Here is a 144179-nt window from a genome sequence, read left to right as displayed (position 1 = left end):
GATCCACAAATAAAAATTCTCAAAAATTCTCAACAAATCTTGGATTGGTCGAGAAACACTTTGGACTGGTCGAGCCAGTGTCGAGACCAGTCGAACAATGACTAGGACTAGTTGAAGAAAAATCTATAAACTTTTATAATGACCCAAATTCAATATGACCTTACCTATGGTCAATCTAGGGTCATGCATACCTTGTTTGTGAGTTTGAAACATCGAAACATCGATCGCTTTGGTAACTCAATTATCTTGAAGTACATGAAGCTTAACCTTGTAGTCTTGAACTTGAGTTTGAGCTAGAGCTTGTGTTGATGAGACTATAAGCTTGATGTAGTGATCTTGTAATATGAACTTGAGTACTTAAAACTTGAGCTAGAGGTAATGAACTTGAACTTGAGCTTTGAGCTTGAGATAGATTTTGTGTTCTTGTACTTGAGCATGTGTTCGATCTTTGGCAAAGTTCTTCAAATTAAAAATGTAGATGAATTGACTATGACTTGAAGGTGAACTATTCATCTTATTATAACAAGATACTAACTTCAAGTGGTTTGACACAATAAAATTTGACAATACCAAGTGCTAGAATTACAACATAGCACTTACAAACCTACTTAGAGAAGAATGAGAATGGGCCTATCAAGGCCTAAGGGAAGGTCACAATGTGGACATTTAACCATCATTTCCCATCAATGTGGACATTTAAACAATATTTCTCCTAAGGAGTGGCCCAAATAGAACCTAACATATAGTGGGCCCATGGCCTCACACAAGGGCCCCATACACAACATAATGGGCCTCACACAAAGGGCCCAATATACATCACAATTGGGCCTCATCATATGGGCCACTCGTACATTACAATCGGCCACACATATTAGCCACACAAATATCATATTGGGTCACACATATAGGCCATTCAAGCATCATATTGGGCCTCACCACTTGGGCTAATATATACATCACAATGGGCTTCACCCATGGGCCATAAATACTTTACAATAGGGGTGGGCCCTGCACATGCCAGATGGGCCCCACCAAATGGACAATATGGATATATAACGCATGCATTGCGGTGGTCCCCACCGTCCGAACCATTGGACAATGTGGATATAAGACACATGCATCATGTGTGGGTCCCATCTGACAGACGAAACTGATACAACACATGTGTCATGGTGCAGTAGCACCATCCCAATGTCTGGACGATGTGGATGCATACAATACATGGGGTCCACATCCAGGGATGGATGATGTGGGCAAAACACAAACATCATGTGGGTTCCACCATCCTCTGTTGGACAGTGGACAGCACATACATCATCCAGGGCCCACTGTCCATCTGGACGGTGCAGATACAACAATACATCAAGGTGGACCCCATCCCCACGTGGACGGCTTGGAGAAAACATGTACATCACGTGGGGTCCATGGACGGATGGTCTAGATAGACCACAGACATCAAGGTGGCCCCACGTGAGCGGTGTAGATACAACACATACCTCATACCCTCTTACTGACATTAATACAGCAGCTAAGAAGCTGGTGCTCCCCACCATCCAGACCACTAAACAGTGTGTATACAAGGCATATATATCACGTATGGGTCCCACCATCCCATCTGCTAGATGGTGTGGACACCACATGTGCCAAGGGGTCCCACCGTCCAGTCAGGTGGACGATGTGGATACACATCACATACGATGGGTCCCACCATCCCTGGACGGTGTGGTTGATGTGGATCTCACACATTTATCATTACAGGCCCCATAGAACTTGGTGACGTCAATTCAAACAACCTGTCAGCAGCTAATCCTCGTTCGTGCGAGCTCACAGTCGTTCATCTAGTGGGTCCCACATGTTGCAATGTGGACTGAAATTCAAGGGAGTGGATGGACAGTACGTGTGAGTATCACACATTCAGTAAGGTGGGTCCACGTGGTGGCGCACCAAAATTTAAATCAAGCTGATATTTAAATTTTCCCTCGAGCAACGCCTGCTACTGGATGGTGAGTATACACCAAATATATCATATGGGCTCCACTGTCTCTTGTTGGACAGCATGGATGAAACACGAACATCAGGTGGGGTCCACGGGGTATGGCCCACCTATTTTAGATCAAACTAATATTTGTTATTCCCTTCACCCAGGCCTATCCAAATGGACAGTAAGGAGGTTAACAAGGTGGGCCCATTGTGGATAGCAGTTGGGCCCACTAAATGGACAGCGTGGATAAAAAATCATGCATCAAGGTGGGCCATCAATCAGGGAAAGAGAGAGAGAGAGAGAGAGAGAGAGAGAAAGAGAATCGAGAGGTGGAAAGGAGCTCCGCCACTATAAGCTCCTCTCTATCATACACACATACATCAATTGGGTCCCACCAAATGTGGGCCCTTAAATTATAAAATCCATGGTGGAAATCCCTTTCCCAGCAACACATGTAAGGTCTATATGACCTTCTTTCAATGGAAATCAAATAAACATCATGATGGAGTCCATGGAGAATGGCCCCATCACGGAATTCAAATATGCATCATGGTGGGCCATTGGCCACACTTAGGGCCCAAAATGGGGTCCTTACCATCAACCGGTAGGCCCCACTTGGCCCATCATCAAAATAACAAGCTAGTCCTAAAAACACCCACAAATTGCTAATCTTTTAAACTCCTCGGAATGTTAAGCTTCTCGACTTTGATTTTGATGGAGGATGATGAAGATTGAAGGGCTAGGATGAGAGATGAGGAGGTAGGAAGTGGGCCACACCTAGGTTCTTTCTCCTTAGAATTTTTTTCTCACATGAAAGCTTGGGAAATGGTAGAGAGAATGAGAGAAGAGAGGGTGTTGTAAGAGAGATGGGATGAGAGGAATGGGTGTTGTAAGGAGGGTATGAGCTTGATTGACTTTGGGAATAGGAGAGAGATGGGTGTCATGCTTTGTTGGTAAGAGAGAGATGGGTTGTACTTGACTTATGCTTGATTGATTTATTTGATAGATTGGGTAGAGATTCTCTTGGGATTCACAACGCATGACGTTTTCCTCGAAATAAACGTGGGCCCACAACTCGTGACCTGGGTATGGCATCGATGCGCAAGACACGGCGTTGGAACCGCAGCGACGGCGTGGTCGTAAGGGTACAAGTCTAGGGTCGAGTCAACTTGGGTTGACAAGGTGAGACTAAGGATCACGTGCAAATACCGATTACAGGTCACAGGGTGCCAGAATTCGACGGGGAGGATCACGGAAGTTTAAGGAACGATACGGACTAGGATACGGGCCTTATAGTGTGCCTCAGTGTATTGTGCCTTATAATCCCCTTATCTTTATAAAACTAATTTAATTCCTTTGAAGTAAATTCACCTCTATTTTCTGTCCTTAGAACCTTCAGTTTCTTCCATGTCTACTTCTTAACCATTGTCTTCTACTCCTTGAATGTGGTAATAAGATTGGATTTATTTTTTAAGAAATAAACCCACACCTTCCTTAAGTAGTCATCTATGAATGAGACAAAAAGTAATAGCCCTCAAGCGATGAAAGCACAGTGACATAGCAATCTTTAGTACCCCAAGTACCTCAAATTCCCCAAGTGATATAATATTCTTCTTGAGGTCAGGAACGTGTCTCACATCCGTCAGGATACGCTCTACCCCATCGAAAATCGTGATACGCTCTAAACCTATACTAATCACCATATAGGCAATGTCATCATTCATAAAAACTTATCATCATTATTTCTATAACTAGTGAACCAATTTTTGTAAGAAGTCATGTGGTATGAGGCTCCTAAATCCAAAATCTAATCACTAGATTGCGATGTATTAGCCTCTTTTATCGCATTATCAGACTTTTCTCCCTTCTGAGCCTTAAGATTTTGATAATCATTTTTCATGTATCTTGTTGTCCCACAATTCCAACACTTCATCTTGGCCTTCCCTTACGATTTGGACTATGTTCGAGAATCACCGTTTTCTCATTCAGAATTCCTTCCCTGGGCAACCAATGCATCTATAGAGGTACCATCACTATTGTCTTTCTTTCTTAATTGCTTCTCTTGAATGGTTGAAATGACAGTTTCAACATTGATGGTATCCTTACCATGAATCAACAAGTCTACCAGATTCTCGAAGGATAGTAGAAGCGAATTCAGGAGAATTATAGCTTTATCTTTGATTTCGATCTTAACATCCGCATTCATCATTTTGTAGAGCAATTCACTAAAAGTGGTCATGTGCTCATTGATATCACATCCATTTGTCATCTTAAGGTTATAGAATTGTTCCACAAGACATAATTGGATTGAGGTTGTAGCCCTCTCATCAAGTTCATCCCATTCTTCATCATTCATAGATATAGGATGTTTCTCCTTGCTAAGGAGAGTATGTTGCAATCCTTGTTAAACTAAAAGGCCTCTCATCTTCACCTTTCATAGTTTAAAATTATTTTTATTAGTGAACTTCTGCATTTCATACTTCACATTAAATCATTTCATTAACATGTCCCATATTAGAACTCAAAACCCTAACGTTAGCTCTGATACCACTTGTTAGGGGTCGTGCGGAAGCAAACCCAAATTCAAACTAACAAAAAGAAATTAAACAAAACCGAAATGCATAGAGAACATGCAAGCTTTATGTGAAAAATCCCTCATAAGAAAAAAAAAACTATAGCACAAAGTAACAAACGATCCACTATGAAAGCAATATTACAAGAGATAGATGGACTTACCAATCTGAACAATCGCAAAAACCTCCTAAGAAACCTTAGAAATGGTCTTAAACCCTTAGGAATATCTTAGAGAACCCTCACTATGCCTTAATCCTGATATATATATATATATACACACACTACCACACTCGGAATAGGAAACAAATCACTCACTTATGCAATTCTGCACGTGCCTTTAATGGGACGTTCAATGGCATCGACACCCATTGAAGACCAGTCGATGATATCGTAGAACCTTCTATGTCACGCCCCAAAATTCAGATACAAAGTGTGCACCCTCAACCTGAGTTACGGTACATAACTTGTACACCATGTGTACTAAAACCATTCTTTCATACCATTTCCCAGAGGCTTAATTAAAATGTACACTAAGTTTTCAAATTCAAAACTTAAACAAAACATTTCATACTCATTTAATTCAATCACACACACATATATCCACCATCACGATTATTTATGAGCATTCAATCCATATATTAATAACATTCACAAAAGTTAATCATAGTACCACCGCTCACCTATTTGGGGCTTTATTAAACCATTCACTAAAAGTGCTAACAATTCATAACTTTCAGTTACTCAACTTAAAATTTATTCAAAACATAATTAAAGAAGTAGCACGAGTTCAACGATTTAACATATTCAACTCGTCTTCGTCAAGAGAGGGCCATAGCCCTTGGGAATCATCCACTGGTTCACCTTCATGTCCTGAAACTTAAGCAATGGTTTCATCGTGTAACATCCCAAATTTCTGTGGCCTGAGTACATACTTGTGTCCGATAATAACCGGTTTTAATAATGTATAAATTGGATGCCTTAAAATCACACCTTATTATTATTATTATTTTCATTTAGATTACATCCAATTACATTCATGAAGATAGTCATTCACGAGAATAAAATCAACTGTATTTATTATTCCATTATATTAAAAAAATTCAATAAATTATCAAATGCTCTCTCAATGAGAGCTTATTACATTAATGAGTCGGCAGCAGAAATATAAATAAAACTAAATTATAAAACTATATTCATTCAGTATAATCTTCCATAGGGAGATGGTCCTCTGGGTCTACAGTCTGTACATCACCTGCATTATATGTATGTTTGGAGAGGGTCAATGTCCTACTCATACTAATGGTTATTGTAAGACCCAGGTCCTAATCTGCACTATTCCGTAGGCTTCTGCGGTCCTCCCGGTAGAATTTTGGCGACCCGCAACCTAAAATCGGCATTTGTGCGCAATCCTAAGTTACAACCCGTAGATCTAAATCGGCTCGACTCTAAATTTATATCCTAGCGACCGTACCGTCGCCACTGTTCCAATGCCGTGACTTGTGCACCCATCCAGTACCCAGGCCAGGAGTTGTGGGCCCGCATTTATTTCGAGGAAAAATGTCGTACGTGCGAATTTCGAGAGAATCTCTACAACCTATCTCATCAATCAATCAAATCGAGTACAAGCAACCATCCCTCTCTTACATAACCTTACCCAAAGTTAACTCTCTCTCTCTCTCCACCCATCCCTCTCTCACCCTAAATTCAACCAAGCCCGTCCCTCTTCTTACACACCCATCCCTCTCTCCATACATCACTCCTCTCTCACTCATTTCTCTCTCATTTCAAGCAACTCTCAAGAAAGCACCCAACGTCCAAGCTTACCAAGCAACCCAAGTGTGGCCCACTTCTCTACCACCCAATCTCTCATCCTCACCATCAAAACTTCATCATCCTCCATCAAGATTGAAGCTAAGGAGTCTAGGAGTTTAAGGAGCTAAAGAAGAAGGCCGATAGGTGGGTGATCCACTGTTGATTTTATTTTAAGGGCCCACTTGTTGTGGGACCCACTTGATGTATGCATTGTATAAGGGAGGGCCCAATAGTGGCGGGGTCCCTCCCCTTCATGTTTCTCTCTCTCTCTCTCTCTCTCTCTCTCTCTCTCTCTCTCTCTCTCTCTCTCTTTGTGATGCCTTGTGGCCCACCACGATGCAAGACGATCTTGACTGTCCGATCGTGAGGCCCACCTTGCCGTCGGTCTGTTAGATGGCCCAAATGAAGGGAAACACAAGTATTAGCTTTATCCACTAGGGCTAGTGGGTTCCACACGTGTGGACCAACCTTTGCATCTATTAGGATGTGGGTTATCCATCTCTAGATGGCTAGCAGCGCTAGCTGCTTCATTGTTGATGGCAGGTATAATAATAATAATAATAAATATTACATAATATATGATATTATATATATATATATATTATACACATAATAATATGGTGCGCCCCATGTGGGAACCCACCTAATAGGATGGGATTGGCTGGTGTCAGCACACCATCCAGATGGTTGGATGGTGGAACCCATCTGATGAATGGATTTCATCCCAATCATCCATCCATCAGGGACGAGCCACCCTGATGTTTATGTTCTATCCAAACCATCCATTATTTGGGACAATGGGACCCTCCCACGTGTGAGGCCACCTTGATGTATGGATTTTGTATCCGCACTGTCCATCGCTAGACGGTGCAGCACGTGAAGCCCAACCGTGATGTATGGATTTTGTATCCACACCGTCCAGCAATCTAGACGGGTGGGACCCACCACCCATGATCTATGCATTATATCCCAACTATCCACCCTCTTGGCGATCTCATCTTTAAGCTTGAGACGAAAAAATGAAACAGGTTCAAATATCTGGTGAGCCATGTACGTGGACCCCACCCATGATGTATGTGTTACATCCAAACCATCCATCCATTTGGTTAGCTCGTCCTAAGGCCTGAGATTTTTTTTATAAAATAAGGTAGATCTAATTATCAAGTGGTCCACACAACAAAAGCAATAGGGGATTGAACATATACCATTGAAACCCTTCCTGGGTCATAGAAGTTTTGGATCAATATGATATTTGTTTTTCCTCTTGGTTCAAGTCTTTGTGACCTTATGAATAGACTGAATGGAAAATAAACGTTATGATGGCCGTATGAATTTTTAAGAGTGAAAATCACTATCTCTGCTGCTATTTGCGATGTGACCTAGATGATCTTTCGATCATTATCTCCATTGTTATTTGTGGTATGGTCTAGATAATCCTCTGATGTGATCCATTTCTTTTTGGTTAATACACTAAAATGATCTCTAAAAATAGAAGAATGGTGTAGATGATGAGGCCCATATAATGCGGCCTATTTGATGTATATTGGCCCATTAGTGTGGCCCATATAATGCAGCCCATTTGATGTATATTAGCCCATTGGTGTAGCCCATTTGATGTATATTGGCCCATTAGTACGGCCCATATAATGCGGCCCATTTGATGTACATTGGCCCATTGGTGCAGCCCATATAATGCGGCCCATTTGATGTATATTGTCCCATTGGTGCGGCCCGTATAATGCTGCCCATTTGATGTATATTGGCCCATTGGTGCGGCCCATATAATACGGCCCATTTACTATATATTTGCTCATTAGTGGGGCCCGTGGATGCGGCCCACTTAGTGTATGTGAGGCCCATTGGTGCGGTCCCTGTGATGTGGCCTACTTAATGTATATGAGGCCCATTGAGATGTATTTGAGGCCCATGGATTGAGGCCCAATGTAATGTATATGAGGACCACGAGTGAGGCCCGATGAGATGTATGTGAGGCCTCTGTGTGGGGTTGAATGTGTTGTATATGGGGACCATTACGATGTGAAATTCCACCATGATGTATGTAATGATGGTTTGACATCCACATTGTAAGAGCAATGATGGTTAAAAGTTTGCATTGTAACTCTCCCTAGGGCCCATTATCAGGCCCATACTTATAGTGTGTAGGCCGTCTAGGGCCATCTTTGTTATGAATAGAGTTCATTACCATATAACATGCTTAGTATAGCTCTATGATTCATGCTCATACACATCATATGTATGCTTGATATGAGGAGTGACTGATCATAACATATGCCTTTAGGCAGATTGTTTATGAGGCTCCTTGATAGGTGGAGTTGCCCTATATGAGTGCGCAGTATGCGTAGGATGACTGATCATAACATATGCCTTTAGGCAGATTGTTTATGAGGCTCCTTGATAGGTGGAGTTGCCCCATATGAGTGCGCAGTATGCGTAGAATTAGTGCATGACTGATAGTGTGATTCATGCACCTCGCATTTGTATGACATGATTACTTTACGTGCTAGTGACATCAGGATTGTGGCCTCCACAGGCATATCATGGATGGTAGGATCAAACACTGGAAATACTATTACTAGCATCGGGGTGCCATAGATGTCCCTAGGTGAAAATCCCTAAACTCGATGGTACCAGAGGATAACTCTAACGTCAAGACCGAGTGGATACATGAGCGCACGAGGGCCGTATAACAGTAGGCCGCATCTCCCACTATGTTGTGGTCAGTTGGAAAGGAGTGTGACCTTACCCGCTTGAACGAGAGGGTAATATCTAGGTTGAGTTTGACCAGCTTGAGGAATGGGTTCGCAATCGATGAGTTGGGCCCAATATTGGTAGGCGGATAGTAAGGTCTCTTCCACTTACCTAGTTGTGCACTTGGATAGGGGATGCAAGCTATTGTAAAGTAAACAAGACCTTGGTGATTGTCCAGCATGAGAACTGTACTAATATTTGATGCTCTAGTGATGAGTTGCATTAATATGTGGATTCGGATGAGGACTGGTGTGCTTGAGTTGCATCTCGCATTGCATATCATTGGTATGGGTGACATCATTCACTCCTTGCATCGCATGGTCTTGATATGGCAGATAGCATTCATGCCTTGCATCGCATAGCCTTGGTACGGCTGATGACATTCATGGACTTACCGACATTTCCGCATTACTCTGATATTACAAACATGCATTTCTACCATATGCACACACTTTCACCACCCTTTAAGCTTTCTATAAGCTTATGCATGACCATTACGTGCAGGTGACGCTAGGCAGTAGCTGTTCAGGAGCAGGAGCATGCTACAGAGCTTCTAGATTTTTGGCTTTATTATCACTGTATTTCCCTTTATCCGCATTGTACTCAAAGTTTTTTTATCATAGTGGATTTGTGATGACATTGTTGGTTGTTGTTTTTGGGTTATGCTTATGGTTATGCTTACTAGGAATCAAATTCACATTAAAAATCCTCCTTGTGGGATCACAGGATTAGAAACTGGTGTATGGGTGTTGAGAGCCTAAAATGGGGTACTATAGTGGCTGTTGGCACCGGATTCGGCGATCGAGAATTTTATGAGCCCGGTTTTTGAGTTTAGGGCGTGACAGAAGTTGGTATCAGAGTATAACTTGGGAATAACCAAGAACAACATCACATGTTTGTTATGAGTTCAGAACAACTAGGTCCTGAAAGCGTAACCTTCTGATTTAGTTCCCTAACGTGCGTGCCTTCGAGAGATTCTCAAGGATGATTGGTGCCTTTATTCTTTTCGATAGGACATGCCGCCTAGGAGAACAACCCGAGTGACTCCCACTCCACCACCTGAGGCTCCCACTCTACCACCTACGACTTCTACTCCACCGCCAGTGATCCCTGCTCCCAAGCATGCGGATGTCGTTCCTCCACCCGAGACCAGTGCGGATCCGACCGTACCCGTGAGTGCCTCCCAGTTACAGCAGATGTTGTAGGCTGTGACGACCACCCTTCTAAAATAGGGCAGACACCTATTATTTCACCAGCCCAGGCAAAGCAAGAGCGCCCTTCATCGAGAGTCCTAATAGCTCGATCCCTCGCGTTTCCAGGGTGAGCCAGATCCGACAGTAGCCGAGAGGTGGCGCTCTAATGTGAAGAAATTTTTTAATACGATGGCATACACGACCCAGCAGCAGGTCTAGTTAGTAGTATTTCTTCTCTATGGTGAGGCCGAGCACGGGTTAACTTCCATTACCCGTGTTGCAGGGCCTGATTTCGTCTAGACATGGGAGGATTTCCTAGACTGATTCGACTAGCAATACTTCCTTGACCATGTTCGTCGGCAGCGAGCGTTAGAGTTCGAGACCTTTGTGCAGGGAGACATGTCTGTGGCATAGTACGTGACTCGTTTTGTGGCGCTATCAAGGCTCGCGCTGAATTTAGTTGATGATGAGGGGCGGAAGGCCCACCGTTTTGAGAACGACTTACATTACGGTCTTCGAGGACGTGTTGTTGACCATGAGCTCCCGACTTTTCAGGCCATAATACGGAGGGCTCAGATTTACGAGACTGAGTGGGCTAACACGCAGAGTGACCGTGATCAGAGGAGAGACCGAAAGAGGCAGGTTCCCTCCGTAGCTCCCATCATCAGCAGTAGAGGCGCACAAGCCACCCATCCTGCAGAGCACCAGCAGCACTAGTGACACCACCTCAGAGGAAGTTTCCCAGTGCATGTTATAGATACAGTGGGATAAGACAACGTATGTGGGAGTGTCCCCGACCGCAGTAGCAGCAGCCGAGAGCACCGCATCACCATCTATAGTAGCAGTTGAGAGCACCACATCATCCTCCACTGCAGCAGCGACAGTAGCTCCCACCGCCGAGGCCCCCTCAGTAGCAGCATCAGCACCAGCCTCCGAGACCATAGCAACAGATACATCAATTTCGACCACCTTAGCGACATCAGCAGCAGTAGCACCCTTAAAGGGCACAGGCACCTCTCCAACTAGCTCAGGCTAGGTTTTACTTAGCTTAGCAGAATCCATGGTCATATGGAGAAGTCATAGAGGGTATTCTTCCTGTCTCTGCATGCATCGCCTAAGTATTATTTAATTCCGGTGCTTCACACTCATTCATGTTTGAGGGACTCTGCCATTTGACTGGATTGCCGATAGAGTCTGCTAGTGAGGGTTTAACCGTATCGATGCCCTTGGGAAGACTACCGTGTCGGGCCATTTTTGTTTGTCTTGCCCTGTTCTAGTCGGGATATTTTTTTGCCCGCGAACTTATTTGTGCTGCCAATGTCAGATTTTAATATTATCTTGGGCATATATTAGCTTACTGAGTACCATGCCATCTTAGACTGCTCTACGAGAACAATCACGTTCTATATATCAGGCTTGCCACAGTTTCAGTTCGTTGTCGAGCTCAGAGGAGAGTCATTGTCTTATTTGATGTCCTACACAGTTGAGGAGCATGTTACCTTATGGATCGATCAACTGTCAGTGGTCTACGATTTTCCCGATGTGTTTCAGGAGATTTTGAAATTGTCATTGCACCGGCATATTCAGATCCAGATTGATCTCATACCCGGTACCGTGAGTATTTTAAAGGCCCCATATCATATGCCACCGATGAAGTTAAGGGAGCTGCAACGACAATTGGATGAGTTGCGTGAGTTAGGATTCATTCATCCGAGCAATTCTCATTGGAGAGCGCCGGTACTCTTCGTTAGGAAGAAGGATGGCTTGTTGAAGCTCTGTGTGGATTATCGCGAGCTCAACCGGGTTATGATCAAGAACAAGTATCCACTTCCGAGGATCGGCGACTTATTTGATCAGCTGCAGGATGCATAGTTCTTTTCAAAGATTGACCTACGTTTCAGTTATCATCATATTCGAGTCCGAGAGGAGGACATCTTGAAGACAGCTTTCAGGACGTGTTGTGGTCATTTTGAGTTTTAAGTCATGTCCTTCGGACTGACCGATGCACCTGCATTATTCATGCAATTAATGAACGAGGTCTTCCGTCTGTATCTCGATCAATTTATTGTGGTATTCATCGATGACATTCTGATATATTTAAGGACCCGTGAGGAGCATGTGCAGCATTTGGATATTACATTGTAGACCCTCCGTGCCTAGCAGCTATATGCAAAACTGAAAAAGTGTGAGTTTTGGCAAGAGGAGGTGAAGTTCCTCGGTCACGTGGTGATGAGGGAGGGTGTTACAGTGGACCCCTCGAAGGTTGAGATAGTGCGTCAGTGGGACCAGCCCAGGAGTACGTCCGAGATACGCAGTTTTCTTAGTTTGGCGGGCTACTACCGGTGTTTTATTGAGGGCTTATCCCGTATCGCAGCCCCGTTGACCAGGTTAACTTGGAAGGGCACATAGTTTGTTTGGAGCGACGCTTGTGAGCGAGCATTTATGAAGCTGAAGGATCGCCTCACGTCCGCTCCTATCCTCACTCTTCCCTCTAGGAGTGATGGATTCGTTGTATTTACAGATGCTTCGCGTATTGGCTTGGGTGTTGTTCTGATGCAGCACGGGAGACTAGTGGATTATTTGTCTCGCCAACTTAAGGTCCATGAATTAAACTACCTCACGCATGATTTGGAGCTGGCAGCAGTCGTCTTCACACTAAAGGTATGGAGGCACTATCACTATGGGGTTAGGTTCGAGCTCTTCTCCGACCATAAAGCTTAAAGTATCTATTCTCTCAATCTGATCTAAACATGAGGCAGAGGCATTAGATGGAACTCTTGAAGGACTATGATTTTGATCTCGAGTACCACCCAGGCAAGGCAAACATGGTAGCGGATGCCATTAGCCATCAGCCATGAGGCCTGGTGGTGCATATGATAATACAGGAGTGGAGGATGCTTGAGGATGTGGCAATATATGATTTTGAGTTCAGTCTGCAGTCTTCTATCGCGTAGTTATCGAGCTATCGATTTAACCCTCTCTTGTTGCAAGGGTGATCGAGGCTCAGTAGAGAGATGAGTCGTTGCAGAGTTACCGAGCAGAGGCAGCATCTAAGAGTCAATCAGATTGGCACATTAGTTCTGATGGTAGACTTTGCTTCAAAGGCCAATTATGTGTTCCAGATATTCCTAAGTTACGTAGAGATCTTATGACCGAGGTACATTGATCACGGTTTTCTATTCACCCTGGCTCAATGAAGATTGATCGGGATATGAGGCGACAGTATTTTTGGGCAGGGATGAAGTGTCAGATCACCAATTTTGTGGCCAAGTGTGACACATGCCAGCATGTTAAGGCCAATCATCAAAGACCCCTTGGTCCATTACAGTCGTTGAGCATCCCGACGTGGAAGTGGGAGCACATGTCGACAAATTTCATTATGGCCTTACTGAGGACTCAGCGCGGTCATGACGCCATCTGGGTTGTTGTGGATCGTCTGACGAAGTCAACACTATTTCTTATGATTCGTATGATTTGGTCTATAGATCGGCTTGCGAGGTTATTCGTCGAGGAGATTGTGAGACTGCATGGCATTCCAGTATCAATCGTTTCTGACCGAGACCCGAGGTTCACGTCTCAGTTTTGGGGGAGCTTTCAGAGAGTGATAGGGTCTGTTTTATAGCTCAGCACAGCATATCATCTGCAGACCAATGGCCAGACCGAGAGAGTCAACCAGATCCTTGAGGATATGCTTCAGGCTTGCGGGATTGACTTCGGGAGTAGCTGGGATGAGTATCTACAATTGGCTTAGTTCGCATACAACAATAACTATCAGGCGACCATTAGCATAGCTCTTTTTGAGGCACTTAGCAGACCGTGTAGATCTCTAAGTTGTTGGACCGAGGTCAGAGAGCGGCATCTCCTAAGTCCCGAGCTTGTGCAGTAAATGTCAGAAGCTATCGATATCATCAGGCAGAGGATGCACATAGCTCAGAGCTGGTAGAAGAGTTTTGCTGATCATCGGTGTCATCCCTTAGAGTTCACAGTTGGGGACAGAGTGTATCTCAAGGTCTCACCCATAAAGGGCGTAGTTCGATTTGGAGTGAAGGCCAAGCTTGCCCCGAGATTCATAGGACCTTTCAAGATCATTGAGAGTGTTGGCGCCATGGCCTATCGGCTTACCTTGCCATCTCAGTTGTCTAGCCTCCACAATATTTTTCATGTCTCTATGTTGAGGAAGTGTGGGTCAGACACCATTCCAGTTATTGATTGCCAACCATTGGAGGTTCGTGAGGACGCTTCTTACATTGAGCAATCAATTCGTATCCTTGATCGAAAGGAACAAGTCTTCCAAACCAAGGTCATTCCCTTGGTGAAGGTGCAGTGGGGTCACCATTCTATTAATGAGGCATCTTAAGAGCACGAGGCCAAGGTTCGAGAGCGCTATTTCCATCTCTTTGATGATTGATTATATATTGTATCTTGTATGCAGTCTCTGATTTTATATGATAATGTTATGTTTCCTCTTCTTTATGATTTATGTCTAGTTGTGATGATTATGTAAATTTTGAGGTTAAAATTTTTATTAGGAGGGGAGAGCTATAAGATCTGTGTCCTAGTCCGTACTATTCTGTAGGCTTCCGTGGTCCTCCCAGTTAAATTTCGGCAACGCACAACCTGAAATCGGTATTTGCACGCAATCCTAAGTCACAACCCATAAATCTAAGTTGGCTCGACTCAAAACTTATATTCTAACAACCACGCTGTCGCCGTGGTTCCAACGTTGCGACTCGCGCATCGATCCGGTACCTGGGCCAGGAGTTGTGGTCCCGTGTTTATTTCGAGGAAAAATGTCGCGCGTACAAATTTCGAAAGAATCTCTACAACCTATCCCATCAATCAATCAATCAAATCAAGTCAAGTACAAGTAACCATACCTCTCTTACACAACCTTACCCAAAGTCAACTCTCTCTCTCTCTCCACCCATCCCTCTCTCACCCAAAATTCAACCAAGCCCATCCCTCATCTTACACACCTAACCCTCTCTCCTTACATCACTCCTCTCTCTCTCATTTCTCTCTCATTCCAAGCAACTCCCAAGAGCACACCCAATGTCCAAGCTTCCCAAGCAACCCAAGTGTGGCCCGATTGAAGCCAAGGAGTCTAGGAGTTCAAGGAGCTAAAGAAGAAGGCCGATAAGCTGGTGATCCACCGTTGATTTTTTTTAAGGGCCCACTTGTTGTGGGACCACTTGATGTATGCATTGTATAAGGGAGGGGCCAATATTGGTGGCGTCCCTCCCCTTCACGTCTCTCTCTCTCTCTATCTCTCTCTCTCTCCATCTCTTTTTGTGATGCCTTGTGGCCCACCACAATCCAAGATGATCTTGACCATCCGATTGTGAGGCCCACCTTACCACCGGTCTGTTAGACAGCTCAGATGAAGGGAAACACAAGTATCAGCTTTATCCACTACGGCTGGTGGGTTCCACATGTGTGGACCCACCTTTGCATCTGTTAGGATGTGGGTCGTCCATCTCTGGACGGCCAGCAGCGCTGGCTGCTGTATTGTTGATGGCTGGTATAAATAATAATAATAATAATAATAATAATAAATATTATATAATATATGATATTATATATATATACGATCATATGTATATATAATGATATGGTGGGCCCCACGTGGGAACCCACCTAATAGGATGGGATTGGCTGGTGTTAGCACACCGTCCAGATGGTTGGACGGTGGGACCTAGCTAATGAATGGATTTCATCCCAACCATCCATCCATTAGGGACTGGCCACCCTGATGTTTATGTTCTATCCACACCGTCCATTGTTTGGGACGGTGGGACCCTCCCACGTGTAAGGCCACCTTGATGTATGGATTTTGTATCCACATCGTCCATCATTGGACGAAGCAGCACGTGGGGCCCAATCGTGATGTATGGATTTTGTATCCACACCGTCCAGTAATCTGGATGGGTGGGACCCACCTCCCATGATGTATGCGTTATATCCCAACCGTCCATCCTCTTAGCGAGCTCGTCTTAAGGCTTGAGACAAAAAATGAAGCAGGTTCAAATCTCTGGTGGGCCATGTACGTGGACCCCACCCATGATGTATGTGTTACATCCAAACCGTCCATCCATTTGGTGAGCTCGTCCTAAGGCCTGAGATTAAAAAAAATAATAAGGTAGATCTAACTATCAAGTGTTCCACACAACAAAAGTAGTAGGGGATTGAACATATACCATTGAAACCTTTCCTGGGTCACAGAAGTTTTGGATCAATATGATATTTGTTTTTCCTCTTGGTTCAGGTCTTTGTGACCTTATAAACAGACTGAATGGAAAATAAATGTTATAGTGGCCCTGTGAATTTTTAACAGTGAAAATCACTATCTCCGCTGCTATTTGCGAAGTGGTCCAGAAGATCTTTTGATCATTATCTCCATTGTTATTTGTGGTATGGTCCAGATAATCCTCCAATGTGATCCATTTCTTTTTGGTTAATGTACGAAAATGACCCATTTAATGTATATTGACCCATTAGTGCGGCCCATATAATGTGGCCAATTTGATGTATATTGGCCCATTGGTGTGGTCCATTTGATGTACATTGGCCCATTGGTACGGCCCATATAATGTGGCCCATTGGTGCGGCCCATATAATGCGGCCCATTTGATGTATATTGGCCCATTGGTGCGGCCCATATAATACCGCCTATTTGCTATATATTAGCCCATTAGTGTGGCCCATGGATGCGGTCCACCTAGTGTATGTGTGGCCCATTGGTGCAGCCCATGTGATGTGGCCCACTTGATATATATGAGGCCCATTGAGATGTATTTAAGGCCCATGGGTTGAGGCCCAATGTAATGTATATGAGGACCACGAGTGAGGCCCGATGAGACATATGTGAGGCCTCTGTGTGGGGCTAAATGTGTTGTATATGAGGCCCATTGCGATGTGAGATTCCACCGTGATGTATGTAATGATGTTTATGGCAGTCATACGTTAGGAGCAATGATGGTTTGATGTCCATATTGTAAGAGCAATGATGGTTAAATGTCCGTATTGTAACTCTCCTTAGTGCCCATTGTCAGGCCCATACTTGTAATGTGTAGGCCATGTAGGCCCATCTTCGTTATGAATAGAGTTCATTACCATATAACATGCTTAATATAGCTCCATGATTCATGCTCATACGCATTATATGTATGTTTGATATGAGAAGTGACTGATCATAACATATGCCTTTGGGCAGATTGTTTATGAGTCTCCCTGATAGGCGGAGTTACCCCACATGAGTGCGCAGTACGCCGGATTGGTGCATGACTGATAGTGTGATTCATGCACCTCGCATTTGTATGACATGATTACTTTACGCCCTAGTGATATCAGGTTGTGGAATATAATCTACATGAATGCATGTCTGGCAAAGTGTGTAAGGCTTAGTGATCATCACAATGTGGAATACAATTTATAGAATACCCGACTCACCCCGCATCTCATAACTACGGAGATTTGTCAGCGTGTCCGACACTATCGTGGATTTACGTGAACACCTCAAGGTAGTACAACACATGAGTCAGATGAATTACATGACACGATTTGTTCATGGAGTGACAATTTACGACATCCAATCCTAGAAGTGATGTAACACGTATTGCGAATTACTTACATCGATTTGTGCACCATTACCAAAACTCATGGAATTACATGTTAACTAAGAGGGTCACTACCCAGATCGCATTACATCCACAATAAATATTTGAATCACTAGTTGTGATACCTCTAATACATCACTTTCACAAAAGGGAAATAAATTAAAACATGAGATTTTTGAAGTTCTAAGACACATGCCCAAGCCATGAAGGGAGGTAGCACAAGACTAACATAATAAAGTAGAAGAATAGCAATGGCTAACTCAATAAAAGAGGAGAGTAGCAATTGCTAACTCCACAAAAGAGGAGAGTTGCAATGGATAACTTAACAAAAGAGGATAGTAGCTATGTCTAACTCAACAAAAGAGAAGAGTAGTAATGGCTAACTCAACAAAATTAGTAAAGGGCAAGGCTTATATCCATCACCCCACATAAATTTATAATGATCACTTATAATTAAAATCATACATTAACCATAATTCTCAAATGATAAATGATTGATGATGGTAAATCAAACAATTGCATGGAAAAAGAACAAGATAAATCATATCAAATCAAGTTAAGGCAAGTTTAAAGGAATCCCTCACCTTAGCCTTATATCTAAACCCTAGGTAGATATTCATATAGGAAAGCTTCTACATGAAAAGCTTCCACATGAATCATGACATGACTTGAGTAAGAGGAAGACACCATACATATGGAGAAGGAAGATGGCGTCTAGGCTTCTCCTTCTATTTCTCTTTCTCTTTCTCTTTGTCTCTCCCTTTTCTCTCTTTCTCTTTCTCTCTCTTTCTTTTTCTTTTTCTTTCTCTTTTTCTTTCTGTCTCTCGCTTTTCCTTTCTCTTTCTCTCTCTTTCTCCTTAGTGTTGGGAGATTGGGCGTGTGAGTGAAGAGGGGAATGCACACCCCTTTTTAAAAGGAGTGGGCATGTGAGAGAGGTGTGCTTCACATCCTTCTTGGATTGGGTTTCTCCAATTTTTCATTTTTTGATGATCTTTCTTTAAATCTATTTTGTCCATTGTGTCAGGGTCAACGAATAGAGCCAAGGTATAGATTTTCTTGGCGATCCGAAATTTAGATTGGCCTATCTTAAAAATTCTCTTAACATGTGCCAAAACGAACTTGATCTCAATTAGCGGTCCATACTTAATGATTAGGGCCCAATTTTGAAAGAAATGTGTAGTCAGGACAGGAAAACAATTGGACAAAATTTGGTGGTTGATAGATGGTGGAAAAAGTCTAAATCTAAAATTTCACCGTTTGTATAAAAAGAAAGGAATTGGCTTCAACTTTTAATGGTGTAGGATCATAGATTAAGGACTGAATTTTGTACTACATAGTCATATGAGACCAAAGTATGGTCCAAATTTGAGTTACGATGGACAGAAGAACGTGGTTAAATCGGAATATCCAAATTTATAAGGAGTTGGTAGGCCTTGACATGATAACTTTGTGCCTAAGAAAAAGCCTACTAAATTGGGTCTTCATATCACTACAAGAAATAGTGCTTTTACCGACGAAATTTTTGCCGACAAAAAAAATTTCATTGGTAAAAGTAGTGTTTTACCGATGAAATTTTTTTTGTTGGTAGAACAACACTTTTACCGACGAAAAGAAAATTTCGTCGGTAAAACACTACTTTTACAGATGAAATTTTTTTTTCGTCGGTAATAATGTTTTTACCGGTAAAAATTTTGTTAGTAAAACTATTATAATTTTTAAGATAGAAAATTTTTGCACTTTTTTGAAAACTTTGGCGGTAAGAGTTTTACCAACAAACTAAAACCGTCAAGAATAGTGTTTTTTTCCCAACGAAAAAAATTTCATCGATAAAACACTACTTTTACCGACGAAATTTTTTTTTCATCGGTAAAACACTACTTTTACCAACGAAATTTTTTTCGTCAGTAAAACTGTTATAATTATTAAAATAGAAAATTTTTGCGCTATTTTGAAAACTTTCACAGTAAATAATAATGTTTTTACCGACGAAAATTTTTGTCGGTAAAACTGTTATAATTTTGAAAATTTTTGCGCTATTTTGAAAACTTTCGCGGTAAGAGTTTTACCGACGAACTAAAACCATCGGGAATAATGTTTTTCCCGACGAAAAAAATTTCGTTGGTAAAACACTACTTTTACCGACGAAATTTTTTTCATCGGTAAATGTTTTCCCGACGGCTGCAAACCGTCGGTAATAATGTTTGTACTGACGAAAAATTTTGTCGGTAAAAATATTGGAAAAATTTTTAAGACTTTGAAAATAAAAATTCAGAATTTGTATTTTAATTTTTTTTTAAATATTTTATAATAAAATTGATATTTTGTTAAAAGAGTAAAAAAAATATACATTTTGAAAAAAAAAAAGTTATTTTTAAATGGAAATTGAAATTTATCTGTGAAAAATAAAATTACTAAATTATTAGGCACATCCACTAATTGAACCTTTAATCATTTTTGGACAATCTAATCAGTTCAGATTAAAGACTAAATAACACTAAAATTGTTGATCAATCTTGTATGCCCCAATATCTTTCTCGTATGTAGCCTGATTGAGGCGAGTAACTAGTCAAATTGAGAGTATTGATCAATAAAATAGAGTGAATGGACCAGACATGTAAAATGGGCCAAATATTTTGGTCAAAATTGTGTCCCAACTTACTAACCTCGTGAGAACCTAAGAATTGATGTTAGCAAGTTTTGTGGGCCCCATCACGAAGCTCAAGTGGGTCATACCATCTAAAACTATGTGAAGACATCCTAAAAAATATAAAAGCACTTAGCGGGGCCCACATGAGTTTTGGATGCAGCTGAAAATTAGTCTGACCCCTTATCCAAGTGGGACACACATAATGAGTGGGTTGGATATGTGAATCACATTTAGGCAGGCCCAATATATGATTATGAATGTTTTAAGGAAACCCCTCTCCACTACATTTAGGTGAGTTACTCGTTACCCTTACCAAAGTAAACTCTGTGGGGTCCACCGTTATTTATTTATTTTATTCACTTCATTCATCCATGTTAACAGATAATTTGAGGTCTAAAGAACAAAAAGGAAGCATATCCAAAGCTCAAGTGGACCACACCACAGGAAATAGTGTGATTGAACCTCTAACATTTAAAATTTCTTGGAGGCCATAGAAGTTTTAGATCAAGCTGATGTTTTTGTTTTCTATTCATTCATATATTTCTGATATTATGAACAACCTTTAACCGTTTTTGGACAATCTGATCAGTCCAGATTGAAGAGTAAATAACTTCAGATGTTTAAATCAAAATTCACTCAAATTGTTGATCAATCTTGTTTGCCCAATATCTTTCTCATATGTAGCATGATCGGGGCGAGTAACTAGTTAAATTGAGGTTAATGATCAGTAAAATAGAGTAAATGGACTAGACATGTAAAATGGGCCAAATATTCTGGTCAAAATTGTGACCCAACTTATTGACACCCTGAGAACCTAAGAATTAATGTTAGTAAGTTTTGTGGAGCCCATCATGATGTGTGTCAAACATCAACACCGTGCATTTGATGTGTCCCCTTTAGCTTATGACATATCTCAAAAATCATCTGTATATGAAACTCAGGTGGGCCATACCATCTAAAACTACGTGAAGACATCTAAAAAAATATAAAAGCACTTGGTGGGGCCCACATGAGTTTTGAATGTGGCTGAAACTGGTTCTGACCCCTCATCCAAGTGGGACACACATAATGAGTGGGTTAGATATGTGAATTACATTTAGGCAAGCCCAATATATGATTATGAAAGTTTTAAGGAAACCCCTCTCCACTATATTATGTGGTGTGGCCCACCCAAGTCATGGATTGACTATATTTTTAAGCTCTTGGCCCACCAAGTCATGGATTGACATTCTTCATACCATTCAACGCTTTTCTCGGATCATTTTAAGATGTTAAGTAAAAAATGGGGCAGGTCCAAGGCTTAAGTGGACTATAAAGTGGGGATTGAACATCCACCATTAAAAATAACATTCATAGAAGTTTTGGATCAAGCTGATGTTTGTGTTTTCCCTTCATTCATATCTTTTTGATATTATGAACATGTTGGATGACAAATAAACATTACTGTGGGCCCAAGGAAGGTATCAACGGTGGAAATCATTATTCCGCAATGTTTTGTGTGGCATGGTCCACTTGAGTTTTGGATTTACCGAAAATTTGGGATCAACCCACACCGTTCATCCATTTTTTGAGATCATTTTATAGAATTATCCAAAAAAATGAATCATATCCAAAGATTAAATGGACCACACCACAAATAAGGGGAATGGATTGGCTACTCCTCCTACACCATCCAATGGCTGGTGGTTGGTGCTGTGTGGGCCCCACCATGATGTATGTGTTTAATCCATGTCGTCCATCTATTTTTAAAGATTATCTTATGGCATGAGACCAAAAATGAGGCATATCATAATCTGAAATGGACCACATTACAGGAAATAGTGTTGAATGAGCGTCAACCATTTAAAACATTTTGGGGGCCATAAAAGTTTTAGATCGAGATGATTTTTGTTTTTCCCCTTCATCTAGGCCTATATGACCTAATAAACAGATTGGATGCCAAATAAACAATATAGTGGGCCTTATAAGGATTTTAAAGATGGATATCCAATCACTATTGTTTTCATGTGGTGTGGTCCACCTGATATTTATATACCTCTCATTTTTGGGCCCCACCATGATGTATGTTTTATATCCACACCTTCCATCCATTTGGAGAGATCATTTTAGGGCAATATCCAAAGAACAAGTTAAATCCAAAGCTCTAGTGGACCCCAACACAAAAAACAGTGGGAAGTGACGCCCACCATTACAAACTTCTAAAGGCAACAAAAGTTTGTTAGGGCCCACTATGAATTCATATGGTATATCCATGCCATCCATCCATTTTTGCAGATCATTTTAAGGGTTGAGCCCAAAATTGAAGTATATCAAAATCTCAAGTAAACCATACTAAAGCAAACAGTGGAAGGATTGATTTTCACCGTTGGAAACCTTTCTAAGGCACCCAGTGATGTTTATTTGTCATCCAAACTATTCATAAGATCACACTTCGAATGGATGAAGGGAAAACACAAATATCATCTTAATCTAAAACTTTTGTGGGCCCCCGAGAACTTTTCAACGGTAGACTTCAATTCACGCTATTTCAAGTGGTGTGGTCTGCTTGAACTTTGAATATGATTAATTTTTGGTTTAAAGCCCTAAAATTATTTGATAAAATAGATGAACGGAGTTGATATAAAGCATGAATGACGGTGGGGCCCACAGAGCTTACTCAATACACTAACATACTGAGTTACTTAGTACGTAATCCGCTTCCGTCCAAGAGGCCCTATGCTACTCTCTCTCTCTCTCTCTCTCTCTCTCTCTCTCTCTCTCTCTCTCTCGCACCCCCCCCCCCCCCTCTCAGAGCTCGAAAACCCGATTGGAGATCCTACTCGTGATCTCTCATCTCAACGCTCTCAATCTGTCCCCTTAAAGCTCAAAAACCGGATTGGGGCTCCAACTCAAGTCCTCCTCTCGTTCTCTTCCTCTCACCTCGAAAGGTAAAAAGCCTAACCCATTTATAAGGTCAGTTTACACATGCAGGGCCCTAATCCCATTTTAAATTTGGAAATTTTGGTACCCTAATCCCAAACCGAATTTGGTGGTTTTGAAATTGCGGATTTGGGTACCCAACTCCCACTTCGAATTTAGGGATTATGGTACCCTAATCACATTTTGAATTTGGGGGTTTTGAAATTGGGGATTTTGGTACACCCGACATATTCTTATAGAGCATGAGGCACACATTGCACGGCCCACCATTTCATCCGTCTTGTGTGCGACTGGAAATGTTGTGGGCCCACCATGATGCGTGTATTTCATCCACGCCCACCATGAGCATGTATTTCAGCAATCCTAGCCTCTACTTTGGGACACTTGATTAATGAATAGGACGGATGGCTGGATTTTTTATTTTTTATTTCGATGGGCAGAGAGTGCTGTAATTTATTTTTTTTATTTTGCTATGCCATTTTCGGGAATGCATTGCATGGATAGTAAGCTATTAAAGTGTGTAGGTACTGGCAATTTCTACAGGGTCCATGCATTGGGGTTCGATTATTGGAAGGCCTGTACTGCCATTTTCGGGAATGCATTGCATGAATTTCTACAGGGTCCATGCATTTTTTAGGACCATTTGATTTAAAAATTTCTCCCTCATCCATCTTTACTTTTTGTTTGGAATATTTGAATTTCTTTCATAATGAATTTTTAATTATAACATGTTTTAGCATCTAATTTGGGCTATTTAATTGAATATGCACAATTTTTTTCAATAAGGTGTAATTGATTCAAAATGTAACAAATATACCTCTGTTTTTCATAATTTCCATTATGTGTCCATTGGAGTATTCAACTGTGAATGTAGGGCTTGAATATGTGGCCTAATTTTTGCAAGTTTGCAAAGAGGAAACTAGTTAGAGAAACAAAGTGATTTAGTTAGGACTGGATTCATGTCTTACATGTATACTAGTAACCTACCATCATTGCATAATAGAACACACATATCAAAAGGTTCCTTTGCTGATCTCAATTTTCTTAATGAGATGTTCTTCCGTGTCCATTTAATGCTGGTGTTGCTATGCTAACTTGACATTTTCAGGTGACATTTCAATGATTTCATGGAACTCCAGCTTTATTGGAATATCTTATAGATTAATTGCAATAAATTGCATCACTTGTAGACCAATTGTCGCAGGAAAGTGGTGACCTAAAAAATGACAAACTCACCTTTTTTTTATTTGCTTTATATTTACAACTCGATATCTAAGATGTTATCATAATTGAGAAGTCGTACATCCACACAAGTGGATCCAAAGTCATACTTATACCCAAGGTTATTTTAACATAAACATCTTCAAGTATGAGCTCTAAACCAAACTGACTATGGCATGTATTTCCTCCCATTGACTGAGACATTCTGTGCCTAATCCCATATAATGTACAATATATATCAAGTTTCCTTCAACTCATGGCAAGGACAATTCACCATGTCATAGGGATGCAATATGAATAAATAATGGCATGCCTTAAGGCATCCATCCCTACAGTGAAATGATATTAAGTTTTATCGTTTAAGTAACAACTCAAAATCAACCTAGTACATAGAAGGAATATAGATACACTAGTAATCCAACCCTCATCACATATAATGTAATATCAACATCTTAGTCATAATCAACTCAAAATCAACCTAGTACATAGAAGGAATATAGATACACTAGTAATTCCCCTCAATATCTTCATATGGATGTTTCTTGCTTTACTTACCTTTTATGTTGTTTTTAAATGTATTAGCTCGAAATTGATGGAGCAGACCCGGATGTGCGTCGGAGGTATCTGGATGTTGAGCGGGGGTCCCTAGAAGGTGGGAACCACTGTTATGACCATGATGAAGCTGTCCATTTCATATAGACAGCATTGGAGTGACCTGGCCATTTGGACAGACCGTGTTTATATATTTGCTCGAAATTGATGGAGCAGACCCGGATGTGCGTCGAAACTATCTGGATGTTAAGCGGGGGTCCCTAGAAGGTGGGAACCGCTATTAGGACCATGATGAAGCTGTCCATTTCCTATGGACAGATTTGGAGTGGCTTGGCCATTTGGACAGGCTATGTTTATGTATTAGCTCAAAATTGTTGGAGCAAACCCTAGTATAACCCTAAACCTAAACCTACACCTAAAACTAATACCTAAACCTAAACATCATGGTGGGGACAGTGCCCCCAACTGTTGATCCCTTCATGAGACCCACCATGGTTGTTGGAGCAGACCTTAGTAGAACCCTAAACCTGTAACCTTAATCTAAACGTAAAACCTAAACCTAAACCTAAAACCTAAATGTATTCTCAAATCCCTAAACTTAAACCTAAACCTAAACATATAACCTAAACCTATAGCTTACAACATTAACATAAACTTATAACCTAAACATATAACCTATAACATTAACCTAAACCTATTCTCAAATCCCAAAACATATAACCTAAACCTAAACCTTAACCTAAACCTAAACCTATAACCTAAATCTAAACCTTAACTTATAACCTAAACCTTAACCTATAACATATAACCTAAACTCAATTCCCTAAACCTTAACCTATAACCTAACCTAAACCTAAACCTATAACCTACACTTATAACCTAAACCTAAACCTAAACCTATAACCTAAACCTATAACCTTAACCCAAACCTAAACCTAAAACCTAAATGTATTCTCAAATCACTATACCTAAACCTAAAGCTAAACCTATAACCTAAACCTATAACCTACAACATTAACATAAACCTATAACCTAAACCTATAACCTACAACATTAACCTAAACCTATATTTATAACCTAAACCTTAACCTTAACCTAAACCTAAACCTATAACCTAATCCTAAACCTTAACTTATAACCTAAACCTTAACCTATAACCTATAACCTAAACTCAATTCCCTAAACCTTAACTTATAACCTAACCTAAACCTATAACCTGCACTTATAACCTAAACCTAAACCTATAACCTTAACCTAAACGTAAAACCTAAACCTAAATGTATTCTCAATTCCCTAAAGCTATAACTTATAACCATAACCTATAACCTATAACTTATAACCTAAACCTATAACGTATAACCTAAACTCAATTCCTTAAACCTTAACCTCTAGCCTAACCTAAACCTAAATCTATAACCTACACTTATAACCTAAATCTAAAACTATAACCTAAACCCATAACCTTAACCTAAACGTAAAACCTAAACCTAAACCTAAAACCTAAATGTATTCTCAAATACCTAAACTTAAACCTAAACCTAAACCTATAACCTAAACCTATAACCTATAACATTAACATAAACTTATAACTTAAACCTATAACCTACAACATTAACCTAAACCTATACTTATAACCTAAACCAATTCCCAAATCCCAAAACCTAAAACCTAAACCTAAACCTATAACCTAAACTTAAACCTTAACCTTAACCTATAACTTATAACCTATAACCTAACCTAAACCTAAACCTATAACCTATATATATAATATTATATATATATATATATAAATTATATATTATATTATATATAATATACTGGTGGTGGGAGGCCCATCTCAGTTTACTTGAGGCCCATGGGTCGAGGCCCATTAGATGTATTTATGGCCCATGGGTTAAGGCCCATTAAGATGTATTGGGGCTTATGGGCTGAGGCCCATTTGATGGACATATAAGGCCCAATTGGTGTGGCCCATTTAATACACATAATACCCATGAGATTAGACCCATTTGATGCATTCTAAGGCCCACGGGTTATGGTCCATTGCAATGCACATAAGGCCCATTGGTGCGGCCCATTGATGTGGCCCACTTGATGAATATGAGGCCCATATGATACGGCCCATTTGATATATTGAAGGCCCAATGGGATATACCTAAGGTCCATTGCAATGTGCAATCCCCAGCATGATTTATGTAATGATGTTTACGACAGGCTATGCCTTGGGAGCAATGGCGGTTTGACGTCCCCATTGCAAGTATAGTGTTGGTTAAATGTCCGCATTATGACTTCCTCTAGGGCCCATTGTTAGGCTCGTACGTGTTATGTGTAGGCCGTCTAGGCCCATCTTCGTTATGAACATCATTCATCCCATATAACGTGTTTAGTTCCATGATTCATGATCATAAGCATCATACGTATGCTTGATATGAGAAATGACTGATCATCGCATATGCCTTTGGGCAAATTGTTTAGGGGCTCCCGGATAGGGGGTGTTGCCCTACATGAGCGCACGATATGCGCAAGACTGCTGCATGACTGGATAGTGTGATTCATGCATTCGCATTGTGTGATATGGTACTGTACGCCCTAGCGACATCAGGGTCATAGCCTCTACAGGCATATCGTGGTTAATAGGATTGGATACCGAAAATCTTGTTCTACATGGGGTGCTATAGATATCCCTGAGTGAAAGTCCCTAAACCCTTATGGTACCAAGAGGTTGCTCCAACGTCTAGACCGAGTGAGTGCATGAGTGTCGAGTGCCGATTACCAGACGGTTGCACTTTCCACTGTGTCGTGGTCGGTTGGAAGTGGGTGTGGCCTTACCCGCCCGAGAGGAGAGAGCAAAGCTAGGCTGAGTCTGACCAGCTCGAGGAATGGGTCCACTATTGACGAGCTGAGCCCGATATTGACAGGCGGATAGTGAGGTCTTTTCCACTCACCTTATTACGCGCGATGGGGCGGCAATCTGGCTTGGAGTGTACTAGACCCCAGTGATATTTCAGATTTTTAGCTGTATTGATATGTGGACTTAGATGAGGATTTGTATGCTTGAGTTGCATTTCGCATTGCATGGCCTTGGTATGGACGACATCATTCATGCTTTGCACCGTATGGCCTTGGTACGGCTAATGGTATTCTTGGCATTCATCAGCATGTTCCGCATTACTCTGATACTACATAACTGCATTACCACCTTGAGCATACACTTTCACCACCCTCTAAGCTTTCTATAAGCTTATGCACGACCGTTGCGTGCAGGTGACGTTGGATCGCAGCAGCGCTGAGGCTTGGGCGCGTGGCAGATCATTTTGGAGTTTTTGTTCATCATCATTGTATTTCCCTTTATGCTCATTGTACTTATAAAGTTTTTGATCATAGTGAAAATGTGATGGAGTTTTTGGTTATTGTTTGTGGGTTGTACCTTTGATTGTGCTTATTACGAATCAAACTGATGTTGAAAATCCTCCTCGTAGCATCCCAGGATCGGAACCTGGTGAATGGGCGCTGGGAGCCGAGAATGGGGTTCTACGGAGACTGTCGGCGCTGGATTCGGCGATCGGAAATTTTATGAGCCCAGTTTCCGAGTTTGGGGCGTGACATATAACCTAAACCTAAAACTTAAACCTAAATCCTAAATCCTAAATGTATTCTCAAATCCCTAAACCTAAACTTACACCTAATCCTAATCTCAACTCCCAAACCTAAGCCTAAACCTAAACTTGAAAACCCAAACCTAAACTCGATCCCGAACCCGAAACTGATTCCCTAAACCTAAACCATAACCTATTCTCAATTCCCTAAAGCTATAACTTATAACCTATAACCTATAACCTAAACCTAAACCTTAACCTAAACCTATAACCTACACTTATAACCTAAACCTAAACCTAAAACATAAACCTATAACCTAAACCTAAACCTAAACCTAAAACCTAAATGTATTCTCAAATCCTTAAACCTAAACCTACACCTAATCCTAATCTCAACTCCCTAACCTAAACCTAAACCTAAACTTGAAAATCCAAACCTAAACCTGATCCCGAACCCGAACCTGATTTCCTAAACCTAAACATTAACCTATTCTCAATTCCTTAAAGATATAACTTATAACCTATAACCTAAACCTAAACCTTAACCTAAACCTAAACCTATAACATTAACCTAAACTAAAACCTATAACATAAACCTTAACCTATAACCTAAACTTATAACCTATAACCTAAACCTAAAACCTAAACCTACAACCTAAAACCTAAACCTAAACCTAAAACCTAAATGTATTCTCAAATCCCTAAACCTAAACCTAAACCTAAACCTATAACCTAAACCTATAACCTACAACATTAACATAAACCTATAACATAAACCTATAACCTACAACATTAACCTAAACATATACTTATAACCTAAACCTATTCTCAAATCCCAAAACCTATAACCTAAACCTAAACCTAAACCTTAACCTAAACCTAAATATATAACCTAAACCTAAACCTTAACCTATAACCTAAACCTTAATCTATAACCTATAACCTATAAACTAAACCTATAACATATAACCTAAACTCAATTTCCTAAACCTTAACCTATAACCTAACCTAAACCAAAACCTTTAACCTACACTTATAACCTAAACCTAAACCTAAACCTATAACCTAAACCTATAACCTTAACTTAAATGAAAAACATAAACTTAAACCTAAAACCTAAATGTATTCTCAAATTCCTAAACCTAAACCTAAACCTATAACCTACAACATTAACATAAGCCTACAACATCAACCTAAACCTATACTTATAACCTAAACCTACTCTCAAATCCTAAAACCTATAACTTAAACCTAAACCTTAACCTAAACCTAAACTTATAATCTAAACCTAAACCTTAACCTATAACCCAAACCTTAACCTATAACCTAAACTCAATTCCCTAAACCTTAACCTATAACCTAACCTAAACCTATAACCTATACTTATAACCTAAACCTAAACCTATAACCTTAACCTAAACATAAAACCTAAACCTAAACCAAAAACTAAATGTATCCTCAATTCCCTAAAGCTATAACCTATAACCTTAACCTATAACTTATAACCTAAACCTATAACCTATAACCTAAACTCAATTCCCTAAACCTTAACCTATAACCTAACCTAACCTAAACCGATAACCTACACTTATAACCTAAACCTGTAACCTTAACCTAAACTTAAAACCTAAACCTAAACCTAAAACCTAAATGTATTCTCAAATCCCTAAACCTAAACCTAAACCTAAACCTATAACCTACAACAATAACATAAATTTATAACCTAAACCTATACTTATAACCTAAACCTATTCTCAAATCCCGAAACCTATAACCTAAACCTAAACCTATAACTTAAACATAAACCTTACCTATAACCTAAACATTAACCTATAACATATAACATATAACATAAACCTATAACCTATAGCCTAAACTCAATTCCATAAACCTTAACCTATAACCTAACCTAAACTTATAACCTACACTTATAACCTAAACCTAAACTTAAAACCTAAACCTTAACCAAAAACCTAAATGTATTCTCAAATCCCTAAACCTAAACCTACACCTAATCATAATCTCAACTCCCTAACCTAAACTTAAACCTAAACTTGAAAACCCAAACCTAAACCTGATCCCGAACCCGAACCCGATTTCCTAAACCTAAACCTTAACCTATTCTCAATTCTCTAAAGCTATAACCTATAACTTATAACATAAACCTAAACCTATAACCTTAACCTAAACCTTAACCTAAACCTAAACCTAAACCAAAACCTATAACCTAAACCTTAACCTATAACCTATAACCTATAACCTAAACCTAAAACCTGAACCTAAACATATAACCTAAACCTATAACCTAAAACCTTAACATAAACCTAAAACCTAAATGTATTCTCAAATCCCTAAACCTAAACTTATAACCTACAACTTTAACACAAACCTATAACCTAAACCTATAACCTACAACATTAACCTAAACCTATACTTATAACCTAAACCTATTCTCAAATCCCAAAACCTATAACCTAAACTTAAACCTTAACCTAAACCTAAACCTAAACCTATAACCTATAACCTATAACCTAAACCTTAACCTATAACCTATAACCTATAACTTAAACTCAATTCCCTAAACCTTAACCTATAACCTAACCTAAACCTAAACCTATAACTTTAACCTAAACATAAAACTTAAACCTAAACCTAAAACCTAAATGTATTCTCAATTCCCTAAAGCTATAACCTATAACCTACAATGTCATGCCCCAAACCTGGAGATCGGACTCACAGGAATTCCGATCGTCGAATCTGATGCTGACAGCCTCTATAGCACCCCATTCTCGGCCCTCAATGTCCATACGCCAGATTCCGATCCTGGGATCCTACAAGAAGGATTTTTCAACGTACATTTATCTCGTAAGAAGCATAACCACAAGTTTACCCAAATTACAAAGGCAACATCATCATCACATATCCACTAATATAATCATTTGAATACAATGCTGAAAGGAAAATACATATATCGAAAATCAAAGGTCCAAAAGTCTGCTGCACACTCCAAGCTCGACGTTGTTGTAACCTAATGCCACCTGCACGCATCTATCATGCATAAGCTTATAGAAAGCTTAGAGAGTGGTGTAAGTGTGTGCATAAGATAAGTGCTAAGTATTCAATATAATGCCTTAATCATACAATATCGGAATAAGCAGAAATATTGACAGGGTCAGGAATCATACGATATCAGAGTAAGCGGAAATACTAACAAGTTTATAAAAATATCATCAGCCTCATCCAAGATATATGATGAAAAAATATAGTAAGCCAATGTCATATACTGAGAAAGTAATGTAAATCGGCTAGGTAATACGGAAACATAAGGAACCAGATATCCGATAACGAGGATGCAATACAATATGCAATTCGAAAGAGCTATGAATACCATCAGCCTCATCTAGACTATATAAATGAAGAAACACAGTCACCCAAAATATCATATGTCGCAGATGTAATGCAATATGCGGTGCAAAATGGAATGACCATGCTGAAGTATGAAATCGAGATGATAGTACATAATATCACAGGCTATGGGGTCCATCACAAGGGACTTCTATGCAAACCAGTCTCATACCTAAATTTGGATAGTTAGACTCAATATAGTAAACTCCTGATCTCAGGTTAGTCACGCGCCCCAACGGAAATCCTGGCCATTACGAAGGCACACGTAGCAAATAGTTACGCGCCACCATCCCGAGTGGATAGTGAATGAATGAGTATGCAACTCCTGCCCAATAAGTCCATATATCAGTACTGTTCATTTCTGAGATCATCACGGGGGTCTAGTACACTTCAAACTGGCTACCGCCCCTGCAGGCCGCATAGCCCACCGAGTGGAAAAGACCTCACTACCCGTCTGCCAGCAGTATACCAATGCCTACCCGACTCATCGATAGCGGACCCATTTAGGATCTGGTCAGACTCAGCCTAGCTATGCCTACTCCCTCAGGCGGGTAAGGCCACACCCCCTCACAACCGACCACAACATAGTGGGAGACGCAGCCTACTAGTATACGGCTCTCATGTGCTCATATATATATAGGTCTCAACGTTGGGGCGTCCTCTAGTATTAAGAGGGTTTAGGAATTTTCACCCAGGGCCATCTATGGCAGCCCGATACTCGAACCAAATATTTTCGGTGTCCCATCTGACCATCCACGATATGCTTGTGGAGGCCACGACCTTGATGTCGTTAGGACGTACAGTAATCACAACACATAATGCAAGATACATGAGTCATACAATCCACTCATGCATCAATTATGCGCACACCGTGCGCTCATGTGAGATAACCTCTGCCTATCAGGGAATCTCATAACAATTTGCCTAATGACATATGCAATGGTTGTCCACATCTCATAACGAACATGCAGATGATGCATATGGGCATGTATCATGATGCTATGTTGTCATATACTCATAATCGGTATCAATAATCGACATCAATAATTGGCCTCGACAATGTAGATATTTAACCAACTTTGCCCCAAGGAATGACCCACATAGAGCCTAACATATAGTGGACCCATGGCTTCACACAAGGGCCTAATATATAATACCATGGGCCTTACTCAAGAGCTCAATACACATCATGATGGCCTCTCACATGGGTCTAAGTTACATCACAATGGGCTTCATCGCCTGACCCTCAAATGCACCACAATGGGCTTCATCACATAGGCCTCACATATATTAGATAGGCCTCAAATGCATCAAGCTGAGGCTGAATGCTCATCAGAATGGGCCTCAAATACAGGTCGCATATACATTATAATGGGCCTCGATAATCGGCCACGACAATCGAAATCGATTAATAATCGACCTCAATAATCAGAATCGGTATCGACAATCGTAATCAACAAATCGGCCACATCAATCGGAATCAGAAATCGGTCATGATAATCAACCTCGATCGCTAATCGATAATCGGCCACGAAAATTGAAATTGATAGAAAATCGACCTTGATAATCAGAACCGTTATCGACAATTGAAATTGGCAAATTGGCCACATCAATCGGAATTGAAAATTGGTAACGATAATCGGCCGAACAAGGCCTAATGAAGGTCACAATGTGGACATTAAACCATCATTGGCCATCAATGTGGCCATTTAACCAACATCGCTCCCAAGGAGTGGCCCATATAGAGCCAAACGTATAGTGGGCCCATGGCCTCACACAATGGTCTAATATACAACATCATGGGCCTTACTCAAGGGCCTAATACACATCACGATGGGTCACATTCATACGCCTCTCATACATCAAGTGGGCCACATCATATGGGCCACATATACATCATCATGGGCCGCTCACACGAGCCGTATCAAATGGGCCAAATCAAATGGACCGAATCAAATGGGCCAAATTGAATGGGCCGAATCAAATGGGCCGAATCAAATAGGTCGAATCAATGGGCCGAATCAAATGGGTCGAGTCGAATGGGCTGAATCAAATGGGTCGAATCAAAGGGCCAAGTCGAATGGGCCGAATCAAATGGGCCAAGTTGAATGGGCCGAATCAAATGGGCCAAGTCGAATGGGCCGTATCAAATGGGCCCAAACCAACTACACCATTCATCCATTGTTAGAGATCATTTTAGAGCATTATCTTAAAAAAAATTGAATCATATCCAAAGGATCATTTGGACCATACCACACCTAACAATGGTGATAATAATTCCCACTATTAAAATTTCAATGGGCCCACCATAGGTTTATTTCCAATCCAGTCTGTTCATAAGGTCACAAAGACCTGGATTTAGGAGAAAACAAATATCATATTGGTCCAAGGCTTCTGTAATCCCAAAAAGGGGATTTCAATGGTAGACTATCAACTCCACTATTTTCTGTAGTGTGGCCCACTTGATATTTGAATCCATCTTATTTTTCTTCCCAAGCCTTGATGCAAGCTAGTCAAATGGATGGACGGTTTAGATGTAACACATACATTAGTGTAGGGTCCATATACATGTCCCGGCACGTAAAAGGGATGGACGGTTTGGAATATATTTGCAGCAAAGTGGGCTCCCATGTGGATGTGGCCCCACCGCAATATATATATATATATATATATATATATATATATATATATTAACATTATATATATACACACATATATACAAGATATAATATAATATTATATTAGAAAAGAGAGTCCAGCATCTAGCGTCCAGACCCTCTGGACGCTCTGGACTGACGGTGTGGATTAACACATCAAGGAGGGTCCATGTGAGGTGTGCACGGCGTGGGTTCATACATCATTAAGGTGGGTCCCACGTGCTGCACTCAACACGGACGGCGTGGATATAAACCACATGCATTATGGAGGTAGGGTCCATGTAGCTTGCTGGTGTCCAGGGCAGCAGCAGCTGCCTATTACATGAGACCCAGTAGATGAACGGTTTTGATATATACACATCAAAGGTGAGTCCACGATCGGATGGTACAGATAAAATACATGTAATAAGGTGGCCCACGTCCAGCGAGGACGGACAGCCTAGATATAATGTATGCATCAGGTGGGTCTCACCGTCCAGATTTGCTGGACGGTGTGGATGCAACACACTCATTAGGTGGACCATCACACAAGGAAGAGAGAGAGAGAGAGAGAGAGAGAGAGAGAGAGAGAGAGAGAGAGACGGATGGAGGAGGGGCCCTGCCACTATGGGCCCCTCAATACAATACATATATCATGATGGGTCTCACTACATGTGGGCTTTCAAATCATAAGAATCAAGATGTTGAACACCCACCATTAGATCTTGGACTCTTCTTCCCCCCCGCCAATGCATGCTAAAGCTCCAATGGATGAACTTCAATGGTTGAGATTGATCATGAAGGGTGGGGATGAGGGATAGGAAGTAGGCCACATCTAGCTTCTCCATGGAAGCTTGGACGATTGCTCCCATGGGAGTTACTTGAAAATGAGAGAGAAATGAGAGAGAGGGGTGATGTGAGTGATGGAGTGATGGGGAGAGGGATGGGTGTGTAAGAAGACGGATCGGTTGGGTTGAATTTTGGGTGAGAGAGGGATGGGTGGAGAGGGAGAGAGTTGACTTTAGGTAAGGGTGGTGTAAGAGGGGGATGGTTGCTTGTACTTGACTTGATTTGATTGATTGATGTGACGTGCCATAGAGATTCTCTTGAAATTCACAACGTGCGGCGTTTTACTCAAAATGAACGCGGGCCCACATCTCCTGGCCCGGGTACCGCCTAAGCATGGGAGATGCACCTCGGAGCCGCAGCAACGGCGCAAACATAAGGGTACAAGTTTCGAGTCAAGCCAACTATGATATACGAGACACGGTTCAGAATCGCGCGCAAACGCCGATAACAAATCGCGGGTCACCAGAATTTGACTAGGAGGACCGCAGAAGCTTACGGAACGATACAGGCTAGGATACAGGTCTCACATATAACTTATAACCTAAACCTTAACCTATAACCTAACCTAAACTTAAACCTATAACCTACACTTATAACTTAAACCTAAACCTATAACCTTAACCTAAATGTAAAACCTAAACCTAAACCTATAACCTTAACCTAAACATAAAACCTAAACCTAAACCTAAAACCTAAATATATTCTCAAATCCCTAAACCTAAACATAAACCTAAACCTATAACCTAAACCTATAACCTACAACATTAACATAAACTTATAACCTAAACCTATAACCTACAATATTAACCTAAACCTATTCTCAAATCCCAAAACCTATTGCCTAAACCTAAAACTTAACCTAAACCTAAACCTTAACCTATAACCTATAACCTAAACCTATAACCTATAACCTAAACTCAATTCCCTAAACCTTAACCTATAACCTAACCTAAACCTAAACCTATAACCTACACTTATAACCTAAACCTAAACCTATAACATAAACCTAAAACCTAAATGTATTCTCAAATCCCTAAACCTAAACCTACACATAATCATAATCTCAACTCCCTAACCTAAACCTAAATCTAAAATTGAAAACCCATACCTAAGCCCGCTTCCAAACCCGAACCCGATTTCGTAAACCTAAACCTTAACCTATTCTCAATTCCCTAAAGCTATAACCTATAACCTATAACCTATGACCTAAACCTAAACCTTAACCTAAACCTATAACCTAAACCTAAACCTAAACCTATAACCTTAACCTAACCTAAAACATATAACCTAAACCTTAACCTATAACTTATAACCTAAACTTATAACCTATAACCTAAACCTATAACCTAAAACCTAAATGTATTCTCAAATCTCTAAACCTAAACCTACACCTAATTCTAATCTCAACTCCCTAACCTAAAACTAAACCTAAACTTGAAAATCCAAACCTAAAATCGATCCCGAACCCGAACCCAATTTCCTAAACCTAAACCTTAACCTATTCTCAATTTCCTAAAGCTATAACCTATAACCTTAGCCTAAACTTATAACCTACAGCATTAACATAAACTTATAACCTAAACCTATAACCTACAACATTAACCTAAACCTATACCTATAACCAATAACCTAAACTTATAACCTAAACCTTAACCTATAACCTAACCTTAACCTAAACCTAAACCTATAACCTAAACTTGTAACCTAAACCTAAACCTATAACCTTAATCTAAACCTAAAATATAAACCTAAACCTAAAACCTAAATGTATTCTCAAATCCCTAAACCTAAACCTACACCTAATCCTAATCTCAACTCTCTAACCTAAACCTAAAACTAAACTTGAAAACCCAAACCTAAACCCGATCCCGAACCCGAACCCGATTGAATGGGCCCACACACAATCTTAAAGAATCATCCGTCTACAAGTAGATTATTCATGGCCTATTTCCTATATGATTTCAATTGAATACCTTGTTAGGACATTAGCTGTTATCACTTATTATGATAATTTTTATCCTCTTTTGTAGGCATGGAAGGTGGTTAGAGGGGGATTCGAATTGCATGTGTTCCCCGCCAAAGTGGAATCTATGTGGGGCTCACTCTGATATTCTTGAGAAATTCATTGTCTTTCAATTTTATAAGCTTATGTTAGGACGTGCCTAAAAATGAAGTAAATCCATACTCAAGTGAATCACATGGCAAATAAGAATAAAGATAAGAATAGAGATTGAACGCCTACATTTAAACCTTCTTTGGGATATAAGAGTTTAGGATTAGCAAACTTTTGTGTTTTTTTAGTTTATTTTAGTGGTAATGACTTTATAAACAATTTGGATGACATATGAGCATCACGAATCTAGATCCTCTGCTTACCATTGATACAAATAGAAATTTCTCATTTTCTTGCGTTGTGACTGCAAGTCCTAGTCATCATTAACGTTGCCAGCATTGCTGCATCAAACATAGTATATAATAATGTAGCCCAATCACATGGCAACAAACAAGAAAATCTTGCTTTGTTGGCAAGCATACTCGAACTCAAGCATCACAATGCATCTATTTCCATCTCCACTATCTCTTATAACATAGATTATTTGAGATTTGGATTTATCTCATTTTTAGAGTCATGTCCTAACACAATATGATAATATTAATAGACAGGTGGATTTGTCACCAACATTATTCCATGACCCATATAACTTCTCCTTATAGGAAGATAAGGATCACCTCTCATATGTTCTCTCTCTCTTTTTATTTATTTTTTTCCATAGGATATTTTGTGGTGTCTACTCAAAATACATACAACATTTTATCATGTTAATATAATTATAAGTGGCCTAATCTCACATTTCTAAAAATAACTAATAATAATTTCTACCTAATGAGAAATCACCTAGTACCATTAGTCTTAACCCAAAAGATAAATTGGCATTTTCTTTCTTTCTTTTTTCTTTTAACACACACTCACATACCAGAGTCACTTACGGCCACAATGGGTACTTGAACTCGTGACCTTGTATTGAAACTATTTTGAATCTACCATTAAGGCATGAGTAAGGACCTAGGTGTGTGTGCACACTAACCTCGGCGATGCGTTGACCACATTGAATTTTGTGAGCCCCACTAGGAAATAGGCTATGAATAATTTTTTATATTTTATTTATGATCTTAAACTTATATATATTTATGCGTGGATGAATGTGATGTGGATAAGATTGTTTGTGTTTGGATGGATGTAGTTTATGTTTGGATGGATATACGTAGTTTGTATTTAGATGGATGTGAATGTGAATATGATGAAATATAATATAATAGGTGTATATCATGAAGAATATGATGAAATATATTGTAACAGGTGTATATCAGGAATTTTTGCCCGAATTATACAGAAAGAGAGAGAGAGAGAGAGACTTTTACCTACGAAATATTTCGTAGGTAAAAGTTTCATCCACATTTTTTACCTATGAAAACTTTCATAGGTAAAAGATTCAACCACATTAAAGTTTTTATCTACGAATACCAATGCCAATGAAAACAAACTGCATATTTTTTACCTACAGAAACTTTCATAGGTAAAAGTTTCGTAAATATTGTTTACCTACGAAACATTTTGTAGGTAAAAGTTTCGTGAACATTTTTACCTATGAAAATTTTCATAGGTAAAAGTTTTGTGAAGATTTTTACTTACGAAACAATTCGTCAATGAAAGTTTTGAAAAAAAATTTACCTTCGTAGGTAAAAGTTTCGTGAACATTTTTACCTATGAAAAAATTTGTCGATAAAAGTTTTGTCAAAATTTTTTACCTACGAAAAATTTCATCGGTAAAAGTCTTACCTTTACTAACAAATTTTTTTCATCAATAAAAGCCTTTACCCTTGGTCTTTTACCAACAAAAAAATTCGTCGGTAAAACCCATTACCTACGAAAGATGGTCATTTAGCGACGAATTTTTTCATTGATCAAAGTGGATTTTCTTGTAGTGTATTTCCCACTTGGTCCACATTATGGGCAATCCAAGTCGTTTATATGAAGGAAAATATTCTACTACGACTACCCACGAGGTTTCTTCACTCGATGGACACCAAAATCAACGGTTATAGGGTTGATTTGTCAATTGGGTCACTTTTAAATTGATTTGAGAAATAAATTTTGACATGTATGGTTAATTTATGATACATAGGCATGAATACTATTTCACATGAAATGAATCGTGGGACTCATATGATGTAGAATTCAGGGGTCTAGGTTAATGGCATTTTCATAATTATTACTGATATGAGAGTTTTGGAAAATCTAATGTTCTACATTGTTATAAGCATGTTTCTAAGTAATTCTTACAAAAGAACTTATATCTAAATCATTATGAATAAGGAATTATTCACTAAACTAATTAAGGGAATGTACATATATCAATCAACATAATGGATGGTCAGATGACATGTTGAAAATATAAAAACTTAATGGTTAGTACTCTGATCATATATGTAAGTGGATGTATGGTTAATTTTATAAATGGATTATCATAAGTGAGTTTTTGGAGTGATGAAGAAGTAGAACATGTATACCATTAGATTCAAGTGACTTGTTCACATGTATAAGTTTCTCAGATTATAGTTTTGATCGTAGGTTAAGTATATTCATAGGTGGTGAACAAGATGAATAAATCAGAATCTCAATTTGATGTGTACAAGTGGATGCTGAGATCAAGTAGTTAATTTACTATGATCAGGTGGTCCAAACTCAAAGTAGACAGTCAGATATCTTTACATAGTGGTGAATAGTTGATTGAACGGTTAGTTATGTTGGACAAGTGAATACTTGGGTATATGATGATCCTATCTCAAAATTAACAGTCAGATGGCTTAATCTATGAATGGAGATTATTCCTAACGGTAATATTCATGTTGAAGAATGGATGTAAGGTTAAGATAGCTAGATTAATATTGTACACATATACACAATAAGTTAAATTTTATGATAACACTCAAGAACTTTTAATACTCAGGTATTGAAAAGTTTGGGGTGTTACACATCATCCACTAAGTCTATACAGTTTTGTCATCAATAAAACGTCATTAGGCTAAACTCAGCGAGTGAACCCATCATGGTTCATGCACATCATAATTAAAATAGAATGCATGGATGACATGAGATGCATGGATGCGTGAATGCATCAAGTGGGTTGATTAGTCCACTTGCTTGAGTTAGATCCCATCAACCCGCATCTCTCCTTTTTGGGGTAGGCTTCTACCATCTTGGTAGGCTTTCACATAATGTGAGCATCCAGGGATGGTCCCCTAGGTCACCCAGTACTTAAGTACCTACAGGTCATTTAGGGAGTTCCCCCAAGTATTCAGCGCAGTTATGTGATGCATGACATAGATGCATGACGAGGATGACTAGTGCATAGTATTAATGGTTGGCAAATATATACACATAACAACATATGACATTCTAATTCTCAGCAAATTCAACAAGCATTCAATACAAAAGTCACAATCATCAAAACAATAAAATGTCTATTTTAATAACAATGGATAGGAAACATGTTGTGATCACTCACCTAATGGTTTGGCGAGGATAAATTGTTTTTTGAATAATCGAAATATGATAGTTTAGAATTTCTTAAAACACAACATATATATAGAATCATTATTCTAATTTATATGAATTCATATGATAGGTCCCACCTTTAATTGATTGAGGACACAACAAGGTCCACAATATTCTCAAATCTGGATCTCTTCAGATCCAATCCTTGATACAGGGTATATAATCACAACCATTTCATGCGTCCCACTTGATTAATCAAAGTGTTCTCTACTATTTTTAATTACATTTCAAATAACGTAACAATTATAATTAATCATAGATCAAATGACTCAATTGATCAAAGTCCTTAAATTTGGAGTATAAGTAGTATGTTTTTACCCTCCATTGGTAGGACTGAGTTGAACTGACCGAGTGTATGATCTGTCAAATATGGTTAGGATCTCTCTATTGGTTTTAATCGATGATCCTACGTGTCAAACTGACAAACTCTAGAATTCTACTCCCTATTTTAGAGATGAATAAAAGTTTAGATTTTTCTTATTTAAGATCTAGAATAAACTTTAAATTCATCGGTCAGATCTTAACTGATTAATGGCCTGTTAACGAATGGTTTAAGTAGGGCCAAATAATCAGTTTGATCTGAAACCTTAATAGCCCACATGACAGTTTTTTTATACTTCTCTTTTTAACAAATGCCGTTTAGTCGACACGGTCCACCTGATGGTCAAATTGACCTAATAATTGTGGTTCTAACATAATTCAACCTCACTAATCAGATGAATGGTGTGGATCAGATCTGATACATCCGATAATCCACTGATCATATGGGACAGATCTAAGTCATCCATCGATATAACAAAATTTCAGATTGATAATAGGTCAATAGGTTGCTTAAATCCAGACCATTTATATTTTCCAAATTTATAAATTAAAAAAAAAATTGATTCAAAGTGAACAAGTATACATTGTGGGGATCTAATCTAATCTGTCAAGAGTCGATCCCTTAACTTCTCTCTCAACTAAGAATGTCTCTACCAACTCATCTATTGACTTGTTTTTGTTTTTTAATTAAAAATAAAATATTTAACCATTTATTTTAGTTTTTAGTGCACCAAAATTTAGGGTTGTTACATTTTATGCCATCAAATAGCAACCTCCAAAACTGTCTAGCAATCAACTATGATTTTTTAAAATTTTCTTGATGGGTTCGAGTGTATGTCGATGGCATCGACAGCTGCTCAATGGAATCGAGTGGTCTATCAATAAAATCGAAAGACTTCGTTATAGACAGGTTTAAGACATTAGACAACATTAATCACATGTACTTAGGTTGTGTGGAGGTCACATTTGGTTGAGTTGGGTATACAATAGGTTGAGTAGTGAGATAATAATAGAGAAAACAAGAGATCATGAGGGTTTCTAAAAGGCGCCCAGCCGCCTTTGCGGCCCAAGGCTGGAAATCCATGGGCCCTCATCATCGTTGCGATGCTAACACCAGTCTCTTCCTTGGAAACCTGCAATTCCTCACAAGTCATGAAGATATCAAGGAGGAATTTGAAAAGTTTGGGGAAATCAGCAATGTTCATATTCCCAAATTCCAAAATACCAATCAAGGTAGGGGATATGCTTTTGTATGTTTCAAGAAGAAGGAAGAGGCCTACTAGCCATAGAGAAGCTAAATCACTGAAAATTTGGGGGCCAAGACCTTATCATCAATGAGGCACACCCCGAAGCAGAAGACGTCGACTCAACTACTGTGAACGCAAAACCGAGGAAGGTGACCACACTCATGCCAAAAAAGTTCCCAACAGGATAGAATTTCCACCAATCCAGCACGGTGAGTTCGCAGCTACACCCTTGCAAGGTTATGCTTTGGTTGTGAAAACGACTACACTCCCTACCCTTCGCCCCCTGGCTTTGTCAGTCCCAAGATGGATTCCAGATAGAAGAAGAAAGGAATATTAGCGTATGCGGTATTAGCTGAAGCCTAGGATCCCGATCCCTTATCGGATTTTCTACTCGACTCTCTTTAGCATTCTCCGCTCAGTGCGTCAAAGGTTGAAGTGTCAAGGGTTTTAGACAAAGCTTTCCTAATTTCCTTCGAGTCCGGAGAAGAAATGGTGGCCTTCCAACTCAACAAACTCCTTTAGGAGAAGATGAAAATCTCGGCTACCAGACCTTGGGGACCATCTACAGTCACAACGAACAGGGGATTTGGATACATTTCAAAGGGATACCTTTTCATGCGTAGTGTGAACAAATCATGGGGCAAATAGCTAGGTCCGTTAGCTCGGTTGTAGAGATCGAAGACCAAACCCTCATTGGCTCCTTCCTCATCTATGCCAGTGTCAAGATTATCCCTCATCCAACAATAGCGGTTACCTTAGTTCTGTATTTGGAGGTTGATGGACAATCATTTTCGATTATTGTACATATGGAGCCTACGTTCATGTGGACAATTAGGGGTAAATTAGTGTAACTAGGTGCCAACCTGGGTGTAACATGGTGTAAATTAATGTAACTTTGTGTAAGTTGGTGTATAAATGGGTGTAACTGCTGGGCGCATGGGCCTAACTTGGTTTATAAGGGTGAAACTTGGTGAAACTAGGTGCATCTAGGTATCACTTAGGATAACATGATGACTAAATGTAGCTTTGTGAAAGTAGGTGAACTAAGTCTATTTGGTTGTAACAGGTTGTAACTAGGTCTATTTGGGTATAGCAAGGTGTATACTTTTTCATTGGATGAAAGGGACAAAATTGACTCATCCAAAAAAAAAAAAAAAAAATCCTCATCCCAACTGTTCCATATGGTGTGGTGTACCGAACTTTTAGATCGGCCTGGCACTTGGAAGCCAATGAGAACAAAAGGGGTGAAAATGATAGATGGATTGGATGCGATAAACATCACATGTTTCACCTTGTAGGTTAAAGTTAGCCTACAAAGTGGAGGGTTCAGCTTCAGGAACGAATATTTTCCAACTCGCTCCAATAACTTTTCCTCTTATATCCATGTTATATTTCCAATTCATGAAACATTCACAAATCTCAAATAATAAAAGTGCAATGAGCTCATAGAGGTGAATATCTTGTATATGAATAGTAAATCTATACTTTATTTGACATTCAAGTAGAAAAATGGAATATTTAGCAAGTAAAACCCAGTGGCAAATCCTTTAAAAATGAGGATGCCTTGAAGGGTTTGAGAGGGCAAAAAGTGATAATGAGATCTCTAATGGGTGAAGATGTTAAGGAGGGAAACACTGGTTTGTATCATGCACCGAAATGTACACTCTAAATTTTATTTTATTTTACACCAAAATGCGCCTTCCGTAACTTCTTTGTATCCACGCCTTTGTTCGAAGTTCACCTAGAGAGGATAGAGAGCGCCACATCCACATTTTCTACCTCACTCGCATCCATCAAATCATTCTCTATGCATGCTACTTTCCCCTTACGTGTCATTTTTGAAACAACTAACCATTTGCTAGGCTTTGGTTTCGGCCTTGAAGCAGACATGAAAGATGGCCTAGAAGGAGACAGTGATGGAGATAACATCTCTTAGCATAGTAACCACCTTTAATAGATTCTAGTCTTAATCTAAGAGGGCTGCGGAATTATATTTTCCTTCTGTTCTCTTCAATGCTCCGATGCACTTGCAGATATCCTTCACTGTACTCTTCTTTCTTCAGCAAATGTATGTTTTGGCTTTGTTTTCTAGACACAAATCTCCTCCTCTTCTACAAAGAGCTGATTGAAGGTCTTTCACAGTTTCCTTAATATGAAACATCATATCCCTTGTTGTGCTGTAAATGTCCAACAATCTGACCCATCCGTCCAATATCGCTTCCACCCATTTCTGGTGCTGATGATTAACAAGAGCTTGTTGGGAGAGTGGCAATTGAAGAAGGTCATCAACACTATCATACAAGCATTTGAGGCCACCCAAGCCAATCCAAATTGTCTTATCCATTAAAGACGAGATTGAGGATAACAACGTCACCCAAGTCTGTAGCTTGATGATCTCCTCTTCGACAGTGAGTGTGACGGGATGGGATCTGGAAGACATGCTGGTGGAGCGAGTATGGTATGTATTTTCAGCTATGGCAGAAGAAGAGACAGCCATCTTTGTTTTCCTTGTACCTAAACACCTCTATTATTTTGGAGAGAGTGCGATGATTATGCTCCCTGCTTGTTCTTAGGTCTTCTTATAACGGTAGAGAGACAGAGAAAAGGGGGAGGGGGCAAAAAGAATCTTGGGACTCCTCATGTCCATGTAATGAGCATGTGAAGATGACATGGTCTTATTCTGTATTAGGGAATCTTGCAACCCACTTGCCAACAGCCAATGCCTCTTCCTCTTTGTTTACTCTTTTTGGTGCAAGAGGTTGGGAAAATTATTAGAATTTAATACCAGGCACAACTGACATTGTGATTCCCATTGTCTCCTCAATAATCCTCAAATCGGGCATCATCTTCTCTTGTATAATTCAATCACAAGACAATCCATGCATGCACGGCACTACACCAGATCATGTCCAACCAGTTGGGAGTGCTAATTTACCATGCAACTAGCGGAATTTTTCAATCTTTTCTTGCATATGCCACATCCAATCCATCCAAAACGTTGGCCTCACCATAAAGATCACCGTATAAAAATTAGCCTTACCCACTCATCAAATGGGCCAGAGCTGTATTTTGTTATTACTGGCAATTTTCTACTCTCTGTCATGTGGCCCCTTGATGAGTAAATTGGGTTGATTTTACGCAAGGCTATCATCATGATGGAGCCAACGTGTTGGATGGGTTGGATTAGAGAACTTATTGTCCCACCGGTTGCATATACATGGCATTTCTTTATATTCTCTGTACATAAAACGTGAAGAGGGAAGGGGACAGAACTAGAGCATGTGATGTTGACGGGTTCTTGCAACCTTCGTCTAAGAGAGATGCATGCTCCATACTCATTATCTTGTATTATTTAGTGTAAATTATCATTAGGATACAATACTTGTACAAGCGTCATTGTGCAAGCGTCATTGTGCAACGTCCTTTGTTATTCAATCAAGGTCCACCCACGTTTTTCTGTTGAATCCGGATCATTTGCTTGCCACATGTGGGAAATCCATGCTTCCCTGCATCGTGATTGGCCCACGTCATCACTGACATTGTCAACCATTGCATTAGAGATGCAATGTGTGATGATGTGGTCCAATTACATTGTAACAAGTAGGTTTTTTTTGCTTGTGTCAAGTATAGGATCCAGATTATTTTCAGAAGTCAATGTTATGTATTAATAATTTTTAAAGGAATTTTGACCAAAGTAACTTTGTGGTATTGCCGAACACCTTAAAAATTAGAAGATTTCAATAAATGCCCTAGATAGTACCCTAACACATTTTTTATTTTTTTAAAAAATCGGGATGAAATTGCCTCCACATAATTTCATTTCTTCCTTTATTGTTCTCCCGGGCTCTTTTTCCATTTTCAATCATGTCTTCTTGGAAATGGTGACTGCCATTAATTTCTCCACCATATGGGCACCACCAATAACTTCTACAACTATAAAAATGAGTACTGTTTTTGCTCTGATGACCGTGTTTCTTAGATATGGAAGTCAATAATAGATGAAATTAAGACATTTTGAATGGATTTTTTAATTTTATTTTTTCTATAATAACATTTTCTTAGATTTAGTTGTGAATAGAGGGGGATGGCCATGTTTGTTGTTGCAGGGAGAAGTGATTGTCGAAAGGAATTTGAGGTGGAGATGGATGGTTGTAGTTGCCATGTGGAAGACAATGAAAGAGATTGAATTTGAATTTTATAATGTATTGCTTGGAAGGCAATAAACATATATCATTTGTTAAGGGTCGAGGTTGTGTGTTAAGGAGCAAGGTTGTCATATGTTAAGGGTCGACGTTGTTAAGGTTTGGGTCGAGGTTGTCATGTGCTAAGGGTCAAGGTTTTCATGTGTTAAGGGTCGGAGTCATGGTTTTCATGTTTTAGGGGTCGAAGTCATGGTTGTCATATGTTAAGGGTCTCGGGTATCATGTGTTAAAGATTGTAGGGCCCACCGTAGGATATGTGTTGAATGCACTCCTTCCATTGCATTCAAAATTTAATTTAAAGAATGAGTTACATCCAAAAATTCTATAGCCTTCAAAAGTTTTAAATGATAGTTTTTCAATCTCACTACTTTTTGTGGTGTGGCCCACTTGAGCCCTTTATATGCCTCATTTTGTGGATCATGCGCTAAAATGATCTTTCAAAATGAATGAACGGCGTGGATAAAATACATACATCACAATGGACCCCACGGGACCATCTATCTCTAGCTAGGTCCTTCTACCCTATCTGTATCACATCCCACCACATTGACGCGTATTTTGAGCAAAAGCCTTTGTTAGGAAGTTCCTGCCTAGAGAAGCTATGTTGGGCCCACCATGATATTTGTGGGAAATCTACTCCATACATCTGCTTTAAAAGATCATGTTAAGATGTGAAACCAAAAATTTGACATATTTGAAATTCAAGTGAGCCACACGATTGAAAATAGTGGAAAAGGGTTGTCCATCGTTCAAACCTTTTTAGGCTCCACTATAATATTTATATTCAATCCAAACTATTCATAAAGTTTCCCCAAATACTCATAAAGTCCTTACCACGGAATGAACTAGAAGAATAAAAATATCATCTTGCTCCAAAGCTTTTGTAGCCCCGTAAATGTTTCATCCATGGGTGTATGATCTCCACTATTTTTTATTGTGTGGCCCACTTGAACAGTGGATCTACCTCATTATTGGGCTCATGTCATTAAATGATTTGGCAAAACATGTGAACGGTGTGGATTTCTCACAAACAACAGTGGGCCCCACAGTCTTTACCCCATCTGAATCCCTCCCGCCATCATGGGCTAGCCTCAACATAAAAGGTAGTCACGGGCAGTTTTGTCCCAAAAAATAAAAAATTAAAAAGGTGTCAAGGGGTTAGCTGGGGCATTTGTTTAAACCTTCTGATTTTTCGAGCGTTTGGAAATACCATAAGGTTACTTTGGCCAAAATCTCATTTATAAACTATAATAAACCATTTAAAATGCAATTGACAGCTAAAACATGTGGCCATCCACGCTGGTACGAATCACAAGAACCATGGGGTAGTACTGGTTCTGTTGGGATAACAACCATAAGCCCCTTATATGATGACCATTCGTGCAAGCAAAAAGGTGGTGACCTGGAGGCCCCATCTTGATGTGATGTGTAAATGAAATCCACTCGACCATTGGCTGTGTTACCCAAGTGTATATGAAATCCCTCAACCATTGGCTGTTTTACCATGTATATATGAACAAATCCTCTTTGCTGCCCTAGTGATTAGACAAACCGTTGGATATAAACTAATTATCTTCAGCTTTGTGTGAAGATCCCAAGATCTTGGACATACCGTTAGATCCACTGGGCCCACCCATCCAAGCAGTTCAATAAATAGCGATCAGGAATGTTAATCTAGTGGCCATTATATGGGTTGGCTAGCACCACTATCATCTGATAATTGAATTAATCGGACACCCTATCAGATTATTATGTGTTTTGCTATTAAATAAGGACCAAAACACACTCTTGAAGTTAATCACCAAGTTGCAGACCATAGATTGGATAGCTAGCACAATTTGATCAGCTTGAGTTTCTTGGCTTCGGCCCATCCATGCCAAGATCTCATTATAGATACTGTAGTATTCCAATTCTTGAAACATTGAAACAAGTCGACAAATAAAAATGCAAGAAACTCATAGGGATAAATATCATGTATTTGAATTGCAAATCTATAGTTTACATTTTACATTCATGTACAGTAATGGATACTAGGAGACTTGAATCCATTGACAAATCCTTTAAAAATTTGGATGCCATGGACGGTTCAAGAGGGTAATAATAGCTGATGAGATATCTAGTGGGTGATTATGTTAAGGAGAGAGACTCTGGTTTGTATCATGCATCGAAACATGCACTCTAGTTGAGCCTCAACACCATCAATGCTGATCTCCATTCCCTCCAATCGTTTCAGGGCCTTGTTCACCTTCTCTATTTCAATGCCTTTGATCCGAGTTTGCCCAGAGAGAGCAAAGAGTGCCGTATCTGCACTCTCAACTTCATTAACATCACTTGCATCGTCCTCTTCACATGCAACTTGCCCCTTATGCATCAATTTTGAAACCAGCAACCATTTTCTAGGCTTTGGTTTCTGCGCTGATGTGGACATGAATGACAGGATGGCCTGTAAGACGGAGATGGTGATGGACATAACATCTCCCACAATTGATAGATCTGGGTCTTGATCCAAGAGAGATGTGGAACCGTGTTTCTTATCCATTTGCTTCAACGCTCCAATGCACTTGCAGATATCTTTCGTCATCTTCTTTCTTGAGCAAATGTATGATCTGACTTTGCTTTCCAAGCACAAATCCCCACCTCTTCTACGAAGAGCTGATCGAAGATCTTTCACACTTTCCTTGGTCTGTGATAAGATGTCCCTTGTTGTGCCACATATGTCCAACAATCTAACCGATTTATCCAACACCTCTTCGGCCCATTTCTGGTGCTGGTGATATACGAGAGCTTGTTGGGAGAGCGGCAATTGAAGAATATCATCAACGCTATCATACAAGCATTTGAGGTGACCTAAGCCATTGCAAATCATTTCAGCAGTTAAAGAGGAGGTTGAGGACGAAAACGACACCCAAGTCTTTAGCTTGATGATCTCCTCTTCTAGATTGAGCGCAAGGGGATGGGATTGGGAGGGCATGCTCATGGATCGAACATGGTGTGGATTTTCGGGTATTGCAGAAGAAGAAACAGCCATCTTTGTTTTCCTTGCACCCAAACTCAGAAAAATTGGAAGAGAGGATGATAATTATGCCATCTGCTTGTTCTTGGCTCTTCTTATAACAGTAGAGAGAGAGAGAGAGAGAGAGAGAGAGAGAGAGAGAGAGAGAGAGAGGAGACAGCAAGAATCTTGGACCCCTCGTGTCCATGTAAGAGATGTGATGGTTGATGTAGCTCTTCATCTGAATTAGGGGATCTTGCAACCTGCTTTCCAACAGCCAACCGTTCTTTATATTTGTTTACTCTGGAGTCAGACGTTGAGTAGCATTGCGACTCTCATTGTCTTCCCAGCGCACCACCAACCAGATCATCATCTTCTCTTTTATAATTCAATCATAAGGCAATGGATCCATGAATCTGCACGGTTTAAATTTTAATTCATTGTCTTCCCAGCGCACCACTAACCAGGCCATCTTCTCTTGTATAATTCAATCACAAGGCAATGTATTCATGAATCTGCACGGTTTAAAATTTAAATCCAACTCATGTTTTAGTTCAAAGATGCTTACGTCCACCAGTTGAACTGATGATTTTCCGTACAACCAGTGGATGATTTTCATCTTTTTATGCAAATGCCACATCCCAAACGTCCAAAAGGTTGGCCCCACCACGAGGATCACCTTGTGCAAAAATTAGCCAGATCCACTCCAGTTACACCTCCATTTTTTTTCCTTTCTATTTATTACACGATCTATTCCTCTGTCGTTCGTACGGCCCTTGTGATGAGTGAATTGGGTTGGTTTAAATACTTTTTACACAAGATTATCATCATGAGAGAGAGAGAGAGAGAGAGAGAGAGAGAGAGAGAGAGAGAGAGAGAGCATGTGATGTTGATGGGATCTTGTAACCCAATCTACCAACAAGCCGAGAGAGAGAGAGAGAGAGAGAGAGAGAGCATGTGATGTTGATGGCATCTTGTAACCCAATCTACCAACAAGGCAAGTTCTCCCATCTCTTTCTTTACTCGTTGAGATAATAGGGATGCATGCTATACATCAGTTACCTTGTATTGTTTAGGATGTAATACAGAGTGCAAGTGGCATTATGCATTGTATGTCCCCCAACACACCACAACCACTGGCCCGGTATTCTTTTTTATTCAATAAAGGTCCACCCACGTTTTCAGATTGGTAAATGCATTTTCAAAGACAGCATCACATTTAATGAATTCAAAAGTTCTAAATTATAAAAGACATTTTAAAATGTTATTGCCACCTTTGAACACTATCGATTTTGGGATAGGAAAGGTCCACTAATGGATTGCACATGGCCCCCCTGATCGAATGTTCAAATGTTCAACAGCATTCAATTAAAGGATGCAAAGCAGATGGTCGAACTTAAAATGGTTTTTTTTTTTTTTTGGACGTGATACTGTGAACTGTGGGTGCACTGGCCACCACATTTCAAAAGGTGGCCATCATCTCCCACACATATAGCATATAAGTAGACCAACCAAACCATGGCTCCCAAAGTAGATGGAGCATAATCCACAAATCACTGATAATTCAAATTTCACACCTAATAGGAGAATGTATGTATGTTTGGAACTTGGATGGATATACGTCACCAGTGGCTGTGGTTGGAACCACCTTCATGTGATCAACATGATTCACCTGCTTAAGACGAGCCACACGTGCAAGGGAATCAAACCCATAATCTCTGCTAGAGCGAATGATGAAATTAGCCAGTGTATAATCGAGCAGCTTGATAACAATGTACATATTTTATGGGGGTTTTACAGATTCCCACGCGGACAATAGCATATTTACGATCCCCACATAAAAACATATGGTTTGAAAATAGCTACATTGTTAACTCACCATTACCCACATTCCACTAGTTTTTCATAATTTCCGTTATTAATAGTTGGAAAATGACAAAAATGCCCATGTGGAACATATCACAAAATTCTCCTCCGTAAAAAATAAAAATAAAAAAAAAAGGAAAGAAAGAAGGAAAAAAAAAAAAAACCCTATAATTCTCCTCCATAGAACATACTATATATATATGTGTGTGTGTGTGTGCGCGCGCGCGCGAAAAGGTTCTATGTGGTCGAGCTCATGGGGACTTCCCATGAGGTCGATCTGTGTGGGCCCCACCATGATGCGTGTCAAACATTAACACCGTGCATTTGATTGGTCCCCTTGAAATTATGGGATATCCCAAAAATCAGCCCCATATGGAACTCAGGTGGGTCATACCATCTAAAATCATGTGAAGACATGCCTAAAACATATAAAAGCACTTGGTTGGGCCCAGCTGAAATTTGGATGCATCTGAAACTTGGTCTGGCCTTCATCCAAGTGGGACACACAATGGATGGGCTGGATTTGTGAACCACATCTCGGTGGGCCCAAAAAATGATTATAAATATTTTAATGGAGTGTAACCCCTCTCAACTTATGTGGTGTGGCCCACACAAGTCACAGATTGACTTGATTTTCAAACCCTAGGCCAACCCACACAAGTCCCCATGAGCTCGACGGCATATAACCTTTTCCCTATATGTGTGTGTGTGTGCACACGCGTGTGTGTGTGGGAAAAGGTACTATGCGCTCGAGCTGACAAGACCGTCCCATGAGGTCGAGCTGTGTGGGCCCCACTGTGATGCGTTTCGAACATCTACCCCATCAGCCAGATGCACCATTCCATCGTGGGCCTAGGTCTCAAAAATCAAGTCAATCCGTGACTTGTGTAGGCCACACCACATACAGAAGTGGGGAGGGGCCGTGCACCATTAAAACATTCATAATCATTTTTTGGGCCCACCGAGATGTGGTTTGCAAATCCAGCCCATCCATTATGTGTGTCCCACTTGGATGAGGGTTCAGACCAAGTTTCAGCAGCATTCAAAACTCAGGTGGGCCCCACCAAGTGCTTTTATATATTTTAACAGTGTCTTCACATGCTTTTAGATGGTATGGCCCACCTGAGTTCCGTATACAGCTGATTTTTGGGATATCCCATAATTTAGAGGGGACCCATCAAATGCACGGTGTTGATGGTCGACACGTATCACAGTGGGGCCCACACAACTCGACCTCACGGGAGCTTATCGTAGGTCGAGCGCATAGTACCTTTTTCCTAATATATATATATATATAATATAGGATTTCTTGAGTTGCAAATAAGTTTTAGAGTAGAGGCAGTTTTGTCATTTATTTAAAATATGCAATTAAGTGAAAAAACTGTTTAAAAAATAATAATAATCACCAAAAGTAGGTATTAGCGATAGCCACAAATTAAAGATGTCTATTTACAAATATATTACTTTTATGTGGACAATTGCATATGCCTTTATTTTTTTTGGAAGTTACTCTCAAAAATTAGTTGTATTTCTTGAATATAATAAATATCTATTCCTATACCTAATTTTTGAAATCTATATTTATTAAATATTGAGTAGAGTCTGGTCGAGTCTTCATGAGTTTTCAGGTTAGACCTATGACATGAACTTGAAAACAGTCGTGAATCTCCACGGATACTGCTGGAAGAGAAATCATATATGGAACAGCATGAAGCAATGTGGAGGGAATCCAAAATTTTTAGGAGATTTCTAATTCTACAGACCTGCTTCTATGTACCCACCTAGATGCAACCACATGTACCACAACCAAGCAATGCACCGGGTGGACCTCACACTGTAGATTCACGCCCCAGAAGTCAGGTTGATCCCATTGTCACTCAGGCCAGAAATTGAATGCAAGAAGCGCCGGAGTTCTTCTCATGGTCTGTCCTTGTAGTACACTACCCCACCTAATCATCCTACATACTAGCCTGATCAGTGGCACAGGTGTTTCTTGGTGGGCCCCACCTGGTACAAGGCTTAGAGTCACAAGCATGTATGACGTGTCCAAATGCCGGTGCTGCCATGTTGAACAAGCAAACCTCATTTTTGTAGAGCGTTTATTAGCTGCCTAAAATCATAGGCTGTCACATTGACACATGATGCACATCAGCAGAGCATGCATTTTCCCTTCTGGGAATTGCTAGCAAGAAAAAGAGAAAACGTTTGTAATGATATTGGAACCTACACTTAAATTCAGATTGAAAGCATTAGAAAATATTAAGGAAATTTTCTACAGGTGAATGGTTTGTCTTACACCGATGGTCAGCCCCCATCTAAAATGTGTTCCTGCAGGGCAACCCCTTCAATTGAAAACGACACCAACAACTACACAAGAAAAAAGATAAGAAAAGAAAAGAGGCATTTAAACCTTAGTTACCAGGAAATTATTTTTCCCCCACAAATACAAATAGCAACATTTCTCACCATTTGTTTCACACATTCGTCTCGAGTTTCCAGCTAAATGGTCTAAAAACAATTGTTGTCGAATGTAAAATTTCCATGTATCTGTTTCTCACATCTTTCACCACATCTGTATTTCCTAAACATCTCTCTAGTTCCACCCTCTCAATTGCCAGCCTTGCTCTGCAACAAGAAAGAAGATGAAATACACCGAAGAATAAGAATGTGACAGAAGGAAGAATTAAAATGCTTGGTTAATACCAGTTCAGAAATAAATTACATCATCCTCATTCGGCCAGCCCAATAAGCTTCCAATGCGTTTATCCATCAAGGCTATCTTCTTAAATCCCAACTTAGAACTAACTGACATGGAATAGTTGTACGCAATCTAGACTGCCCAAATTGCTGACCCAATTGCTGATGGAGCATAACAAAAGAACTACACTGAGGAGATAATATTAACCATCTGATTTTTCCCTCTGAATTTGAACCAACCACTGTAACTAAATGAATAGTTAGGAGTGTTTGATCTCCACTCAAAAAAGAGACCCACAATTTGGATGGTTTTTGGAGAGTTGTACATCAGTGCCACATGTGAGAGGATGGACCACCACCATTTTCAAAGTGGTGCAATTCACATAGGAGTCTAGTCACCTAAATTATAGCTTCAAGCGGTCAAAAACTTCAATGCTCTTCTTCATCAAAGGAACTGCATATTTTACACTGCACATGAAAGGGAATTTCATTTTGCCTGTTTTTTACATGTTGCATCCAATGAATAAATCTGGAAGACTTTCACATCGCTAGAAATATAAATCCTACAGAATTCATATTCAGTGTTGAGACTCGATGCTATACATGTTAAGAGAAAGCAATTAACAAGATCTGAATGAGCAAGTAAAAGACCACTTGTCAGCTAAGGTTCCAATAGAAGGAGATGTGCTCTGTTTCTTTTGTCATTAACCAAAACTTCATTAAAGAAGAGAACAATCTTCTATATGTAACTTCCTTCTTCTTTTTCTTCTTTTTTTTTTTCAAAAAGGTAACACTACCAGGGATTCAACCAGCTCATCTAATGAGCAGGAGATCAATCTTCCATATGCAATGCCAGCAGTTTTGGACGATTTTGCCCCATTGCAACAAACTGAGGTTATTTTCACTACAGGCTTTGTCAAACCCTCAGTTTCGACTCCCCGCAATTAGTTTTTAGGAGTGTCCTCAATCTAAAGATTTGAAAGGACACAGGAGGAACCTTCTTTTCTTTTCTTTTTCGAGTAGTGATAATTTTATTAATAAGAGGCCGAAGCTAAAAAAATTTACAACTTAGCCATAAACTGCGAAAACAAAAAACTTCTATCTATTACGTTTGCCACTATCGCCCAATCCTTCACACATTAATTTAGCCCTATTGAACACCTCTGGTTCTATTTGCACAGATTCCTAAAACAAAGATTGTACACCCTAAACCATATTCCAACCAGCATTGCCAATCTCCATATTGGCTTACTGATCTTACCCACACCTCTCCCATGCCAACAAGCTAATAGGAAGGTGCAAGCCCTCTATAGAACCCAGCATGACCCATGACACCCAAACAATTCAAGGAATTGTCCGAAACTCCTTTGGCAAATGGGCAGTGAATCAAAAGATGAGCAACGGACTCCTCATTGTGCATGTACATGATACAAACATTTGGGAGCACCATCCGTCTCTTGCAACGATTATGTAATGTTGTGTGCATGTAAGGTATTCTGCAGATAAAGTCTATCTTGGTAGAGTCCTTCTTGACTATGCTCTCCTCGGTGACGATATTGTCATCAGGGATCCCTGTGTGGCAAAGGCTTATGAGGGGTAAAGTTCTTGTTAGGAGTAGATATTTTGCTTCCGAAATCTTGACTTCCAATATAGGACGTCTTGAGTTCGTGAAGAAATTCCGAATTCAGGATCAGGATCTGTTTTGAAGGGTGTGGCTAGAGCAGCAAAGGTGACATTTTTGGAACCAATAGAAGAATCAATTGACTCGGGGGCAGAGAAATTGTGTTTTCCCGACCGAGTTTCAATGGGTTCATTCCTAGTGGCGCAAGAAGCACCAGAAGCAGCAGAGGTAGTGATTGACCCGAGCTTTCGACCAATATTGTCAAATCGCCCAAGTGATAATTGCTTATGCGATTGCACAACATTTTTTTTTAATCATTAAAAGAATATATATATATATATATATATATATATATATATATATATATATATATATATATATATATATATATATATATATATATATAGGAAATTTTGAGGAAAAAAAATCTTGTTGTCCCCATAAAGACTTCACTACTCCCATCAATTTTCAAACTAATTTGTGAATACTATTAAGTATATTACTTATACTATCTAAGCTATTAACTAAAAATTAACAACTTATTAATAAAAAGTAAAAACTAAATATTTTTATTGATAAACAAAATCTACAAAGTACAAACTACTAATCTACTAACTATAATACTATATACATTGTTCTCTTTCCCATTGTGCCACATCGCCACCATCACCATTGTCGTCGTCGTCATCAGAGTCATCTCCTTCTTCAACGTACACCACATCTTCTTCTATTTATTCATCATCTGTTTGCACAAGTTGCTCATCCACATCTAATGGTCGAGCTTCTTCTTGTACTTCTCCAATCTCAATATCATCGTCGTCTTCTCCTTGACTGCTCTGCACAAGCCTGCTACTGCTCACCCCTCCAGCTTCTCTTCTCTCTGCCTTTGAGATTGAGAACTTCGTCAGGTGTCGATCCATAAGCGACGTCTTCAACTTGGGCCCATGTAAGGGACTTGTTAGCAAAGATTGGATCCTTTGTCTCCACAAGCCACTCACTATCTGCCTCCAAATCATCTAGGTTGATAAGATCATAGAATCCAGGCTTTTCTCGCCTAGCCTGAAATCTTTCTCGAAGCTTTCGGTTATTCTGGACAAAGATCAGGTATTTGAGTTTCTTTTGTTCGAAGCGATTTCTTTTTTTCATGTGAATCTGAATGCCATTAACATTTTTAAAAAAAAATGTAACATTACCAATTTAGCATTGAAATTTGAAACTAGAGGTAATAGAACTTTAAGTTGTAATTTGTAAAACTTACTGACCCACATGTACTCCACTTGTGATCACAGTCGCTTCTTAGAACACGTTAGGCCAAGAATTCCCATGGCTAGCTTCTGTAGTGTCGGATCCCTCCTAGTCAGGTTAACTCCATACATAGAGTACCAATCAGTTGTGCAAATAAGTTAGACACTTTCTCACTTAGACTTCTTACATTGTAAGTTGGAGAACTTCATAGAATTGCACACGTACTTGGCAATTTCATACCTCTATGCCCGATAACAATCTCTCTTGACCAAATCCCTACACTCTTCAACAACTCCTGAAAAATTTTATCATGTTCTTCTTTGTCTAGAACCATTCTTTCTAAAGTGTCCAGAAATCTGACCACTTGAAATGCAATTGCCATGGTCTGATTGGTGGACATAAAGAATACGGTCAGATTAAGGATGTAGACAGCCGAATACAAAGGGGATGACATTTGGCTGCCCTATCTAGCATTTATAATATTTAGGATGGGCTAATAATCACGTTCTTTATAGTTGAAGTGTTCCATTACTATTTTTAGTCATCTCCATCGCATCATATACATAGCCCATAGGTGGCTTTTCATCCCCGTCCACCAATCGCAACACACTTACTAAGGTTTTAGATGATTTTAAAACCTTTACCACTTGAGCCCAAATTTGAGTGGAAAGAATGGTTTGCTGGACTTTCCTTTGGCCTTCTTTGACCATGGTCCATTATTCCAATCGACTGACACTACAAGGGACCTAAGTTCAGCTTTCTTTGAATGTAATGTTCGTAGTGTTGAGAGACTTGTAGCGAATCGGGTGACGGTTGGACGAAGCAAGTTGCACCCAATGTAGTTTCTCATATGATTGAGAAGAAGGGCATGCTTATACATAAAAATTGTGAGTCTACTAGCCCAAGAAATTACTATAAGCTATAAGCTACCTATATCTTCTAACATTAAATCAACACAATGTGTTATGTATGGTGTCCAAAATAAATATCGCCTCTTCTCCATAAGTTGGCGACTGGCAGCTGCATAATTAGTTGTGTTGTCCATGATAACTTGGACAATTTATTCATCTCCTACTTCTTCAACTACACTATCTAATAATTTAAATAAATAATCAACCTTGTGGGAATGGGTCGATGCATCCACGGACTTTAAAAACATTGTCCCAATTGGACAATTTACAAGAAAGTTTATCAATGTCCGACCGGATCTATCGGTCCATCCATCAGGCATTAACGAACAACCATATATTTTTCAACTTTCTTTATATTCGGATATAAAGTTTCTAGTAAACCTCACCTCATGTTTTAGGCAACTCTCTCTCACTTCATTATAGGAATGGGGTTTCACGACAAATCCAAATTGACCTATAGCTTCAACCATAACTTTAAAACTCTTCATTTTCGTGGTGTTAAAAGTAACACTAGCTTTGTACAACTACTTCGCAATGTACTGAATCGTGGTTTTTCTATCATTCTTCTTAAACCGATTTTCTAAAATGGTTTGGGCGGGTCCCTTACCCCTTTGGTCAACCACATTTTCCAGATGTATTCTACACCACCTACCCATAGGCCCATGCCCATGAGCTCTTTTGGCAACCAATCCAGATCACCTTGTGGATGTAGGTGGTGTAGATTCATCCAAATCTACTACATTGTTGTCCTTATAAGCTTCTCTCTCCATAAATTCTTCTTACATAGCCGTTATGTCATGTCTTTTCCGAGCATGTACTCCATGATTTCCCTATGGATCTCCGAAGGAACATTGGGACATGCTCTTACATTTGCTTCCGATGCATGCACAACGTGTTGTTTATGCCGGCCAATAACACCGAAACTTACGAATCAGCATAGGTCACACACTACTTAGGATTTTTCATTAACAGTTCGATAATGCTCGTACTTCTAACTCGGGTCATTTGACTTTGGCTTCAAAGTAGAAGATTGCAAGAAGACATGATGACACTATATAGTAGCATGGTAGAATAAAGTAGTTAACCATAGTGTGTGTATGAGACAATTGAGTGTGTATTAGAATTTAGAGTCTATTAGTCTAAGTAGATACTAAAACTAAATAAATAATATGTACTACTAAATAAATAGTATAATAGGAAAGTGCTAACTACTAAGTAGTAAGTGAAATTGCGGTGAGGACCGCTTTAGTTGAAGTGGAAATAGGACTTTATAAAATTTTATGCCTTATTTTAAATCCTATTACCTTAGTCTTGATTTAATATGCAACCAGTGTTTCAAATATCGATACTATCGGCTGATATATCAGCCGATATTATAGGTATCGCACCACTGCGAGACGATATACTCGCGATAACCTCCGGAAGATACCAAAAAATCCCAAATCCAGATATCGGCCGATATTATTGGCGATATCGCACGATATATCGATGATATCGCGCCATTTCCTCTCCATTATTGTCGGACATCAACGCACGGACAGTCACGGGTGGATTGCAGGGGACTCACGAGTCCCACTGTAGCTAACCACCCACACACACCATAAAAATCGGATCCAAGCAATGGAGAATAAAAAAAAAATTGAATTAGAAAAAAAAGAGAAAGAAATCGAAGGGTACCTGCTGTATTGGTGATCAGAGGTGAGCCATTCAACAAGTAAGTGTCATTTTCTTCCCATTTTCTTCATCTTCCCTCTTTCTCAGAGATTCTGGCGAGGAATCAGGCCGGATCGACTCACCGTTCCTTCTGGGCCGAGATTTGAGGGGACGAACTGGATCGGACTGCGTGGATGGAGCCATGGAGGTGAAAATGAAGAGGGAAGATGAAAAGAGGGGCGGATGGGGAAATCGGGTTGCGTACTAAGTTACGTACGCTCTTATCGTACTGAGTAAACTCTGTAGGGCCCATTGTTTAGCATCTAGTTCATCCACGCTGTCCATCCGTTTTTCCAGATCATTTTATGGGTGGAGCCCAAAATAAAGTATATCAAAATCTCAAGTAGACCATACCAAAGGAAACAATGGAAGTATTGATTTCCACCGTTGAAATATTTATAAGGCCCCCAATGATGTTTATTTGTCATCCAAACTGGTCATAATATCACAAAGACATGGATGAATGGAAAAAACAAATATCGTCTTGATCTAAAACTTCTGTGGGCCCCTAAGAACTTTTCAACGGTAGACTTCAATTCAAACTGTTTCAGGTGGTGTGGTCCACTTGAGCCTTGGATATGATTAATTTTTCTTTCAAAAGACATGAAATTATATGATAAAATGGATGGACGGATTTGATAAAATGCATGAATGACAGTGGGCCCCACAGAGTTTACTCCGTACATAGTGCGCAATCCACTTCGGCGGATGGAAATAGGATTGTGTACTAGTTACTCAGTACACTTTTATCGTACTAAGTAAACTCAGTTGTGGTCCACCTTGAATGTGTGCGGTTTATCCAATCCGTCTATACGTTTTTTCACATAATTTTATACGTTGAGCCTAAAATTGAAGCATATACAAAGCCCAAGTGAACCATACCACTGGAAATAGTGGGAATAGTGATTTCGACGGTTGAAATCTTTTTAATGCCCAAAGTGATATTTATTTCTCATCCACCATGTTCATAAGATAAAAAAGACTTGGATGAAGTGAAATAAAAAATATCAGCTTGATCCAAAACTTCGGTGGCCCCTAGAAATTTTCAATGGTAGACACTCATTTCACACTATTTCCTGTGGTGTGGTCTATTTGATATTTAGATATAATTTTTTTTTTTTTTTTTGGTATATGAACTGAAATTAACTTTTAAAATGGATGAACGGTGTGGATCAAATAGATAAATCACAATGGATCCCACAAAGTTTACTCAGTACGCAATCCGCTTCCCTGCCGATGGGGTAAATGCTTTCCACAGTTGAAACCTTTCTCCACTGATTTCTATGGTGGGGTCCACTTGAGCTCTGGATCTGAGCCATTTTTTAGCTCATGCTATAAAATGATCTCTTCAAATGTATAGACGGTGTAGATATAAAAAATACATCATGGTGGGACCCACGTAACTTGGTGATGCATCGTGCCCCTGTCACTGACGGGCATTCACGTTGGATTGCGTACTCAGTACGCTCTTATCTTACTGAGTAAACTCTGTTGGGCCCACCGTGATTACACGTGGTTTATCCATGCCGTCCATCCATTTTTACTGATCATTTTAGGCGTTGAGCCCTAAATTGAACCATATCCACAACTCAAGTGGACCACATTACAAGAAACAGTGTTGAATGAACGTTGACCATTAAAAATGTTGTGGGAGCCATAAAAGCTTTGGAACAACCTGATATTTATTTTTTCCCTTCATCTGGGTCTTTAGGACCCAATCAACAGATTGGATGTCAAATAAACAGTACAGTGGGCCTTATGAGGATTTTAATGGTGGATATCCAATCATTATTGTTTTCCTTTTGTGTGGTCCACCTTCGATTTACATCCCTATGATTTATTGTATCAATCCCTAAAATGATCCGTAGAAATGGATGAACGGAATGGATGAAACAAATACATTATGGTGGGGCCCACAAAGCACCGACCACCAGCCATGAGGCCGGTGTCAGGGGGAGTAGCCAATTCGTCTCCCCGCGCACTGACGGGTTGCGTAGCCAGACTGCTGAAGTGACGCACCAAGTTCTGTGGGGCCCACCAAGATGTATGCGTTGTATCTACACCGTCCATACATTTATATATATCATTTTAAGGCATGAGACAAAGAATGAGTTAGATCCACTGTTTTCTGGGCTTTAGAAGATTTTAATGGACTTCATTCTCCCCACTGTGTTCTACGGTGGGGTCCATTTGAGCCTTGGATTTGACTCATTCTTTGGCTCCTGCCCTAAATTGATATCTTGTAATGAATGAACGATGCGGATACAGCAAATATATCATGGCGGGTCCCACAGAACTTGGTCACGTTACTTTTGCAGGGGCAGGGAGTAGCTACTTGGTCACGTCACTTTTGCAGGGGCAGGGAGTAGCTACGTCTCAACATGTCAGTAGCTAATCCGCCTCCCACACGCAACCTGTGATAAGCTGATGTACATACGTGTCGTGCAAGGACGAGCAGCGTGTACGTGCCTCGAGCTCTGAGCTCTGAGTTGTACGAACGGTTCAGATGAGATCACACCTTTACCCCAAAATGTCCCTAATTTTGTTCATCCATGATGATGAATGTTTGGTACATGGTATCAATACCATTCAAAATGTGATCCATGGGCAGGCAGATGCATGCTCCATATTGTATGTAAAGATGTACAGACGGTCCTGATCTGATGGGCACCACATGTAGAGTCTAGATGGTGCATTTGGCCATATGAACGGTCCACACGTAATGGGCAATGTAAAAAAGTACAATCTAGATTGCTTGTGCAACTATATGGATAGTTCACATCTGATGGGCAACACATAGGCATGATCCAGATCGTGTATACAGCCACACAATGGATGGTCCAGATCTAACGGGCAGCGTACACTTAGTCTAGATGGCGTGTACAGCCATATGGATGGCCCAGATCTAATGGGCAGCACAAAAGCAGTCTAGATACTTTTTAGTCGAGGGGATCTACGCCCTTAGTTCAAGAGCCATGGACCATTACAGTTATCAATCAAGAGTCCTCATGCCCATCTGGTTTTTAGTTCAGGAATCCTTGTCAAGAGTACAGCGTGCATGATCAAAAAACAATGTGCAAATGGTCATAATCTACTCATTGTTATGCTCCATGTCATCCACCCGTTAACTGTTCAAATGATGACCACTAATTAGTGTTCAAATGATGACCACTAATTGGATGGCCCCTAATTATTAACTTATTGTTGGCATCAAATCTCATTATTCCATGTGGTGTGGCCCATCTGAGTGGTGGATCTATCTGATTTTGACTCTATCCAATCTCAATGGATAGATAAAATATTATTTTATAGGTAAAATATGTCGGGAGGAAGAAGAGGGAGACAACCCGATATAGGGTGGACGTGCGGTCGGCCCATTCCTGATAATCGATTCGAGAGTATTTGTGATTTATGTGGTCATGTATCGAGGAGTGGTGGGGTAACCCGCCTAAAGGAGCATTTAGCAGGAGGGTATCGCAATGTTGTAGATTGCCCTAAGTGCCCAAAGGATGTGCGAGAACAGATGAAAACCATATTGAAAAAAAATGTGAAGTCAAACAATGAACGACATGCGCGGGAGAGGGAGATTAGGGAGGAGTTGGGGCGGCCACCATATGCAGGTGAGGATAATGTAGTGGATCTCAATAATGATGATGATCTCGAATATAGACGCGCAATTCAAGAGTCCATACGGGATCAGTGGGAGAGGGATCAGAATAGGAGGTGGGACACAAGTAGGCCTAGATTTGAGGAGTCTATCCATGAGCGTGGTGGGGAGAGTGGAGCAAGGGAGAGTGTTAGGGGTGGATCAGGAGAGGGTAGTAGGCGGGGAGGAATATGGGGCATGGGCAGGAGTAGTAGCATGCAGATGCCGGATCTACCTTCAGATCCGAGGATGTACAAAGAGGCAGGAGGGACACAAAAGAAAATAAAAGAGATGCTTAGTGGAGGAGATGTGAGGAAAAAAGTTGAAAAATTTATAGCAAAATTTTTTATATACAATCAAATCCCCGCAAATGCCGCGGCAAGCCTGCACTTCAAAAATATGATAAGTGAAGTGCAGCATGGGGGTGAGGGTGTGCAGCCGCCCACACCCGCACAGATCTTGGGGAAATACTTGGATGATGAACATGCAGAAATGAAGACATACGTTGATTCGTATCGATAGTAATGGGAGATGTACAGTTGTACCGTCATGTGTGACGGTTGGACCGGACCGATGAAGATGTCGATTATAAATTTTATGGTCTATTCCAAGGGACGGGCGGTGCTCTTAAAGAGTATAGATGCGAGTAGTAAGATCAAGGATTCTAACTACATTTACAAACTAATGCACAACGTCATGCAAGATGTTGGGAGGAGAAATATTGTGCAGTTTGTTACGGATAATGGGAGTGCATTTCTTGAGGCGGGGAAGGATATTCAGAGTAAGTATCATATGTATTGGACCCCCTGCACAGCCCATTGCATCAATCTCATGCTGGAGGGGATCGAGGATAAGCCGTCGGTGAAGACTGTAATTATTGATGCAAGGCTCATCACAAACTTTGTATACAACCACAGCTGGTTATTAGCCGCAATGCGCGAGAGGTGTGGTAGGGATATAGTGCGCCCCGGAGCGACGCGGTTCGCCACAAATTATATCGCCTTAAGTAGCCTTCTCAAACACAAACAGGGGTTACGAGAGCTTTTCGCCTCTCATGATTACGTAGAATGGAAAAAGAGGTTGACGAAAGTAACCTATAGAATTGAGGAGCCGGTGCTGGGAAATTCATTTTGGGATAAAGTGCGTGGTGTTGTGGGTATTATAGAGCCTATTTATGTGGTGTTGAGGATGGTGGACAATGAGACAAATCCGTCGATGGGGTCGTTGTATCCGTCTATACAGCTGATGAAAGAGGCCATCATGGTTAAAGCTCCCAATGCATATAAGTGGGTGCATGCAATAATAGATGATCGTTGGGAAAGAATGCTTTCTCACCCACTACATCAGGCTGGTAAGTACCTATATGGATTTTTTTTCCCATATGCAATAATAAATGAGGGTCGTACTGATGTGTATATGTTAGTTTTCAGCGTATTTCCTAAATCCCAAATACCACTACAGTCGGAACCTCTTCGAAGATAATTCATTAAAGAGGGTTGTGCATGAGGTGTACGATCACTTATTCCCCGACTGTCCGGGGAAAGGCACCTTTGGTAGTGAGGTAAATATGTTCCACACTTACATTCTCCTTATCTTCATCTCAATCATTAAATACTTATTCTACTTGCTATACGCTATCAACAGATTGTTAAATTCCGCAACACAGTTGGGATGTTTGAGTGTCACCCTGCAGTGAAGTCAAGGAACGCCATGATGCCATGTGAGTCACTGTAGAAAACTTAACTTTTATATTATTTTGAAAAATCTAGGATAATGAAAGAATCTTATGATATGCAGGTGAATGGTGGTCCATGTATGGGACTGACTGTGAGGTTTTACAACGACTGGCCGTCCATGTGCTTACACAGACGGTGTCCTCGTCACCCTGTGAAAGGAATTGGAGTACATTCTCCCTCATACATACAAATAAACGTAATAGAATAGGGTATGAGAGGCTTCAGAAGCTAGTGTATTGTCACTACAATATGAAGTTACGAGAGAGGTTGCTCTGCTCGGAAGGAAGAAGAAAAGCACAAGAAGACCCATTGGACCTGATGACGGTCGGACAGCATGCATATGCTGAGGATGCGGAGGATGACCTAGTTTACCAATGGGTTAGGTCAGATGACTTAGATACCTCGGATGGGCGACCAGAGCCACGTATTGCGGCAGAAGCAGAGACACAAGGGATTGATGTTGACAAACATGTAGAGCAGCAGAGGTCTCCTGATGAGGCATTCGACCCATTAACGAGGAGTCCAGACGGCAGTCACTATCACGCGGGACACGTGGCGGGGAAACATTGTCTGACACCGAGACTAAGTTAGAGAGTGATGCGGGAAATGAGTCCGGTGATGATGATGACAGCGATAAGGGTGACGATGACTCTGATGACAGTAAGGATGATGATGATGATGATGGTGGTGGCGACGGGGATGGTGGGAGTCAGGATAAGAGGCCTCTTAGCCCTTTTACCGGGGAGGAGAATTTCGATCATTCCACGCAGGACCCTAACCATGGTTCTCGTCCAGGAGAACCACGACCTCGTCTTGTTTACAATAAAACATACACGCGTCAAAAACTACTGCAGAAAAAGAAGACTCATAAACTTTCAGATTTTGAGGAGGAGCTGCTAGCAAAATGCATGAGGGACACAAGCGTTTATGGCAAGTGAGGTGGCTGTAGATTTGGATCACGGACGAGGGAGGGGAGCTCGAGTTACAGGCCACAACATGAATCTGGATCACAAACACTGGAGAGTAGCTCGAGTTCTGCGCCATAATATGAGCATGGATATGGACCTAGTGGATATGTGACGAGTGACTCCAGCAGTCACGGCACATCATTTTTCAACCCTAGTCAGGAGTTCACTTCTGCATATGGGCAAGGATATGAGCAGCAGTATGGATATGGCCAACAATATGGATACCAAGGAGCTTCATATGTGCCCTTCCCAGATCCATATCAGTTACAGACTGTGACGATTACGCAGTACCCACGAATGGGCATATTGATTCAGTTCGGAGAGGATGACTACCAGCGTTATGTCAGAGAGTATCTTAACTGGTACCACTCTACTATGACTTGGGCACGATATTGTCGAATTATGGAGCAATAGTACTATGCCCAACCCCGTCGAGATGGAGATGATGATTACGAGCCACCACGCAACTCTATGTGGGTCTAGACCACAACTAGTCCCCATCATTGATATGTATATTTCTCAAATTTTACTTCTTCAGTTCTTCTTTTGCTTTTCAATGAATTGGTTGTGTTTTCATACATGACTATGATATATTTATAAATATCATGCATTCAATTTAAATATAGTTGCATTAATTCAGTTAAACACCGCATAACTTAGGACCCTATACAAAGGAAATTTATTATGTGCATCTTTTTTTTGAGATGTTATGATTTAAAAGTGTATTAAGGGCCTTTTTAACAATCCCCAAAGTTTCATTAAAAAATTAAACCATTTTCCCAATGTTTCCTAAAAAGTGCGATAAACTATGTGATACAAACGATATATCCCATGCGATAACCGATACGTATCTGTATCCCAAGGGTGCGATACATTGTGCGATACCAATATTTCGAACACTGTATGCAACTATCAAGATATCCCCAATTTAACTCTAATGGCTTCCAAGCCAAGTAGAGGATCCAATCACAAGACTACTTAATATCAGTGTTCAAAATATTGATACTATCGGCCGATATATCGGCCGATATTATCGGTATCGGGCCCTAGCGAGACGAAACTCCTCCGATAACCCCCGGAAGATACCGAAAATCCAAAACTTCAGATATCGGCCGATATTATCGTCGATATCGCACCTGGGAGAGCATCATTATCCGAAAAAAATGAAAAAAAAAAAAAAAGAAAAGAAAAAAGAAAAACTTTCAACGGTAAATTTCGGTACCTGTAAAGAAGATCGCTTGATCGGAAGCTGTCTTTGATGGGCCATTTGAATCGAAGCCTCTGATTTGAAGCGATTTGGCTGCAAAATCTGCCGAAATTGTCGAAATAATCGGCATTTGGGAGAGATTTTAGGGTTCCAAACGCTGGAACCCTCTCTGCTTCGAAAAAAAAGGGCCCCGAGCCCTTATACAGGAGAAGCAGACGGGCTGGTGCATCGCACGTCACCGACGTGTTGACGTCACCAAGTTATGTGGGTCCCATCATGAGGTATATATTATATCCAAACCGTTCGTCCATTTGGCAAGCTCCTCGTAAGGCTTTATCCGAAAAATAAGACAAATTCAAATATCAAGTGGACCACACTGGAAAAAAGTTGTGGGATATTGAACGTCCACCATTGAAACCCCTTTGGGGTTGCAAAAGTTTTGGATCGTATGATATTTGTTTTTCCTATTCATCAAGGCCTTTGTGACCTCATGAACAGATTGGATGGAAAACAAACGTTATGGTGGACCCTACGAATGTTATAACGGTGAGAATCATTGTCCTCACTGCAATTTGTGGTGTGGTCCAATTGAGGTTTGAATGTCACTCATTTTTGGATTCGTGATCTCAAATGATCTCTCCAAATGGATGAACGGTGTGGATATAATAAATACATTATTGATGGGGCCATGTAACTCTGATCTCCTTTGAACTGTTTGTACAACGCGGACTACGGAAGTGGATTGCGTACTGAGTAACTCGGTACCCCTAGCGTACTGAGTAAACTGTGTGGGGTCCACTGTTATTTTTTTATTTTATCCACTCCACTAATCCATGTTAAAAGATAATTTTATGGCTTGATCCCAAAAATGAAGCAAATTAAAATCTCAACTGGACCACTCCACAGGAAACATTTTGATTGAACCTCTACCATTGAAAATTTTTTGGAGGCCAAAGAAGTTTTAGATCAAGCTAATGTTTGTGGTTTCTCTTCATCCATGTCTTTGTCATCTTATGAACAGGTTGGATGACAAATAAAAATTACTTTGGACCTAGGAAGGTTTCAACGGTGGAAATCATTATTGCACACTGTTTCCTGTGTAATGGTTCACTTGAGCTTTGGATTTACTTCAATTTTGGTATAAACACCTAAAATTAGCAGTAAAAGTGGATGGATGGTGTGGATAAGCCACGTACATTCACAGTGGGTCCAACTGAGTTTACTCAGTACGGTAAAAGCACATAGTGACTTAGTACGCAATCTGATTTCGTGGACGTTGGGCTTCGCATGAAGTTCATGCGCTGAAAACTTAGGTAGGGTCCACCGTGATGTTTGTGAGAAATCCACTCCGTCCATCCGTTTTTTGAACACATTTTACGACAAAGGGCCAAAAATGAGCCGGATCCAAGACTAAAGTAGGCTGAAAACGTGAGGATTGAAGGTCCACAATTGAAATATTCGGGGAGCCACAGGTTTTGAATCAGTCTAATATTTGGGTATTCAATTCATCCTAGTAATGATGACGTAATGAACGGTATGGATGGAATGTAAACATCACTGTCGACCCAGGAAGGTTTCAACAGTAGGAATTTCCCTACCCACCTTTTTCTTTATTGCGACCCACTTGAGTCTTGGATCCTACTCAATTCTTGCCTCAAGTCTTAAAATAATCTCACAAAACTGATGGATGGAGTAGATTTCTCACAAACATCATGGTGTGCCCCACTCCTGCGAAAGGATTTAGTAGGAAATCCGCGTCCCATCTTGGCATGACACATGCCCATACTTTGTATGGTACACCAGCCAATCCACACCCTCTATCCATTTTCATAAGTAATTTTAAGGCATGCGCCCAAAAAGGAGATAGATGAAAGATCAAGTGTATCATACTACAAGAAAATGTGGTGGCAATGATGTCCACCATTGAAGCTTTTTAGGGCCCACCGTAATGTTTATTTGCCATCCAATCTATCCATGAGGTTTGACAAACCTGGATGGGAAAACATAAATATTAGCTTTATCTAAAAAAATTATAGGCCCAAAATAGTTCAATGGTAATCATTCAATGAACACTATTTTTTGTGTTGTGGTCCACCTCAGATTTAGATCTACCTTATTTTTCGGCCCATGCCCTAAAATGACATGTTAAAATGAATTCCAATTGATGTTTGGATGTGACTCATTTTCATACATATTTTTATACATTTATAAATGGTATGCATCATATTTAAATATATTTACCTTAGTTTAATCAGATAACACATAACTTAGTACCTTATACAAAGGAAATTTATTATGTGCACTTCTTTTTTGATATTTTATGATTTAAAAGTGTGCATTAAGGTCTTTTTAAATAATCCCCAAAGTTTCATAAAAAAATTCAACCATTTTGTTAATGTTTCCCCATGTTTCCCAAAAAGTGCAATAAACTATGCGATACAAACGATATATCCCGTGCGATAACCGATACGTATCTGTATCCCAAGTGTGCGATACATTGTGCGATACCGATATTTCGAACACTGCTTAATATTAAGCATGATTCAACATATAGTCTAAGATGGATGAGAAGCGTGAATGTGTATGAGATGTGATTCAAATCAAAGCATTCATATCATCAAGCTTGCATGTAAAAGATTAACATAATGAAAGATCAAGCAAGAATCAATCCCAAACACAGTCGTTTATAGTGGTTCGGCTATATGCCTACTCCACTCCCAGCGGACGCACTCATCCCATGAGTGTACCAGATTTCACTAACAGAGGTTTCAAATCAGGTTCACCTCAAACCGTTACAACCTACACAAGGTTGACTCTAGGACCTACACAAGGTACCTAAAACATGCCTACACAAGACACAAGTTTATGCCCTACACAAGAGCAAAGGTCAACACGAAGCACCTAAGTTTTATGCCCTACATAAGAGCAAAGGATCCACACAAGGAATCTCTGTTTTATGCCATAAAGGCCAAGGATCCACATAAGGAACCTACGTTTAGGCCACACAGGCCAAGGACCTACACAAAGGACCTAAGTTTTTGCCCAACACAAAAGCAAGGGTCAACACACAGCACCCAAACGTACTCTCCCGTCGGAGGCCTCCTATGAGGACTTATAAGGGGTGAGATGTACCTGTAACCCAATCCTATACAAGGAATGATCAACAGGATCTCTGGACCCTAATGACTTACAGATAAGTAGATAAGCCCTGTTAAGCACGTTGATGAAGATCTCCTCCTTGATGATGAAGATTCTTCAGCTCCCTTGATCCGCAACACTTGATGATGTTCCAATAAAGGCGACGGGTTGGGTCAAGGTTATGTTGGAATCCTACTCTAATAAATGTTTTCCTATTTTAGAGGAGTGATTCCAAGCAATCAAGCATTCAAGGTATCCTAACTCAATGATTTGTCATTAAGATAGTAGATGGATGATCCTTGAATGGGGAAGTTCATTCCTCAATACACTCTATTGAATATCAATGATGAGGGTGGATTGAAGGATGAACTTCCATGAGAAAATGAGTTTAGGGTAGGTGATATGCAATTAATCTCTCAAAGCTCTCTCTATTTTTCTCTATCTAGCAACCAAGAACAAGCTCTCCTTAAATAGCCAAAAAGTTCCAACGAAAATAAACTTGTCAGAATCTAACTGAGTTCAACATCATCGATCCTGATTCGATGTCATCGAACATATACTTTCGATGCCATTGAATCATATATATATATATATATATATATATATATATATATATATATATATATATATATATATATATATATATATATTTAGATAGATGTACCTTGTTGTGGGTGTTGAGAGAGAGAGAGAGAGAGAGAGAGAGAGAGAGAGAGAGAGAGAGCGGGTTGGGTAAGGAAGGGAAATGGTAAGAAAGGGACGGACGGGTAAGGTTTTACTTTTTAAGTTTTAACTTTTTTTTAAAAATAAATATAATATAATATATATAAAATATAATTTATTTTGAGTCGAGCCAAGCGGAGTTCGAGTTGAGAGAAGTCAAGCTCCACTATGCTCGACCTCGGCTCGTTTTCAAAACGAGGTAGGTCATATGAAGCATGGCTCGCCTTGAGTCGTCGTTCAAGCCGAGTCAAGCCGAGCGAACTTTTTAAGCTAGCTTGTCTTGTGTACAACCCTAGGGGGGAGGGGGTGAAAATGTGTGTAAGCCCAGTCAAACATGACTGAGCTAGCAACCCATCTTCGAATGGTGTTGGTTCTACAGACTGTGAACTGATTCGCCTTTGGCATCTGGGCATGTCGGAATCGCATGAGTTCACAGGGGTGTGAGGAGGGTCTGCCAAAATTGGCATAAGTTGAAAGCAATGTTGTCAAAAGCAATCGCATAATGCCATCCACATGGCATATGCGATTGCATACCCTCTACTGGTTAGAAATCTGACCGTTGGAGCATTATTATTATTATTTTAGGAAGCTTTGCCTATAAAAAAGCACTTCCCCCTCCTCCATTTGCAACATATACATCCTAAAACACTTTCTTGCTCTCTCATATAATGACAAAGTTCTCATTCTCTCTCTTAGTCTTAATCTCTTTTATACTATTCACTCTATCAAGAAGCAAGAATCTAGTCAAGAAGCAAGAACAAGAATCAATGATTCAATCACTCTCTATGCTTCTCTCTCTCTCTCTCATATCTCTTCTATAATCTTATTATTCTAATTTAAACACAGTTTATATAGGGGCCCCGATCATGAACTTAGGGTATTTACACATAAATGTGATTGACTGATTACTTCAACCTGTAAAATTCATGATCTTACCTTACCCTTGCTATCTTTTGATTTATAGATGACTAGTGAAGAAAACCCATGTACCCTCAATGTCGGTGCGTCAGTCACATCTCCTCTTGTTGTGGAGGGAGACATTAGAAAACAAAGTTGAAACGACTTAAGATTCAGTGAAAGTTATAAATAAATAAATAAATAAAAATTAGCAGCATAGGAATTTTTCGATGAGACCACGCTACTAGATGGTTCAATTAAGATTAGATGTAAGTATCGTAAAACTCTTTACGGCAAGCGTTCTAGTTATTCTACTAATTATCAGATGCATATTGATAAATGTGCGAAGAGACCAATAACGTAAATGGGTGGAGTCCAGCAAATGCTTTCATTTATCACTTATAAAAATGACAACTCTCAAGCTACACTCTCCACCTATAAGTTTGATTAGGAAAAGCTGAAAGTGTGGTATGCAAGATTGGTGATAGTTAATGAAAAGTCATTTAGCATGGTAGATAGCAAAGTTTTTATAGGATTTTGTAAATTCCTTAATCTCAAATGTGAGAAGACCTCTCGTCTTACTATGAAAAGAGAGTGTATGAAGATGTATGCAATTGAAAAAGCAAACTTGTAATCTCTTTTAACATCCACATCAAGAATAAGTTTGACTTCGGATATGTGGACAGCTTTGAATCAAAGAAATGGACATGTCATTAACTGCACACTTCGTTGATGCAGATTGGAAATTCCAAAAGAATATTAAAAAATTTCGCTACATTCCACCTCCTCATACTGGTGTGGTAATGTTGGACTGCATTTAAAATTGTCTTGTTGAGTGGGGCATCGAAAAGAAAATCTCTTCAATAACTTTAGATAATGTCTCTTCCAATGACACTTTGGTTTCTTTCTTACGTAGTCAATTCAAGACAGCCGGAAATTTATTCTTTGAGGGTAAAATATTCCAACTCAAATATTGTGCCCACATACTAAACTTGATTGTACAAGAAGGGCTGAAAGCAACTGACTCCACGATCGCCAACATATGAGATAGTGTAAAATATATAAGGGGGTCACCTTCAAGACTGAGTACATGGAATGATATAATCCAACGTTTGTATTTGAAATCTAAAAAGCAGTTGAAGTTGGATGTTTGCACGCGTTGGAATTTAACTTATGAAATGTTGGATACTACTTTAAAATTTAAAATTGCATTCCCTGAACTTGCGGCACGTGATAAAATGTACACATACGTGCCTAGCGATGAAGATTGGATGAAAATCGAACATGTTCATCAGTTTCTCAAAGTTTTTTACGACTAAATGAAGATTTTTCTGGGAATAAGTATCCTACGGCAAATCGGTTTCTTTCAGAAATTATTTTCATGATGGACGCTCTAAAAACGCGTGCTGATGAGGGTCCAAAGTTTTTACAAGTGATGGCTCTGGTAATGCAAATGAAATTCGATAAGTATTGGGTTGATTGCCATTTGTTAATGGCCATTGCAGTTGTTATGGATCCACGGTACAAGATGGCAATGGTTATGTACATTTTCAGGTCACTTTATTCCAATTCTGAAAGAGTTTCAGCAGAGACCGCCATTATTCATGTTGGAGTTGAAGAGTTGTTCGCTCCATATGTTGGTACTTTCACCGCAACATCAAGTGCAGTAGTTAATCTATGTGTAGTACTTCTACTGGAGGAAGGCGACTTCGTGATTTTATGTCTTTTTTAGACAAAGAAGAAACGAAGATACAAAAAACCAAATCAGAAGTGGAGAAGTATCTAAAGGAGGTAGTCATAAGGTTACAAGAAGATAAATTTGATGTTTTGTAGTGGTGGAACTTGAGAGTTTGTGAATACCCTAGACTTTTGGAATGGCACTAGACATCGTCAATTCCAATTTCGACCGTGGCATCATAATCAGCTTTTAACACGAGTAGGGTTGTGAGCAATTATCGAAGCTCACTCGCCTCAAAAACAGTTGAAGCATTGATATGTAAACAAGATTGGTTGCATCCAATTTGGGGTATTAGCAGTTTCAATGCTGAGGAGGATAAGGACGAGAATGGAAGTCAAGACGAGAATGCATCTAAAACTGCATGAAGGAATGTATACTTTTAAAGTTTTGTTTAAGCTTTTATATTTTGTAATATATTTTCATTTTTTGGACTTAATGTTGTGGTATCAAGATAGTATATGTGAGACTCTTTTTTTTTTGTCTTGATGTCATGGCATGTGGGAGATTTTGGACTTAATGTTGTTGACTTGTAATTTGTATTTTATAACAAAAAATATAATAAATTGAGGTGGGAGCAGGCTCGACTCAAGGTAAGCTCGCCTCGAAAGGTTTGGCAAACAAGCCAAGCTCCAATGGTAAGCTCGAGGGCGAGCACGAGGAGAGCACGGACGAATCAAGCCAAGCTTGGCCCACCTTGACTCAGCTCCAGGGGGCATAATGACACACCGAAACAGTATGGCACATAAGACGCTACCCATGACACATCAAACAATTTAAGAAAATTATCGGAAACACCTTTGGCAAATGGGCAACGAATCCAAATATGAGCAATGGACTCCCCATTGTGCATGCACATAAGACAAACATTTGGGAGCACCATCTGTCTCTCGTAATGATTATGTGCCATTAGCCATGCCAATGCTACGAACTTGGTGGTTACTAAGGTATTTTGTAATGGTAACGGTGGCCATAACGGACACCACTGTTACCTTTATGATACGGGTCATAACGGTTGTTACAGCCCCGTAATGGCCATTACAGTCTCTTTTTATTGAAAGAAAGAACCTAAAAAACTTATATCTATCTCGTAATGTTGAAAAAAAAAAAAATCTGAAAAAACCTATATTTGCCCCATAACAGACTATTATGACCTTTACAGGGGCATAATAGCCTTTTAACAATAGTTACAGGTCATTTTTTCCATAATTGTTGTTACAACCATTACGACCCCGTAACGTGTAATGGTTGCCACTATTACCTTTACATAATGGCCTTTACGGCACACCATGCTGGTTGTGTGTGTGTGTGTGTGTGTGTGTGTGTTTTAGGGAAGGGGGTGAGTAGGCCACACCAAGCATTTGGGCTGAGATGGCTTCCCAATGAGGATCCAATTAAAACATTATACAAAGACTTCACCAACAAACACCCAGACTTTTTTGTGGTCCGTACCATCTTGTCCCTTTCTACCACCACCGGCCTTACATTATGCAATAGCTCCAAAAGCCTATCTAAATCTTCCACTTCTTCATTTAATAAATTCCTTCGACAAGGTGGGGTCCAAAGCACTCCATCACCTAAAAAAGAGTAACAACAAGCTATTGCAACACTAACCTACGACGAGATTCTTGCTAGCCTTGGGAATACTTCAACACTCTTTCGCTTAACCAAACATCCTCCCAAAATTGGATGCTCCTTCCATCTCCCAAAGAAAAATCCATACCTTCAATAAGATTCGATCTAAGCATAGCCACGGACTTCCACAGCCACCGCCCACTCCCCCCCCCCCTCACCTCTTAGGGAGGTATTTGGGGCATTAAAATGGGAGTCATCAACTGAGGTTATTTTCATCATTTTATAAGAGCACATACTTTCTCTCTCCACGATTCTATAGCCCACTCTCAAACTCTCTTCCTTTCTCTCCACATGCAACCCACAAGCCACAGCCCTAGTTAAAATAATAGGAATGAATTACCAACAACAATAGAAGAGAGCCAAAGTCCTCCATCTAGAGATAAGGCTTCCACATCGACCTCCTAGCAGATTGAGGAGAACGAAATCTTTAGCCACATCACAACATCCCCTAATCTCATATGGGATAAAAGGTAACTCACAAGGGTCAGCTATCACTTTTTAGACCAAGACTTCTACATGCTTTGAAATACCTTTCATAATGAGCACGCCAAAGTTAAGCAAAAGAAACATCCGAATAACTAAATTTCAAGGCTAAAAGATTCGCTTCAAAATATGCAACCCAAAAGGCCTAAAGAAGTTAAAGACAATGTTCCCAGTCCAATTCCTTACAATTTGCGCAGTTTCAGATAGACTTCCATCTATAATTTAACTTCCAAACAATGGTTGGGAACTGATTTTTTGTTCCACTAACTTGGGCTCACACGTTATGTTAAGTGTTTCAAACCACATAACAATGTTGGTCTAGGACAGTTGAACCTTAGAGGCTCACTTATAGAAGATCCTTCCAAGATAACTATAGAAGTCTTTGCATGATAGCGACCAAGATTATTATTATTATTATTATTTTGAAACATACAACATATAAACTAATAACCTCTTAATCTTCACAAAAGACCCATTAAGAGTTTTCTCTTACCCTTCAAAGATTCACCAATTCCTTTCTTTTATAAATTCCCCACAAGTCAGCAGATGGATCCACATGTTCGGCTTCTTTGGTAGACACCAAGGGCTTGGCTGAACATCTGCCTTCCAATACCCATTTCCAGATTCTTCGATCTCTGCCACTTATAGAAATGTAGACCTCTTCCAACAGGCACAATAAGCTAGTGTAACCTTCCATTTCAATATATTTCTATTGAACAATCAGAGAAAATGAAATGCTAAGAGACTATTCCCACCCACAGGTCCTCCCAATGTCCTATCCCACTTTCCATTCTAAATCTAACCCTTCAAATTTTCCTTGGCTTCTTAGAAGTATCTTCCATTTTAACAATATTATTCCATACCCCCGAACGCCCATCGCTCTCACCCACTCAGCTAGGAACCCAACCTCCATCTTTTCCCCCAGATTGATGCAATCCCAAACAACCCAATCAGACAGGGGTTTAAGAATCCAGAAATGAAGAAGAAAACACACTCTACACAAGCAAAATATAGTGAAAACATGCTTACTGCAAGTATCTCAATGGGAGAATGAATCTTCCCTTACTTTCGTAGTTGCAATTATTATTTCAAATAAACAAAATGATAACAACCATTCTCTCTTCAACAAGTACGCTTTTATAGGACTTAAGACTCTCAACCCTATACTTATGTCTACAGACCTCTTGCCCAATAAAATTGATACTAAATGTCAACAACAAGTGAGATTCAATCTTACTCTTCAGTTGTAATTCTGTCACCACTCACAACCATACACATCCCCAAGAAAATTGGCCATAACTTACTCAAACAGTATTAGAATTACATAACATTTGGCTCATTCAAAAGCTAATAAGCTTATTAACGGGACCAATTTCACATTGTTACAATATTGTTTCATACCCCAGAAGTGACACGCAAGATAAGTGTCGGAAATGGTATTTCAGATTTTTAACTCTTATCTAAATAACTTTAAAAAAATATTTAAAAAATATTTTTTTTTTTTTTTAAAAAAAAAAAGGAAAGAAAAAAGAAAGAAGAAGAAGCTAGGAAAAAATCTCTTTTAAGAAACTATGTTGAATCAAGAGTCACTCAGAAGTCCTCATGTGGGACGCATAGTAGTGGCCCACTCTCTAGGCGATCACAGATTCACAATCATGGTCCCCTAGGGTCAAAGATGTGTATGCTCATGTAATATGTCAAAAATCCAAGCCTTTGGATGATTCAATTGCAGGCTCTATGAAAATCATGGTGGAGATTGGTTTTGGCCCAAATGTGGCCCACTTTGCATATTTTCAGCGAATGACTTCCCTACAAAGCGCCTCATGCTCAAAGCCATTCTCAACCATCGTTTGCATTTAAGGGCACAATTTCTATACAATATGCTCCCTATCCCAAAGCCCTGGGAAGATGCCTTGAGAAGTTGATTTAACCAAATGCAAATGATGGGGATATCACGCGCACGTACATACGCCAGAAGGAGGGCCCCACCGTCGATCTGGATCAATGACGACGTCCAGGGAGGACCTCCTATCTAGAAGACGAAGTTTTGATTCAAAAGAGTGGGCCCGTTAGTCGAGAAAAGCCCATCATAGGATCTCATGATCGTGACCCACTAATCAGATTGATTTCATATTTTAGGTTTTGCTTATTAATGTTATTTAGAACATTATGGACGCTTTAGATTTCTTTTATTAATTTTTATTTTGGTTTACTTCATCACCAAGTAAAAGGTTACGCATATGGCGCGAGTTTTGGGGTATAGGTTTTTTTTATAAATAGGCACCCCTTGTAGCTTTTTTCATTGATTAAAGATTAATAAAAATTCTGTGTTTTCCTACTCTCTGAGTTGTGAAGCCTAATTGGGTGCGAAGCCCTCCCTTCATCAAAGGGTTAACTACCACGATGCGAAGCCACATCTATCCCGATTTGCCCCCATCCATCGTCATCTCTACCACCCATCTTTTACCATCTCTTCTTCTCATCTCACCCTATCATCTACACTTCGAATCAATCATCTATTGCAACAATTCTCCTTCCCACAGTAGAATTTCAAAATCTAGCCCTACAGGAGGGTTGAAACTTCAACGGAGCACCACGCACAACCATACATCGGATCAAGCTGAGATTTGAGAGTTTTGGAGTCCATCCCTAGCCGACCAGGGCCAAGGTAGCCTTTTTCTGAATAATGGGCCCCACACACGTGCGGCCAGGATCACACACACGTGCGTCTAGGCCATTATTGTTGTCCACACGTGCGGTACTTCTCTAATTCGTCTCTCTCCTCTCTTTCACTTCGCTTTCACCTAAAATCCCTAAACCTAACCCTAAATTACTCAAATCACCAATTTTATGCCCCTTTTCTTAACCTAGGGTTCCCTGAATTGGAATTTTTGAATCCCTTGGATTAGGGACTGATTACTATGCACATGTGGATGATTATTTCTTATCTTTGAGTATCATTTGGTTCATAATTTTTATTGATCCAGCCCTATCATGTGTAGGCCTGGACCCGCATAGATTCCCCTTAATTGAATGTTTGGACTTTCATGTAGGATATGGAATTTGTGTAATTGTTTCTGAACTAACGTGATCTTAAGCCTGAAATCTCGCATATCATATTTAATTTTCATGTCCTGCATCAAATTTGGTATCAGAGACTAGGGTTCTTGTAGGGGAATTCATTACATGTTTAGGGTTTGGTTGTTGGTGTCCATTACGCATCAATTCTCATCATATATGGCTGTTTAGAAGTCCATAAACCCTGAAATAAGCTGCTGAAATTTTTTGTTATCCCCTTATTTGAATTATTTTAGAAATTAACTTAGCTTTCTATTTCTAGGTTTAAAAACTTTCCTTTTCTATTTTTTAGAAACTTTCTCAATCTGTTTTTAGAAACTAATTTCCTTTCCTTTTTCTTTTTTAGAAACTAGTTTACTTTCCTTTTTTCTTTTTTAGAGACTAACTTACTTTCTATTTTTAGAAACTTACCTTTTTCTTTTTCTTTAGAAACTACATTGTTTTTTTTAGAAACTTTTCAAATTTGTTTTTTTTCTTTTTTTAGAAGCTTTCTTAATTTGTTTCTTTAGAAACTTTCCTAATTTGTTTTTAGAAACTTTCTTTTTTCGTTTTTAGAAACTAGGTTGTTTTTCTTTAGAAACTTTCCTAATTTGTTTTTTTTAGAAATTTTCCTAATTTGTTTTTTTTTAGAAACTTTCCTTTTTCATTTTTAGAAACTAGGTTGCTTTTTTTTTAGAAACTTTCCGAACTTGTTTTAAAAAAAACTTTCCTTTTTCGTTTTTAAAAACTAGGTTGTTTCTTCTTTTTTTTTCTTTTAAAAAATAAAAAATCTTATATTTTGACAACTATATTGCTGAATTTTGGTTGGCACCCTACACTAAACATGGAACAATTGCAAGAGTCACTAAACAAGCTATCCCAAAAGTCGGAGTTTATGATTAAGCGCTTGGAAATGAACAAATGCTTTGAACAGCTTGATGTACGCATTACCCGACTAAAGACCATCGCCAAGACAAACCCCACCATTGGGGTAGATGTTCAATCTCAGGCAAGTGGCCTGAAGGATAGCTAAATGAATGGAGTTGGTCAAGGAATCAATTATGGGTGTGCACCCGTGCACCCACCCCATGAGAGACATCAAGACCACTATTTTGAGGGGTACAACATGTGCGGCCTTATGGCTAGAGAGAGTGCACCAGAGGCTAGTGTAGATTTACCCACTGAGGTCATTCTAGTAATGGATGAGTTACGTGATGTCTTTCCTGATGATCTACCGAATGAGTCTCCCCCTAGGAGGGATATAGAGCACACAAGAACATGGGACACTGTAATACCTACAGCTAAGTTTGTGTTTAATATTTTTGTCGATAGGTCCACAGGTCTCAGTCCTTATGAAGTCTTTACTAGTTATAAACCTGAGAAACCTATTGATCTTGTCCCTATGTCACTGTCCCATAGCCATAAGAACCTGCAGAGTCTTTTGCGCATCACATTCATTCATGGCATCAAGAAATCAGGCAAAAGATCACTACTAGTAATGAACATTACGAATTTTCTGCAAACCAACATAAATGTTTCAAAAAATTCAATATTGGGGACTCTGTGATGGTCCATATCTGGCCCGAGCGGTACCCTCCAGGAGTCGTTCATAAGTTACACGCGTGTAGCGCTGGACCATTTAAAATTATAAAACGAAACGGTCTTAATGTGTATGAGGTAGATCTTCCACCTTCCATGGGAATTAGTTTCACATCCGATGTGGAGGATTTAATTACTTTTCAGGGGACCACTGATACTTTGTTCGGCCCTTCGCTCACCCATCCTGATTCCCCATATTTATCCCTTGAACCATGGCCCCTTCCCGACCCATTTTTCCAGCCTCTACCTCCCATACCTACTCTTCCTGACCTTTCTTCCCAGCCTTTACCTCCCATACCTACCATTCCCGACCCATTTTCCCAGCCTCTATGTCCCATACCTACCCATCCCGACTCATTTTTCCAGCCTTTACCTCCCATACCTACCCTTCTCGACCCATTTTCCCAGCCTCTACGTCCCACACCTACCCATCCTGACCCATTTTTCCAACCTCTACCTCCCATACCCACCCTTCCCGACCTATTTTTCCAGCCTCTACATTCCATACCTATCCGTCCCGACCCATTTTCCCAACCTCTACCTCACATACTTACTCTTCCTGACTTTTTTTCCTAGCCTCTGCCTCTCATACTTAGCCTTCACACACTCAGAGAGGAAGTAGAGGATATCCTAAATCATCAAATAGTTTTAACGTCGGACGACGGGTTTCAGAAGTACCTGGTTAAATGGAAGTCACGCTCTGCTTCAGAATGTACGTGGCTCACTAAGGAGGAGCTTCAGAGACTTGATCCTGACATCCTGGAGCGGTTCAGGAGTTTTATTTCATCAGTGGTGAAATCTTCACAGCAGGGAAGAATTGATGGGGACATCACGCGCACTCACGCCGCCCCCCTTACGCACGTACGCCAGAAGGAGGGCCCCACCGTCGATCTGGATCGATGACGACATCCAGAGAGGACCTCCTATCTAGAAGACGAAGTTTTGATTCAAAAGAGCAGACCCGTTAGTCAAGAAAAGCCCAGCATGGGATCTCATGATCGTGGCCCACCAGTCAGATTGATTTCATATTTTATGTTTTGCTTATTAATGTTATTTAGAACATTATGGACGCTTTAGATTTCTTTTATTAGTTTTTATTTTGATTTTCTTCATCGCCAAGTAATAGGTTGCGCACATGGCGCGAGTTTTGGGGTATAGGTTTTTTTTATAAATAGGCACCCCTTGTAGCTTTTTTCATTGATTAAAGATTACTAAAAATTCTGCATTTTCCTACTCTCTGAGTTGTGAAGCCTAATTGGGTGCGAAGCCCTCCCTTCATCAAAGGGTTTAACTACCATCGTGCAAAGCCACATCTATCCCGATTCGCCCCCATCCATCGCCATCTCTACTACCCATCTTTTACTATCCCTTCTCATCTCACCCCATTATCTACACTTCGAATCAATCATCTATTGCATCAATTCTCCTCCCCACAGCAGAATTTCAGAATCTGGCCTTACAGGAGGGCTGAAACTTCGGCGGAGCACCACACACAAACCGTATATCGGATCCAGCTGAGATTTGGGGGTTTTAGAGTCCATCCCTGGCCGACCAGGGCTAAGGTGGCCTTTTTCTGAATAGTGGGCCCCACACACGTGTGGCCAGGATCACACGCACGTGTGTCTGGACCATTATTGTTGTCCACGCATGTGGTACTTCTCTGGTTCGTCTCTCCTCTCTTTCACTTCGCTTTCACCCAAAATCCCTAAACTTAACTCTAAATTACTCAAATCACCAATTTTATGCGCCTTTTCTTACCCTAAGGTTCCCCGAATTGGAATTTTTGAATCCTTTGGATTAGGGACTGATTACTATGCATGTGTGGATGATTATTTCTTATCTTTGAGTATTGTTTAGTTCATAATTTTTATTAATCCAGCCCTATCATGTGTAGGCCTAAACCCACATAGATTCCCCTTAATTGAATGTTTGGACTTTCATGTGGGATATGAAATTTGTGTAATTGTTCTTAAACTAACGTGATCTTAAGCCTGAAATCTCGCATATCATATTTAATTTTCATGTCCTGCATCAGAAAACTAAGCCACAACCAAGTCATAAGTCTTGGCTATTACTTTATACAAACTACAAATTATACTTATTAGCCTGAAACTCATCCAAATGCACGCATCATAGGAATGAGCATCATAAAGGTAGAGTAAATACCTTTAAGGCCCATTTGGGTTGTGTTCAGATAGATTTTTTATAAAGGTGATAAATATTATTAAGGACCAAGAAGGCCAAAAAAGAAAAACAACGGGGACATGGGATGGGGGGGGGGGGAAGCAACAACAAAAACAAGAAAGGAAGCCTCCTGAAAACTATATAAGAGCAGAAGCTCACACCCAAGGTCGAGCCCCAACCAAAAACACCTAACCTGGGGCCCACTCTTTGAGAAAATGAAGCACCTTACAAAGAACCCTACTAGCTGAACATTTAAGATTATTAAAGCAGTTGTTATTTCTTTCCAGATAGATGGACCACCAGCTAGCAACTCAAATCTCCATCTCTCTTTTCCCAGCTTTCCTCCTCTTAAATCAGAGGACCTGATATGAGCCTCAAGGGACCGAGGGACCGCCCAGGATACCTCCACACGAAAAAGGATCCCATTCCAAACAACAAAGGCAAAAGAGCAGTGCAAGAGAAGGTCGGAAACCAATTCTACGCCTTGCATGCACAAGAGGCAAACGTTCAAGAGACAGAGACCCCTCTTCTAGAGGTTGTCCATCATAAGAATTCGACTTCTACCAGCAAGTCAGGCGAAGGCAGCAACCTTCATAGGAGCCCCATAGGCCCAAAAAGGTCCGAGGTGAGTAGCAACAGCTTGATCCCCAGGGGAGGATAGGACTTGATGGAAGTACTTCACAGAGAAAGCACCATTCTTCCTAGTGGTCCAGGTGATGGAGTCCTCAACATCCGGGTGAATCATGAAATCCTGCACACAGGAGAGAAGCCCTAATAACTCCTCATCTTTAAGGTCTCTCCAAATGGAAGGAGTCCAAACTCCACCCTGACCAGATCTGTCAAAACAGTCTAAGACTAGGATTTGTTTGTTAGGGCATGACCTAGCTAGAGTTGGGAAGGAGACTGAAAGGGGAGAGTTCCCACACCAATGGTTATCCATAACCTAATTCTTTCACCATTTTCAACCACAAAAGTAATGTTCCTGACAACCACCACAAACACCTTATCAATCTCCTTCTACATATGTGAGGATCAGTAGAGATGATTTTTCTAGTCCACCAACCTCCCAGCTCTAACGCATATTTAGCCAAAACAATAGATTTCCATGGACAAGCTTCAAGGATAGAAAGCGCCAGACTAACTTACCTAGAAGAACAGAGTTAACTACATCGAAACCTTTAATACTAGCTCCTCCCTCAGAAACTGGCTTTCAAACTTCTTCCCACTTGAGGACAAGGAACTTCCTGGTTGGGGAGCCTCCTTATCACAAGATATTTCTACAAAGTTTATCAATTTTAAGAAGGACAGTTTTGGGGCATCGAAACAAGGACATGAAGTAGAGAGGGAGAATGGAGAGGGAACGCTTGATAGCAGTTATTCAGCCACCCAAGGACAAAAGATTGTTCTTCGAGGGAGCAAGCTTCCGTTCCATTCTCTCCAACAACCTATTCCAGAGATGCAGAGCAAGTTTACCAATGCACAAGGGGAACCCCAAGTAAGTGGAGGGGAAGGAGCCCACTCTACAACCAAAGGTCGAGGCGTACTCTTGGACTTGCCCTAATTCCATGTGGATCCCCAAAAATTCACTCTTCGACCGATTCACTTTGAGCCCCAAGACAACTTCAAACCAACATAAAGTCATGGCGAGGCAGATAACCATAGGTTCAGAGGGTTCACAAAATATGAGGGTATCATCAGCAAACTGGAGGTGATTAATCCTCGTGTGCAAGTTATCCACAAGAAAACCTTGGAACATACTTATGTTTTGCCCTCTAGAAAGCATTCTACTAAGAACCTCAGATACAATAATAAAAAGGAAAGGGGAAAGAGGATTCCCCTCCCTAAGACCACGGGAGGCTTTGAAAATACGAAAAGGGGAGCCATTTAAGAGAATCGAGAATTTGGCGGAGGAGACAACAACTATAGATCCACCATCTCCAGGTATCCCCAAAACCTAATCTAGAAAGCATGTAATCCAAAAAAAAAAAAAAATCTAATTACATGATCATAGGCCTTTCCATATCAAGCTTACAAAAGATACCTTTGTTGCCGGCTCGATAGTATGAATCAATACACTCATTTGTCCAACCCAAGGGTGTCTAAGCAGGCTTGTATAAAGAAACTATTTTGTTGAATTATTTATTATTTATCAAACACTCTATCTAGACAAGCATATGTGGCTCTTGTACACATTAGGCACATTGGCATCTGTGGACATGCGGCGCGCTTGTACATTAATAATGATATATGTAACACATATAGGTTACTTGAAGATGCATGATAGCACATGTCAATCTCTTGAACATGCACGATGGCATATGTGGCTCACAGGTTGTATGCACATATGGGTATTGGGCCTATTAGCATATGTGGCATATGTAGCACATGTGGGGCACTTCAAGGTCGACTCTGGCATGTGTCAGGTGGTTGAGTACGAGTAGTCTCACTTATGGCACATTCACACATGTGGTTTGTGTGGCAAATGGTGCACATCTGCTATACATGTGTAAAAAAGTTCACTACTCCGTGTATTTTATGAAAAATGGGCTAAAACCTGTTTAAGTCCCTCAATATACAATCAAAACCAACTTCATCAATAGATTGCCCCATACATAGTAACAGCTAGTTTTTCTGACACTCATATCTATTGTCTTTTTTATTGTAAACAATGTCATATCCCAATAATTGTTGTTAACAAACCATGGACATATGCCTTACCTGAACAAGGCTATCCAAATAAAACATTTTCGGTAACCAAATGGCCCCTTATTTAAGTTCTATCTTGGAATTCTCATAATCTTCATTAGTTCATCTTTGAGCAAATCCCGAAAGCTTAGTCACCCAGTCCTAAGGCCTTACCACTTCGCAAGTCAAACACCACTCCTTTCAATCTTGTTACAATCGATCAACCATGCCACACCTAATAAAATTAAAACAAATTTCATCAAGGCTAGCTCCTTAGCAATGATCTCACCCCAACAGTCATTTGAATGCTACTAATGTCTCATCCAATTAGAATATCATGAAAGAAACCTGTATTTTTACCCCTTTCTTTCAACCACAATGCCCTGATTTTTAGTTTCCATGAGATCTACAAGAATACCTCACGGAACTAATTTCTTAGATCTCCTCTTCTTGTCCTCTGCATATTATAGAGATCCATTATATGCATTTTATAAATCATGTAGATCATTTTCTTTTAGAACTTGTCTCTCCTTAACTTCAATCCAGCCAAAACACATAATTTTATTGCTTTATCTTCCTTTCAGAATTATGAGCTCTCGAAGCAATTTGAATCCCTCACATCTCTCCAATGGATCATTCTTCCACTATTATTCCACCCTCCCGCAAAAGTTTTGGGCTTCTACACCACACAATTTAACTTGAAAGTCTCCAACATGATCCGAGAGTGCTTAATACCAGTCAAGGAAATGAGGACTAAAACCCCCATAAAGCAGTTCTCCAAATCTTAGACAACACAAATCTATTAAGCTTGCACATAATTGGATTATCTTGATTGTTGAAAAGGACCTTCCTCAAGAAGGTCAATAAGTTCCATCTTCCAAATGAACACTAAGGATCGTCACTGTACGAAATAGTTCTCTAACCACCCAATCGTTCATCAAAGAAGAAATAAATAAATAAAATACCCCCCCAAAAAAAAAAAAAAAAAAAAAATACAACAAGGTAATCACCATATTCTATAAACTTTTGAGAGCTCGATCAAAAAAAAAAAAAAAAACCTCAAACTTTTCAAGATTTGACCCATAGACGACAAACAATCCATTTAAACCCACCTTCATTCATTTACTATCCTGGTATAGACCCTCCCATCAACTCTTCTTTCTGCACCAAACATGTCATCATTCCAGATCATAAGCTACCTCTAGATCTGCCCATGGCCAGTTTTAATGACTACCGAAAGTTGTCTTAAATATCTCGCACTAACGAATCTTCAAACATTTCCAATTTAGTCTCTTCACCTAGCAAAACATTGTTTCCATAGAAAACATCTATCCAAATAAAATTCTTCTTAGGAGTCCCTAACCCCCTCACCTTTCAATACTCGCCTTCATTATAGAATATAGATTTGTCTAACCTCAAGCCCCTCTCATTATATAATGCCCTGCATCCTTCCCTATTGTTGATTTCTCTTAGTTCACTAAGGAATTTAAGCTTAAGCTATCCATCTATCCAAGCTTCTTGGATTTCATTGTTGTTAAATACTGCACTTTATCAACTCTATTCGTAGCTTCTAAATGCTTGAAGCCCACATCCAGCCTATCATTTGCCTATGTTATAGAAAGCTCTCACACCTCACCGATGATCTGAAACTTTTGAACTGTTGGATCTATGCCCCCTCTTTCTCTTTTGATCCATTCTCCACTGATGCTTCCCTCAATCACCAATATGCTTTAAGTATGTTTCTAACAACGAAAACAGTTTTCCGAGGGATTAGATCAAAGGAAAATGCTAAATACACCATAACTAAGGAGGAAAAGAACTTCCAAGCTTTCACTATCTCCGGCTTCTCTCCTGTTGCACCACTACTCCAACCTCTTGGCTACTCTCTACAGTTGACCCCTATAGATTCTCTGATGGAGACATCTCGCGCACATGCCCCCTACGCACGTACACAAGGAGGGCCCCACCATCGATCTGAATCGATGACGACGTCCAAGGAGGGCCTCCTATTTAGAGGGCTGTGTTTTGGTTCATTGGAGTGGACCCAATAGTCATGTGAATCCCACCATGGGTTCTCATGATCGTGGCCCACTATTCCAATTAATTTAGTACTTTGGATTTTGCTTATTATTGTTATTAGGAGTATCATGGATGTTTAGATTGCTTTGATTAGTTATTATTTTTTATTACTTCGTCGCCAAGTAATAGGTTGCACACATAGCGCGAGTTTTGGGGTATAGGGTTTTATTATAAATAGGCACCCCTCGTAGTCTTTTTTATTGAATGAAGATTAATAAAATTGTTGTGTTTTTCTGCTCCTCTAAGTTTTTGAGTTGTGGAGATTCAATTGGGTGCGAAACCCTCCCTTCCTCGAATGGCTGACTACCGTGGTGTGAAGCCACACCTATCCCGATTCACCCTCACTTTCTTCTATCCATATTTCTCCTCTTACAACCATATACGCTTCAAATTCATCCTCTATTGCAACCGTTTTTCTCTCTACATTCGATTTCCAGAATCTGGCCCTGCAGGAAGGCTGAAACTTCAGCGGAGCACCACGTACAAACCGTGCATCGGATCGAGCTGAGATTCGGGGATTTTGGAGTCCATCCCTGGCCGACCAGGGCCAAGGTGGCCTTTTTTCTGAATAGTGGGCCCCACACATGTGCGGCTGGGATCACACGCACGTGTGTCTGGGCCATTGTTGTTGTCCACACATGCGGTACTTTTCTGGTTCTTCTCTCTCCTCTCTTTGACCCCTATTTAACCTCAAATCCCTAACCCTAACCCTAAATTACTCAAATCCCCAATTTTATGCCCTTTCTTCAACCTTATGGTTCCCCGAATTGAAATCTATGAACCCCTTGGATTGAGAAATTATTTCTATGCATGTGTGGATGAATTTACCCTTCTTTGATTCTTGTTTGGTCTATAATTTTGATTGATCCAGCCCTAGCATGTGTAGGCCTGGATCCACATAAGATTTCCCTTGATTGAGTGTTTGAACTTTTGTGTGGGATGTGGAATTTTGTGTAATTGTTTCTGAACTAGTGTGATCTAAAGCCTGAAAATCTTGCACATCATACTTGAATTTCATATCCTGCATCATTCTCAGCACTCCATGGGGACATTAGATGATCCATAAGGGATTAAAGATGTAATTTTCCCCACTGAACAAGAGACAGCTCTTTTAACCCCATCAAGGCTCATTTTCTCTAGTACAATCATAGTTCCCTATTGTCCTCATTTTCCTCAAGTCGCACTCCTTTCACTTTCTCCAATGCTCCCTCCCGAAAACTCTCTATATCAACCATTAGGAATAGCTTGCCACAATCTAATCTTTTTCACTAATAGTCTCCATAACCATGATTTTTACCAGATCACTAAAATATCTTGTGATTGTCCTCTTAATACATCATCATCAATAGTCTTTCAGTAAAATGAATTGTTTACGCTGAGAGAAACATTTGACTAGTCCATCTGGTACACAAATAACTCCTTCCTTGAATATCTTGTCTCCTAAGTCTATGGGGCCATTTGGTTATCCCAAAAAGTTTCATTCAAATAGCCTTGTCAAGATAATGGCACTATCCATAGTTTATCAACCGCCATTATTCAAATAGTGATTCCATTTCCAACAAAAATAAAGAGGTCGTCTAGAAAACCAGTCGTTATCTTGCATGATGCAATCTGGATAAGAAGATGGTTTTAGCCTATTTTTCATAAAATACACAAATGAATAGCAATACATGTCAATGTGCCACAAGTGAGAATGCCCACTTGAAGTACCCCGCATGTGCCACATCTGACCTTCTAGTGCACAAGTGCCACGTGTTGATGCCCTCATGCACATATGTCACATGTGCCATTGTGCATGTTCAAGTGACAAACATGTGCTACCGTGCATCTTCAAGTAACACACATGCACCACATGCACCAGTAGTAATCTACAAGCACACCGCATGTCACTTGTGTAAATGTGTCAAATGTGTACAAGAAGCAGATATGCTTGTCAAGACAAGGTGTTTTACAAATACCGATCCACAAAGCAAAATAATATATACATACAAGCCTATTCAAACAGGCATGACTGGACAAATGTGTTCATATTAGCCTATCCCAAGAGACTTTGATGGTAACCAAATGAGCCCTAAATTTCTCACATAAGCTTTTTCGGTTTCACGTGTGATTCCTCCTTCAACCCATCTAATAAATTCAAGAGATAATGATTAATCATTCAGCAAAAGTTGGTGCAGCCACATCATCTCCACACTTGACCATTGGCTCACTATGAGTTCACCATCTGTCCCGTTCTTACATATTCAATGCCACCCAAAAGATACTATCGCACTTGAGCATCGATAATATTGTTAGAGATGACTAAGTTGGGTGAACCTTTTTCCATGAGCCGCTCCTACTTCAAACACGATTTTGATTTGCACTCCCACTTCTTAACCATTTACACTTGCTAACATTTTGAAGTAGATGCTTTCCCACTCTTGCATCCAAATCCCTTTTTCCATTTGATGGTGTAACGGGCCATTCTTTTGTAGGAAACTAGGAATGATGTTTGTAGGGCACTATTAGTTTGACCTGTTTAAAGTCCACCATATAGGCCCTTATTGAACACAAATCAAGCATGATTTGGTGGATTATGGCCCTTCACATATAAATTCAACCAAAAAAGATGGACAAATGAAGGGGGGAAAAAAAAATGTGATCTCTTATCCCTTCCTTCAATAGTTCCCAAAACAGTCCACTTGAATCCCACTAAAATTGTGTTTTGATCCAAAAAACAGGCCTAGAGCTATGGTTCCTTCATGGTTCAAATAAATAAAGAAGTGGAAAAACACGGAAAAAAATTGAAAATAAAAACATCCACACTCGGCCTTTGTGGCTATATTGGCCTTTAATGGCCATATTTGCCCCATAATGGTGCTCATACAGGATGCCTCGGGCCCGTTTTTCATAACAGACCGATTTACCGCCATATCGTGTAAAAAGGGTGACTATTTCCTTTACGTAATGCCCAAGATAGCCGCAATGTAAACAACTTTTAATACCTTGGAAACTATGGAATAGACTAAATTCGCATTGGAGCAAAGTTACAATAATTGAATAAAGTTTCAAGTCAAGTTACCTTTCAAATTGGTTGATTGAGAGTATGAGTTGACATAATTGACCCAAATCAGCCTCAAAAGACTCAGCTCAAGGCCTGAAACATAGTTAAGGCTTTAAATGGGATAAAAGGCTACTCAGGTATTTCTTCATAAGATAAATGTGAGATTTAGATTTGTAATGTAGCAGTTAATGACTGATTTTGCTTTAAACATAGCTACTGGTTAGTGGATAGTTTGTATAGAGTTGAACAAACTGTGAAGGAAACCGGCAGCAAATTTAGGTGGAGTGAGGAAGCATCTATATTCCAAAATGTTAGAAACTATATGTAGCATGGGAGCAGGAGCAGACATGGGAGTAGGACAATAAAAGCAACAGCAAGAGTCCAAGGTTTGACTCTAAGTGGGAGCAGCACTTGAGTAGAAGTTTTGCACTACTGTCTGTAACCAATTTCATGTATAAGAACAACTCAGACAGAGACAAAAATAAGCCAAAATCAACCAATTTCATGCAATGGAACTACTAAAAGTCTGTAACCAATTCATGTAAATTATAGCTTCACGCAGTCAAAAACTTCAATACTCTTCTTTATCGAAGGAACATATTTTAGACTGCACATGAAACAGAATTTCATTTTGCCTATTATTCATGTGTTGCATACAATGAATAAATCATGAAGATTTTCACACTGTTAGAAATATAAATCCTACAGAATTCATATTCAGTTGAGACTGGATGCTAAACATATTAAGAGAAAGCAGTTAACATCTGAATGGGTAACTAAAAGACTACCATCAGCTAAGGTTCCAATTGAAGGGAGATCTGCTCTGTTTCATCTGCTGTAATTAACCAAGACTTTATTAAAGAGGAGAACCAATCTCCTAAATATAATGCCAGCAGTTTTGGACGATCATGCCCCCGCAATTAGTTTTTAGGAGAGCCCTCAACCTAAAGATTTGAAAGGATGTAGGAAGGATTCCCAATGTAGGTTGAGGTATTTGGGACATTAAAAATGTGATCATCAACAGAGGTTATTTTCATCTTTAAAATTGGGCACCTACTTTCTCTCTCCCCAATTCTCCAGGCCACATCATCTCCCGATCTCTCTTCCTTCCTCTCTCCACATGCAACACAAGAACGACAGCGCCAGTTAAAATAATGAGGATGAATTACCAATAACAATAGAAGAGAGCCTGACTCCATCAAAAGATGCGCTTCCACATCAGCCTCCTAGCAGATCGAGGAGAATGAAATCTTTAGCCACATCACAGCATCCCTAATCTCATCTGGGATGAAAGTTTAACCTGAAAGCGTCAGCTCTCTCTTTCGAGACCAAGACTTCTACATGCTTTGAATTACCTTTCATAATGAGCAAGATTTAGCAGAAGACACATCCAAATAACTAAATTTCAAGGCTGAGAGATTCGCACCAAAATATTCTACCCAGCAGGCCTGAAGAAGTTGAAGACAATGTTCCGAGTCATAATTTGTTTTCCAAAGACCAGATGGGAACTAATTTTTTATTCCACTAACTTGGCTCGCTCATTGCAGAACGTGTATCAAAGCACGTAGAAGTGTTGGTCTACGAGATAGCGGACCTTACAGGCTTGCTTACAGGAGATCCTTCCAGGATAACCCTTGAAGGCTGTGTGATACCGACCAAGAAACTAATAACCCCATAATCTTCACAGAAGCTCCACTTAGGAGTTTTCTCCTAGCCTTCAAAGATTCACCAATTCCCTTCTTTTTATAAATTCCCCAGAAGACAGCAGATGGATGCACATTTTCAGCTTCTTTGATAGATAATGAGGACTTGGCTGAATATCTGCCTTCCAATACCCATTTCCAGATTCTTCTATCTCTGACGCTCATAGAAATGTAGACCTCTTCCAACAGGTACAATAAGCTAGTATAATCTTCCCTTTTAACCTCAAGATTTCTTCAAACAATAAGTTTCAAACTAGCCCCCTTCCTAAATTCATAACACATTCATCTGCGCTCCTTTTCTTCTTGCCACCTTATACATTTGAGGAAATGAAATGCTAAGAGCCTATTTCCCACCCACAGGTCCTCCCAGTATCCTTTTCCACTCTCCCATTATAAATCAAACCCTTCAAATTTGCTGACTTCTTAGAAGTATCCTCCATTTTAACAATGTTTTTTCCATATCATCCAACACCCATTGCTCTCACCCACTCATCTAGGAACCCAACCTCCATCTTTTCCCCCATATTGATGCAGCCCCAAATGGCTCAATCGGATAGGCGTTCAAGAATGCAGAAATGAAGAAGAAAGCACACTACATCAGGAAAATCAAGCAGCGGAAACATGCTTACTGCAAGTATCTAAACAGGGAAAAGAAACAAACCTTCAATGATAGATGAAAGAGGGATGAATCTTCCCCTCCTATCCTAGTTGCAATTATCATTTCAAATAAACAAAATGATAATAATCTTTCTATCTTCAACAAGTGAGCTTTTATAGGACTTAAGACTCTCAACTCTAAACTTATGACATGTCTACAAACCTCTTTCCCAATAAAATTTATTCTTAAATGTCAACAACTAATGAGATTCAATCATACTCTTTAACTTGTAATTCTGTCACAACAATACACATCCCTAAAAAAATTGGCCATAACTTACTCAAACAGCATTTGAATTACATAACATTGGGCTCATTCAAAAGTCAATAAGCTTATTAATGAGACCAATTTCACATTGTTCCAATATTGTTTGATATGCCAGAAGTGACACACAAGTGCTGGAAATGGTATTAGGGACATTATCTAAATAACTAAAAACATGGAAAAAATATATCTTTAAAGAAATTATGCTGAATCAAGAGTCACTAAGAAATCTCATGTGCGACACACAACGGTGGCCCACTCTTCAGGCAATCACAATCATGGTCCTCTATGGTCAAAGATGCATACCCTCATGTGACATGCTAAAAATCCACTCCTTTGGGTGATTCAATTGCAGCCTGTATGAAAAGTGATTGTCAAGGTTGGTTTGGCCGACCTGTGGCCCACATCACATATTTTCAGGGAATGCCCCTCTCATTATATAATCCCCTGTATGGCCTAGAGAGGGTATTGGTCAAAAAGCTGCGACTACTCCTTGTAGGTGACCTATATAGATTCCCTACACTCCTTAGGGACACTGGATGATCCACAAGGGATTCTCCCCACCAAAAAAGAGACATATCTCTTTTACCCCATTCTCCACCAATACCCTTTCTTGACCTAACAGCACATTCTTTTCATAGAAACCATCTATCCAAACAAAACTATTCTTGGGAGACCCTAACCCCTCACTTTCCAGTACCCTTTCTTCATTATAGAATATAGATGTCTACCTTAAGCCCCTCTCATTATATCATCCCCTACATCCTTCCTTTGGTTCATTTCTTGTAGTTCACTAAGGAATTTAAGTAACCCATCTCTCTCTTCTTCTTGGATCTCATTGTTGTTGCATACTGCACTTCATCACCTCTGTTGCTGGCTTCTAGATTCTTGAAGCCCACATCCAGCCTATCATTCACCTATCTTATAGATAGCTCTACCACCTCACTGATGATCTGAAACTATTGAAGTGTTGGATCTATCCTCCCTCTCTCTCCTGATCCATTCTCCACTGAAGCTTTCCGTCAGTCTTCAATATGCCTTTAAATCTGTTTCTAGCAACGAAAACAGTTTTCGTGGGATTAGACCAAAAGGGAATTGCTAAATACACCATAACTAATGAGCAAAAGAACTTTCAAGCTTCCACTATCTCCAGTTTCTCTCTTGTCGCACCACTACTCCAATCCTCCCGACATTGAATGCCTTCACCGTGAATCACCTCATACTCCCCATTCTCCACCAACATTTGGATAGATGGGCCCAATTTCTACACATTATGCGCTCCCTATCCGAAAGGCCCTAGAGGAAGCCTTTAAAAGGTGATGTAACCAAATGCAAACCAACCCATATCCAATTGTCTTGGCTATTACTTTATACAAACCACTTCTTGTACTGATTGCCTGAAATTCCTCGTCCAAATGCACCAGCAATTGTAGGATGAGGGTCATAGAGTAAATATATTTAAAGCCCGTTTGGGTTGTGTTAGAATAGAATTTTTCTAACACAGTTGTCCAACACAAGGGTGTTGGAACAAGCTTGTATAAATGGACTATTTGTTAAATTATTTGTTGTTTATCAAACACTCTGTCTCAACAAGCATATGTGGCTCTTGTACACATTTGGCGCATTAGCACTTATGGCCAATGCAGCGCACTTGTAGATTAATAATGGTGGAACATATGCGTTACTTGAAGATGCATGGTAGCACATGTCAATCTCTTGAACATGTATAATGGTATATATGGCACATGCATCGTATATGCACATGGGTATTGGCATGTGTGGCATATGTGAGGCGCTTGAAGGTCGAATGTGGAACATGAGGGATGGTTGAATATAAGAATCCTCATTTATGGCACATTCACACATGCAGCTTCTGTGGTAAATGTTGTACATGCACCATGCATGTGTACAAAAGATTGCTAACTGTGCATTTTTTGGAAAATTGGCTAAAACAAACTTCTTGTATGGATTGCTGAATGCAGAATAACAGCTAGTTTTTTGGATAGTTGTCTTTGATTTTATTGGAATCAATGTTATATCTAAATAATTGTTGTTGACAAACCATGGACATATGCCCTGCCTGGGCAAGGCTACCCGAGTCGAACTTTTTCAGTAATTAAATGCCACCACACTGATTTAGGCTCTCTTGCAATTCTCATGATCATCATCAGTTCATCTTTGAGCAAAACCCAAAAGCTTGGTCAACCAGTTCTAAGGCCTTACCGCTTTCCAAGTCAAACACCGCTATCCTCTCAATCTTCTTCTAATAATCAACCATGCCAAACCAAATGGAATTAAAGCACATTTCATCAAGTATGGGTCCTTGACAATGATCCCACCCCAATAATCATTTTAATGCTACTAGTGTCTTGTCCAATCAGAATACGGTGAAAGAAACATGTATTTCTACACCTTTCTTTCAACCACAAGGCTCTAATTGTTAGTTTCCATGAGATCTACAAGAATACCTCACAGAATTAATTTCTTGGATCACCTCCTCTTGTCCTCTACATATTATGGAGATCCATTATATGCATTTCATAAATCACATAGGTCATTTTCTATTAGAATCCGCCACTCCTTAACTTCAATCCAGTAAAAACACACATAATTCTATTCTTTTATATTCCTTTCAGAATTCAGAGCTCCCAAAGCAGTTTGAATCCCTCACATCTCTCCACTGGATCATTCTTCCACTATTATTCTACCCTCCAGCAAAAGTATTAAGCTTCTGCACCACACGATTTTAAACTTGAAAGTCAACAGCATAGTCAGAGAGTGATTCAACACCAGTCAAGGAAATGAGGGCTGAAACCCCCACAAAGTAGTTCTCCATATGTTAGACAGCACAAATATGTTGGGCCTGCACATAATTAGATATTTTTCCTTAAAAATAAAAATAAAATTGCACATAATCAAATTATCTTGATAGTTTGAACAAAGAAAGCACCTTCCATAGGAAGTTGCACAAGTTCCATCTTCCAAGTGAATGCTGAAAATTGTCACGACACGAAATATTCTCCAACCACGTAGTCTTCTGTTGAGGAAGTGAAAAAATAAAAAATATACAAAATAATCCCCCAAATACAACTGACCAATCTCCATCTTCTGTAAACTTTTGAGAGAGCCCAACCCCAAAAACTACCTCAAACATTTCAAGATTTGGCTCATAGATGACAGACAATCCATTTAAACCCACCTTCCTTCATTACTAATATGATATAGACCCTGCCATTGACCCTCCTACAGCAAACATTTCATCATTCCAGATCAAAAGCAACCTCTCGATCTGGCCATCACCGGTTTAAATGACCACCGCATGTAGTCTCAAATATCCCAAACTAACAAATCTTCAAACATTCCGGATTTAGTCTCTTGACCTAGCAGCACATCCTTTTCAAAGCAACCATCTATCCAAACAAAACTATTCTTGGGAGACCCTAACCCCCTCACTTTCCAATACCCTTTCTTCATTATAGAATATAGATGTCCACCTCAAGACCCTCTCATTATATAATTCCCTACATCCTTTCCTTGGGTTCATTTCTCGTAGATCACTAAGGAATTTAAGTTACCCATCTCTCTATTCTTCTTGGATCTCATTGTTGCTGCATACTGCACTTCATCACCTCTGTCCCTAGCTTCTAGATTCTTGAAGCCCACATCCAGCTTATCATTCACCTATCTTATAGATAGCTCTACCACCTCGCCAATGATCTGAAACTTTTGAATAGTTGGATCTATGCTCCCTCTCTCTTCTTGATCAATTCTCCACTGAAGCTTTCCCTCAGTCTTCAATACGCCTTTAAATCTATTTCTAGCAACGAAAACAGTTTTTCGAGAGATTAGACCAAAAGGAATTGCTAAATACAACAGTGATTTAAATAGCTACGCTATATGGCGTGTAGCTTACGCTACGTACTGTAGCTTAGCCTAGACACTACGTAGCTCATGAAAATAGCCAAAGTCACGTGTAGCCTACGCTACATGATGATTTGCATATGCTACATGTTACATAGACTATGTTACACACTACGTAGCTCACATTACAAGTATTTTTCACTACGACATTAAAGTCAATTAATGTTTTCAATGATTTGTTACATTTTTTATATTTTCAATAAAAATTAGTTACTTTTTAATGTTTCTAGTAAATATAATATAAGTAACACTATTAATCAGTTTCATCGCTCTTTCTTACCTTTATACTTAATGATTACAGTTTCCTGTTACTGTAGGTTGGGTTTGGTTGCACCAAATATCATGAAATTTTATTAAATTTCATTATTAATCAATCTGATTTGGTGAATATCATGAAATTGGTGCAACCAAGTGCAACTTTGATTAAAAAACTAGAATTAACATGTAGCTTACCCTACACGTTATGTAGCTTACGCCTCATGCTTCAGAGGGGTGAACGCTAGCTACACGCTATTCGTTATTTAAAACACATAAGTAATGAGCAAAAGAACTTTCAGGCTTCCACTATCTCCAGTTTCTCTCGCACCACCACTACTCCAATCCTCCAAACTACCCCCTGTAGGTGACCTATAGAGATTCCCTACACTCCTTAGGGACATTGGATGATCCACAAGGGATTAAAGACGTAATTCTCCCCACCCAAAAAGAGATAACTCTTTTACACCCCCTCCATTCTCAAGGCTCATTTTCTCGAGTACAATCACAAATCCCTATCTTCGTCCTTTTCCTCAAGTCGCACTCCTTTCACTTTCTCCACTTCTCCCGCCCCAAAACTTTCACTAATAGTCTCCATAACCATGCTTTTTACCAGATCAGTAAAATATCAAGTGATTGTCCACCTAATACATCATCAACAATGGCCTTTCAGTAAAATGAATTGTTTTCGATGAGAGATACATTTGACTTGTCCATCTAATACCTAAAGAACTACCTTCAATATCTTGTCTCCAAAGTCTTGGGGGCCATTTGGTTTTTCCAAAAAGTTCCATTCAAAAAGCCTTGTCAGGATAATGGCACTATGCACAATTTGTCAACCACCATTATTCAGATAGTATACCATTTCTAATGGAAATAAAGAGGCCGTCCAGAAAACTAGCCATTATTTAACATGGGTGTGTTGAGGGTCAAATATTGCATATTGGACCCCATTTATTACTTGGTTTCATGAACATAATAATGCATAATATTCTATTTTAATCATGTTTGTGTTGCAAGGTGAATTTATGAGCTTGGATTGAAAAGGATGCTAAAAGCATGGATTTAAAGCTCAGAGATCACCAAAGCCAAGGATGGATCTTATGAGACCAAGAATGAAGAATTCACATGCTAAAGATCCAAGAAAACCAAGTCAAGAATGAAGAGAATCGAAGTTTTGAAGTGAATCTCTATGATCCTCGACTAGTCCTGGCTTCGCTTCGACTAGACAAGGCTCCTACTCGACTAGTCGAAGAATCCTCGACTCGAACTCCAGCAACATGAACTTTTAAATTCCCGTCACCCTCGACCAGTCGAAGGTTGTCCTCGACTAGTCGAGGGTTACGCAGATTTTGCGTGGACTGTGCAAATTTCAGGCGGTTTTTGGAATTTTCCAATTCGGTGCGAAAGGAGGTGATGCAAAACTATAAATAGGGGTCCCTAAGATGTTCCCAGGCATCTTCTAGGGTTTGAGGAGTGGAGAAAAAGCGTGGAGAAGCCGTCGCCAAGAGTTTTTCTTCCTTTTCCTTAGTCGTTTTTATGTTTTTCTTAAGAGATTTTAGTTCAATCATGTCTATGGTTGGCTAAACCTCTTAGCTAGGGCTAAGAGGTGGAGCTTGTAGTGTGATGGTTTTCCATTGCTTTGATTCATGTTTAAGTTGAACTATCTTTGATTCTAGTTTGATATTTAAGAAATACTTTCATTTTTTAATGGTTTGTTGTGACTCAAATTACAATAGATCTACGATAACTTTGAGTATGTTCTTTTCATATATTGAGATTGTGAAATTAGGCAATCCCGTTGTTCACCATCGTCCCATGGGCATGGTTGGGTGATAGAACCCTGCCTAATCTTCCCAATTCTCTTATGATTGGTTGCGGGATTGGTAAATCCTGTTGTTTGCCTTGTCTCCTAGGCATGGTTTTGTGATGGAATCACATCCAGTTCTCATACCTCTCATACATTGAGAATTAGGTCAAAGGAAGTTCAGATTTGGTTCTACTGAGATATCTTCCAATTGGATAAAATGGGACTCTAATTCCAGTTGTATCCTTGAATCAAGCATAAATCTCCCTGATCTCTACAAGTGGATCCTTGGAAACCCTAGTTCCCACCTTTGAATTCTTAAGTTTTAATAACTTTAATCACAATTACTCTCCCAATTACTTCAGTTTTAGATTTATATCTTCTTCTAGTTCTAGTTCTAGTTGCTTTTAGAATTACTCACGAGATTAGTCTCTGTGGATTCGACCTCAGTCTCACCGACATTATTACCACATCGCAACCCTACACTTGGGGTTGTGAATAAGTTTTTGGCGTCGTTGCCGGGGACGAACGGTTACGTTTTTCTGAGAATAGCTAGTTTTGGAATTAGGTTAAGATTAGGGTTTTTCTGTTTTCTAGTTTTAAGATTAGGGTTTTTCTATTTTATTTTAGAAACTAACTTAGCTTTCTAATTCTAGGTTTAGAAATTTTACTTTTCTGTTTTTAGAAACTACTTTCTAATTTTAGGTTTAGAAACTCTCCTAATTTGATTTTTAGAAACTAACTCATCTTTCTATTTTTGTTTTTAGAAACTTTCTAATTTCAGAATTTTTGTTTTAAAAACTGACTTGTTTTGTTTTTGCTTTACAAGATCTTAATTTAGGAACTTCTAATTTGGTAACTTCTTTCTAATTCCCTCTCTTTCTATTTCTAGATTTCTATTTCCCTTTTTTCTTTTAGGTTTAGGTTAAAATCTGAAATTGAGGGCTGAGAGTGTTTCATGCCCAAGTGGGTCCCTGACAACACTCAATGTCTTTTGAGTGAAGGATGATTGGTTGAGGGGTTACCTATCCATCACAGGATTAGACACCACTTGAGATCCTCAGAGTTAATTGGGGTTATGGCTGCCAATCAACCGGTCAATCAACCGGGAAGACAACCTCAACCTAGGGTTGAGAAGTCTAGGATGAGAATGAGGTGCACCATGCACCCCCGCCTCGTACTTTATGAGATTACTTACAACCAGCGGGAGTGAGCACCCCTTCTTGTATGATTTTTCCAGGAAACACAGGAAACATGGATATCAAGCCTGGAGTGATCCAACTCCTTCCAAAGTTCCTTGGACTTGAATCTGAAAGTTCATACCTGCACTTGCAAGAGTTTGACGACGTTATAGCCACTTTATACTTTCCTAACGTGTCTGAAGACACGGTCAGACTGAAACTCTTTCCTTTCTCCTTGAAAGAGAAAGCCAAGACATGGTTGCACTCACTATGTCTGCGATCTATTGGCACATGGAATGACATGATGGAGTTCATAAAAAATTCTTTCCATACCATAAGACGAACACCATCAGGAAGTCGATCATGAACTTCGCCCAAAAGGAAGATGAAACATTCTTCCAATGTTGGGAGCGGTTCAAGGATCTCGTCAGTTCATGCCCACAACACGGTTTTGAGACGTGGCGCATAAAAACTTTCTTCCACGATGGGCTAACATCTTCCATGCGCCAATTCGTCGAGACGATGTGCAATGGGGAATTCATGAACAAGAATGTCGATGAGGTGTGGGATTACCTTGACAAACTCGCTGAAACCGCACAATCATGGGACATCACCCCAAAACCTAGCACCACATCTAAGCTTACTCAAGCAAGGGAGAGAGGTGGGATATACTTGCTGAAAGAGGATGATGATATAAATGCTAAAGTAGCCAGTCTCGCAAGGAAGGTCGAGGCCATGGAACTTAAGAAGGATAAGGCTAAGGAAGTTGTTTGTGGTATTTGTGCACGCAACATACATACAACTGAAAATTGCCCAAGGATACCTGCTTTTCAAGAGGCACTGAACGAGCAATCGAATGCCGTAAACAACAACCAAAGACCTTTCAGTGGACCCATCTCTAACACATACAATCCTAGTTGGAGAAATCATCCGAACTTTAGTTGGAGGAATGGACAAACTGCTACTCCTAAAGGAATCCCTAACCAATTCTTGAATCAAGGGAAACCTCAAGAGGATCCGGTTTGGAAACATATTCAAAACCAATAGCTTATCACTCAAAGTATATTGCAAACCCTTCAAGACCTTTTAAAGGCCATACAAGGGGGCGAGACAAAATTCAATTGGGGAAAAAGAGATTCTTCCAGCCCAACCTTTCCCCAATCCTAAACCGCAATACGAAATAAGTGATCCAAGCTCTTCAAATCAAATGGAGCACGACCACTCTTAGGAGTGGGAAGATAATTGACAAATCTATTCCGATAAGGGCTAAAAAGTCTAAGGACCCGGAAGTAGATGAAACTGATAGACCTAGCAACACTCCACAAGAGTTAGAAACGGAACTCCAAAGCAAGCCGATTGCACCATTCCCCCAACGGTTGATTGCACCAAAACCTCTCTCTAACTCTCAGGACATTCTAGAGGTACTGAAACAAGTGAAGGTCAACATCCCTCTACTGGATACGGTTAAACAAATACCTTCATATGCCAAATTTCTGAAAGACTTGTGTACGACCAAAAGACGGCAAAATATTCAAAAGAAAATCTTTTTAACTAAAAAGTTAAGTGTCATCCTAAAGCAAGATGTGCCGCAAAAATACAAAGATCCCGGTAACCCAACTGTTACTTGTGTAATTGGGAACTACCGAATTGAGCACGCACTTCTTGACTTAGGAGCGAGCACAAATCTGATTCCTTACTCGGTCTATGAACAGCTAGGTTTGGGTGAATTAAAACCCACCCGAACCACATTACAACTTGCTGATCGCTCAGTTCGTGTATCGAGAGGGATAATCGAGGATGTATTGGTCCAGGTTGAAAATTTCTATTACCCGGTAGATTTTATCGTCCTGGATACTCAACCCATCGTGGACATGAGCACTCAATTTCCCGTCATTCTTGGTCACCCGTTCCTTGCCACTTCAAACGCAATCATTAATTGCAGGAATGGAGTCATGAGTTTGTCTTTTGGAAATATGACATTGGAGTCATCTTTTTCAATACGGGCAAACAGTTAGAAGAAGATAATTTCCACGACATTAACATGATTGACTCTTTTGTGGAAGATAGAACAACTCTGACCTTATCCTCTGACCCTCTAGAGACGTGCCTAGCCCACTCCCATGATTTTGATGATGACATGATTAAGGAGATGGGAACCATGCTAGATACCATGTCGGTACTTGAAGTTAACCGGTGGAGGCCACAATTCGAAGAATTGCCCCAAACTGATGTAGTGTCTCTACCATCTAACCTCAAGGCACCGAAGCTTGACCTAAAACCTTTACCCTCTAATTTGAAATATGCCTATTTAGGTCAAGATGAGACATACCCGGTAGTGATTTCTTCCCACCTTGAGCAAGAACAGGAGAGTTTGCTCATCTCTACTCTCATTGAGCACAAAGGAGCCCTTGGATGGTCGATTGCGGACCTCAAGGTAATTAACCCTTTGATTTGTACTTACCGCATTCATCTTGAGGATAATGCGAAGACCTTGCGACAACCACAACGTAGACTAAATCCAAACATGAAGTGGTTAAGGCCGAGGTTCTTAAGCTATTGGATGTAGGTATCATATACCCAATATCCGATAGCTAATGGGTGAGTCCAACTTAGGTGGTTCCCAAGAAGTCTAGAATCACCATCGTAGCCAATGCCAATAATGAACTCGTGCCAACTAGGATCACTACTAGTTGGAGAATGTGCATTGACTATAGGAAGTTAAATACTGTTACGAGGAAGGACCACTTTCCTTTGCCCTTTATCGATCAAATCTTAGAAAGACTAGCTAGTCACTCTTACTATTGCTTCCTCGACGGTTATTCGGGCTACAAACAGATCGAGATAGCCCTTGAAGATCAAGAAAAGACCACATTTACATGTCCTTACGGCACCTTTGCATACCAAAGGATGCCGTTCGGGCTATGTAATGCACCCACTACTTTCCAGCGATGCATGTTGAGTATTTTTTCTGACATGGTAAGGCAATATTTAGAGGTCTTCATGGATGACTTCTCGGTCTTTGGTCAATCCTTTAGCGAATTTTGAAAAATGTGCTAAAGCGATGCGAGGAAAAGAACTTGGTACTGAATTGGGAAAAGTGTCACTTCATGGTTCGTAAGGGAATTGACCTTGAACACATCATCTCATCCAAGGGAATTGAGGTAGATAAGGCTAAAATTGATCTTATCTCTAACCTACCTCCACCCAAGAACATACGAGACATGCAATCCTTCCTAGGACACGCCGAGTTTTACAGAAGATTCATAAAGGACTTTAGTCACCTCTCTCGTCCTCTATGTAATCTACTTCAAAAGGATGCACCATACGAGTGGACTGAGCAATGCCAGGAAGCTTTTACTAAGCTCAAGGGCATGTTAACCACTGCACCTATCATGCAACCACCCGACTGGAGCCTTCCTTTTGAACTTATGTGCAATGTGTCTGACTATGCTCTTGGGGCGGTTTTAGGCCAGAGAAAAGAAAAGAAGTCCTACGTTATTCATTATGCAAGTAGAACTCTAAATCCTGCCCAAGTGAACTACTTGACTACGAAAAGAAACTCTTAGCCGTAGTGTTCACTTTGGACAAATTTAGGTCCTACTTGATCGGATCCAAGATCGTCATTTACACAGATCACGCGGCGCTCAAGTATCTTCTTTCTAAGAATGATGTTAAGCCCCCCCTGATAAGATAGATCCTCCTACTCCAAGAATTTGATTTGGAAATAAAAGATAAAAAATGAGTAGAGAACATAGTGGCTGACCATCTTTCCCACCTTGATCTCTTTGATTCCCTTGAGAGGACGCTTATAAATGACATATTCCCTGACGAACAATTGTTCAAAGTCTCCCATTTACCTTGGTTTGCTGATATTGCTAATTATCTTGCCACAGGTTTCACGCCGACACATTGAACTGCGCAAGATAAGAAAAACTTCTTCGCCGAGATTAGTAAGTTCTTCTGGGATGATCCATTTTTGTTTAAATATTGCCCAGACCAAATCTTAAGGAGATGTGTGCCAGATAATGAACACCAAAGTGTCATCTCCTTCTGTCACTCTCAGGCCTGTGGTGGTTACTTTTCTGCTAAAAAAACCACGGCCAAGATTCTGCAGTGTGGCTTTTACTAGCCCACTATGTTCAAGGACACCCATGAGTTTTGCAAAGCTTGTGAGCGTTATTAGAAGTTGGGAGCATTGTCCCATCAAAATATGATGCCTCTGAACCTCATTCTAATCATTGAAGCATTTGATTGTTGGGGCATTGATTTCATAGGACCATTCCCCTAATCTTTTGGAAATTTATATATTTTGTTCACCGTATACTATGTCACTAAATGGGTCAAAGCAATTCCGTGCTGGACCAATGACCATCAAACGGTCATTAAATTCTTAAAAGAGAACATCTTTTCCCGATTCGGAACGCCTCGAGCTATCATTAGTGATGGGGGCTCACATTTTTGTAATAGGCCATTTGCGAACTTAATGAAAAAATATGGCATCTCTCACAAGGTGAGCACTTCATACCACCCACAAACAAGTAGGCAAGCTGAGATTTCCAATAGGGAAATTAAACATGTCTTGGAAAAGACGGTTAACCCTGACCATAAGGATTAGTCAATCCGATTGACCGATGCCTCATGGGCTTACCATACCGCATCTAAGACCCCTATTGGAATGTCTCCATTTAGACTTGTCTATGGGAAGGCTTGCCACTTGCTTATGGAGCTGGAACATAAAGCCTACTGGGCGATCAAAAATTTGAATTTCAATCTGGACAACACTAGCTCGCTACGCAAACTTTAGTTGAATGAACTTGAAGAAATCCGGAATGATGCGTACGAGAACACGAGAATTTACGAGGACAGGATGAAGGTGTTTCATGACCAACACATTCTTCGAAAATCATTCACACCAGGTCAGAAAGTCCTCTTGTATAATTCTCGGTTACATCTCTTTCCGGGCAAACTTCGATCTTGTTGGACCGGCCCCTTCACTATTACCAATGTTTATCCTCATGGGGCTGTTGAGATAAAAGATCCAAACAATGGCAATGCTTTTAAAGTAAATGGACATCAGTTGAAGCCATTTGTTGAGAAATTTGAGTCACAGGACATGTCCATACCTCTAACTGATCCTGTTTACCACGATTGACCTCCTAGTCTGACGGAGGTATAGTTAGGTTTATTGCTTTCGTAGAATTTAGGACTAGGATAGTTTGTTTTCTATTTGTTTAGGATAGTTTGCTTTTCGGTTGTCAAATTCTTGTGCTAACCCACCTTCACGCTGAGATCCTTTGGAAAAAGCTTCAAAATTCCTTCCTCAGGTACGATCTTTCCATCACTTCTCCTTCAATTATGTTCTCTTTTGCAAATCATGCTTATTTCTTTTACATTGAGGACAATGTAGATTTTAGGTTAGGGATGAAAAGACTGAATGAATACAAATGACCATCGATATAAAATCAAAAACTGGAAAAAAGAAGGAAAATGGGATAAGTTTGGAATCAGTACTTGAGTTTTTAACCAATCTTAAAGTGATGAGCATGGCTAACATTATGAAAAGATAGTACTTTCACTGCGCACATTGAAAAACTTGATATTCAAACTATACTCTGACTTAATGAATAAAGGACTTCTCTAATTAATTGCTTATGTGATTTGGCTCTAGGTTTTCAAAATATCACTTTCTCATCATTGAGTCTACTCATTCATACTTGATTACACAAAAGATTTTTTTCTGAAAAAGGTTTGAACATTGCGCATTAAAGTTCATTTTTCACATATTTTGCTCGGGACGAGCAAAATGCTGGTTGGGGATTGTGTTGAGGGTCAAATATTGCATATTGGACCCCATTTATTACTTGGTTTTATGAACATGATAATGCATAATGTTCTATTTTAATCATGTTTGTGTTGCAAGGTGAATTTAAGAGCTTGGATTGAAAAGGATGCTAAAAGCATGGATTTAAAGCTCAAAGATCACCAAAGCCAAGGATGGATCTTATGAGACCAAGAATGAAGAATTCACATGCCAAAGATCCAAGAAAACCAAGTCAAGAATGAAGAGAATCGAAGTTTTGAAGTGAATCTCTGTGATCCTCAACTAGTCCTGGCTTCACTTTGACTAGTCAAGGCTCCTGCTCAACTAGTCCTGGCTCCTGCTCGACTAGTCAAAGAATCCTTGACTCGAACTCCAGCAACATGAACTTTTAAATTCTCGTCACCCTCGACTAGTCGAAGGTTGTCCTCGACTAGTCGAGGGTCACGCAGATTTTGCGCAGACAACATAAATTTGAGGCGATTTCTGGAATTTTCCAACTCGGTGCGAAAGGAGGTAATACAAAACTATAAATAGGGGTCCCTAAGATGTTCCCAGGCATCTTCTAGGGTTTGAGGAATGGAGAAAAAGTGTGGAGAAGCCGTCGCCAAGAGTTTTTCCTCCTTTTCCTTACTCATTTTTATGCTTTTCTTAAGAGATTTTAGTTCAAGCATGTCTATGGTTGGCTAAACCTCTTAGCTAGGGCTAAGAGGTGAAGCTTGTAGTGTGATGGGATGTTTTCTATTGCTTTGATTCATGTTTAAGTTAAACTATCTTTGATTCTAGTTTGATATTTAAGAAATACTTTCAGTTTTTAATGGTTTGTTGTGACTCAAATTACAATAGATCTACGATAACTTTGAGTATGTTCTTTTCATGTATTGAGATTGTGAAATTAGGCAATCTCGTTGTTCACCATTATCCAATGGGCATAGTTGGGTGATAGAACCCTGCCTAATCTTCCCAATTCTCTTATGATTGGTTGTGGGATTGGTAAATCCTGTTGTTTGCCTTGTCTCCTGGGCATGGTTTTGTGATGGAATCACTTCTAGTTCTCATACCTCTCATCCATTGAGAATTAGGTCAAAGGAAGTTCAGATTTGGTTCTACTGAGATATCTTCCAATTGGATAAGATGGGACTCTCAGTCCAATTGTATCCTTAAATCAAGCATAGATCTCCCTGATCTCTACAAGTGGATCCTTGGAAACCCTAGTTCCCACCTTTGAATTCTAAAGTTTTAATTACTTTAATCACAATTACTCTCTCAATTACTTTAGTTTTAGATTTATATCTTCTTCTAGTTCTAGTTCTAGTTGCTTTCAGAATTACTCACGAGATTAGTCTCTGTGGATTCGACCTCGGTCTCACCGACATTATTACTACATCGCGACCCTACACTTGGGGTTGTGAATAGCAATTTGAATAGGAAGTTGGTTTCAGCTCGTTTTTCATAAAATAGATAATTAAGTAGCTATATATGTCAATGTGCCACAAGTGAGAACGCTCACTTGAAATGCCCCACATGTGCCACATCCAACCTTCAAGCACCCAACTAGAGCCGCATGTCGATTCCCACATGTCCATATGTCGCGTACATCGCATGTGTCACCATGCATTTTCAAATGACACACATGTACCATATGTGCCAATAGTAACCTACAAGCGCACCGTATCTCAGTTGTGCATATGTGCCAATAGTAACCTACAAGTGCACCGTATTTCATTTGTGCGTATGTGCCAATAGTAACCTACAAGCGCACCATATTTCATTTGTGCGTATGTGCCAATAGTAACCTACAAGCGCACCGTATCTCACCTACAAGCGCACCATATCTCATTTGTGCAAATGTGCCAAATGCCTACAAGAGGCATATATGCTTATAAAGACAACGTGTTTGATAAACAACAGACCGCAAAGCAAAATAGTTTATACATACATGCCTATTCAAACAAGTTGGGCTGGACAAATGTGTTCATTTTAGCCTATCCAAACAGACTTTAAGGAACCAAACAGGCCCTAAATTTCCCTCAAAAGTTTTTTTAGTTTCACGTGTGAATTATGATTCCTCCTTTAACTCATCTGATTAATTCGAGTGATGATGATCAATCATTCGGTAAAAATTGGCGCCGACGCATCATTTCCACACTTGACCATTAGCTCGTTATGAATCCATCTACCCTGTTCTTTCATACTCAATGCCAACCAAAAGATACCATCACACTTGAGCATCAATAATATTGTTAATGATGATTGGATTAAGTTGGGTGAACCTTTTGCCATGAGCCACTCCTACTTTTTTGCTTCCCTCACACTTGGTGCAACTATCAAGGTATTACGTAATGGTATTGGCTGACATATCAGTTGGCCAATATGATACATCCATGTAACAACTTTTCTTTTTCTTTTTCTTTTCTTTTCTTTTCTTTTTTTTCTTTTTTTTTTCCGGGGGGGGGGAGAGGGGGACTCAAATTTTAGTGGTAGAACTATAGAAAATGTGAAGATCCCAAACATATATATTCGTTGTTTGGTTTTAGATCGTATTTGATGGTCCAATGGCCATTCTTTTAGGGGAATGATGTCTGTAGGGCAATGTTAGTTTGAGTTGCTGAAAGTCGACCAAATAAGCCCTAATTGAACACAAATCAAGTATGATTTGGTGGATCACGGCCCTTCACATACAAATTGATGGAGACATCACGCACGCACACACGCCCCCCTACACACGTACACAAAGAGGAGGGCCCCACCATTGATCTAGATCGATGACGACGTCCAGGGAGGACCTCCTAATTAGAGGACTGTGTTTTGGTTCATTGGAGTGGACCCGATAGTCATGTGAATCCCACCATGGGTTCTCATGATCGTGACCTACTATTCTAATTGATCTAGTACTTTGGATTTTGCTTATTATTGTTATTAGGAATATTATGGATCGTTTAGATTGCTTCGATTAGTTGTTATTTTTTATTACTTCATCTCCAAGCAATAGACTGCGCACATGGCGTGAGTTTTATGGTATAGGGTTTTATTATAAGTAGGCACCCCTTGTAGTCTTTTTTCCTCAATGAAGATTAATAAAATTGTTGCGTTTTTCTGCTCCTCTAAATTTCTGAGTTGTGGAGATTCAATTGGGTGCGAAACCCTCCCTTAAAGGGCTGACTACCGTGGTGCGAAGTCACACCTATCCCGATTCGCCCCCACCTTCTTTCATCCATATTTCTCCTCCTACAAGCATTCCATCTGCAAATCCATCAATATTTGCAAGCGTTTCTCCATCCACAGCAGATTTTCAGAATCTGGCCCTGCAGGAGGCTGAAACTTCTCTGAAGCACCACGCACAAACAATGCATCGGATCGAGTAGAGACTTGGGGGTTTTGGAGTCCATCCCTGGCTGACCAGTGCCACGGTGGACTTTTTCTAAATAGTGGGCCCCACACATGTGCAGCCGGGATCATACACACGTGCAGCCGGGATCATACACACGTGCGTTTGGGCCATTGTTGCTATCCACACGTGCAGTACTTTTCTGATTCGTCTCTCCTCTCTTTCACCCCAAATCTCTAACCCTTAATTACTCAAATCCCCATTTTTATGCCCTTTCTTCAACTTTAAGGTTCCTCGAATTGAAATTTGTGAACCCCTTGGATTGGGGAATTATTTTTGTGCATGTGTGGATGAATTTACCCTCCTTTGATTATTGTTTGGTTTATAATTTTGATTGATCCAATCCTAGCATGTGTAGGCTTGGATCCGCATAAGATTCCCCTTGATTGAGTGTTTGAACTTTTGTGTGGGATGTGAAATTTGGTGTAATTGTTTCTAAACTAGTGTGATCTAAAGCCTGAAAATCTTGCACATTCTACTTGAATTTCATGTCCTACATCAAATTTGGTATCAAGGCTTAGGTTTCTTGTATGGGAATGCATTGCATGTTTAGGGTTTAGTTTATTAGTGTCCATTATGCATCAAGTATCATCATATAGAGTTGTTTAGAGGTCCATAATTTCTGATATAGGCTGCTGAATTTTCTACTATCAGAAAATCCGCATATCTATTTGCTGGATATTCTGTTGACAGATTTTTTTTGGGCAAATAGGTTGCTGGAAATTGGTAGTGTCATTTTTTGCATATAGAGTCCTATAGGAGCATTTAGTCCTATCTGGGCGCATATAGTCGCAGTAGGAGGTCCTTAGATTGAGTTAGTAGTTGTATGCCCACATGTACGGGTCGTGGTTTTGGCTTGCACCCTACACTAAACATGAAACAATTGCAAGAGTCAATGAACAAGCTGACCCAGCAGTTTGAGTTTTTGGGTAGGCGCTTGGAACAACGTATGGACCAATCCTTTGAACAGCTTGATGTGCGCATTACCCAACTAGAGACCACCGCCAAGGCAGACCCCACCATTGAGGAAGATGCCCAATCTCAAGCAGGTGGTCAGGAGGATAGACTAAGGAATGGAGGTGGCCTAGGAATCGGTTATGGGCACGCACCCGTGCACCCACCCAGTGGGGGACATCAAGACCACTATAACCCCGATGCGCAACTTCTCAAAGGAGTTAAGATTAGATGCCCCCACATTTGATGGCCACTTGGACCTTAAAGCTTTTCAAGATTGGTTGGTAGACATGGACCACCTTTTTGAGTGGTACGACATGTACAGCCTTGTGGCTAGAGAGAGTACACCAGAGGCTAGTATTGAGTTACCCACTGAGGCTATTCCGGTAGTGGATGAGTTTCGTGATATCTTTCCTAATGATCTACCGGATGAGTTTCCCCCTAGGAGGGATATACAGCACACCAGGACATAGGACACCGTACTACCTATAGCCAAGTTTGCGTTTAATAGTTCTGTCGATAGGTCCACAGGTCTAAGTTCTTTTGAAGTCGTTACTGGTTATAAACCTAGGAAACCTATTGATCTTGTCCCTATGTCACTGTCCCATAGGCCGTCAGAGTCTGCAAAGTCTTTTGTGCATCACATTCATTCATGGCATCAAGAAATCAGACTAGTAATAAACTACACACTTTCTGCAGACCAACATCAACGTTTTAAGGAATTCAATGTAAGGGACTGTGATGGTCCGCATCAGGCCAGAGCAGTACCCTCAGGGAGCCGTTCGTAAATTACACACACGTAGCGCTGGACCATTCAAAATTATAAAATGAAACGGTCTCAATGCGCATATGGTAGATCTTCCACCTTCCATAGGAATTAATTTCACATTCAAAGTAGAGGATCTAGTTACATTTCAGGGAACCATTGATACATTATCCGGCCTTTCACCTAACCATCCTGATTCCCTAGACGTTTCCCTTGATCCATGGCCCCCTCCCGACCCATCTTCCCAGCCTCTACCTCCCATACCTACCATTCCCACACCCAGAGAGGAGATAGAGGATATTCTGGACCATCAGATAATATCCATGTTGGACGGCGGATTTCAGAAGTACCTGGTTAAGTGGCAATCACGCCCAGCTTCAAACAATACGTAGCTCACTGAGGAGGAGCTTCAGAGACTTGATCCTGACATCTTGGAGCAGTTCAGGAGTTTTGTTTCGCCAGTGGCAAAATCTTCGCAGCCGAAGAGAGTTGATGGGGACATCACGCGCACATGCACGCCCCCTACGCACGTACGCAAGGAGGGCCCCACCATCGATCTAGAACAATGACGACATCCAGGGAGATTCAATTGGGTGTGAAACCCTCCCTTCCTTGAAGGGCTAACTACCGTGGTGCGAAGCCACACCTATCCCGATTCGCTCCCACCTTCTTCCATCCATACTTCTCTTTTCCTACAAGCATACCATCTGCAAATTCATCAACATTTGCAGGCGTTTCTCCATCTATAGCAAATTTCCAGAATCTGGCCCTGCAGAAGGGCTGAAACTTCGGCAAAACACCACGCACAAACCGTGCATCAGATCGAGGAGAGATTTGGGGGTTTTGGAGTCCATCCCTGGCCGACCAGGGCCAAGGTAGCCTTTTTCTGAATAGTAAGCCCCACACACATGCGGACGGGATCACACGCACATGCGTATGGGCCATTGTTGCTATCCACACGTGCAGTACTTTTCTGGTTCGTCTCCCCTCTCTTTCACCCCAAATCCCTAACCCTAAATTACTCAAATCCCCAATTTTATGCCCTTTCTTCAACTTTAGAGTTCCTCGAATTAAAATTTGTGAACCCCTTGGATTAGGGAATTATTTCTGTGCATGTGCAGATGAATTTACCCTTCTTTGATTCTTGTTTGGTGTATAATTTTGATTGATCCGGTCCTAGCATGTGTAGGCCTGGATCCGCATAAGATTCCCCTTGATTGAGTGTTTGAACTTTTGTGTGGGATGTAGAATTTTGTGTAATTGTTTCTAAACTAGTGTGATCTAAAGCCTAAAAATCTTGCACATCATACTTGAATTTCATGTCCTGCATCACAAATTCAATAAAAAGATGGAAAAATGAAAAAGAAAATAATCGTTTACCCCTTCTTCCAATAGTTCCCAAAATGGCCCACTGCACTTCGATTCATCGAATCCCACTAAATTTTATTTTGATTCTTAAATTAGGCCTAGATGTGTGCTTCCTTCATGGTTGAAATAAATAAATTGGAAAAACGAGAAAAATTGAAAATAAAAACTTTCACAATCAGCCTTTTTAGGCTAATCAGCCTATAACAGCCGTTTCAGCCCCGCAACAGTATGATATAGGGAGCATTGGGCCCTTTTTTCATAACGGATTCATTTACCCCTGTATCGTGCAACAAGGGTGACCATTTCCTTAACGTAACGGCTGATACAACCATAACGTAATGGTCACTTAATACCATGGAAACTATAGAATAGAATAAATTCACATTGGAGTAAAGCTACAAGAACTCAATGGAGTTTCAAGTCGAGTTACCTTTCAAACTTGGTTGATTGAGACTAGGAGTTAACATAGTTGACCCAAATCACCCTCAAAAGATTTGGGCCAAGGCCTGAAACATATTTAAGGCTTTAAATGAGATTAAAAAAAAAACTACTCTAGTATTTTTTTTAATAAGATAATTGTGAGATTTAGCTTTGTAACTTTGTATTCTTGTACCCTACCTTTAACCATAAGGCCCTTGAGCGTTGTCTCCATTTGATTTCTTCTTCCCTATGTCTCACATTATGTTTTGCTCTATAAATTTCTCTCCACGCCCTTCCTTCATCTGAAAGTTCACTTTCCTCATCTTTCTCATCTAGTCTTTGTATGTCTTGTAATATGTTTTGAAATTCTTCATCACACTTTCCCATGAGCTCTTTCTTCCATACTTTTATTTTCCCCTTTAGCAGATTCATTTTTTGGAACAATGAAAAACCAGCCCCACCTTGTATTGAAAAGGATTGCCACCACTCTCAACTTCTCCGAAAAACCTTCAACTTGTGACCAAGCTAGCTCGAATCTGAAGGGCCTCGGACCCCAATCTTCTTCTTCTGTTTCCAAGAGAATAGGACAGCGATCAGAAACCGATTTAGGAAGGCCTCTTTGAGAGATTAACGGAAGTTTTTTCCAACCATTCTAATGATAACAAAAAACTATCTAGTTTGGACTTAACTGCTTGCTGCTGCCTGTGTGACCATGTATATTTTACATTTTTTTGCTATACATTCCCAAAAGTTTCTCATGCTTTTTGTACCTTGCCGACCGCTAGATTTTTCAAAAGAAAATCTGACTACATTGAAGTCGCCTCCCACTACGCACAGTAATTGCCACTTGCTTTGACATAAATCCAGTTCAGCCCATGTAACTGCCGTAAACTTGGTTTGTTGGGCCCCTATACCGCCGTGAACACCCACCTGAAATCTTATGCTAACTCTTTCAACACCACCGATACAGAGAACTAACCCTCCCAACTATCTTCCTTTATCCATAGCTTTGAGTCCCAAATTATTAAGATTCCACCTGCAGATCCATCTGCTTTTAATGGCAGCCAATCCTTAAAGTTTCCTTTCCATAGAGAATTCACCATATCCTGTTCCACTAATTCTAACTTCATTTCTTGAAAAGGCACCACTTGAGCTTTGTTCCACTGATTCTAACTTCATTTCTTGAAAAGGGACCACTTGAGCTTCATAGCGCTTACATATTTCTTTCGCTTGTAGCCTCTTTGGCAAGCTTCCCATCCCAGGCCTCTAACATTCCAAATAATGATTTTCATGATGCAACTGTGGCTGCCCTTTTTCCTTTCAAAACTGTCGTCTTTCTTTTGCCGCACCTGATTTCTTTCTAGAGCTGCATTCGCTTGCAGATTGTTATGGCTGGATCCCTGATCTTCCATTGTTATTCTGCCTCTTGATTCCACAAATTCGAACAGATCCTTAAGCCTGCAGTCTGTCTCCAAATGTAACTCCAACCATACGAGCAATCTGTAGCCCCACCCTTTTGACTGGTTTCATCCCCTGTGATACTGTTGTTCTACTCACCATTCTCTGGCTGGACTGGGGTTCTAAAAGCTCGTATCAAAGCTAAGGGCTACAATTATACTATTGGTCTGGATTGTGAAGGAAATTTTTCACTAGTATCTAAGTTGAATTCTATTTGAGTCTTGATTTCTATTGCAAGCAACAGGTCCTTGCCACTATCAGCTGGATGTCAAGGGCGCCTTTTTTCATGGTGATATGACCGAAGAAGTATACATGGAGTAACCATCTGGGTTTGTTGCTCAGGGGGAGAGTGAAAAGGTGTGCAAACTTCGGAAGGCTATTTATGGATTAAAACAATCTCCTAGAGCATGGTTCGAGAAATTCAACCAGGTGATTTGACGCAGGACCGATGCATGAACCAAATAACATGTGAATCAAGCAGCAGAATTAAGACAATTAACAAAAAAACACAAGCATTGCCATAATCATCACGAATCTCATGAAAACCAAAAGAACATCATGATGATCCTAGCCTAAGTTACCAACATCATCACACAACATTATTAAATAAAATGAAACTAGGATCTAATGAATGTAGGGATATCCAATTAACATAGGATATAGTCTATTTCAAAGTAGAAGGCCTAATACAACCTCGGGTGAAAATTAGCGTTTGGGTGATTTGGGAAAATAGGAAAATTAGGAATTTTAGGTTTAGGGCTAGGGTTTTGGGAATGGAAGAAAGGGATTTTAATATATGGATGATGGAAAGCCAAAAGGGGCAAACCCGAAGGATTCACATGTGTAGTCGTACGGTCACACGTGTGGCGTGGGATCGACGGGTTAAGTCGGTTAGGCTTTGGGATTGTGGATAGATAAAAGAAAAGATGGGTTTATGAAAAGATGAAGGCTTAGAATGGGAGAATCGAATAATTCGAAGAATTCGAAGAAAAATCCTTAATGGAGAGGAAGAGAGAAGATAGTGTGGGGATAGATGGAGACCTCGCACCTCCGTTGATGAAGATTAGCTTTGCACCAATCTCCGTTCCAAATCGCATGAAAGTATCTTCAAATCGCATGAAGATGGAAGAAGAAAGCAAGAGCTTTTTTGTCTTTTTTATCACAAAATCCAATGAGGGAGAGGGTCACACGCCCACCCTCTTTTATAACTTCACGAAAGTTCAAAATTTGTAATAAACACCTTGTTTTGTGAATTTTGACGAAAATAGCCCCGGTCTAACTAAGATTAACTAAAAACACTTATAATAGCGTCCAAACATAACATAAACAAAACTAAATCCTATAATTTGATAAAAGCTAAGAAAAACTAATGTGGACAATCCACGATCAATAGCCTGATCATGTGATGGCATCCTCCGCTATGTGAACAAAACTCCTGGATTGGGTCTTACATATAAATCATATGGACATCTCAATGTGGAGTCGTATGCAGATGCAAATTGGGCAGGTTCAAAAATTGACAAAAAGTCTACATCTGGATATTGTACATTTGTTGGTAAAACTTGATCACATGAAGTAAAAAAAGCAAATCGTAGTGGAAGACCTAGCCCAGTCAGCAAACAGCTTATTGGCCTTCAAAGAGACCTCTATCGTGAGCACAAGCTCCACTAGAAAGAGCTATTGTTCCACTCATTCCAAATAGATCAAAGGCCAGCATGAAGAGCAAATCGCCACAGAATCAGCCTTTTCCTGCCTCTACAACCAAAGCAAAATCTCTGATCAAACAAGACATAACACATACAACATGGAATAGATTCAAAAAGTACCACCAAATCCTTTGAGGAAGCAATGCATAAATAGGTGATCAACAAATTATGCATCACAAAGGCACAAATACACACATAAGGAATATATTTGAAAAAGTACCACCAAATCCCCCCCACATACAACATGGAATAGACTGAAGAAGTACTACCAAATCCTCTGAGGAAGCGATGCATAAATGGGTGATCAACAAATTATGCATCAAAAAGTCACAAATACACACATGGAAGAATCGGCCCCCCAAAAAAAAAAAAAGAAGGCGAATAACCACTTGAAAGCCACGACACGAGCTATAACTCTCTCATAACAAAGTCCATGAGATTAAATATAACCAGAAATATTTCTTAGAGAAGAGGAGCCCACAACATCCCATCACCAACATGAGAAACGCAAACTCAATGAGAGATTCATTCAAAGCCACTCTAAACAAACTTGGAAACACAATGCAAAGAGGCCTCCTCCCAGAACTGAATATCAGAGTTGTTAGTGGATCGAAACACATTCTCCTTCTTGATAGGCGTTCCACCCCAAATACTTGCAAAAAACAGAGGCTCTATTCAGGCCCAATTGCAAGGTAAACCAACCCCCACTGTCCAATCCACATCTGTAAGCAATCACTCTTCTCCAAAATCTATTCTCCTCCTCCCCAAATCTTCATAAGCATTTTCCCAGCAAAGCTAAGTTTCACAGATATCTGAGCCCTTATGGTAAGCCCCCGGAACTCCTTATGTTTGCATGCCTCTCCAATCTACTGGATGAACTTGTTTTCGATACCTCACCAGAGGAATTCTCTGGATTCCTTTTAGTCTATTGATAACACAAGAACAGAAACAGAACATAAACGTGAAATATATCAGCACATTAGCTAATGTTGCCTTGACCAAAGTGAATAGCGCCCCTAAAGATAAGCAACGGCTTCTCCAACCCGATAATTTCTGCTCAACCCTTTCAACAACCATATTCCAAAGATGTTTCACTAGTTTGCTCATGCATAGACAAAGGCCCAATAAGTTGAAAAAAGCTTACCACATTTGTTAACTCCCTGGCCTGATCCAGACCCAGTATAGAGGCGACCTAGACCTGGCCAAGAGCTCTCATGGGTTGCGTTTGGATCCTCCAACAAAACCTGACCCATTAAACAAACGGGTCAGTTGAACCAGACTTGAGTCACAGGTTGGGACACCCCCCCAACCCAATTCATTTGAACCCCTACTATGTGTCATGTCTCAAGTTAAGACCCAGACTCCTAGGCTCTGACAAGTTGAGCTCTAATTAGTAACTCATTGGTCTGCCAGGGTCGACTCAGGCCTAGGCCATGACAACAATGTACAGTTGCATATTTATCTATTACATGTCATTAATATGCATGAATAAATTGCTTAGAATCAGGCCCAGCCTTGACAAACTTTTAACCAGGTGGATCTTGGGCCATCTAATTTGGATTCAGGTTAAGATCAAGCTCAGGCCTTATATTTTCATTCAGGTTCATGTTGACCTTGACCAGGCTAAGGCCCGGCCCATTGACATACCAGATATTAAATATGACAATAAATTGTTTATTGTTACTACATTTTCTCTAAAAATATTATGTTAAATATCATACCATATCAGTTTTTACCAGACGATTTGAAATTTTTGAGAAAGGTCAAAGGTGCAAATATAAAGAGCTCAATACTACAATCCTCAATCGAACATATGATCAAAACACCCGAGCAGCTCACTAATTGACCAAGGAATTCGATTCTCTGTGAAGACACGAAAGCATAAAAGGGGCATGGACTGGTCATGAAACATGTCAAAATTTTCCTAAAAGATGCTCTTGAATGACAGGGTAGAATCATCCTAAACCAACAGAAAACAATGAGATAGCTTCCATAATCCACAGAAAATACAACCTATGGAGTTGATGATTACCTTGGGCAAAGCCCCTATGGCAGCAACAGGAAAATCCATAATACACAATGACATTAATATTTAAGAAACAAACACAAAAGTGATACCATAATCCACATCATGAGCTATCTTCGCTGCTTTCACCAAAATTAAGATTAGCTTAAATTGGTAGGACAGAGCCTGAAGATCAAGCCAGTATGCAAGTGGTAACACTCGAGCAGATTATGGTCCAACTGAAGTAAACTGTGAAACATTGACACCGTAAAAGTATGGCAAAGGATCTCTCATAACATCACGAACCTCATATACACAAGCTGACACTATAGTTGTCAAACTAGGAAATGATGCTACAGACAATGCAGGAAACAGATGACTTTATAACATTCATTTAGTAGTTAGACAAATGTATAAAAAATGCAGAAAATGGGAGTAAGAAGACCAAAGTATTTGAAAGGAGAAACTGGATTTCCCAGTAACTGCTTTAAACATGTGTTCTCCTCCAAATAAACACTCCAAATACCAATAGAAAGGTGATAGACCAACTTATTGCCTATTTTACTCCATCTACTCAATCCTATGAGAGGAAGGAGCAAAAAAGCAATAGCAATTAAGATCTAAACTTCCATACAAGATTGAAAACTGTAGGAATAAACGGCAAAAAGAGATCTCTCGACCCTTTAACACCACCAACTTTGCAAGAAGTCTGAACCAGACGCTTGGCTGGAAACAGTCTCAGTAGATTTGATCTCTATATTGGCAATTCCAGAATTTGATATAAAGTTTTCTAATTTAATATCAGTTGTATTCATTTACCCAAAAAAAAAAAACAGAGTCCAGAAGCTATATGAGGGGCATGTGCTTTCCATAAGCCCTAAACGATAAACTAAAGAGTGTAGAAGCATAAAAGGGATGGATGATGTCTTTGTCAAGCTCCAATAGACCTAAAATCACTTAAGAAAGCATGAATCATTTAAGCATTTCGACATTCTCCTGTTCCTGAAGATTCTAACGGCATGTTTGATTTTCCAAAGCTTTGGTAAATACACTGCAAATGAGTAATAATTATTTCACTGGGTAATTACCTTGTTGTTATCGATGCTTGATTTGACACTTACCTTTTTAAGCTCTAAAATCGAGGACACTGCCAAATATATGTGAGGCCCACTGTGATGTCTGTGTCTTATCCACACCGTCCATCTGTTATGCCAGCTGAATTTAGGGCATGACCCAAAAATAAGGCTGATACAAAGTTCAAGTGGACCACACCACAAGATTTAGGGAATTGAACATCTACTGTTAAAAACGTATCGGTGCCACTGTTTCCTTTAGTGTGGGCCACTTGAGTGTTGGATCAGGCTCATTTTTTGGCTCATGCCTCAAAATGTTACACTAAAACTAATGGACGGCGCAGATATATCATATACGTCATGGTGGGGCCCAAAAATTTAAACCAATCTTTTTTACTTGGTTTTCGAAACAGAAATGCAAGTGCATTCTCAAACAGGTGGCGAAGTAATAATTACTAATTCCCAAGGCATTAACATGCGATTTGGAAAAATCAAACAGGCCCTAAACCACTCCCAAATGCCAACATGTTTAATGACTTTAGGATATGTTTTCAATTGTTCATAACACACTGATCAACTTTTGGTTCATTCTGTTGTTTTTAATGGAAAAGGAAATTTAGCATGTGCGTCTTTATGCTGCATTCCACTGCATCATTGTAATTTTCAGTTCTTAAGAAAGCCCAAGTGTGAAGCAAAGATCACCTAAGGTGTAGAACTTGAAATTGCTGGATTGGTTGTATGGTGGCAGTGCATAAGCTTAAAGAGGGTCTCAAAAACTCATCCAAATATAATTTATCCAATTCTCTTCTTTGAAATATACCTTGTTACATTTGCAAGTTTCGCCTAAGATGTGCAAGGCTTCTAGTAGAAGGGTTTGATGTAATGAGCAGAATACACTGCATGCAGTTTCAACTTAAATAGAACCTACATCTAGATGATTTACATTTAATATGTTTCTCAACCATTCAAAAGCACTGGGATCAAGCACATTACATGAGCAAAGATGAATGTGACGCCTATACACATGCATGGCAAAAAAAATTACCGTATGCATGCTGGTTGGTCCACCTAAGCAATGTGCATTCTGTATTGCTTAGGTGGACAAACCAGCACCCAGTGAACATAGCATAATTCCAAATACATAATACAATAAATATTTACACAAGACAACTTTTGTCCCAACAGAACAAACCGTTAAAAACCCTTAATTATCAAATAAACATGAGAACAGATGAACCAAAGAGCAATAAATAAAAATAAAAAATAAAAAACATGTACGAACCAGAAAACAAGCATAAATCAGCCTTTCACTTTCTTCACCCACTTGAGAGAACTCTCCAATGCCGAATATGCCGACACATCCGTCAAACTCTTACTCTCTATCGCATAATCAAAAACCTCAAATGCCTCCGCTATCTTATCATCTCTACAGAGCGACCTCACAAACGTTGCATAAGAAGCAGCTTCAAGCTTCATCCCCTCCAACCTCATCACCTCGTACAACTCAAACCCCCTCTCGAAACACCGTGCTTTACACAACCCATGAAGCAACGTATTATAAGTGCATGAATTTGGACTGCATCCCTTCTCTTGCATCTCTTCCAAAAGTGCCACTGCCCCCAAAGCATCCCCTTTCCTACACATTCCATTCATGAGTGACGTGTATGTAACTGCATCGGGAAAATGCCCCATTTCCACCATAATATTCAAGAACTTCCGTGCTTCCACCACTCTCCCGACCTTAGACAGCCCAAAGATCAGTGTATTATATGTCACAAGATCTGGCTCGACTCCTTCCTCTTTCATCGTCTTATAGACACCGATTGTCTCACTACACCGGTCCAAAATGCAATAACCCTTCATGATGGTATTGTAAAGAAAGCAATCAGGTTTGAAGCCAGCATCTTTGAGTATGCCAAGAAGACGTGTTGCCTCACGGAGATTCTTTTTACTGCAGACAGCATCAATTAGGATAGTGTATGTTACAAGGTCAGGTGTTACGGCATTCTGCATGTCTTTGATGAATTCATAGACTCTGCTCAGAGAATGAGTCTTGCAGAGGCGGCGAACAAGAAAATTGTAGGTGAAGGCATCGGGTGGAGAGTACTTGACAGATAATTCTTTGATTAATTCACGGGCATCATCTTCACGACCAAGGGAACAGAGGGCGCGGACAGCAAGATCAAGAGAGACATTGTTGGGAGGGAACCCATTGTCAGCCATGAGGTCAAGGACTTTGCGGACAGTTGAGATTTCACCATGACAGGAGTGAGTAAGGAGGATGTGGTAGGTGGAGTGGTTTGGAGAGAAGGACGGGCATTTGAGTTGCATGTGGTGGAGGAAGGGGAGGGAGTCCTGGGGCGTGCTGATCTCACAGAAGGATTGGAAGAGGGCATTGAGGGAGCTGGTAGTCGGAGTGGTTCTGGAAGAGGAGAGGAGGGAGTTCAAGGTCTTCTTGGCATCAGAGAGGTCGGGGGATGTAAAGAGAGTTGGACGGGAAGGAGTAGGCTTTTTTGAAGTTTGGGTTTTCTTGGATGATGGTTTTTTGGATGAAGGATATCTTTTGGGTATAGGAGGACAAGGAGAGGGTTGGGGAAGGGAAGAAGAGGGTTTGAGGAGAGAGAGAGGGAGTTTAGAGGATTTGAGGGAGGGTGGGATCTTCCCCATCTTCTGACTCTTGTTCTTGTCCTTCTTCTCTTCCTATCTTCTGCAAATTCTGAAGCCAAAGAGAAATTATGAGAAACACAGGCAAAACAGCATGTAAGGAGTGTAAAGCTACAAAATGAGAAGTTTAGAAACACATCTAAATTAAAATCAGTCTATGAGCCATAGGTAGTCAGCCCCAAGCTTGGATGCCCTGGATTGATTTGCGTGTAATATGTCAATTATGTAAATGTAACGATCCTGAATTTTTGTGCACTTAAAACTAAAATAATAAATATTTTATTTTTAATTAAGAAATAAAAACAAGTCAATAGCTGAGTTGGTAGAGATACTCTTGGTTGAGAGAAATGACGAGAGATCGACTTGTCACCGTGACTCCCGATTTCAAGTGAGGTCGGAGGATCGATTCCTGGAACAGTAATAATAGATTTTTGTCGAAGGCCATAAAATTTTCAAATTCTGGATAAGGGCCCTTAGATTTTTTTATAATTTTTGTTATGTTGTTAATTTCTTCCCAATCTATACAATGGATGGTGTGGATCATCCACGCGATCATTGTATAGGTGTGTAGAGAAATTTTAACAAAGTAATCCTTTATAAATTCAAATCTGCTCAATAATATTTTAGAAATAAAATTAATTGCTAGCATCTGACTGTATTAAGATAGATCTGAATGGGTCATTTAATCCTAAGCACCAAAAGATATTAGTGCCTTAAATTTCAGATCAATCTGATTAGTGGATGAGTCATTTTTATCAGATTTAAACATAAGAACCATTTATACCTTAGATCTAAAATGGTGATCGGACAGATCAGATCATATCCCCACTACATATGCTCATTTTAGAATAGATATAAATTATTGTCCAGAGAATACGGGTAGATCTAACCTTTTGATGGGCCACAAGGATGAAAGGTTAGGATTGTACTTATAATACTTTGTATCAGGTCCTTACTCTTGCTCAAGTGGTAGACTCTTAGGAGTTTCAACACCGAGTCAAGGGTTCGAGTACCCATAGGTGGTGAAATTCCACTAAGGCGTGAGTGTGTGGGGGTGTGTGCGCGTACGTTTAAAAAGAAAAAAAAAATACTTTGCATCAATTTTTTTATTTGGGAAACATAAATGGTCTGAATCTAAGCGATCTATTGACCCATTATCAATCTGAAATTTGTGATGTCGATGGATGGCTTAGATCTGTCCCTTATGATCAGTGGATCATCGGATGTATCAGATCCGATCTACACCGTCTATGTGAATTTTAGAATATATCTAAAACCTCATCTGGAATTCTAAATGGGTTTGATCGTCTAATTAACAAGCTGAGACAAATTATATAAACCACTGAAAACATAAATATAATTGATTGTATTATATATTTAGGTGATTGTCACTTGATTAATTTTGGGGTAACGCCTCGAAATCTACATCACCAAAATATTGGTGAGTGATCCCAACATGTTTCCTCTCCATTGTTATTAAAATATTTATCTCATTGTTTTGATGATTGTGATCTTTTGTATTGAATGTTTGTTGAATTTGTTGAGAATTGAAATGTCATATGTTGATATGTATATATATATATATAGTGTTTAAATTATCGACGATATTATCAAATTATCGCCGATAATATCGATGTCGCTGCACTGGCAACACCAAGACCCCAAGTTATCGTTTCTCTATGGAATATCAGCAAAATTTGCCACAATTGTCAATAATATGGATTATCACTGAGAATATCGACTGTGGCCACCAACCAACACATGAATATTGTAGCTAACCATCTCTTTTTCCGATAAATACCTAAAAATCAGGAAAAAAATCAGAAGGCGTGGCTGAAAAAAGGTAATACCTAGTTGATCGAAACTTGGAAGAAGATAACTACAAAATTTTCCTTTTATTTCTTCGATTGGAAGATCGATGTTGCAGATTTCGGTGAAAATTTTGTGATTTTGGAGGATTTCTTCTCAATTTAGGTTGGATTTAGGGTTTTGAAACCCTCATTCGAAAACCCCTTTCTTCGACGAAACTCCAGCAAACGAAATTCTATTTTTTAAATCATCGACACGAAGAGAATGGCGTGGATTGGGTACTACCAGCCTAACTAAAGACAGATAGTCATGGTAGGGGCTCTGTGGAGCCTACTATCATCAATGTGTTTTATCCATGTCGTCCATCCATTTCTACAGATCATTTTAGGGCTTTATCAAAAGAAATAGGAAGATTGAAGGTTCAAGTGGACCATACCACATGGAGTAGTGGGGATTGAACTCCTACCGTTGAAAGCTTCCTAGGGCCCACCGTGATGTTTATTTTCCATCCAACCTATTCATAAGGTCACATGGACCCGTATGAAGGGAAATTTTAAATATCAGCTTGATCCAAAACTTCTATGGCCCCAAGAAGTTTTTAACAGTAGGCTTTAAATCCTCACTGCTTCATGTGGTGGGGTACACTTGAGCCTTCAATTGCCTCGTTTTTGGGCTCATGCCGTAAAATGATTTATCAAAATAACTGGACGGCGTGGATATAACATATAGATCATGGTGTGCCCCACAAAGTCTACTTCGTACACTATAGTGTACTGAGATACTTAGTACACAACCCGTTTCCTTATTAAGTGGATTAGGTGTTACATGGGTAACAGTTTAATGGGTGTTATTCGTACCGTGTGGGGCCTACCTTGAAGCGTTTTTTTGTATATCCACACTATACATCAATTTTTACAGATCATTTAATGAAGTGATATGAAATCTTAAGTAGATCCAAATCTCAAGTGGACCATACCACGGAAACAATGGCAGATGACCATTAAGAACATTTTGTGGGTCATAAAAATTTTGCTTCAATATGATATTTGTATTTTCCCTCCATCTAGGTCTACCGTCTGGTCTGGTTGACCTTATCAACGAGTTGGATGGAAAATACCCATTACAGTGGGTACTTGGAAGTTTTTAGTGGTGAGCATTCAATCAATATTGTTTTCTATGGTGTGGTCCATCTGAGACTTGGATCTGCTTCATTTTTGGGAACAAGGGGTGAAATGATCTATCAACACAGATGGACATCGTGGATTTATAATATGTGCTTCAATGTGGGTCCCACGGAATGGGCCGCCCTATATTGAGTGAGTCAAGGTATTGCGTAATCCGCTTCTGATTTTGTGAGATTTCAGGTGCGGCTTATGTGCAATCAGATATGATGAGTTGGGTGGGATCCCTGACCGTGAGGCCCACCGTGATGTGACTTATATCCACTCCGTCCATCTGTTTTAAAAACTCACTTTAGGGTATTCTCCTAAAAATAAGCATATCTAAATATCAAGTGTACCATAATACGGGAAACAATGCTAATCGACCATTAACAACTTCTCATGGCCCACAAGAGTTTTTTATTAATATGATATTTGTGTGGTCTCTTCATCCAGGTCTTTGTGACCTTATCAACAAGTTGGATGACAAATAAACATTGAGGTGGACCCCATGAAGCTTTTAATGGTGGGGATTCAATCACGACTATTTCCAGTAGTATGGTCCACTTAAGATTTGGATCTGGTTCATTTTTCGAATCATGCCCAAAAATGATCTGTCATATCCGATGGACGATGTGGATGTAAGGCACATACATCACAGTGGGCCCCACAGTTAGGGATCCATTGACGTCAGATCCTCCACCCAAAATATGCCGGGACATGAATTGCCTACTAACGCTGCAGTGGGCGTGACTCTCGCACGGAGGCATTGCTTTTGTTTACCTATACAGAACTGCTTCATATATATGAGAACTAATCTGTCCATCAGGTGACCCACCATTCGTTTAGACTATGACTTAAAAATTCAAGCTAATTCAAGACTTATATTTGCTGCACCAACGGAAACAATTGAGACCACAAGTCCTAGCATTAAATCATTCAAATTTCATGTGGGGTTTGCCATCCTTTTTATGTGAAATCCAATCCACTCATATGCCATGAAAAACTAGGATGAATGGATGCCACAAAAATCAGAACATTTCAATATCATGTGGGTTACAAAACTTGAATTTAGAGTTTTAAGATAATTTTACACCTTTATTTGGCCTAATTACGTGTTTTATTTGATATAATTCAATGACATATAGTGAAAATATGACGGCCCGATTGATGGATAGGGTGGATCTAATGTATGTTTGTCCCAAGTAGGATCAACATCCCAAGTGACAGTTAAGAAAAATATACATAACGTTTCAAAAATGTGTACTTTTTTAGTTCTTTTACTTTTACGTCTTAATTATTGTATGTTGGCTGCATTTGTATTATATAAACTCTTGGTTGTTATTGGAGTGATTTCTTACGGCAGCGCATCCTTTTTAGGCCCCATTAAATGAAAACTTACTGTGTAATGTAATTTTTTTGTAATTGTTTTATTTTAAATATGCAAATGTGTGTATTTAGGCATGTCCCGAAGTTTCACTAAAAAATTCAACCATTTTCTTCATGTTTCCCCCATTTTCCCTGCATTTTCGGTTATCGGTGATATTATCGGCGATAACAATATTATATCTTTATCTCCGGCTAGCAAAACTTGTAGCAATACCGACAACTCGAACACTGTCTAGATCCAAAGGCTTTCCTCAACTGGCTTGTGGACATGGACCACTATTTTGAGAGTTATGAGATGTTTGATCGCCGTCGTGTGAGCTTCGCTAAGATGAAATTGGTGGGTCTGGCTAAATTATTTTGGACCAATCTTGAGCGCAAGTTAGAAAAGACTAGACAAGACCCGATCATAAATTGGATCGAGATGAAGGAAGTGCTAAAGGAAAAATATATTCCTCTTATATCGCTAGAAATTATTAGATCAATGGTAATCCCTTCAACAGGGATCAATGCCCGTGACGAATTACATCACCAAATTTGAAGAATACATAATGTGATGTGATGTGATGTCTAGGATGACCCACTAGTGACTCTTTCTAGTTTTAGGATGGGCTTCCAATCCGATATTCAACGTGAGATGCTCTCTCATGATGTTGGCACCCTTGCGCACGCCTATTAGTTGGTGCAAGAACTTGAGCAGTACTTAAAACCGCAATTTGGGAGACGGTTTGACTCTTGTTAGTCCAATGTCAAGACTACTCTCCAATGAGCTAAGTCTAACTTTGGAAGTTAACCCAAACCCTTTTCTGGCACTCGAAGTAACCAAAAGGACTTTAAGGGTAAAGGAGTCATCAGTACCAGTTCGTGAGGAGGAAAACTCAGGCGGTGCTATAATTGCCAAGGATATGGCCATTTCGCCTATGAGTGTCCCCCAAAAGAGCAACCTAAGGCCCTCATAATTAGAGAGTATGAGGAAGATGAAGATGAACAAGGTGACTCTGAAGAAGAAGAATATCACCATATAATTGATGCTAGTGATGAAGAGAAGGGGAGGACATACCAATTGAGATTGTCAGATGCGCCTTAGCTCAAGCTAAGGGGATTGATGATTGGCGTCAGAATACCATTTTCTATACTTACGCCAAGTGTGGTGAAAAAAAAAACTACAAACTGATCGTCGATAGTGGCAATTGTACAAATGTGGTCTCTGATAGCACTATCTCTCGTTTAGGCCTGAAACCCACTCCTCACCCTCAACCCTATAGAGTTTCATGGGTTGACGCGTCCTCTATGCCAATCTCACAGCATTGCCTTGTTCCCATCCAATTCACATCTCATAAAGACTCGTTGTGGTATAATGTTTTGCCTATAGATGTAGACCACATCATCTTGGGTAGGCCTTGGCTCTTCGATCCTGATGTAACAATATTCGGTCACTCGAATGTATGTTCCTTCATGCATGAGGGCAAGAAGATAAAGTAAGATCCTCTTCCACCCAAGATCACCCGGAATTTAAAAAATAGGACGTTAAAAAGGGTAGACAGAATGATGTAAGGAAATCGCAGCCCAAGTCTCTCCACATATTAAATCCCAAAGAGTTTGCACTGAAGACTAAGGCGGATTCGATGGCGTATGCCCTCGTGGCTAGAGAGGCTACACTAGAAGTTAGTACAGAGTTGTCACCCGAGGTGAGTTCGATACTAGAGGAGTTTAGTGACGTTTTTCTTGAGGATTTACCCGACGAGCTTCAACACATGAGGGACATTCAACATGCCATTAATCTCGTCCCTGGGTTGACTCTACCAAACCTTCCTCATTATCAAATGAACCCTGCAGAGCATGCGGAACTAAAGAAGCAAGTAGATGAGCTCCTTAGGAAAGGTTTCATTCAGAAGAGTTTGAATCTGTGTGCCGTGCTAGCGCTTCTCACTCCTAAGAAAGATGACAGTTGGCGCATGTGCGTGGACAATCGGGCCATCAACAAAATCATGATCAAGTATCAGTTTCCCATATCGCAACTTGATGATATGTTAGAAATGATGGCAAGTGCCACGATTTTCTCAAAGATAGACCTTAAAAGTGGGTATCACTAGATACGTATTCGCCCAGGGAACGAATGAAAAACGGCCTTCAAAACGAAGGATGGGCTCTACAAGTGGTTGGTCATGTCTTTTTGTTTAACTAATGCTTTGAGTCGCGAGGATTGAGCTGCCAAATGAGATTATCCTCATTCCTCGGCTAGGGTTCTGGAAGATAAGATTTATGCAGTAAAAAAAAAAGTCTTCTAAAGCCAAATGCTCTTGGATGGGAAGGTGCAGCTAGGGAGAGAGAGAATTTTTTCTCCTACATATTGAATGTAGTCTATCACTTTGAGGTCATGAGAACCTTATGAATGGATATAAATTATGGCATGCATCTCTGAGGAGAGTGGCACGGCCAAACATCATCCCAGAAGCGAATTAGCTTACCATTGCCCAACCAAAGTCTAGCCCGACGTTCTGCCTGAAAGTCTCTCTGTAGGGCGCATACTATAATACGCGCGCGGGCATGTGCGCGGGCGCGCTAGCGTGTATGCGCGCGTACTATATACGCACGCATGTGTACGTACATGCGCGCGTCATTGGGAAGCGCCTTCGCTGCGCTCGACAGACTCCGGAATGCTAGCTTGCGCTTACGCATAGCTTAGCAAGAAAGAGGAAAGGCAGCTCCGGAAAAGGAGAGATATTTTATCTAAACCGATTCTCTGGAAAGCCGCTCGCTACGGCTCGCCCCACAACTGCGTTCCACGTGTTGAGGCCTTTTATAGGGAAGTTCTTGGTGGTGTTCTTTGACGATATTCTCATTTATAATGCATCCAGGGAACTACACCTACACCATTTGAGACAAGTTTGTGGGATCCTTAAGAAAGAAAAGTTATATGCAAAACTCAAGAAGTATTCGTTCATGTCAGATAAAGTTATCTTCTTAGGTCTCATAGTTTCATCAAAAGGAATTTCTGCAGATCCCAAAAAAATATAAGGCCATTGTGAGTTGGCCTGAACCGTAGAACATTTATGAGGTAAGCAGCTTTCACGGCTTAGCTACCTTCTATAGGCAATTTATCAGAGGCTTTAGTTCCATTATAACTCCCATTACAGATTGCATAAAGAAATGAGAGTTCAACTGAACTAATGCTGCATCGAAAGCGTGTAAGGAGATCAAGGGCAAGATGATAGAGGCTCCTATCATGCGCCTTCCTGACTTTTTTAAAGTCTTCGAAGTTGCTTGTAACGCCTTTGAGGTAGGTATAGGTAGTAAGGTGTTCCATAACGGTAACAGTGGTTGTAACGGCCACCACCGTTACCTTTATAATACGCCAGAGAATCCAGGTTGGCATACTACCCTCTGTTCAGGTCGGTAGACTACCCCTCGTCAGGTCGGACAATATCACAACGACCTCCTACTACACATCTCCGTTAATTCCAAATAATCAAACAAATCCACCCGAGATCTTCTCCTAAGATCTTGGGAGACATCCATGACACGCTCGGAATGCTGATCTCCAGGAATCTTCCTCGAGAATCTCAGGAGATCGTCCCTACACGTCAGGGATCCGAATCCCTTTACAATACGGAAATCTTCTCTACGCTACCGCCTCTCCTCAACTATAAATAGGGGCACCCCTAATAGTGAAAGGTACACACAATTGAACCCTACACTTTACTAGATCCAGATTCCTTGTTTGACTTAGGCATCGAAGGGTCCCTTCCTCTAGCCAAGGTCTCCATTCTCTTCTTCTTGTGCAGGTGTTCAAAGGTCTAAAGAGGGTCAACCAAATTTCTGCATCAACAGGGAGTAGAGCCATTTGCACATTTTTTGGTTCTTTTTCCTTTTTGAAATAATTTATTAAAAAATATAAATAAATGGAAGAAAAGTAGATCTTAAGTCACCAATTATACATATCATCTTTCTTATTTTCTCAAATAAATAACACCAAACTCGGTGAATAATTCATAACACATTAACATGCATTTTTGTTAGTTAGCGTTTAAAAACCTAGCCTTCCATACCAATAAAAATCTAAAGTAAAGCAATCATCAGTTTTCTCATAATCAAAAGCCTTAAAATAAAGATTTTCCCTTTGAAACTCAACTTCAATGGAAGCTGTTTGGGGAACTCGGAGCACAATGGTATGGGCAGAGTTCCAAGACAACAAGTGCATAATGTAGATAGTTTTTTCCAATCTGCTGAAAATCATCGACTCGATTGAATCTCTCAAAAAAAAAAAAAAAATCATGGACTCGAATGACCCAAAAGCTAGGGCTCCGCTTGTCAAACTCTTTCTTCTACGAGCATTTGATTGTCAAAGGAGATTATTCCAATGTGACTGACTCAGACTCGGGCCTTAGAGGCTCTCTTTCATTTTAAGGGAGATTCAAAGCATATATTTTCATCTCTCATATAAGCTTTCCATCGTGTTCAGAGGGAGGCTAATGAGATAGTCAATGAGCTCACCAAAGACAGAATGGGAAAAGTCACTTGTCAATGCATATGATCCCCTCCCTTGATCGATTGTAATAATCCTTCTTTTTCCTCATTAATAGAAGTTCAGTCATTTATCAAAAAAGTATACATACTAAAAGATACTTCCTCATTTACGTATAGAAATACTTTACTCGTTGTTAAGAAACATCCTCCATTCAATCCCGCTGAACATATTTCCACATAATCTCAACCTTTGTGATCTTGATTGATTACTAAAACGGCAACTTGTGGCTTACAGATCCTTGAAAGCGAATCATCTAGATAAAGCAGAGAGAACCAAAAAAAAAAATCTAAAGTAGTCATTTAAAATGTGAAAAAGAACCCTGAATTAAAGAAAATTCCAAAACTATATATAGCATGGCGATTACTCCACAAAGCAGAAAATTAGTTAAAACCTCAAATTAAGTACATAGGGGAAGAAGCTAGAAATTAGTTCATATAGTCATTAACCTCAAAGCTGGTCCAAGGAACTCAAGTATATAATTGAATGATTAGAGTAAAAAACCAATTTATAAAACAAGCATAGTATGTAATTGGCTACCACAATAATCAATCAATCATCATCATCATCATCACAGTCTTACCCGATCTATTTCCAGTCAGCTTCCCATTATTTCGGGCCGATATGCTGAGATGGTCTGAGGATCAGAATCTAAGGATCAGAACCGTCCATGTTATGAATGCTGGTCTCCAGGGGCCACAATAAGAGACTTTACGCTGGACGGAAATTCTGAAAATCACAATGTGTGGATGAATAAACAACAAACCATTTTCAACGGCTGACACGCAACTCCTAAAATCAAAGGCCAGATTATTTTTGAACGGCGAGGATTGCACCATAGCTCATTTATGCTAGCACCGCGAATATAGACGGTTCTAATCACTGCACCATTTTTGTATGTGGGCCCCATGAGGCAACACATGGTAGCGACCAGAGCAGCGACGCGACCAAAACGAACCCAAATCGAATGGGGTTGATGAGAAGGAACCAAATTGAAACAAAAGGAGAGAGAGGGAGAGAGAGAGGGGTACCTTGAAAAATTACAATCTCTTTGGCATCGTTCCTTTCTAGCTGTGGAGACAGAAAGCTGTAATACTAGAGGTTGTGTTTTTGGCTGTTTAGGGGTTCAAGGGCAGGGTATAGGCCGACGCGGTTTGCGTACTACTGATTAACTCGGAGGCGGATTAGCTACTGACACGTTGAGTAGCGATGTGCCCACTTGATTTATGTTTTGTTTCCACACCGTCCGTCCATTTGGAGGGATCATATTAGGGCATGATGCAAAGAATGATTCAGATACAAATCTCCAGTGGACCCCACTATAGAAAACAGTGGGGAGAGTGATGAGTGATGCTCACCATTAAAAACTTTCTAAGGGCCACAAAAGTTTTTGATCAAGCTGGTATTTGTGTTCCCCTTCTTTGATGTTTGTGTTAACTTGCTAATAAGTTTGGATCTCAAATAAACAACATGTTAGACCATAGGAAGGTTTCTACGGCAGGCGTCACTCTACCCACTATTTTCTGCGGTGGGGTCCATCAATGCTTGCCTCATTCTGTATTCTGCCTTAAAATTATCTCTCCAAATGGATAGACGGTGTGGATACAAAAAGGAAGCGAATTGCGTACTGAGGAACTCAGTAAGCAAAGCATACTGAGTAAACTCTGTGGGCCCCACTATCATTTATGCATTGTATCCACTACATCCATCCGTTTTACCACATCATTTTAGGGCTTTATACAAAAAATGGAATATATACAAATCTCAATTGGACCACACCACCATAAACAATGTGAATTGAACATCTACCATTGAAAAATTCTTGGGGGCAACCGAGGTTTTAGATCAAGCTGATATTTGTGTTTTTCCCTTCATCCTTATCTGTCTGATCTTACGAATAGGTTGGATGACAAATAAACATCACTTGGGGCATTAGAAAGTTTTCAACGGTGGAAATCAATACTTCCACTTTTTCCTATGGTATGATCCACTTGAGCTTTGTATATGCATCAATTTTGGGTTTAACCCCTAAAATGATTTGGAAAAACGAATGGACGGCGTGATAAACCACATGCATTCTCGATGGGCCCAACAGAGTTTACTCAGTACGATAAGAGCGTACTGAGTAACTCAGTATGCAATCCAATTTCATACAAAACATACTTCATGGTAGGGCCTGCAAAACTTGGTGACGTCACTTCAACAGTCTTATTCAACCTGTCAGTAGCTAATCCGCGTCCGATTAACTCGGCACCGTAACGTGCTGAGTAAACTCCGTGGAACCCACCGCTATGTATGTGTGTCAAAATCGAATTGCGTACTGAGTAAACTCAGTTGGGCCCACCTTGTATGTATGTGGTCTATCCACGCTGTCCATCTGTTTTTCCATCTAATTTAAGAGGTTGAGCCTAAAATTGAAGCATATCCAAAGATCAAGTAGATCATACCACAGGAAACAGTGGTATAATAATTTACATGGTTGAAACCTTGTTAGGCCCCACAATGATGTTTATTTGTCATCCAACATGTTCATAAGATCATCCAGTCATGGATGAAGGGAAAACACAAATATAAGATTGTTCCAAAACTTCTGTGGCTCTCAAGAAATTTTCAACAATAAACGTTCAATTCAACTGGTTCCTGTGGTGTGGTCCATTTGAATAGTGTATATGCTCATTTTTTGGCTCAAACCCTAAAATTATCTGATAAAATGGATGGACCAAGCGGATAGAATACATAAATTACGGTGGACTTCACAGAGTTTACTTAGTAGGCTAAGCGTAGTGACTTACGACGCAATCCGCTTCCGTATGTGTCGTATCCACGCCATCCATCAATTTCTGTAGCTCATTTTCCAAATTAACAGGTATCGAGAGCTCAAGTAGGCCACACGACAGGAAATAGTGAGGCCCATGGTGATGTTTATTCATCAACCGACCTGTTCGTAAGGTTAGGCAGATATGGACGGAGGGAAAAGACCAATATCAGTATCATCCAAAACTTTTGTGGGCCCAAGAAGTTTTCAACTGTAGCTATTTAATTCCTACTGTTTCTCGTGGTGTGGTCCACTTGAGTCATGGATATACTTCAATGTTGGGTCCATAGCCTAAAATGAACTAATAAAACTGATAGACAGGCGTGAATAAGACACACACATCACTGCACCACAAAGCATACTGAGTTACTCGGGATGCAATCCCCTCCGGTCTAGGCTCAGTCATCAGATTGCCCACAACCCCACGCATGGCGGGGTAGTGCAGTGTTTGTGTTATATCCACTACATTTCTTTTTATTTTAGGATAGCTAAAAATAAAGCTGTGCACAAGTCAAGTTAGCTCGATCAGCTTACTCAATTCGACTTGAAAAAGCTCAACTCACCTGGGCTCGAAATTGGATTCGGATTGAGTTGAGTCGATTTTTAGAGCTCAAGAAAATTTCGAGCCAAGTTCGAGCTTGCTCGAGCTCGACTCGACTTGGATCGAATCTCAACTCGAACCGACTCGGATCGAATTAGCTCAGTGACTTAGTTATTTTTATATGAATGTTGCTCGCCGAGTGTTTGATAAAGTGTCTCAACAAAGTGTTGGTGATGAAGGAATGGATACGTCAGTTGTTTGATTTTGATGTTGCTCGCTCGAGTGTTTGATTTTGATGCTGCTCTCTAGGTGTTTGATGAAATACCTGTGAAATATTGTTACTGTTTTACATTATGTGAGGAATTGAAGATACATTCTACCTATTTGAGAAAATGTTGAACTGGCTTGAACTTGGCTTGAACCGACCCAAGCTGCTGACTGAACCGACCTGAGCTAGCAAGACAGGCTCAAGGATCGAGCCAAGTCGAGTTCGAGCTGGGTTTAGCTACTAGCCGAGCCGAGCTGTGCCAACCTCGACTCAGTTCAACTCGTGTACAACACTAGCCAAAACAAGAGGGAGATTTAAAGTAGTCTACACCGTGAGAAACAGGGGATGGAAATGCCCACCGCTGGAACATTTCCATGTCCCACCATAAATTTTATATGCCATATAGTTGAACGAATGAAAAATACAAATATTAGCTTAATTCGAAACCTTTTTGCCCTCAAAGCTTCAATAGTCGGCATTGTTTATTGTGGTGTGGCCCACTTGAGTTTTGGATCTCCCTGACCAGGTGTAAAGTATCGTCGAAAAATTGGTACGTATTCTGTTACATATTGTATTGCCCATGGATGATACTGTGTATTAGCCTTGTATAGGCTTGGCAAGGTGACAAGGTGATAAGCAACGATGTCTAAGGTGACAATATAGGCCATTTCAAAACTTGCTCTCTAATGCTCATGCCCATGTCTTAATATGAGCGGCTTAAATGGATGGATAGAGTGGATCACAAACATCATGGGGTCCGACAATGCCCGGGGCTGTAGGAATCCCGACATCCCAATTATAAGAAGACCATGCATACCTAATAGGGTTATTATGAACGCCCACCATGTTAAGGGTCAAATATTGCATATTAGACCCCAGTTATTATTTGATTTTATGAACATGATAATGCTTAATGTTCTATTTTAATCATATTTGTGTTGCAAGGTGAATTTAGGAGCTTGGATTGAAAAGTGTACAAAAAGCATAGATTTGATGCTCGAGAATCACCAAGGCAAGGGACGGATCTTAGGAGACTGAGATTGAAGAATTCACACGTCAAAGATCCAAGAAAACCAAGTGATTAAAGAGAAAGAAGCATGAAATCGTCCTGAATGCAAGATCACAGGGCTCCCACTATCCGTTTGGCACGAAACTTTATATCCGGTTTGAGGATCATAAAGTAACCATACACGTAAATTTTCAGCCCTTGGATCTTTGTGGAAGTGGTCCAACAGAAAGATCAGCCATAAATCACTGATTTGGGGCCCACCTAATCTTTGGATATGCCTCAATTTTGGACTTAACCCTTTAAGTTAGATGGGAAAACAGGTGGACGGTGTGGATTTATCAGAAATATCACTGTGGGGCCCACACGAGTGATGCACGTGCACCACAGCAGGTGCGCTGGCAATGTACCGGACACCAGGTCGGGTCAAAGTCTGTTTGACCCGACCGAATCCAATCTCCTCTTATGCAACAGCGGACAGGCATCCGCTGTGATGTGTTGTGGCCCACCACCATCATCCTAATGGATGATCTGAGCTGTCCACTGTGTCCGGGAGGGGGAACCGGCCACAACCATGGTGATCATGTGCACCCATGCACGCGCTCACAAGAAGACTACATTCAAGCGTAGGACGGACGGTAGAAGCAAAGATTCAGTGGGCCGCGTTAACGACAATCCAAAACCACCCATTTCCAACTGAAATTCCATCATGAATCCAATGGACGGAGTGGATTTCTCTTTTAATGCTGACCATGGGCCCACCAAGCATCTCAGCGCAGGTACATGAGCAAAGACGTACGAACGTAGTGTCCGGACGCCGCCTGACCACCATGGGCCATTATTTAACCAAGAGCATGGTCGGACCGATGATTCGAACCATCCACAAGCTGAAAAAGGGGGTTTTGAACCCCACCATGGAGCCCGATTTGAAGTTTGGGACGATCATCTGTCCCAAAGCCCGATCTAATGCAAACCGGTTTTACGGTTTCGTAGTTTCACTGCGCAAGGAGATGAGTGCGTAAACTCTACCGATTCCAGCCGACCGACCTTCATCACTCCTATAAAAGAGAGAGAGAGAGAGAGAGAGAGAGAGAGCGTGGAGAAATATCAGGCAGCCAGGGACGTGAGACATGAAAGCAAGAGAGAGAGAAGACGTGTGGAGGACCGGCCGGCTAGAGTTTTTCCTTTCCTTCTTCTTTGGTTTTTCCTTGATGAATTTTTAGAGATTTTAGCTTAATCATGTCTATGATGGGCTAAACCTCTTAGTTAGGGCTAAGAGGTGAAGCTTGTAGCGTGATGGGTTGTGTTCTATGGCGTTGATTCATGTTTAAGTTGAACTATCCTTGATTTTAGTTTGATTATAAGAAATACTTTTAGTTTTCAATGGTTTGTTGTGACTTAAATTACAATAGATCTGCGATAGTTTTGAGTATATTCTTTTGATTATCAAGGTTGTGAACTTGGGAACCCTGTTGTTCACCATCGTCTCTTGGACATGGTTGGGTGATGGAATTCTTCCTAACATTCATAATTCTCCCAAATTGGTTGTGGATTGGTGCATTCTGTTGTTTGCTTTGTTTCATGGACATGGTTTAGTGATGAAGTCTGTCATGCCCCAAACTCAAAAATCGGATTCACAGGAATCCCGATCGCCGAATCCAGTGCCGACAGCATCCGTAGTACCCCATTCTCAGCTCCTAGCGTCTAAACGCCAGATTCCGATCTTGGGATCCTACAAGGAGGATTTATTTTTTTTGTACATTTAACTCGTAATAAGCATAACCACAAGATTACCCAATTCACAAAGGCAACATCATCATCATATATCCACTAATATAATCATTTGAGTACAATGCTGAAAGGGAAATACATAAATCGAAAATCAAGCTCCAGAAGACCGCTGCATGCTCCAAGCTCAACACTGCTGCAACCTAACATCACCTGCACGCATCTATCATGCATAAGCTTATAGAAAGCTTAGAGGGTGGTGTAAGTGTGTGCACAAGGTAAGTGCCAAGTATTCAACGCAATGTCATAATCAGACAATGTCGAAATAGGCGCAAGGTCATGAATCATATGTTATCAGAGTAAGTGGAAATACTGACAAGTCCATGAGTCAAATATCAGATGCCGTATTTAAACCGTACAAATACAGAAACACAGGTAACCCAAAATGTCATATGCCGCAAATGTAATGCAATATGCTGTGCGAATGGAATGACTATGCTGGAGTGTGAAGTTAGGATGATAATACGTAATATTGCAGGCTATGGGGTCCATCACAAGGGACTTCTATCCAAACCAGTCCCATACCTAAATTTGGATAGTAAGACTCAATGTGGTAAACTCCCGATCTCAGGTTAGTCGCGCGCCCTAACCGAAATCCTAGCCATTACGAAGGTTCACATAACAAATAGTTGCACACCACCAGCCCGAGTGGATAGTGAATGAATGAATGAATGAGTATGCAACTCCGGCTCAATAAGTCCACATATCAGTACTGTTCATCTCTAGGATCATCACCGGAGTTTAGTACACTCCAAATGACACTGCCGCTCTCCTAGCTGTACAGTCCAAGTGAGCGTAAGAAACCTCACTATCCGCCTGGCCAATAGTCTGTCAATACCTATCCGACATGTCGATAGCGGACCCATTCACGAGCTGCTCAAACTCAGCCTAGCAATGCCCCTTACGCTCGGGTGGGTAAGGCCACACCCTCTCCCAACCGATCATGACACAGTGGGAGACATGGCCTCCTGGTATTTGGCACTCGGGCGCTCATGTATCCACTCGATCTCGACGTTGGGGCGTCCTGTGGTACGAAGAGGGTTTAAGGATTTTCACCTAGGGCTATCTATGACAGCCCGATGCTAGAACAATTTTTCAGTGTCCCATCTGGCCATCCACGATATGCCTGTGGAGGCTACGGCCCTGATGTCGCTAGGGCGTATAGTAATCGTAATGCGAGATGCACGAGTCATACAATCCAGTCATGCATCAATCCTGCACATACCGTGCGCTCATGTGAGATAACCTCTGCCTATCAGGGAGTCTCATAACAACATGCTCAATGACATATGCAATGATCAATCACATCTCATAATAAACATGCAGATGATGCATATGAGCATGTATCATGATGCTATGTTGTCATATACTCATAATCGGTATCAACAACTAGCATCGACAATCGACCTCGATAATGTGGACATTCAACTAACATTGCCCCTAAGGAATGGCTCTCATAGATCCTAACATATAGTGGACCCATAACCTCACATAAGGGCCAAATATACAACACCATAGGCCTCACTCAAGAGTTTAATATACGTCATGATGGGCCTCTCACATGGGCCTAATATACATCACAATGGGTTCTATTACCTGACCCTCAAATGCATCACAATGGGCCTCATCACATAGGTCTCATATACATCACATTGGGCCTTAAACACGGGCAGAATACACATCATAACAGGCCTCAAATACGAGCTGTATATACATCACATTGGGCCTTGACAATCGAAATCGGCAATCGGCCACAACAATCGGAATCGATCAATAATCGGCCTCGATGATCGGAATCGGCAATCGGCCATAATAGTCGGAATCGATCAATAATCAGCCTCAATAATCGGAATCGGCAATCGGCCACAACAATCGGAATCGATCGATAATCAGCCTTGATAATCGGTATCGGCAATCGGCCATGACAATCGAAATCAGCAATCGGTCACGATAATCGGCCTCGATCGATAATCGGTCAATCGGCCACGACAATTATAATCGGCAATCGGCCATGATAATCGGCTTCGATCGATAATCGGTCAATTGGCCATGACAATCATAATCGGCCTCGATTGATAATCGGTCAATCGACCATAACAATCATAATCAGTAATCGGCCATGATAATCGACCTCGATCGATAATCGGTCAATCGGCCATGACAATAATAATCGGCAATCGACCATGATAATCAGCCTCGATCAATAATCGGTCAATTGGCCATGACAATCATAATCGGTAATCGGCCACGATAATTGGTACCGATAATCGACATCGATAATCAGCACCGACGATCAGCATCGATAATCTGCACCAACAACCAGCATATACAAACAAGGCGGGGTCCATAAATGGACAACCAATCAACTATAATGTAAAGGTCAACTCTTAGCCGTGGTTATATTAAATTCGATAGCACGGAGCCATCCATTTATGGCGAATGGGGCCCACTTATTTAGGTTAACCCACGAAGAGGGTGGCCTAATTAGGCCTAAGGGAAGGTCATAATGAGGACGTCTAACCGTCATTGCCCATTAATGTGGACATCTAACCCACATTGCTCCCAAGGAGTGACCTACATAGGGCCAAACATAAGGTGGGCTCATGGCCTCACATACAATCGTGATGGGCCTCATTTACATCACATCGACCTCGTCATATGGGCCATCTTGTATATCAAATTGGGGTCACACCAATGAGCCTCATATATATCAAGGTGGGCCTCAACGGACGGCCACAAGTACATCAAGATGGGCCTCAATAATGGGCCTTATATATATCAAATCGGGGTCGCACCAATGGGCCTAGCATAATCACAATGGGCCGCTTAATGGACCACACCAATGGGCCTAGCATATACCACAATGGACCGCTCAATGGGCCGCACCAATGCACAATAGGTGGGCCCTGCACATGCAGCAAATGGGCCCCACGAGATGGTCGGTGTGGATATAGAATGCATACATCAGGTGGGTCACACATCCCACGGGATAGTGTGGATAAGGCATACATCATGGTGGTCCCCCGTCCCTAGATGGCGTGGATGAAATCATATATCAAGGCAGACCACACGTCCATCGAATGGACAGATAGTGCGAATACAACACATCATGGGCCTAATACATATCACAATGGGCCTTGCCCATAGGCCTAAGATTCAAGCAGGTGGGCCCATCATATGAACCTTAAATACGAGGCAGGTGGGCCCCGCTCATGAGCCAAAAGTACATCATGATGGGCTTCATGGATGGGCCGCACCAATGGGCCTTAAATGAGCTTGGTCCACATCAAAAATCATTTCAATAGTTGTAGGTGTAACATGTGTCTCACTGTACACTATCATTCTATGGGGGCACATGGCCACAAATGATGGTCAGCACTGCCAAACATTGCCCAGGTAATTCATCACCATCCAAACATTTCCTATGTAAATCAGCATTGTCCAAACATCATTCAGCTCATCAGCACCGTCCAAATATTGTCCAGCACTGTCCAAACATTTGGACAATGTGGATGAAACAAATACATCACAGTGTGGCCATATGGCAAAACAGGTGGAAAGTTTGGAGATAACATACAACAAATGGGACCCACAGAACTTGCTGATGTGGCACAGCACCTACATAGCTGGAGTGAGGTACACTAATCAATCTACACACAGTAGGTGGGTCCCACGTCCCTGGACAGTTGGACGGAGTGGATATAGAATAAATACATAAGGTGGGCCACGTTAGACAGCCTAGATAAAACATATATATCAGATGACTCCACACGTGTGGGGCCCACAAGAAATGAATGGACAGTGGGATATAACATATTCCTCATTATTAGACCCACTGTACTTGGGACGTTAACACAACAGCTATATTAGCTGGTGTTTACGTACACTAACCAATCCTTTTCACACATGGGTCCCATGTGGGGCCCACCATAATGTTTATTTTCCATCCAATCCACTCATAAGGTTACAAGGACCTGATTAAAGAGGAAAAACAAATTTCATATCGATCCAAAACTTCTGTGACCCAAAACAATGTTTCAATGGTAAACGCTCAATCCACTACAACTTTTGGTGGTGTGGATCACCTGAGCCCCATGTACGGCTGATTTTTGAGGAACCCCAGTTCCCAAAGGGGACCCATCAAATGCATGGCGTAGATGTACAACATACATAGTGATGGGGCCTGTGGTGGGGCCCACTGTCCCATTCCTAAACAATCAGCAAGGACGTTGCTTGCTGCAGCGTCCAGAGGACGTCCCATGCATAGTTTCTTTTGTTTTATTTTTGTTTTTTTAAAGGTTTTTCATAGGTGGGGCCCACGTCAAGGGGATCCATGCCGACTATTGGTCTCCCCGGCTCGTAACAGAACTAACAAGTCCAATATGCAACATTTTTCGGCGCATAAAAACATCACAGCGGGCCTTAACTATTTAAATCACCTAAAACCACTGTTTCCTACATTATGGCCCACCAGAGGTTTAGATCGGCTTCACATTTCGGCTCAACGCCTAAAACGAGATGGGAAAAAGGGTGGACGGTGTGGATCAGATACATACATCAAGGTGGGGCCTGCATGAGCGGCCCACCCAAAAGTTGAAATCAAACTGATATTTGTTTTTTTTTTCCTAAGTCCAGGTAGACGATGTAAATAAAACACATATGCGCTGGGGTCCCACCGTCCTGAGCTGGACGGTGTGGCTACACAACACATTCATTGAAGTATGCTCCACATCCTTGCTGGATGGTGGGGTAAAACCACGTACATCAGGGTGGGGTCCACATAGGTGGCCCACCTAGCTTAAAATCAAGCTGATATTTGCATTTTTCTATGGCCAGGCCGGCCCAAAATCAGGCAGCATGGCTGCTGGTTGGTGGGCAGCAAGGTGGACCGATCCCACAGGATGGACGATCTGAATGTTACATGCATCATCAGGTGGCCCACTCATCATAAAAGAAAGGGAAAGAGAAAGGGCGAGAAGCACCCACCTTCCTTCTTTTTCCTCTGTAGTGCTCTAAAGCTCCAATGAGGCTCCTTCAATGGTGGAGATGGGCTTCTAATGGTTGGATTGAAGGCGATCTAAGGTGAATGTGGACGGAAATGGGAGGGCTGCCATGGACGTTTGGGAGTTCTCCTTGATGGAATGGGAAGAAAGAGAGGGAGAGAGAGATAAGAGAGAGGGGAGTTATTGCTTGTCATAATGATGGCCATAATAAATGCCTAGGTAAGGGGAGGTGTTGACTTAAGAGGATGAGCCATGATTACTTATGTAAGGACATGACACCTAGGGAATTGTGTCATAGGGGTAGGTAGGTCCGACAATGTGCGGTCCACAGTCATTATAATGCATGGGCCACAACTTCTGATCTAAGCGTCGCTTTGACACACGAGACGCAGCATTGGAACCGCGGCGACAATGCGCTCATGACGGTACAAGTTTCGAGTCGAGCCGGCTCAAATATACTGGACACGACTCAAGATCGTGCGCAAAGGCCAATAACAGATCGCGAGTCACCGAAATTTGACCAGAAGGATCACGGAAGCATACGAAGCGATACAGTATAAGATACGGGTCTTATAGATCACTTCTAGTTCTCATACCTATCATTCATTAAAAACTAGATTAAAGGAAGTTCATATTTGATTTTTAATGAAATATCTTCCAATTGGATGAAGATGGAACTCTAATTCTAGTTGTGTTCTTGAATCAAGTATAGATCCCCCTGATCTCTACAAGTGGATCCTTGGAAACCCTAGTTTCCTACCTTTGAATTTTACAAGTTTTAATTACATAATTTACAATTATTCTCTTACATTCTCCAGATTTAGATTGCATCTTCTTCTAGTTCTAGTTCTAGTTACTTTTCAGAATTCGTACAAGGTTGAGTCCCTGTGGATTCGACCTCTGTTATACCGAGATTGTTATTACATCATGACCCTACACTTGGGGTTGTGAACAAGTTTTTGGAGCCGTTGTCGGGGACTAACGGTTGCGTTTCTCTGAGATTAGCTGGTTTTAGAATTAGGTTAGGATTAGGGTTTGTTTTCTGTTCTTAAAAACTTTCTAATTCTAGGATTTTTTTATTTTTAGAAACTAACTTGTTTTCTAATTCTAGGTTTAAAAACTTTCCTAAATTGATTTTAGAATCTATTTTTTTATAGAAATTTTTTATTTTTATAACTAACTTGTTTTGTTTTGTTTTACAGGATTTTAATCAGGAACTTCTAATTTAGTAATGCCCCCGCCACGTTTCAGCGATGCATGATGAATATTTTTTGTGACATAGTGGGGCAATATCTAGAGGTCTTCATGAACGACTTCTTTGTCTTTGGTCTATCTTTCAGCGATTGCTTAGAGAATCTTAAATGTGTGCTGAAAAGATGTGAAGAGAAGAATTTGGTACTCAATTGGGAGAAGTGTCATTTCATGGTTCGTAAGGGAATTGTCCTTAGACAT

General features: G+C 40.2%; 4 protein-coding genes and 1 non-coding gene across 16 annotated transcripts; 1 reads left to right on the top strand and 4 right to left on the bottom strand.

Annotated features, from left to right (window-relative positions):
* Positions 1 to 45014: 45014 nt before the first annotated feature.
* Positions 45015 to 45452, bottom strand: LOC131244196 (uncharacterized). Its single transcript, XM_058243842.1, has one exon. The coding sequence runs from the start codon at positions 45450 to 45452 to the stop codon at positions 45015 to 45017; it is 438 nt and encodes a 145-aa protein (XP_058099825.1).
* A 3671-nt stretch (positions 45453 to 49123) lies between these two features.
* Positions 49124 to 51028, bottom strand: LOC131244574 (uncharacterized). The gene has a single exon (XM_058244093.1). It carries the CDS (start codon positions 50183 to 50185, stop codon positions 49274 to 49276), a length of 912 nt encoding a protein of 303 aa, XP_058100076.1. The 5' UTR covers positions 50186 to 51028; the 3' UTR covers positions 49124 to 49273.
* A 3553-nt stretch (positions 51029 to 54581) lies between these two features.
* LOC131243289 (pentatricopeptide repeat-containing protein At2g17670) lies at positions 54582 to 132466 on the bottom strand. 12 transcript variants are annotated; one of them, XR_009169999.1, is made up of 6 exons: positions 132338 to 132465; positions 131890 to 132035; positions 121045 to 122478; positions 91036 to 91110; positions 55112 to 55180; positions 54621 to 54640 (listed from the first exon to the last, which is right to left on the bottom strand). XR_009169999.1 is itself a non-coding variant. In XM_058242515.1 (5 exons), exon 4 carries the CDS (start codon positions 122427 to 122429, stop codon positions 121062 to 121064), a length of 1368 nt encoding a protein of 455 aa, XP_058098498.1. In that variant the 5' UTR covers positions 122430 to 122478; positions 122759 to 122835; positions 131890 to 132035; positions 132338 to 132465; the 3' UTR covers positions 54588 to 55180; positions 121045 to 121061. The 12 variants fall into 12 exon arrangements, 6 of the variants coding, with proteins under 6 accessions (XP_058098503.1, XP_058098498.1, XP_058098500.1 ...); XR_009169995.1 differs by lacking the exon at positions 91036 to 91110 and having other exon boundaries at positions 54582 to 54640; positions 54719 to 55180; XR_009169996.1 differs by having other exon boundaries at positions 54588 to 55180.
* LOC131243290 (uncharacterized) lies at positions 64703 to 65597 on the top strand. The gene is made up of 3 exons (XM_058242522.1): positions 64703 to 65199; positions 65279 to 65409; positions 65493 to 65597. The coding sequence occupies exons 1-3, from the start codon at positions 64782 to 64784 to the stop codon at positions 65580 to 65582; spliced, it is 639 nt and encodes a 212-aa protein (XP_058098505.1). The 5' UTR covers positions 64703 to 64781; the 3' UTR covers positions 65583 to 65597.
* Positions 101152 to 101258, bottom strand: LOC131244841 (small nucleolar RNA R71). The gene has a single exon (XR_009170613.1). It is a non-coding gene; the product is annotated as a small nucleolar RNA R71 (small nucleolar RNA).
* Positions 132467 to 144179: the final 11713 nt, after the last annotated feature.

This window comes from Magnolia sinica, chromosome 4, assembly GCF_029962835.1.
Source record: "Magnolia sinica isolate HGM2019 chromosome 4, MsV1, whole genome shotgun sequence".
In the NCBI taxonomy this organism is placed as follows: domain Eukaryota; kingdom Viridiplantae; phylum Streptophyta; class Magnoliopsida; order Magnoliales; family Magnoliaceae; genus Magnolia; species Magnolia sinica.
This window is presented reverse-complemented; position numbering and strand designations above follow the sequence as displayed.

What these genes read in the sequence shown, in the direction of transcription:
- LOC131244196 (XM_058243842.1), bottom strand. Translation starts at nt 45,452, where the DNA reads ATGGCTGTCTCTTCTTCTGCCATAGCTGAAAATACATACCATACTCGC.
- LOC131244574 (XM_058244093.1), bottom strand. Translation starts at nt 50,185, where the DNA reads ATGGCTGTTTCTTCTTCTGCAATACCCGAAAATCCACACCATGTTCGA.
- LOC131243290 (XM_058242522.1), top strand. Translation starts at nt 64,782, where the DNA reads ATGCGCGAGAGGTGTGGTAGGGATATAGTGCGCCCCGGAGCGACGCGG. An exon ending in TCACCCACTACATCAGGCTG is followed by an intron (nt 65,200 to 65,278) that starts GTAAGTACCTAT and finishes GTTAGTTTTCAG; the next exon opens with CGTATTTCCTAAATCCCAAA. An exon ending in AAGGCACCTTTGGTAGTGAG is followed by an intron (nt 65,410 to 65,492) that starts GTAAATATGTTC and finishes CGCTATCAACAG; the next exon opens with ATTGTTAAATTCCGCAACAC.
- LOC131243289 (XM_058242516.1), bottom strand. Translation starts at nt 122,429, where the DNA reads ATGGGGAAGATCCCACCCTCCCTCAAATCCTCTAAACTCCCTCTCTCT.